At 31.8% G+C, this 144179-nt stretch overlaps 10 protein-coding genes across 20 annotated transcripts; 8 read left to right on the top strand and 2 right to left on the bottom strand.

The window, feature by feature from the left end:
- The first annotated feature begins 6224 nt into the window (after window positions 1-6224).
- On the top strand, window positions 6225-14897 carry LOC114181478 (receptor-like protein EIX1). The gene is made up of 2 exons (XM_028067947.1): window positions 6225-9557; window positions 13151-14897. The coding sequence occupies exon 1, from the start codon at window positions 6265-6267 to the stop codon at window positions 9349-9351; it is 3087 nt and encodes a 1028-aa protein (XP_027923748.1). The 5' UTR covers window positions 6225-6264; the 3' UTR covers window positions 9352-9557; window positions 13151-14897.
- Window positions 14898-54784: 39887 nt separating this feature from the next.
- On the top strand, window positions 54785-58344 carry LOC114181734 (receptor-like protein EIX2). The gene has a single exon (XM_028068270.1). It carries the CDS (start codon window positions 54819-54821, stop codon window positions 58215-58217), a length of 3399 nt encoding a protein of 1132 aa, XP_027924071.1. The 5' UTR covers window positions 54785-54818; the 3' UTR covers window positions 58218-58344.
- Window positions 58345-60396: 2052 nt separating this feature from the next.
- LOC114181824 lies at window positions 60397-71603 on the top strand. 11 transcript variants are annotated; one of them, XM_028068411.1, is made up of 18 exons: window positions 60407-60623; window positions 60775-60838; window positions 63142-65218; window positions 65298-65558; window positions 65652-66667; window positions 66752-66987; window positions 67260-67463; window positions 67682-67774; window positions 67859-67966; window positions 68051-68431; window positions 68532-68599; window positions 68680-68768; window positions 68894-68961; window positions 69153-69260; window positions 69357-69449; window positions 69585-69614; window positions 70405-70647; window positions 71087-71603. In XM_028068411.1, coding segments are annotated over exons 5-13 (1341 nt in total). In that variant the 5' UTR covers window positions 60407-60623; window positions 60775-60838; window positions 63142-65218; window positions 65298-65558; window positions 65652-66507; the 3' UTR covers window positions 68896-68961; window positions 69153-69260; window positions 69357-69449; window positions 69585-69614; window positions 70405-70647; window positions 71087-71603. The 11 variants fall into 11 exon arrangements, with proteins under 11 accessions (XP_027924213.1, XP_027924212.1, XP_027924211.1 ...); XM_028068410.1 differs by lacking the exon at window positions 65298-65558 and having other exon boundaries at window positions 63142-63244; window positions 66462-66667; window positions 68699-68768; XM_028068401.1 differs by lacking the exon at window positions 65298-65558 and having other exon boundaries at window positions 63142-63244; window positions 66462-66667.
- Window positions 71604-71926: 323 nt separating this feature from the next.
- On the top strand, window positions 71927-87269 carry LOC114181823. Its single transcript, XM_028068400.1, has 5 exons — window positions 71927-72117; window positions 84308-85638; window positions 85715-86690; window positions 86779-86970; window positions 87061-87269. The coding sequence occupies exons 2-5, from the start codon at window positions 84314-84316 to the stop codon at window positions 87223-87225; spliced, it is 2658 nt and encodes an 885-aa protein (XP_027924201.1). The 5' UTR covers window positions 71927-72117; window positions 84308-84313; the 3' UTR covers window positions 87226-87269.
- On the bottom strand, window positions 81766-82851 carry LOC114180876. Its single transcript, XM_028067168.1, has one exon. The coding sequence runs from the start codon at window positions 82849-82851 to the stop codon at window positions 81766-81768; it is 1086 nt and encodes a 361-aa protein (XP_027922969.1).
- A 23-nt stretch (window positions 87270-87292) lies between the features above and the next one.
- LOC114180875 (serine/threonine-protein phosphatase 7 long form homolog) lies at window positions 87293-88588 on the bottom strand. The gene is made up of 3 exons (XM_028067167.1): window positions 88190-88588; window positions 87515-88102; window positions 87293-87442 (listed from the first exon to the last, which is right to left on the bottom strand). Exons 2-3 carry the CDS (start codon window positions 87944-87946, stop codon window positions 87293-87295), a joined length of 582 nt encoding a protein of 193 aa, XP_027922968.1. The 5' UTR covers window positions 87947-88102; window positions 88190-88588.
- A 1375-nt stretch (window positions 88589-89963) lies between these two features.
- LOC114180874 (receptor-like protein EIX2) lies at window positions 89964-92402 on the top strand. Its single transcript, XM_028067166.1, has one exon. It carries the CDS (start codon window positions 89964-89966, stop codon window positions 92400-92402), a length of 2439 nt encoding a protein of 812 aa, XP_027922967.1.
- Window positions 92403-98166: 5764 nt separating this feature from the next.
- LOC114181733 (receptor-like protein EIX2) lies at window positions 98167-101363 on the top strand. Its single transcript, XM_028068269.1, has one exon. The coding sequence runs from the start codon at window positions 98194-98196 to the stop codon at window positions 101314-101316; it is 3123 nt and encodes a 1040-aa protein (XP_027924070.1). The 5' UTR covers window positions 98167-98193; the 3' UTR covers window positions 101317-101363.
- A 12823-nt stretch (window positions 101364-114186) lies between these two features.
- On the top strand, window positions 114187-118000 carry LOC114180873 (receptor-like protein EIX1). The gene is made up of 4 exons (XM_028067165.1): window positions 114187-115623; window positions 115729-116334; window positions 116782-117255; window positions 117310-118000. The coding sequence occupies exons 1-4, from the start codon at window positions 114198-114200 to the stop codon at window positions 117924-117926; spliced, it is 3123 nt and encodes a 1040-aa protein (XP_027922966.1). The 5' UTR covers window positions 114187-114197; the 3' UTR covers window positions 117927-118000.
- Window positions 118001-139998: 21998 nt separating this feature from the next.
- Window positions 139999-143394, top strand: LOC114180872 (receptor-like protein EIX1). Its single transcript, XM_028067164.1, has one exon. It carries the CDS (start codon window positions 139999-140001, stop codon window positions 143392-143394), a length of 3396 nt encoding a protein of 1131 aa, XP_027922965.1.
- Window positions 143395-144179: the final 785 nt, after the last annotated feature.

The following is a 144179-nucleotide window of genomic DNA, read 5'->3' as shown; positions in this document are numbered from 1 at the left end:
TATTTTTTAACTCATCAATTTCACTGTAGTGTAATTGTATTTTAAAAAGTTAAAGAGATTAAAGATAAAAATTCAAAAAGGAAAGGAGAGATAAAAAAGTAATAGAAGTACAAAAGAAAAAGAAAAGAGAGAATAAACTATATATACATGAGGTTTTTTAAGAAAATATTTAAGAAAATTAATATAAATAATATATAAATATAATTTTAAAATATAAAAAAAAAATTGGAAAAGTGCTAATTCTCCTGTGTTAACAAAAAAAGTCCGCCGATGGACACGTGTTATTATTAACGTCAAGTGTCATTCTTTTAACATTATACAAAAAATTCTTTTACTACACAGTTCAAACAAAAGTGGAGAAATGTTCTCCTTTCATGTAAAAAATTGTATGAAATATTCTGCCATTTTTTTCTTAATAAATTAAAGTTTTAAAAGTGACGATTATGATATAAGGATGAGAGACGGATAATATTTTTGAAAATATTCAATACTTTTCCGATCGTTCTATTTTATTTTTGTGTGAAATGTGGCATATGTGAAAAATATGTCCAAACTTTAAAAAGAAAAAATCAAACTAAGCCATAAATGTAAAATTTAGACAAGTATTTTACACTTTTTTGGTCTCCCTAATAATTAATATTATGTGAAAAAAAATTGTAACATTGCACTTAAAATAGACTAAATAATAACTTTGTCGAGTAATATGACTTGTATAATGTATAAAAGAAAAAAAAATTGTAAGTTAGATATTTTGATGACTTGTATATTAATTTATTCCTCTTTCCTAGCGCATATAAGTAAATAAAATTTGAAAAAGAAACCATAATATATGAATTAGTGAGTATGAGAGTGAAAGGCTAAGACTATGTCAAACAATAAGTTGGGTTATTAATATTGTACATATGATAAGTTAATTAGAAAACAAAGAGAAAAAGAAAGTGGAGCCAACAATAGAGACATTCAGAAATATAGGTAAGATACTAGTGAGACCAGTAGCGAATCTTGACAAAAAATGTTGGAGGGGATAAAGTAATATAATTTTGAGATTATTAGATTCGATCATTAGTATAATGTTATAAGAAATGAATTCTCTAACTGAATTGATAATTAGTCTAATGCTTCAAAATATGTGAAGAAATAGAGTTTATCTTCTTTTCATCAATAGTTTCTTTTTTATAACTTTTAAAAAATTAATTTATTCTTTTATTTTTTATCAATATACTTGTCTTTTGTAAATAACATTAAAAAATAATTTATCATGGTATTTTTTTTATAATTGAGACACATAATTATTAAAAGAAAAATATATTATAATCAAATCATAATTAAAAATCGGTTATGAAAAAATACATAATACATTATTTATTTTTCTTCTATATTCATAAAAAAAATGAATATACAAAAAAGCTCATGAGATAAAAAATAATGTTTTTTTCGTTATTGAGACAAGAGACAAGAAAGGGATGTGATAAATGAGAAACGAGAGCAAAAATAATGAGTTTGTATCTAACTTTTTGTTTTCTTCAAGAACATAAAGAAAACATGAGAGTAAGAAATGATTATAATATTAGAGTGAGAAATTATTACAAATTGTGAAGAACTAAAAAGATAATGAGAAAGAAAATAAAAATTATCTTAAAAAATATTTGGTTTAATTACTCTTTTGATTCATGTTTTGGTTTTAAAATGTTAAATTGATCCTCCAGTTTTTTTAGTTTTAATTTGGTCCCAATTATTGAAAAATTGATATAATTTGATCTTTTACGATAAATTTCGTTAAATTTTTTAAAATAGATCAATGACTTTTTTTTATTAAAATTGAAACTCTTAATATATGGTTTGCTTTGTTGGTGTAATTAACATTATCGTATGATCAATTTTTGACAAAAAGATGAACCAAAAAAAATTAAGCTTAAATATTTTTATTCTTTTTTAAATTTAATTTTATGTTTTATTATTTATTAACACTAAATTTTGTGCTTTATAAAATAAATGGAAAAATACACAATTTAATTTTCATCAATTTCTAAAATATATTACCTATAATTTAATAAATTTTAAATATATATATATATATATTATAAATTAAAAAAATTAAAATTTTGGAGGGGCGGGGCACCTCCCTGCCCCTATTAAAATCCGCCACTGAGTTCACTATTTATGAAGAGTGTTTGTAAATTGGATTCAAGTAATTATTGGCTTTGGGTAAGAAGAAATCAAGCTACAAAAAGTAGAAAATTAAAAGTGATTTAGGGAGTTAGTTAATTGTAAGAATTATTTTGGTTAAATAAAAGTTAACTGTTTATTTAAATATATGATTATGGTTTATTTCTTTAGTACATCTTCAAAGAATGAATAATATTTAAACTTTGTCTCCCATTCTTATTTGTCAATTCTTTTCATTGACATTTTTAATATAAACTTTAAATATAATAATTTGATTATCAAATATATTGAAAATAGGAATCATTGATGCTTATATAATAGATTACGATAGAGCAACAGTTTCTTTTAAACATATTTCCATTATAGTAGACCTCTGTCCAAGATTAAAACATAACCATAACTAGTAATTAATTTTGTGTCACCAGAATCAATATGTAATTTACATTAATATATCTTTCAATAATCTTTATAAATTGAACATATTGTCATAACTAGAAGAATCACAAAAAATATTATTACTAGATGACAAAATAGTACTAGAGGTATATTTTCATCTACTTTAGAATATATAACGAATAGATTTTATTTATTTTTATTAAGAGGTATATTAATCATTGCAAGATATCTCCATACATTGAATTATTTTAAATCTGGTTCTCCTTTTTTTTTTTTTTAATTCATAAGAGTTTTATCACAACCTTTTGTAAGAAAATATATTTGAGGATATGACAAACAAAATATAAAGTTTCATCTTATATCATTTTAAGCATGCTAGAACTTGTAGAATAACATTAACCATATTAAAACATTTTTTGTCTTTCGCAGTATCATTAGATTAGTACTATACACTATATAAAGATGTTACTTAAGAAATAATATTATTAGTTTCACACAAAATCTCATTTATAAAGACATGTATTCTCATTTCTAAAGACATATATTCATCACTTTCCTTTTTAATTAATTTTGTACCTCAAAATTATATAATTTGAATAATCTCTAACCAAACTTCTCAACATTTCTAATAATAGTATATATATATATATATATATATATATATATATATATATATCACAACTTATGTTTGTAATGATCAAAGAAAAATTACTAAATATTTTATTACAAGATAAAAGTACTAACTCAAATAAATCATCACAAATATATCATTTACCAACTAAATCACATGTCTAGAAATAATAATTCATTGTAATAAAAAAACCACTTTATAACCTTGTTGAGCAGTAAGAAAGTTTCTAAATTCATAAAAATGAGATTTTCATTTTAAAAAAACAGATGACTTTTAGAAGACAAATTTAATTTTACTTGACCATCACCTCAATTTTTAAAATGAATTTTTTTTTCAGCACACACATGATCATAAACATGATGTCAATTAAAATAATTCATTTTAATTTCAATGTCATAAACAATATTTTTAAGTTAATAAATCTTATAAAAATATTATTATCAGTCATATATATATATATATATATATATATATATATATATATATATATATATATTAATATAAACTTTTTTTCTTGCAAATGCATAGTTTCATAACTCAATAGTAATTTTAGTACGACAAATTATTTTATAATTGTTTTCATACAAAACACTTGAAATATATTCATGAGCTAGAACATCTCTATTTATCCATTGTAAGAGTAGAAGATATTAAAGTATAGATTAATATAATAGAAAAAAACATTATCTGTAGACATCACAACAAACAAAATCACTGAGCCAAAATTTAATTTATCTATAGTTTCATTTATTGTTATCAATATAAATAAAAACAATTATATATAATTTTTTAGGCTTAGTTGAGACTGATTTAGTTATAACTATAATACACATTATTTCATATAAAAAAATATTTTCAGTCTTCTGTTCTATATTGTCTTTAATGTTAGAAATGAATAAGTTTTTCTCTCTAATAATGTTAGAAAATGATTATATAAATAGTACTAATAATAATAAAAATATGAATAATGTAATAATAATTATTAGAACAATAATAATATTGACATGTATATGAATGAAAGAATATTAATCGAACCCAACAATTCTTATAACAATAAGATATAACAAGTAAATGAGGAAAGGAAATAAAAATATCATGGGTTGAGACACGCAGAGCATTGTCCTTAGAGAAAAATGCCTACTGCACATGACATGTACTTCTCTGAATCTTTTATGAACATCAATGTCTTAAAAGATAATATAGATAAAAATACAAAACAATTATAATAAATTTGATTAAATAAAATATTAATTCGTAATAAAAAATATAATCATTAACCATAAATAATATTTACCCGTAAAATTAAAATTCTAAAAAAATATAAATAATTATAAGATAATATTTTAATTATATATTTTATAAATTATATTAGATATTTCCAACACTTTACGCCAATAACTCTTTCAAATAATTGATAGTGAAAACAAAAAGTTGAATAAAAGAAAAAAAATAAAAAATCTTTACAAGTTAGGGTTTTTTATGACTTGTATTTTTCTTCTTGTTTGCTACAGCATAGAATATTCCAGCACATAAGAAAGAAAAAAAAGCTTCATGGCTTGGCCTGATATTGGAGTGAGTGAGTGTGAAGTGAATGGCTAAGACTGAGTCAAACAATGAATTAGATATTTATAGTCAAGCTCTTTCAAATTTTATAAATAAAAAAAAAAAGCAAAAAGAGAAAGAAACAAAAAGAGAGACTTTTAGAAATGTGGCAGCGATAATACATTTAGTGTGACGGTTTATAAAGATTCTTTAAATATATTTGAATATTAATTTTATAAAATAATTCTTTGTTGTCAATTAATTAGAAGAAATCAAGCTAAATAAAATAATAACATCAAAAGTGATTTAAGAAGTTAGTTAATTGCAAAATTATTTTGATTGAAAAAAGTTAACTTGTTTAAATATATGATTCTGGTTTATTTCTTTGTACATTTTCATATAATAGATTAAATGACGAAAATAAATATAACTTTTGATTTTATGATTTATGTGTGGTGTGTAATTTTGTAACATATAATGGATAGGACTTTAAAAGTCTTTTGATTTCATTTTCAGAATTTCTTGTCACGATGTCCTAATTTCGTAACTCATAAAATGGGTTGGAATACTTCTATTTTTTTCTTTCTATTGTTTTTAGTATGCTTAATTTTCTAACTTATAATATGGACGAGGAATAAGAAATCCATGTAAACTAAAAACACATTTAAATTGTAGAAAAGAGTTAATAAAACATTACTTTAATTAAATATAACTTTTGGTGTCTGTTTAAATACGATAAACAAAATCATTCCTTCAAATAAAAATAATGAAAAGCAAGAAAAGGAGTGGAAGAAGAATATTGTAGCATAAGTAAACCAAATGACATAAAGACAGAGACTTTTTGAATGCCAACATTTTGTGTAGAAACTTACAATTCAAACAATCCGTTCATACTTTTTTAGCACCTAAATTACAATTACGTTGCTTCTCGTCCTTTAAATTGATTTTAACATTTTAGTGTATAAAATTTAAATTGTTAAATAGATAGCGTATAACTGAATAATGGTTAATAAAAATACATTTTAGTGTACAAAATTTATGAAGAGAGTTTTTAAAATGGATTTGAATACTAATTTTAAAAAGTAATTATTGGCTTTCAGTCAGAAGAAATAAAGCAACAAAGAGTAGAACATTAAAAGTGATTTAAAGAGTTAGTTAATTATAAAAATAATTTTTGGTTAAATAAAAGTTAACCGTTTATTTAAATATATGATTATCGTTTATTTCTTTAGTACATTCTCAAAGAATGTAAAATATTTAAACTTTTTGGCTGGAGACGAGGAGGAGGAATGCTGATATTTTGTAAGGTCTAAGCAAAAAAAAAGAAGATAAAATATGAAAGTGATTTTGAGAGGTGAATTTGATTTTATAAAATTAGCATAGAAATTAAAATTGATAGACGGATAGAGCAACTATGAAAAGGTGGTGCAGCTCTCTCTATAAATAGGATATTTAGTATGTAAGCATAACCCATAACCACTGCTTTGTAATGAAAAAACACTTGTTTCTTTACAATAGTTGGGTTAAAAATGACTTGCTCCTTTTTTATGGTTCTGTTTGTTTATTCGCTTTTTATGTCAACTTTTAGTGTGTGCAGAGAGACGATATGCATTGGAAGTGAGAGAGAGACACTGTTGAAGTTGAAGCATCATCTCACAGATCCTTCAAATAGGCTTTCTTCTTGGAATGTCTCTGTGAATCCCAATTGCTGCGAGTGGGATGGAGTTGTCTGCAACAACTTTACATCTCATGTTGCAGAGCTTCATCTCAGAACTTCATTTCCTGATTTCGATTATCCATTATATTACGAAGATTACGAAGAAGCATTGGAAGATCACAGTAGACGGGCCTTGGGTGGAGAGATAAATCCTTGTTTGGTTGATTTGAAGCATTTGAATTACTTGGATCTCAGCGGCAATCATTTTCCAAGTACTCCAATTCCTTCCTTCATTGCAACAATAACTTCTTTAACACACCTCAATCTTTCTTATGCTGGATTCATGGGAAATATTCCTTCTCAGATTGGAAATCTCTCCAATTTGCTCTATCTTGACCTCTCTTATGTTGCCAACGGAACAATTCCTCCCCAGATAGGGAGTCTCTCCAATTTACTCCACCTCCACCTCAGAGGTGGATATTATGAAGAATCTTTGTTTCTTGAAAATATTAATTGGCTATCAAGTCTTTCCAAAATTCGTTATCTTACATTGAGCAGCATTTGGTCACGTAGAGGAGGTATGCTAATTCCTTCTTCTCTTGGTTCAATGAACTCCTTAGTTCACTTGGACCTCTCTTATTCTGAATTCATCGGCAACTTTCCTCCTCAGATTGGAAATCTTTCTAAATTAGTGTATCTAGACCTAAGCGGTGCTGCCAATGGAACACTTCCCTCTCAAATTGGAAATCTCTCTAATTTGTTGTATCTTGACCTTGGAAGTGATCTAACTTCGATTCCTAAAAATGTTGACTGCTTGTCAAGGCTTACAAAGCTTGAATATCTTGATTTAGGAGGTGCAAACCTATCCCAATCATTTCAATTGCTTCATACCCTCCAAGCTCTTCCTTCTTTGATGCACCTATATTTGTCGAGATGTACACTTCCTCACTACAATCAACCATCATTTCTTAACTTCTCGTCTCTCCTCACTCTTGATCTTTCTGAGGTTTATTATCATTCTGCAATTTCATTTGTTCCAAAGTGGGTATTTGGACTGAAGAAACTTGTTTCTCTATTTTTATATGCTAACAACTTTGAAGGTCCAATTCTTGATGATTTTCGAAACCTCACACTTCTTGAAAATCTTGATTTGAAGGAAAATTCATTTTCATCTTCTATACCTCATTGGTTTTATAGTAGTTTTCCTCATCTCAAGTTCTTGGACCTATCATATAACAACCTACAAGGAAATATTTCTGATGCCTTAGGAAATGTGACTTCTCTAGTTACACTTGATATGTCAAACAATCAACTTGAAGGTCCAATTCCAACTTCTTTTGGTTCTCTTTGCAACTTAAGGGTGATACAATTCTCATATCTCAAACTCAATCAGCACATTAATGAAATTTTAGATATTCTTGCTCCTTGTATTTCCCATGGACTCAAAACACTTGAAGTTAGAAGTTCTCAAATTTCAGGTAATCTAACAAACCAATTTGAGGTTTATAAAAATATTGCCACACTAAATTTTTATGAAAACAAAATTGGTGGAGAACTCCCAATATCACTCGGAAAACGTTCATCACTAAGATCTCTTTCTCTATCCTATAATCAGCTTAGAGGAAATCCATTTGAAAGTCTTAGACCACTCTCTGAATTGTCATATCTTGATATTGGTTATAATAATTTTGAAGGAGTTGTCACGAAAGATCATCTAACAAATCTTACGAGTTTGTATGAGTTTTTTGCACCAGGAAACAATTTGACTTTAAAAGTGGGTCCAAAATGGTATCCTACTTTTCAACTTACTTATTTGGATATGAACTCTTGGAAATTAGGTCCCAACTTTCCTTCATGGATTCAATCACAAGACAAACTTAATTATTTAGCGATGCCTAACACGGGAATTTTGGATTCTATTCCCTATTGGTTTTGGAAAACATTTTCTGAAGCTTCTTTTCTAAATCTCTCTCATAATCATATCCATGGTGAGCTTCAGACTACTTTAAAGAATCCAATATCTATAATTGGTGTTGATCTAAGTGCAAATAAGTTAAGTGGCAAATTTCCTTACCTTTCAAATGGTGTGGGTTTTTTGGACCTTTCAAGCAATTCATTCTCCAAATCCATGGATGATTTTTTATGTAAAGGTCAAGAGAAGCCAATGAAATTAGAATTTCTCAATCTTGCATCGAATAACTTATCAGGGGAAATACCAGATTGTTGGGACATCTGGCCATATCTAATGGATGTAAATTTACAAAATAATAATTTTGTTGGAAACATTCCCCAATCCATGAGTTCCTTAATAGAGCTAGAATCATTAAGCATCCGTAAAAACTTGCTTTCGGGAACATTTCCTACAATTTTGAAAAAGACCAATAAATTGATTTTGTTGGATCTTGGAGAAAATAATTTTTCAGGAACAATTCCAACTTGGGTTGGAGAAAGTTTTTTAGATATGAAGGTTCTTATCCTTCGATCAAATAGATTTTCGGGTCATATTCCTAATAAAATATGTGATATGAGTCTTCTTCAAGTGTTAGACTTTGCACAAAATAATTTGACTGGAAACATACCTACTTGTTTTAACAGTTTGAAGACCATGACACAGATGAACAAAAGTACAAATGCTCTTATCTATTGTTCTGCTATAAACTATACATTTGAATATTCAGATTATCCTGTAATCAGTGTTCTTCTTTGGTTGAAAGGAAGAGGAGATGAATACAAAAACTTTCTCGGGTTGGTAACAAGCATTGATTTGTCGAATAACAAATTAGTAGGAGAAATACCGAGAGAAGTCACAGATTTAAATGGTTTGATGTTTTTGAACTTGTCCCACAACCAATTTAGTGGTCACATTCCACAGAATATCGGTAATATGGAATCATTGTTGGCCATTGATTTTTCAAGGAATAAACTTTCTGGTGAAATCCTCCAACCATTTCAAATTTGAGCTTTCTAAGCATGCTAGACTTGTCTTATAATCATTTGAATGGAAAAATTCCAACAGGAACTCAATTGCAAACCTTTGATGCCTCAAACTTTATTGGCAACAATCTATGTGGCCCACCACTACCCATCAGTTGCATCTCCAATGACAAAAGCTATGATCAGAATGGCAAAGGGAGTGATGATAGGCATGGAGTGAACTTATTTTATGTGAGTATGACATTTGGATTTGTGGTGGGATTTTGGATAGTAGTTGGTCCTCTGGTCATTTGTAGATCATGGCGTTATGCCTATTTTCATTTCCTTGATCATGTGTGGTTCAAACTTCAATATTTTTTCTAATGTCAGTACAATATATCTAATGTGGTGAGAAATAAAGTTATTATAAAACATGGAAGTTAATTTGAACTACTCTGTATTGCATAGTTGATCAAATTTTCAGGTAATTTCTGTTTTGTTTGATTTATTTTCAAATATGAGAGTGTTATTTATTTAAATTACTAGTGGATTTCAAAGCTAAAGAATCTACATGTGCAACTTATTATGGATAAATTCTAGCTAATTTAACAAATTGCAATCTGTTGTTAGAAAATTTAGACAGTGTGAACTTAAATTGAACCATGTAAAACTCTTGTTGAAAAGAATTGAAGCAATATATTTAATGAGTTGCTTGGGTTTTAGATACTCAAAGGCACTCCTATTGAAATTTATAGATGGTTACAATTTCTTTCTCAATAGCAAGATTTGAAGGCATTATAAAAGACTAATTTCTTTCTCAACAGCAAGATTCAAATACTTTGTGAACATTTAGTTTTGGATGTAGCCTTTTTAACTTTATCTCTTCATTTTTTTTAATTTAGTCCATTTTATTTTAACATTTTACATATAAACAGGAGAAAAATGAGACTGTGGTATGAAGGTCTAATGACACCCATTGGAACTCTATGTTGAATATGCAAAATTCTCTTGTCTGCATTTGATAGACATTTGATCAAAGATATGTAAAAAATTCTCATACATTGGATTAATCGGAGGAGTACTGCTTTCATTAATTGGTATTATTAGTTTCAGTTTTCATTGTTAAAAGGTAAATGTTGAATGCCATAAATAAAAGCTTATAAAAGAAAAGTGATTCATGAAAGAAAGAGGTAGAGTAAAGAAAAGTAGTAATGGAAAGGAAGCAGATGCAGGATAAAATAGGTTAGTTTGATTGATTTGTGTTGTCCTCTATAATTTATAAATGGATTGAGAAAGTGCTTAATATCTATATATAAAAAAAACCATTGAAATCATTACATTGTGAACATTTGAGAAACATTGAAAACTATAATCTATTGTGCCCTCTATGAAAGACCATTTGCAGACTCCATCTATGTATTGAGAAGGTATGGAGTTAACAATATATCTGTCAAGAGTTAACAATTAGAGATATAGGAATCCAAAAGTTAATCAGTCACTTTTTGTGAAAAATGTCAATTCTGTTTCATACATGATAGTCTTCAATTGTTCATAAATATTAATCAAAATTGATGAAGCAGTCCAGTGTCACTCTTCTCAATAACATCATTTCAAATGCTTTTCTATATTTGATGAAACTCGATTCAACCACCAACGTTACTACATTTTTCACACCTTGGCTTTTAGAAATTTATGTGGTTTTGACAGGGTAGGAATTTTGACATCGAAGATTGTCTGCATGTTATAACCTATAATTTAAAATCACTGAAAGCAGAGTGATATCAAACTATCATTTTGTTCTTCTATTGGGCCTTTCTAGCCTCCAAATTAGAGTGCAAAAACTTGTTTCAGCTCAATAGCTCCTTTATCTTTACTCTTCTTCTTATGCGGCTATGTCATCTTTATTACTCTATTACTGAAAATATTTATACTTTTTGATACTTTTCTTGCAAATATTTTATAAAACTTTCAAAATTCATGCGAAAATTCTCAGAAAACATATTTTTTAATTCATGATTTTCATGCAAAAAATATGCGGGAAAAGATTCAAAAAAATTGAAAAATTCTTGTACTGATGGTTTAAGAAATCTGGATAATTTATATTCTCTTTAAAATATGCATAAATGCATTTTTATGGTAATGTGTTTATTATTTGGTATGTGAAAACTTTGTAGCAAGAGACATATGATCTACAGACTTTTACTTTGAAATGGTTTGTAGTTTTTCCATCCTCTCCTGTCACAACTCATCATCGTATCTCTTGTTGTTTGTAAGTTTATCTCTTTGAAATCGATTCCTTCATGCTTTCAACTTACTTTAAACGAACTTTTAGTATTCCCTCATTATTTGCATCCATTTCCATCCAAGTGTAAGAGTATTTCACAGAGAGCTTCCTAGAATTAGCTGTCTTTGGAGCAGAACTGAGGAAGTCCTAAGTTTCAGAATTAATATAGACAAAAATTGTTTGCGCAGGAGAAATTATTCAATACCTATAAAACATTGAAAACATTACATTTTGAACATCTCACATGAATAATTGAAAACTACGATGTATTTTGCCCTGTTTGAAAGGTCATTTGTAGAAACACTCTCTTCTCAAATTCCAAGTTTCCAAATTATAGTTTTGTATTCTGTGGACTCCATTTATGTATGTAGTGTAAGGGTAATGGGTGGAGACTTAAGCTGGTGAAACTTGGGAGACAGAGTCATTTTCCACAATTCTCAACTGGGTATTCGTTAAAGCCTCGTATTAATAAATATGAAGAAGGAAAAAGGGAGAAAACTATTATAATTATGAAGAGTAAATTTAAATGTTAGTTATCACAATTTAATAAGTGTCTTGAGTTTATGGAGGACTTCGGTATACGTCATTAGAAGATTTGTAATTTTAGTCAAAAAAAAATTACATATTGAATAATAATATTTTTGTTGAGTATCGTTAGGTGTAAGTCTCGAGATATTAAACCTCTTATGTTAAGCTTTTGTTTCTACTTCTACTTATTGGTATGCTTATGCTAGAAAAATGTATTATCATACGATGTACTATTATTAGAGTTCTAAATGCATGTGAGGAATTACTTTATCTTTTTGTGGTTCCCATTTTCATCCTTTTATTTACTACTATACTTAGGTGAAGCTTACATAAGTTCTTTCATTTTGTTTTAGTATGTGTTGACCTCTTTCTTCTAATCCCAATAAATGCACCGGATCAATTATAATATACACAAGTGTCATAAAGACTTGTACATATATCTAAGTAATTTAACTCTGTTTTGATTTGTTACGGTTTTGTTGATAATATTGTGAGTGACTTAATCAATATAGTGTCAATACCTAATTTTGTCTGGATAAAAAATAAATTTTTGACTTTGATAATAATTAAGAAAAAAAATAGAAAAAAAAAGTGAACATAGAGTATGTATAAACATATATTTTTATTTTTACTTTCTATTTTATTTTAACTTTAATTTTATTTTTATCTTATCATTATTTGTATTTCTTATTTATATATACGTACATATTTTTTATTTGTTTATCTATTTTATTTACTTTTATTTATTTATTTATTTATTATTATTATTTTTCATCTTATTTTACTTTACATTCATTTTATCACATTTTGAATTTTTATCTTATCTTATTTTATTTCTTTTTTATTATTTTCGTTTTACCTTTTTTTAAAAAGAAGAAAAAAATAATAATAATATAAAAAAATAAATGATGAACGGATTGAAGTCAACGGGACTGAAGTTGTCAGTTTCCATACTTTTCCCTATTTTGGGTCTTTGACATGAAAAAGGAAGTGTTTAGATGACAACTTATCACTGCGACGTCATGGCATGCAGATAGCAACGTAGGGTGGTTGGGAGGCAACGGCTGAAATTTTTGGCTATTTCAAAAATACAGGGTATGAAAGAAAAAGGGGGGAGAACCGTTTGAAAGGGGAGAACACAGAGGGAGATAATAAGATGAAGAAGAAAAAGGCAACAAGGAAGGGAGGGAAAGAAGCAGCTCGAACAAAGAAAGATTTGGGGCTACAACACAAGCTAAAAAGCTCCGAGGTAAGTCCTGCACCTCCAATACTTGAGTGAGCATGATGTAGGTGTGTTAGGTGTCATGTTTCGTTAAAATCCTTGAATGCCATGAATGAAGATGAGATGATGTATCTGTGTGCGTGGCATTATCTGTTTATCTATGCATGCATATATTGCTCATAGTTGTTACTTAAGTGCGGGGAAGGAGAATACGTCTGAACACCACCTTCATACTTTACACGCTTCATTCTCTCTCTTCACCTGTGCAAGCGTAACACCCAAACCAGTTTCATCCACTACCCCATCATCCTCTCTGTTTCACCATCATTCTTCACCACATAACCAAACAGATTCTCACCATTTTTACTCGTTCATCCTAACACAGTTTGGATCATTAATACACCAGAAAACTTATCACCACCTTCTTCCCGTCGCACTCAACACAAACACACGATTCTTCCATCATCATTTTCACATTCACCTGCATAAAAAACCAAATAAAAAGCAGATTAACTATCCTCCATCGTTAGCCCCCGCTCCAACGTTTTCATAACACACCAAACCCTCGCGTCTCAAAACCCAAAAATCCAAATTCCAGAACAGAGAAACAGAGAAGAAAGAGAAATCGCTGGCGGCATTGCCCCCGGCGAGTCGGACATTGAATGGGCTGAATGATGGCAGCTCCGTCACGGTTGGGAGCACTGTAGTGGGGTTCTGTGATGCGGATTCCAAACCTTGGTGACTCGCGTAAGAAGAAGAATGAGAGGCTTGGGGCGCAGCGGAGGCGATCTGGGTCGCGAAGGCCAGGGGTTGGGTTTCCATGGTGCTCGTGTGTCCCAATCACGGTGGCCGGTACGGCGACGGCTCCGGTGTGAAACGGAGGTGGTGGCAGCGACGTTGGTTGGTCGTCAGAGCCGCGAAAGACGCAGTAGCCAACTGGTTCTGTGGTGCGCGAGAACGAAGACGTCGAGCCTCCGGCGGAGGTCGTTGGTGGCGGCTAAAATGCAGACGCGGTCCCAGGGTTTGGAGTTGTGGTGGTGGCGCGGTGAAGCAGAGACAGAGGTGAACGGTGACAGGGGTTGGAGTTGTGGTGGTGTCGAGAAGGAGAGGCTGCCGTGAATGGAGGGTGATATTGTTGGTCCGAGCACATGTAGGAGAAGGGAAGAAACCCCTGTAGGTTTCTGTTCGTGAAGAAGATGAATACCCACGGGAGTTGGAGTCTTTGCACACATGAAGGACTTGGGCTGAACGTTTCTGCTCTACACACTCCTATTTTTTAATCTTTGCACCTTACTTTTATGTGTGGCCTGATGTGTATTTCCTCTTTCTTTGTGCAGCATCCTGTTTTACTGATCTTACTCCCCACGTTTTATTGTCATTTTTGGGCTTCTTTTCTTTCTTTACTTCCCGCACCTTTAACTCATTTCTCTCACCCTCCTTTGCTTTGGAAACTCCTTTGTGCACCTCCATAGTTGCTGATCTCGCACCGTTTGTTTTGGATCTAATTGTGTTTGCTGTTTGCACCCCCAAATTTCACACATTTCTTTTTTTTAATCTATTTTCAGCTTTTACTCTATTTTCAGCTTTTACTTGTTGTATCCCCACCTTTTAATAAACACACCTCATTTACTTCATGTACCTCTCACTAATTGCTCATGCACTCTCATATTTTATTTTTCACTTTTATCCTTCTTAAATAATTTCATCCTTTTATTTATTTATTTATTTATTTTTATTATTTAAAAAACAAAATATTTGAAAATTATAAAAAATTGCAAAAAATAGAAAAAATCAAAAAATAAAAATGTTTTCTTTTACTTCATTGTGTATGTCTGGTCGCTCGCACCGTGTGACACTTATTTTCTAAAAATATCAAAAATAGTTTTCTTTCTCTTTTAGTGTCTGTTCGACCGCTCGTGTGTCGTGTGACACATATTTTCAAGTAATTCAAAAATACAAACAAAAATGTAAAATTCCAAAATATAAAAAACATCAACATTTTCAAACAAACAAGCCTTTTAAGAACTACGTTATCCTTGATTCTCCATGAGATATGTAGGAGAGAGGTCAGTCCTTGTCAGGTTCACCTTCAAAAAATCAAATCATTTTCTTTGTCTTCCATATATCTTTTAAAGAACTACATATTCCTGATTTCTCATTTTGAATGAGAATACGTAAGACTAAGGTCAATCCTTGTCGGGCCCAAAAAAAATAAAATAATATTTTTGTTTCTTTTTAGTATTTTTGGTCTCATTATTTTTGGGGAAAATTAACATTTTGAAAAATCACATTAACTTTGCATTTTTAATTAAAGGTACCGCCCTCGGGTGGGCGAGCGCGATATGGTGCTAATACCTTCCCTATGCGTAACCAACTCTCGGATTCAAAATCTGTTTTGTTCGCAGACATGTCTTATTTTGATGGTTTTCCATAGTTTTCCATAATAACTATGGTGGCGACTCACAAATCTCTTTTCAAACCCGTTTCTTTTTGGTTGTCGTCCCGTCGCAATTTCGGTTACGACAGATAGTAAAAGATTGAAAGTAATCAATAGATAAATATTGAGATTGAAATTCATCTATCTTCATTAATTGTAATTTTACTGTTTTATCAAATAGTGGAACAATCATTCATTGCTACTAAAAGTTCTAAGGTATGTCTAAATCAATTCATTAAGTTTAGACCCTAAGGATCTCAAGCACAATATTTATTCCTCAAATGTTGATGCATAAACCTTTGCTTTAACTGCAAAACTTTTAACTCAAATAAAACATTTAAATATACTCCTAGCATCTAAACAAATTAGATGACTTGGTTGGACTTAGATTAAAGATTAGTTTTATAACTCAATCCAAATCACTTAAATAAGATGAATGATCAATTCATCCAAACATAAGAACACAGACCAAATCATTAACGATGAATAACAGAAAATATCATAGATAAATAATAGCAATACATAGAACCATAATAGATTACATCCAATTTTAATATAAGAGAGTTTAATTACTCATGTTGATGACGTTCCTAACAAGCATATGGAATAGTTGTTTCCTTCTCATACTTTCCTAAGATATTACAATAAGTTTAGAGAGAAATCCTAAGAAAAGAATCTAAAGAAATTGCCTAAAATAGAATAATACTATATTTTTATAGAAAATACACTTGTGGCTTCAACTTTATTCTCAACGCTTTAGAAGTTTTCCATCTATGCGAGGTTTTCTTGTGACTAAAACTTCTTGCTCTAATAATCCAATCTTGATATTTCCTTCCTACGAGAGTTTTCTTTGGGTTGCAACTTTTATTGATGAAGTTCGAGCTCTCCAAATCAGATCTTTGAAGTTTCTTCATCAAAGGATTCCTCCTTAGCTTCAATGCCATGTTTATTGCTTCAGCTATTCAGACCATTTTTTTACTTGTTCTAAACTGCCTTTTCCATGTTAATTTCACGCTAAACATGTTAATTTCACAAACATGTGAATTTCACGCTAAACCAATTTTCCATACAACATTTTTCATTCTAATAATGGAAAGGTTGGTGGTTATGCTAAGTAAATTTAAAAATCACTAACCATTAATAATTAAATAAAATCCAATAAATTTAGTCTTGATTTCCTTAATTTCTATTTATTCTTATGCTAATTCCTTCTTCTTTTTATAGGCTAATATGTAAATTAATTTCTAAAATTTCCAAAGAAAAATAAATAAGATAGACATTTTGAATGATATAGTATGTTGAGTTGTTTTTATTTTTACTTTATTATATTGTACCTATCACTACAATATTTTGTAATTTAGACCACACTAAATTAGACAACAATTAAATAAATGTGGCCTAAACATATAATAAACAATATTTTTATAAATGTTGTATAAATATCATAAAAGCTTGTGATAATAGAATTGTTGCTTTAAATTATGTGGGCAAAACTAATCAAAATATAGTCTAAAAATATAGGTGAGGTCTAAAATCAACCTGAAAAACTATTGTTTATTATGATGATTTTAAGTAACGATTTTAAAAGTATTTTCATACTAAAAACCGTTGTCTATTACCTATAGTTACACTCACCTATACCATGTCTAAAACACTATAATTTAATCTTTAGATTATGATTTTTATAATTTAGATCATAATTTTATGTCATTGTCTAAAGTGATTTTTATTGTAATGTATCCATCACTTTTCTTTAGCCCATAAAATGGATTACATGAAGAACAAACAACTCCATATTTGAAATAGCTTAGTCTTTGCATATGACAACCTAATTTTCTATTCCATAAAATGGGCACAATTAGAAAGATTAATAATTTTGGACAGTTATACATTTTTTCTATTTCCTTGTTATTAGTGAGCTATTTTCTAACCCATAAAATGGGTGCACTATTAGAAATATAATTTTATCTCTTTCCCCTTTTCGTTTTCATTGTTGAACTAATTTTGTAATCGACAAAGCGGACAACATTACAAAGACTAACATTTTAAAGTCTTTAGGCTAATTTCTTTTTTCTTTTATGTGAGTAGTGTGTTTAATTTTCTAACACGTAAAATCAATTTGGAATTAGAATGGCAAAGGGAGTGATGATAGGCATGGAGTGAACTTATTTTATGTGGGCATGACATTTGGATTTGTGGTGGGATTTTGGATAGTAGTTGGTCCTTTGATCATTTGTAGGTCATGGCGTTATGCCTATTTTCGTTTCCTTGATCATGTGTGGTTCAAACTTCAATATTTTTTCTAATGTGAGTACAATATATCTAATGTGGTGAAAAATAAAGTTATTATAAAACATGGAAGTTAATTTGAACTACTCTGTATTGCATAGTTGATCAAATTTCCAGGTAATTTATGTTTTGTTTGATTTATTTTCAAATATGAGAGTGTTATTTATTTAAATTACTAGTGGATTTGAAAGCTAAAGAATCTACATGTCCAACTTATTATGGATAAATTCTAGATAATTTAACAAATTGCAATCTATTGTTAGAAAATTTAGACAGTGTGAACTTAATTTGAACCATGTAAAACTCTTGTTGAAAAGAATTGAGGCAATATATTTAATGAGTTGCTTGGGTTTTAGATACTCAAAGGCATTCGTATTCAAATTCATAGATGGTTATAATTTCTTTCTCAATAGCAAGATTTGAAGGCATTATAAAAGACTACTTTCTTTGTCATCAGCAAGATTCAAGTACTTTGTGAACATTTAGTTTTGGATGTAGCATTTTTAACTTTATCTCTTCATTTTTTAAAATTTAGTCCATTTTATTTTAACATTTTACATATAAACAGGAGAAAAATGAGACTCTGGTATAAAGGTCTAATGACACCCATTGGAACTCTATGTTGAATATGCAAAATTGTGTTCTCTGCATTTGATAGACTTTTGATCAAAGATATGTAAAAAATTCTCATACATTGTATTAATGGGAGGAGTACTGCTTTCATTAATTGGTATTGTTAGTTTCAGTTTTCATTGTTAAAAGGTAAATGTTGAATGCCATAAATAAAAGCTTATAAAAGAAAAGTGATTCATGAAAGAGGTGGAGAGTAAAGAAAAGTAGTAATGGAAAGGAAGAAAATGTAGGATAAAATAGGTTAGTTTGCTTGATTTGTGATGTCCTCTATAATTTATACACAAAGTTTGCCTTCCTATTTTTAAGGGGCAATATCATTCAAAAGCTTTTAACACCTATGAGCCTCTTGAAGGTAAGAAACTGGTGAAAGATATTATCTTATCTTTTATCAAATGAAATTTGAACTATTTCAACCATTTTTTGTATGCAACCATTCAGCTAATTTTTTTATACTGGCATATAGCTAAATTCTGCATTGATTACCTCTAATTCTGCTAAGACTTTCAATAGTCGAATGTTCCTCATTCAACTAATTATGTAAACTGCCATTTTGACTTTGTTCGCCTTCAGTTGATCTTGTATTCAGCAAAAAATTAGTCCGATCTCGTGCTAGCTGAACAACTATGCTGAATCCTAGTGACCCAATTTCACACTAGCTGATATCAATTCTGCTGCATCTTCAATGGCTCAGTTTCACACTAGTTAACATCAGTTATGCTGAATCCTCGATAGAGAACTTCTAGAAACACATACTTTGCTATCAATTGATTTCTGAATTAAAAGAATTCAATTTTTTATCAGTTGATCTTTATTCGGACAGCTTCCTTCAGTACTTAATTTTCTTAGCTGAGCAACTCATCTTCGTAAGCTAATATCACATAGTGCAATTATATAGCACAAGTAGTGATATTATACAACCAGACTCACTATTTGAATTTGATTAAGTATCGATTTAAAATTATCTCTATAGTGGATAATCATAATAAATAAACTTCAATGTAATTGACCATTCATTCTAAATCAAATATCACACATTTAAATCTTTATAGCAAAACCTCCGATTACATACAATTTAAATTCATACTTTATCAAAATAGAGTCAAATATAAAGTAAAACAAATAATACTTTAATCAATATCAAACATAATAGAATAATGAGGTTGGGACCAAATTTATATTTTAGGAGAAAAAAAATAATACAGTCAAAATTTATATATTTAATTATTAGAACTAAATTGAACAAAATTAACGAAAATTGAGACCAAATTAAATATAAGCCACGAGATACTGTCACGTGTCACAATCCTGACTTGGTACGTGGACAACTTTTTAAAATTAAAAAAATTAAAAAAAATTAAAAACAAAAAAAATTAAAAAACCACAGAGTGACACGTGGCAGTTATTGTTCACTTCCGTAAACGATTTAAACAGCGTCTATGTTAAAGACTTTGGCAAGTGTACCAAGTCGCGCAAGTAGTAACCGGTAAGACCGGGATATCGTTTCCCAAGAGACTCGTGTATACTAAATATTTGCGTAATTAGTGACTAATTTAAACTAATGAATAAATTCATAATTTGGGTTTTTGTATGCAATAAAGTAAATGTTTCATAAACAAGTAAAGTTGAACTTGGATATTTGAAGACTCTAGAAAATGGTAAAGACTAGAAATGCAATGGATTGATATTGTTGGAGTTAGACTTCACCTACTTCACTCTCATGTATATTAAACAATAAAATTCTTCTCCATTAATTACTAATGTCAACCCACAAGTTTACTCAAACTCTAATTCTTTAGTTGAATGAGCCTAGGTTTCCTTATTTAGAGTCAATTCCTTGAATCCCTAAATAAACAAACCCGCTTTACAAATTAGGGTTTAAGACAACTAATGGGTCAAGTTCCATTCCTAGATACAAGTTCCATTAGGTATCTTGTTCCAATTCAAGGTTTCAAGAGATATTTTCCAATACCTAATGACCCAAATATCATGCAATGAATGGGTAAAACAAAGCAAGCTTTAAATGCATAAACAAAGATACTAGAAATCAATGGAAGAAGCATATATACATTCAAACCATTCGAAAATACATGAAAGTTCAGTGGCTACATCTAACCCCAACAAAAATGGGTTTAGCTCTCCATTGTCATGGAGAGCTCAAGCTTACAAAATGGAAAAATGGAAGAGAAAGAGATACAAAGAGGAAGATGGAGCTGTTCCCACAAGCCCTAGCACTCCTCCAAGCTCTCCAAATCGCGTTGCTCGAGCTCCAAAATGTCCAAGATGAGTTTCCCTTCGCGAAAACAGAAGAAAAAGGGGTCACTTGACACATCAGCGAAAAAGGGCGCCTGGCGGAAGGGTCTCACCGCCAGGCGCAAGCCACCAAACAGGGGGCAATTTTTCCCGCTACCGCCCGGCGGTGACTAAGTGCCGCCAGGCGGTACTGACAGTAGCGCCTGTCTGGCGCTTGACTGGCGCGTGGCTGGCGGTCTGTTCCGCCTGGCGCTGGCTTCGCGTCGCCAGGCGCTTCCTGTTGACAATTTTCTTCTCTCTTTGCTGTTCCGGGTCACTCATTAGTCTGAATTTTTGGAATAAAGCTTCCCATCTACAAAAAAGACACAAAAATGGGGATTAGTGGTATAATTAGATCAATGTAACCCACAATGTATTTATTTACAAAAGTAAGGTAAAATTGAGGATTAAGTAGGTTAAAAGCTTTGGAAGAGATGATTTTGCTAATGAAATATAGCTTGGATAATGGTAAAAATTAACATTATCAACTCCCCCAAACTTAAAACCTTGCTTGTCCTCAGGCAAAAAGGTAACTTGGCCTAGATGAACAACACAATTGCAATGATCTAGCAAATCAAGAAAACAAATGTCAATTGTGCCTGCTCTTATTTGAAAGATTGTGTAGCACATGTGTTTCATTAGCAAGGCAAACTAAAGCTATGGTGTTCACAAAACAAAAATATCACAAGTGCATGCAAGAGTTTATAAGGGATCAACAATCATGGCAAAATGTTTCCTTGATCAATGGGAACCACTTCTCACAAGAACAAGTGTTTCACTCAAGCCCACTAGTGTATGGATATAAACAACATTCTCTCTACCATCACAATGTCACACAATTTAACTTTGCTTTTTGTTCAAAATGTCTAAGACTTTCACAAGCATGCTATCATCACAAGGTCTTTTATGGCTTGTATCGTGGCTAGGCTAAGAAGGAAATTTGGTTTTTCAGGATAACAAAAGTACCTTGAGCTAAGAGAGCAACTAATCAAATCATGAAAGTATTTTTCTCCCTTCTCTATTGAACCAATGAAACCAATTCCCAACCTGCTTTCACCAATTTCCTTTTCTTTTCTTTTTCTCTTTTTTTTTTTTTTTTTATGAATTGAATGAACCAAAAACTTTACAAATTTTCTCATGCTCCCTTGCATTAGCAATAATTCCCCCAAACTTGAACCATACTCATGACTAACAATCATTTGCTCTCTCAAGCTCAAAGTAAGGTAGTCAATATCTTCACTATGCTCAAGGTTCAAGGAATGGTACATATTATCTTTAAGGCTCAAATAAGACTCAAAGGATTTGCACAAGAAATCAACTTAAAAAGGATTGGCTCAATTATGTAAAGAAAAAGAAAGATGGCCTTGATCACCTATAGCATGCAAGTAAATGAATAACAATTGAACTCAAGCAAAGTCAATTATGAGTTCACAGTGATAGCATTCACACAAATCAACTCTGGGGCACAACCTCTCACAGGGTATTTGGGTTCCACAATTGTCAACATATGCCAAAATCATTAATCACAATTAAACTCAAGCATCACAATATCAAAATGAGAACAACCACAAGCTCATGCTCACAAGCCAATTCAACATCATTTCATAAAAAGCACAAAAGATGATCTTGAAAAGTACTAATTCAACGCAAAAGATTAGTTCACCACAACCAAGTCACAAAGTTCTACACTAAGCTAAAAGTTCAATACTATCAAAAGAAAGTTAAGACTAAAAACTAAAAGCATAAAATAAATCAGGACTATCAACAAAACAAGTCCTGCTAAATGTGAATCACTCTCTCCAAATGCTCAGGCGTCATCCTCGCCCTCTTCGTCTAGATCTTCCTCCTCATCCTCTGCAGCAGCTGAGGCTCCACCTCCTCCAGTAGTAGTGGCCTGGGCCCCAGGCCAAGCAACAGTGGCAGCAAATTCCTCAGCTGATGGGGTGTGCAACTCAGGAATAGTTAGGGAGATGCCCCTAAGCATGTCAGCATTGGCCATCCCCATCCTGTATAAGGCCTGCATCTGGGGTTCCAGGAGCTGAAGGTGATCGAGCTTGGCCTCCAAAGCCTGCAACCGCATGTCAATGGTGGGAGTTGCCTCGGGCTCGGGCTCTGGCTCAGCTTCTGGCTGTGGCTGATGGCGCCTCCTGGGTCTGGGAGCAACTGAGCAGAACCTCTGAAAATATGAAAAGTCCAGGTCCTGCGTTGCTTTCTCCAACGGGGGTACAAAAATATCCACCCCTACCAGGCTGCAAAGATGGGTGATGAGAGAGGGATGGCCAAGAGCGGCCTTGCCAGCGGCGTTAGCACACCGGTGGATCTCATTGGCAATGAACTGCCCTACATCCATCACCCGACCTGTCAGGATGGTATACAGAATGGTGGCGCGTCCCTCCGTAAGATCAGACACATGGGAGCACGGGGAGATGTTGGCGTGCACAAATGCTGACCAGAAGCGGGCCAAGGGGTGAAGGGAACCTCTCTGAATCGTACCCCTGTGAAATCCTTCACCCGCCAAGCAGAGTGCTTGGAGCAGCTCTCCAGGCGCCACGCCCTCATCTTCCAACACTGAAAACTGGCACTCCACATCATTAGCCAGCTGGGTGCCCAAGAACTCGTTGATCGTGTCAGCATCAAAGGGCACCCTTTTCCCCCGCACATAACTGAGAAAAGTGGGGGCTGCGGAGGTGGTAACCTTGGCATTAGCATAAAATTCCTTCACCAAGGTTACACTAAAGGTGCTAGGATAGCTACCCAGCCTTTCCCAGCCACGCCTGATCAACTCCAGCTGAAATTCGTTGACCTCCCCAGGCTTAAGAATCACTTTCCTCTCTGCCACCAACTTTCGTTGCATGACCACTTGGAAGCGGTCCTCATTATCCTTTGTGAGAAAGTGATGAGAGTAAATTCTCTCCTTTCGCTTTTGCCCTTTCGAAGGGTTCCCAACGGAGGTCTTCATTCTTTTGGGATTTGAGGAGGATGCCATCTGCAAAATAAACATTGGTACAAAGAGGCAATTTAGAGTTAGCATTGAAGTGAGAGATTCAATCAAAAAGAGAGTTAATTGCATCTAAAGACTAAACTAGAACAACAAAATGTCAAGTCATTCATATGCAAAAACTCTTGTAGCATTGGTGCCTCACAACCCAAGCTACAATCACAAGAAAATCAAAGAAAGAGGCAAAAACAGGGGCCACCGCCTGGCCCCTCCAAAACTGCCGCCAGGCGCCAGCTTGCAACAGTGAGCACTGCTAGGCGCCACCGCCTGGCGGTAAAACAGGCCAAAATGGCCACCGCCAGGCGGCACAAAACAGGACAGCGAAGGATTGTGGGGAAACGCAGCCCAGACAGCACAGGAACCATTACAATGGCAGCACAAGAGTACAGTAAATCAGGAAATGTAAACACATACATCAGCAACAACAAGGAGAATCAAAGCAAAGTAAACCCTAAACTAATGCATCAACAATGGAGTTATTAAGCAAAAGAAACATGACAGTGCGAAAATGTAATGAACAAGACAACATTACTTGGGTGGAATGCAAGAAGTGTTGGTGGGATGAGAGTGCAGAGTGGTTTGTGCGTGGAGAGGGACAGATTCGCGATCGCCTGGCGAGAGTATGGCTGGAAGTGGAGTGGGAGTGAGATTAGGGCGCGAGAGTGGGTTCAATTGGGGGTTAGGATTTGTGAATTTAAGAGAGGATTGGGGTTTGAAGTTAGGGTTTGGAGATTAGAGAGGTAGGGTTTGGTAAGTGTGAGAGTGGGGAAGACAACGGCGCCAGGCGAGAGAGAACTTAGGGTAAGTGAATGGGCCAGGTCGAAAACACACTTAAAAAGGTCCAGTAGTGCTGACGCAGTGGTACCGCCTGGCGGTAGGTCACGAGCCGCCAGGCGGTATACCAGTAAAATGACCCAGGACCAATTTTGCTGGTGTGGCGCCAGGCGGGTGAGAGGGAGCCGCCAGGCGGTTGGATCCTGGAATGCTTCCAGTGGCTGATTTTACAGATGGCGCCTGGCGGGAGGGAGTGAACCGCCAGGCGGTTAAGCTGCAGGAGTGGATTTTTTTGTGTTTTTGGGTTATGATTGGGTTGGCTTCAACTCTATTGTGCTCCCACCAACCTTTCACTCTTGCACACATACTTTTTCAAGCTTTTCCAACTTTAAAACAAGCATTCACACTCAAGCAAAAACATTTAATTCACATAACACATGCACACTTAATTTAAAACACAAATTCACTACACAAGCTATGCTACTACTATTTTCACAAACAACCAATTTTAAACTACCACATTCTATGATGCACAAAAGTTGAACACAATCACATGCTATCACATCCTAAAACTAACTATGCATGAAGACTATGCTTCCACAAATTCACAAATGCATGCAACAAAATTAGCACAAAGTTCAAACATCAATTCAAACACAACAATCTATGCTAACACACTTCACACATGCATAAAAACACAAAGCTATCTTAAAAACGAAAATTAAAAGCTAGAATGAGTTTAGAGCACTGGGTTGCCTCCCAGAAAGCGCTTGTTTAACGTCACGAGCCTGACGGGTAAGGACTCTAGGCTTCACTGAGGTGCATGACAGTGGTCATCCTCAAAACTTCACCACCCAAATAAGGCTTGAGCCTTTGGCCGTTCACTACCCAACTCCTTTGTGAGGAAGGGTCTTCAATTTCAATTGCCCCATAAGCTTTCACCTCTTTGATGGTAAATGGGCCTGACCACTTGGATTTCAACTTCCCTGGGAATAATTTGAATCTTGAGTTGAACAGAAGCACTTGTTGACCGGGTTTGAAATCCCTTTTTACCAACTTCCTATCATGGTAGGCCTTCACTTTCTCTTTATAGCTCTTGGAGGACTCATAGGCATTGAGTCGCATCTCTCCCAACTCATGGAGTTGTAGCTTCCTCTTCTCCCCTGACAAGGATGGATCAAAATTCAAGAACTTCATGGCCCAATAGGCCTTGTGTTCCAACTCCACCGGTAGATGACAAGCCTTCCCATATACCAATTGGAATGGAGTCAACCCAATTGGAGTCTTGAATGCAGTCCTATAGGCCCACAGAGCATCGTCTAACTTAATAGACCAATCCTTTCTTGAGGAAGAAGTTGTCTTCTCAAGGATCCTCTTAATTTCTCTATTTGACACCTCTGCTTGTCCATTTGACTGAGGATGGTAGGGAGAGGCAACTCTGTGTCTGACATTGTAGTGCTCCAAGACTTTCTTCAACTGAGTGTTGCAAAAGTGAGAACCTCCATCACTTATCAAGACTCTTGGGACACCAAATCTGGAGAATATGTTCTTCTTGAGAAACTTGATGACTGTCTTAGCATCATTGGTGGGTGTGGCAATAGCTTCCACCCATTTGCTGACATAATCCACAGCCAACAAGATGTACTCCTTAGAAAATGAGGAAGGCAAGGGGCCAATGAAGTCAATACCCCAACAGTCGAACACTTCAACCTCCAGTATGTTCTGCAAAGGCATTTCATTCCTTTTTGAGATACTCCCTGTTCTTTGGCACTTGTCACAGTGTTTCACATGTGCATGAGAATCCTTGAAAATGCTCGGCCAATAGAACCCAGATTGTAGAACCTTTGCAGCTGTTCTTTCTCCACTGTAGTGTCCTCCATAGGGTGAATTGTGGCAGTGCCACAAGATATCTCTTGCCTCCTCTTCAGACACACATCTCCTCAACAGATTGTCTGCCCCAATCTTGAAAAGATGAGGATCATCCCACACATAGTATTTTGCTTCCCTGAACAGCTTCTGTTGCTGATGCCAACTCATATCCTCAGGAACAATTTGAGCAGCCTTAAAGTTTGCCATTTCTGCAAACCAAGGTCTATTAGATACTAGGAGCAGCTTTTCATCAGGGAATTCTTCTAACACTTCCTGCTCCAGTGTGGTCACCTCTTCATTCACCAGTCTTGACAGATGGTCTGCCACTTGATTTTCACAACCCTTCTTATCTTTAATCTCAAGATCAAATTCCTGCAACAACAAAATCCACCTAATGAGTCTAGGTTTAGAATCAGGTTTAGTAAGCAAGTATTTGATTGCAGCATGATCAGTGTAAACCACTACTTTAGAACCAATGAGATAAGAACGAAATTTTTCCAAGGCATACACTATTGCTAGTAACTCCTTTTCAGTAGTTGCATAATTCACTTGATGTTCATTAAGGACTTTACTAGCATAGTGTATGGAATGAAAAATTTTATTCTTTCTCTGCCCCAAAACAGCCCCAACCGCATAATCACTTGCATCACACATAAGTTCAAAATCAAGTTCCCAATTAGGTGCAATGATTATGGGTGCGGAGACTAGGCTGGTTTTCAAAAGATTGAAAGCATTTAAACATTCAGCATCAAAATTAAAGGAAATATCCTTATTGAGCAAGTTGCTCAATGGCTTGGCTATCTTGGAGAAATCCTTGATGAAGCGTCGGTAGAAACCCGCATGTCCAAGAAAGCTCCGGATTCCCTTCACATTTGTTGGTGGTGGGAGTTTCTCAATGACATCCACCTTTGCTTTGTCCACTTCAATGCCCTTGGAAGATATTTTGTGGCCCAAGACAATCCCTTCAGTCACCATGAAATGGCATTTCTCCCAATTGAGAATGAGATTGGTTTCAACACATCTCTTGAGCACAACTTCCAGATTTGCCAAGCAAAGATCGAATGAACTTCCAAACACCGAGAAGTCATCCATGAAGACCTCTATGCACTTCTCCACAAGGTCGGAGAAAATAGCCAACATGCATCGTTGAAACGTGGCTGGTGCATTACAAAGCCCAAATGGCATCTTTCTGTAGGCATAGATACCAAAAGGGCAAGTGAAGGCGGTCTTCTCTTGGTCTTTAGGGTCTACCACAATCTGGTTATAACCAGAATAGCCATCCAAAAAGCAATAGAAAGCTTGACCCGCCAGTCTCTCTAACATTTGATCCATGAAAGGAAGGGGGAAGTGATCCTTCCTTGTGGCCTTGTTCAGCTTCCTGTAGTCTATGCACATCCTCCAGCCGGTCACGGTTCGTGTGGGTATCAACTCATTCTTGTCATTACGAACCACTGTCATGCCACCCTTCTTGGGAACCACTTGCACTGGACTCACCCATGCACTATCAGAGATTGGGTAGATAATCCCAGCATCTAGGAGTTTCAATACCTCCTTTCTCACCTCCTCTTTCATCACAGGATTCAACCTTCTCTGAGGTTGTGCCACTGGCTTGAAATCCTCCTCCATGAAGATTCTATGCATACAGTAGGAGGGACTGATTCCCTTCAGATCAGATATGGACCAACAAATGGCTCCTGAGTTGACTTTTAACACCTCAATCAACTTTTCTTCTTCTGAGGGTGATAAGGAGCTACTGATAATCACAGGTTTGTTGCTACCCCCTTCAAGAAACACATACTTCAAATGTTGGGGCAACATCTTCAACTCCACTTGTGGCTCTGTGACTTCATTCTCACCCTTCAAGTCTTCCATCTTCGCCTCATGAGGAGGGATTTCCTTCAAAGCGTCAAGATTGGCTAAGCACTCATCAATCTCTTTCTCCTCCTCATCATTGAGAGTCTCAAAGGCATCAAGCAGAGCTTTCTCTAGAGGAGATGAGGCATGTAAATCTTTCTTGGAGCTCATGAGCACCTCATCAAGCATATCAACTCTGAAGCATCCTCCAATATCTTTTGGGTGAGACATGGCTTCAAAGACATTGAAGTTCACTTCTTCATCTTGAACTCTCACTGTGAGTTTGCCATCATCAACATCAATTAGCACTCTTGCAGTCTTCATAAATGGCCTCCCCAATATGAGAGGAACTTCAACATCCTCCTCCATCTCCATTATAACAAAGTCCACTGGGAATAGGAACTTGTCAACTTTAACTAGCACATCCTCCACTACTCCGTGAGGGTACTTGATTGACCTATCCGCCAGTTGCAATGTCATTCGAGTGGGCTTGATTTCTAACTCCCTAATCTTCTTAAGCATAGAAAGAGGCATCAAGTTGATGCTAGCACCCAAATCAAGTAAGGCCTTCCCCACAGCTAGGCTCCCAATTGTGACTGGAAGTGTAAAGCTGCCAGGATCCTTAAACTTTGGAGGCAACATCTTCTGAATGATAGCACTGCATCCAGCCTCTAGTTCTATGGTTTCCTCTTCAATAAATCTTCTCTTCTTTGTGAGGATTTCCTTCATAAACTTTGCATAGGTTGGCATTTGCTCCAAGGCTTCTGAGAAGGGAATATTGATTTGAAGCCTCTTGAAAATGTCCAGAAACCTTGCAAATTGCCTTTCTTTGTCTTTCTTTGAAGGCTTGAGAGGATATGGGAGAATTTTCACTGGTGGTGGTTTTAATGCCACTTCCTTCTTTTTCTCATTTTCTCTATTTTCAATTTTATTCTCTTCCTCTTCTACAACAATTTCCTCGTCTATCTCTTCCTCATCTTTTTCTTCTCCTTTATCATTGGGCTTGGCTTTAGCTTCATCACTTCCTTTAGCATTCAACCCCACTTCTTTACCACTTCTTGTGACCACCGCTTTGCATTGCTCTTTGGGATTGGCTTCGGTGTTGGCGGAAAATGAACTACTTTGTTGATTCGCCACTTGCTTGGCCAATTGCCCCACTTGCACCTCCAAGTTTTTAATTGAGGCATCGGTGTTCTTCTGATTCTGAATTGACATTTGCATGAATTGCTGCATCATGTCTTCAAGCTTGGATGTTCTATCAGACAAAGAAGGATGTTGGTAAGTTTGTTGATGTGGGGGCCTATTGGAAGGTCCAGCTTGGCCCATGCTTTGATGAGGTCTCCATCCTTGGTTATAGTTCCCTGGTCGGCCTTGATTGCCCATATAACTAACTTCCTCTTGAGATGTGCTTAGCATAGCACATTGCCCATTAGTATGGTTCCCTCCACATAACTCACAACTTTGCACTTGTTGGAGTTGAGCTACAGAGGCATTTTGAAGCTCTTGAGGAAGTTGTGACAGTTTCTTCATCAGGGTCTCCAGCTGCTGAGTCATAATCTTGTTTTGAGCCAATAGAGCATCTTGAGATTGCAGCTCTAGAATACCCTTCTTTTGAGAATGGGCTCTCTCAGTATAGGCTTCATTATCATTAGCTGCCATATTCTCTATTAACTCATAAGCTTCCTCTGGCGTCTTCCACTTGATACTCCCACCAGCAGAGGTATCCAACATAAGCTTTGACTGGGATTTAAGACCTGCCAAGAAAAGAGTAAGCTGTGTAGGTTGATCAAACCCATGAATGGGGGTCTTCCTCAGCAGTCCCTTGAATCTATCCCATGCTTGGCCCAAGGACTCATCCATATCTTGTTGAAATGCCGAGATTTCCTGCTTTCCCTTATTAACCTTGGACTGGGGAAAATATTTGCTCAAGAACTTTGCAACCACATCATCCCAGTTGGTGAGGCTATTTTCAGGAAAAGAATTCAACCAGGCTTTTGCAGGTCCTGCTAGTGAGAATGGAAAGAGACTCAGTCGTATGGCTTCATCAGGAACTTGATGGATCTTCACAGTATTGCATATCTCCAAGAATGTGGCCAGATGAGTGTAGGGATTCTCATGAGACAGGCCATTGAACTGATTACTCTGCACCAGATGAATAAGAGCTGGCTTCATCTCCATGTTGGTGGCATTGACAGTTGGCCTAGCAATACTGTTGAAGTTGATATGGCCTGTGAACGCTGCATAATCTTCCAAAGTGCGTCTTTCACGACCTCTACCATCACCATGAGGATTATCTGCCATTTCTTCTTCTGGAAAAGGATCAGGATTCTGAGAAGTAGACGGAAGAGTGTCTGAATCAGAAGAGTGATGGGCAACTTGTTGTGCTTGAGCTCGTCTTCTCCTTGTGGCACTATTGTTTCTGCGGGCAGTTTTCTCTATCTCGAGATCAACAAGGAGTGGTTCTGAAGATGCAGTCCTCCTTGTACGGATCCTACCCTGCATAAACTATAGAGCAACAACAAAAACAAGCTCGAACTACAAGTTAGCCAAAAAATAATGTGCGTATATAAGTAAACAAAAATAGTAAATATGCACAAAAGAATTTAAGTCTAAATAAGTCAGAAATCACACAAAAGTCTAGTATTAGACACGGGTCCCCGGCAACGGCGCCAAAACTTGTTAAGACTTTGGCAAGTGTACCAAGTCGCGCAAGTAGTAACCGGTAAGACCGGGATATCGTTTCCCAAGAGACTCGTGTATACTAAATATTTGCGTAATTAGTGACTAATTTAAACTAATGAATAAATTCATAATTTGGGTTTTTGTATGCAATAAAGTAAATGTTTCATAAACAAGTAAAGTTGAACTTGGATATTTGAAGACTCTAGAAAATGGTAAAGACTAGAAATGCAATGGATTGATATTGTTGGAGTTAGACTTCACCTACTTCACTCTCATGTATATTAAACAATAAAACTCTTCTCCATTAATTACTAATGTCAACCCACAAGTTTACTCAAACTCTAATTCTTTAGTTGAATGAGCCTAGGTTTCCTTATTTAGAGTCAATTCCTTGAATCCCTAAATAAACAAACCCGCTTTACAAATTAGGGTTTAAGACAACTAATGGGTCAAGTTCCATTCCTAGATACAAGTTCCATTAGGTATCTTGTTCCAATTCAAGGTTTCAAGAGATATTTTCCAATACCTAATGACCCAAATATCATGCAATGAATGGGTAAAACAAAGCAAGCTTTAAATGCATAAACAAAGATACTAGAAATCAATGGAAGAAGCATATATACATTCAAACCATTCGAAAATACATGAAAGTTCAGTGGCTACATCTAACCCCAACAAAAATGGGTTTAGCTCTCCATTGTCATGGAGAGCTCAAGCTTACAAAATGGAAAAATGGAAGAGAAAGAGATACAAAGAGGAAGATGGAGCTGTTCCCACAAGCCCTAGCACTCCTCCAAGCTCTCCAAATCGCGTTGCTCGAGCTCCAAAATGTCCAAGATGAGTTTCCCTTCGCGAAAACAGAAGAAAAAGGGGTCACTTGACACATCAGCGAAAAAGGGCGCCTGGCGGAAGGGTCTCACCGCCAGGCGCAAGCCACCAAACAGGGGGCAATTTTTCCCGCTACCGCCCGGCGGTGACTAAGTGCCGCTAGGCGGTACTGACAGTAGCGCCTGTCTGGCGCTTGACTGGCGCGTGGCTGGCGGTCTGTTCCGCCTGGCGCTGGCTTCGCGTCGCCAGGCGCTTCCTGTTGACAATTTTCTTCTCTCTTTGCTGTTCCGGGTCACTCATTAGTCTGAATTTTTGGAATAAAGCTTCCCATCTACAAAAAAAGACACAAAAATGGGGATTAGTGGTATAATTAGATCAATGTAACCCACAATGTATTTATTTACAAAAGTAAGGTAAAATTGAGGATTAAGTAGGTTAAAAGCTTTGGAAGAGATGATTTTGCTAATGAAATATAGCTTGGATAATGGTAAAAATTAACATTATCAGTCTACAAAAAGGATCAAATTGAACACAAATTACAAAAATTAAGACCATTTTAAACATTTCAAAAAAATAGGACTAAAGGAAACAAAACTCACGAAAATTAGGACCAAAAAGGTATTTAAACCGATAAATATTAATATTGAAAATCATCTATCTTCATCAATTATACTTTTACGGCTTTATCAAATAACAGATCAATCATTCATTGCTACTAAAAGTTCTAAATAGATCTAAATCAATTCATTAGGTTTAGACCATAAGGATCTCAAGCACAATATTGATCTTTCAAACATTGATGCATAAACCTTTGTTTTAAGTGCAAGACTTTTAACTCAAATAAAACATTTAAATATACTCCTAGCATTTAAACAAATTAGATGAGTTAGTTGGACTTTAGATTGAAGATCAACTTTCCAACTCAATCCAAATCAGTTAAATAAGATGAATTATCAATTCATCCAAACATAAGTGCACAAACCAAATCATTAAGAAAGAATAACAACAATATCATAGATAAAATAGTAGTAGTACATAGAACCATAATAGATTACATCCAATTTTAATACAAGAGAGTTTACATATGTTGATGACCTTCCTAACAAGCATATGGAATAGTTGTTTCCCTCTCATACTTTCCTAAGATATTACAATAAGTTTAGAGAGAAATCCTAAGAAAAGAATCTAAAGAAATTGCATAAAATAGAATAATACTACATTTTTATACAAAATACACTTGAGGCTTCAACTTTATTCTCAACGCTTTAGAAGCAAGTTCTTTTCTATGCAAGGTTTTCTTGTAACTAAAACTTCTTGCTCTGATAATCCAACCTCGAGATCTCCTTCCTACGAGAGTTTTCCAAATCCGATCTTTGAAGTTTCTTCATCAAAAGATTTGTCCTTGACTTCAATGCCATGTTTGTTGCTTCGGCTATTCAGACCATTTTTTTTACTTGTTCTAAACCGCCTTTTCCTTGTTAATTTCACAAACATGTGAATTTCACGCTAAACCAATTTTCCATACAACATTTTTCATTCTAATAATGGAAAGGTTGGTGGTTATGCTAAGTAAATTTAAAAATCACTAACCATTAATAATTAAATAAAATCCAATAAATTTAGTCTTGATTTCCTTAATTTCTATTTATTCTTATGCTAATTCCTTCTTATTTTTATAGGCTAATATGTAAATTAATTTCTAAAATTTCCAAAGAAAAATAAATAAGATAGACATTTTGAATGATAGTATGTTGAGTTGTTTTTATGTTTACTTTATTATATTGTACCTATCCATCACTTTGCTTTAGCCCATAAAATGGATTACATAAGGAACAAACAACTCCATATTTGAAATAGCTTAGTCTTTGCATATGACAACCTAATTTTCTATTCCATAAAATGGGCACAATTAGAATGATTAATAATTTTGGACAGTTATACATTTTTTCTATTTCCTTGTTATTAGTGAGCTATTTTCTAACCCATAAAATGGGTGCACTATTAGAAATATCAACAACTCAAAGCGTCTCTATCAATTTTATCTCTTTCCCCTTTTCATTTTCATTGATGAACTAATTTTGTAATGGACAAAGCGGACAACATTACAAAGACTAACATTTAAAGTCTTTAGGCTAATTTCTTTTTTCTTTTATGTGAGTACTGCGCTTAATTTTCTAACAACTAAAATGAATTTGGAATTAGAGCACACGTAAATAATCTTAATCTACTTATACTATAATACCAAAAAAAAAAGATTTTTTTTTAATAGAGAAGAATGATTTTTTTGTAAACATGCAAATAGTGACAAAACCCTCTCTGACCTGGGATATATTTCTATGAAAGACTAAGTTTAATTAAGTCTTATACTTTGTTTTTATTTCTTTCTTTCAATCTGATCTCATTCATCTGCATTATTCTTATTTGTTTCAGGGAGCAATCAGTTCCGTGATTGAAGAGAGTTCTAAAAGAATTTAACACAATTTTAAGATCAGACAATAACTTCATTTTTGTAATGATATCTTAGCTGCATGCTCTTGTATTCTCCAAAAAAATTTCAACTTTAAGATTTTAATTTATCCAAACATTAAAAATAACACAATTTCATTTTTGTTACAAAATTATCAAACCCCAGTAGATTATCAAGCTTAGAAACTCTGTGAAGGGCGTGTAACAAATTTACTGTCAATTATCTTTATTTTGAATAACATATAGAAGTTAGTTTTTTTTTTTTTTTAACTAATTATCTATTGAGATTGGATTAAATAAAAGCTAGAATTAAGTTAATGATGCAGAACTTTTGTTATTTACTTTAACACAAGATTTCGTCTTGGAACGCCAAAAAAGTATTGGGAAGTAGAATATTAAAATAATTAACGCTAAAACTATTCTGATTAAATTTAATTTCAACTATATATATATTAAATGTAAGATCAGAGTTTATTTCTTTCTTTCACACTTTCATCTGACACTTGTTCATGTCTCCGTATATCATCAAATTAAAATTCAAATATTTTATCTTGTTACCCAACACAAATAAAATTGGAGGTCTTCTCCTTTCAAATAGAAAATTGTATGAAATGTTTTTTTACGTAATAAAAGTTTGATGATTAAAGTTTTTAAAATGGAGATTATGGCGATGAGGGACAAATAATATTTTTTGAAAGAAAAAAAACACTCTTTCTGAAGGTCGTTATATTTTATTTTTTGCGTGAAATGGAACATCTGTGAAAAATAGATAGAAACTTTTAAAAAGAATAATCATAGTAAACCACAAATGTAAAATTTACACATGCACTTTACGCAATTAACTTTATCAAAACAATTGATAATGAAAACAAAAAGTTGCATAAAAGAAGAAAAAAAATCTTCACAGGTTAGGGTTTTTTGTGACTTGTATATTTATTCTCCTTTGCTACAGCTTAACATAAGAAAAAAAGTTCAAATGTGATGGCTAAGACTGAGTCAAACACTGAATCGGATATTTATTATAGTCAAGCTCTTTCAAATTGATAAAAAGAATTGACTGTTTATAAAGAGTCTTTAAAATATATAGATTTTAGTATTAATTTTAAACAATAATTTTTGTTGTCTTTTAATTAGAAGAAATCAAGTTAAATAAAGTAATCAGAGGCGGAGTTTTTTGGGTAGGGACCTGGCCACCCAAATTTTAATTTTATATATATATATATATATATATATATATATATATATATATATATATATATATATATATATATATATATATATATATATATAATATAAAAATATATTTGAAATTTATTAAATTTTAAATTGTAAGTAACATATATTAGAAATTAATAAAAGTTAAGTGTTTTATTTCTTTTATTTAAACATAACATTTAATGTAAAAACATAATAAAATATAAAATTAAATATAATAAAAAATAAAAATATTCAGGTTTAATTTTTTTTCCTATTTTTATTTAAAAATTGACATTAGTTAATTACACCTAAAAAGTAAATCATTAGCAAATCATCCATATTAAGAGTCTCAATTTTAATGAAAAGATAATTTATTTGTTTCGAGGAATTTAACGAGATCTATTGTAAAAGACCGAATTACATCAGTTTTTCAAAAGACTAAATTGAGACTAAAAAAAATTAGAGGACCAACTTAACATTTTTAAACGAAAACATGAATCAAAAGAGTAATTAAACAAAATACTTATTAACATAATTTTTATTTTCTTTTCATTGTCTTTTTAGTTTTTCACAAATTGTAATAATCTCTCATTCTCATATGTCTTCCTTTTGTTTTTAAAGAAAAAAAAGTTATACATAAACTCATTATATTTCTCATTTATCATCTTCATTTCCCGTCTCTTGTCTTACTTGATAATGAAAATATTATTTTTTATCTCATGAGCTTTTTGTATATTCTTTTTTTATAAAAATAAAAAAATAATAGTGTATTATGTGTTAATAATAATGAATATATATATTTTTTTAATAATTATGTGTCAATTTTTTATTAGATTATGATCAATTATTTTTTAGTATTATTTACAAAAAAGGTATATTAATAAAGAATGAGAGAATAAATTAATCGTTTAAGAATGATGAAAAGGAAATTATTGACTAAAAAAAGATAGATTCTACTTCTTCACATATTTTGAAGCATTATACTAATGATAAAAAATGTTCAGTTAGAGAAGTCATTTTTTGAAGCATTATACTAATGATTGAATCTAATAATCTCAAAATTATATTACTTTAGCCCCTCCGACACTTCTGATCAAGATCCGCCACCGAAAATAATAACATCAAAAGTGATTTAAGAAATTAGTTAATTATAAAATTGTTTTAATCAGTGCGAGAGGTTTTGAGTTCAACTATCTCGCTAACAAAAATTAATAACTAATAATTGTCGATAAAAAAAAATTGATCGAATAAAGTTAACTTGTTTAAATATATGATTGTCGTTTATTTCTTTCACACATTTTTAAATAATTGATTAGATGAGGAAAATAAATAGCTGGATCTTTAAAATAGTTTAGATTTTATGACTTATGGTTGGTGTCGTAATTTTGTAATCCATAAAATGAATAAGACTTTAAAAGTCTTTTGATTTGATTGTCTGCATTTCCTTTTCTCACCATGTCCCAATTTCATAACTCATAAAATGGGTTGGACTACTTCATTTTTTTTCTTCTTTCTATTGTTTTTAGTGTGCTTAATTTTCTAACTTATAATATGGAGGAGGAATAAGAAATCCATGTAAACTAAAAACACATATAAAGTGTAGAAAAGAGTTAATAAAACATTACTTTAATTAAATATAACTTTTGGTGTCTGTTTAAATACGATAAACAAAATCATTCCTTCAAATGAAAAGAATGAAAAGCAAGAAAAGGAGTGGAAGAAGAATATTGAAAACCAAATGACAAAAAGACAGAGACTTTTGAATGCCAACATTTTGTGTAGACTTACAATTCAAACAATCCTTTCATACTTTTTTAGCACCTAAATTACAATTACGTTGCTTCTCGTCCTTTAAATTGATTCTAAGATTTTAGTGTATAAAATTTAAATTGTTAAATAGATAGCGTATAACTGAATAATTGTTAACTTGTTTAAATATATGATTCTCGTTTATTTCTGTACATTTTTCATATATTAGATTACATGACGAAAATAAATAAGTGGATCTTTAAGATAGGTTTGATTTTATGATTTATGTGTGGTGCGTAATTTTATAACCCATATAATGGATAGGACTGTAAAAGTCTCTTGATTTCATTTTCGGAATTTCCTTGTCACGATGTCCTAATTGAAATAAACAGCATAATACCTACGAAAATGGAAATAATGAAAAGCAAGAAAAGGAGTGGAAGAAGAATATTGAAAACCAAATGACAAAAAGACATAGACTTTTAAATGCCAACATTTTGTGTAGACTTACAATTCAAACAATCCTTTCATACTTTTTTTAGCACCTAAAATTACGTTGCTTCTGCTCCTTTAAATTGATACTTTTAAAAAGAATATGTTTCTATGAAAGACTAAGTTTAATTAAGTCTTTGCAATACTTTGTTTTCATTTCTTTCTTTCAATATGATGTCATTCATCTGCGATACTTTTATTTGTTTCAGTTCCGTGATTGAAGGGAATTCTAAAAGAATTTAACACAATTTTAAGATGAGACGATACATTAATTTTTGCAATGATGTCGTAGCTTCATGCTCTTGTATTCTTCCAAAAAATTTCAGTTTTAAGATTTTAATTGATCCAAACATTAAAAATAACACAATTTCAAAGCACCCCAAAGCATTTTTCCTGTACCCAAAACTTTTTTTATTTTCAATTTTGTCCAAACTAAAAGTTAAATCAAAAAGAGAAAAAGCAGTAAAAAAATTCTTACCTGCACTACACCCCCTCACCCCTGCATAGCCAGTGAATCTCTGCACCCTCAAAGATTCTTTGATTCTTTGACCTAAAAAACACATTTAAAAGAGGTTCTCTTTTATCCGCTTCCTCCTCCCTCCTTCTTTGCCTCCTTCTTTGCCTTCATTTCTTGGAGAAGATCGAGCAGCAGTAGCAAGCACCAACTCGCAAGCACCAACCCGAGTCCGTGACGACACGAGAGCCACCCTTCCTGCAGTTAATCCATGCACTCTTCTTCCAGTTAAGTTTTCTCAATGAACCTATATCTGTATCTATTTATATATATGTTTTGTAATCATTCCATCTGTGCGAAAATGGGTATGAAATTATTTTGTGTTATGAAACGGAATACAACGTTTAATCAATTCACATTCAAAAACTCAAATTGAAAACTGATTGCACGGTGATATTCAAAACTGATTGCATGATTCACATTAAAAAATTCACCAATCACACAATATACACTCACTCACACCACTGCAGCCACTCACCTACACACTAAATCCACATTCAATACCAACACACTAAATCCACAATCAACACGCACATAAACACATAAACAGCATTATTCTATTTCATAAAGAAAACAAAAGATTAATAAAACATAAGAACCCTTCATTTAGAAATTTCAAAAACTGCATTTAAAAATTACACAAACGGAATACCTGATCCGTTTCAGAAATATATGAAACGGATCCCAAAATCTGTTTGGGAAAAAACACATGAAACTTGATGAAATGGCTTTTGGAATCCGTTTCATACTTTTTTGAAATGGATCACGTATTCCGTTTTTTGAAAAAATTTAAAAATTTGTGAAACGAAATACGAATTCCATTTCAGAAAAGTATGAAACGGATTCCAAATTCCGTTTCAAAAAAAATGGAAACTTTATGAAACGGATTCTGTAATCTGTTACATACTTTTCTGAAACGGAATTCGTATTCTGTTTCACAAATTTTTAAATTTTTCCAGGAGACGAAATACGTGATCCGTTTCAAAAAGGTGTAAAACGGATTCCAGAATCCGTTTCATAAAGTTTCCATGTTTTTTTTAGAAACGGAATTTGGAATCAGTTTCATACTTTTTAGAACGGAATATGAATTCCGTTTCACAGAATAAACAGGAAAAAAAAGTAAAACTAATATTAACATTCCAACTCCGAAAAGGCTAACCTGGAGAAAAGATAAGAGGAGAGAATGGAGGACTTCAAGCACAGGGAACTCACAGTACCACCTTCAAGCACAGAACCTTCAAGCACAAAAGGACAATGACAGAGTATAAAGAAGAGAGCTTTCAAAAATAAAATGAATGAAAGTGACACAAACCTCGGACCAGGGACCACCACGAGAGAATGAAGCAGATAAAATTAAACCTCGGATAGGGACCACCACGAGAGAATGAAACGGAGAAAAATTAAAATGAAGGCACAGTGAGAATGGAGAAGAAACACGGAACGGGAAGAAATACGTATGAAATAATTTGGGGGTGCAGAGAAGTTGACGACGCATTAAATTTTATTTACTGCTCTTCCAGCGTTTTCACCCACTTTCACCTATAAATTAATGAAGGGTATAATAGTAAATTTTGGGGGTACAGAAGAAGGCTTGGAGGTGCAGGGAGAAGCGCCCTTTCAATTTTGTTACAAAATTATTATCAAGCTTAGAATATGTAAGGCCCAGTTTTATTTTAGTACCCTAATGTTTAAGGGCTGCCACACTGTTAGGCCTAGAGGTTGGTCCATAGGGTGCCAAGACCCTTAAAGCAGCCCAGGTCTCCCATTCAGCTCTCACTTTGCAAAAAAGCCTTTCTCATACGCTCCCTCTTCCTTTCAGAACGCTCTGCTAGGGTTTAGCCCTTAGCCCCCTTCAAGCTAGCTCAAACCAAATTTTCTACTCCACGTAAGTCAGTTCCAACTCATGCTCCTTCTCCATTCAGTTTCTTCTTTGTGGTTCCAACTAGGGTTTTTCTTAGTGAGCTCGTTTTGAACTGGTTCCACTGTTTTTCAGCTTCGAAGTTACTCCTTGAGCTACTGTTCTTCACGGTTCGGGTGTCGAAGCTCTTAGCTAACACTTTCCAGGTAAGGAAAGTTAGGCTTTTGCTAAATCTCTGTTTTATGCTTGCTTTGATGATATTTCATGATTTATGGCTTGTGTGTTGGTTATTGAACTGTGGAATGCCTTGTGTCATTGTTGGGATGTAAAAATGTGGCTGCTACAGGTACGAACAAGGGCGAGAACTGATAATCTCGCCCAAGCGAGATGGTCTCGCCTAAGCGAGACTGGCAGAGACTCGCCCAAGCCTTTTGCGCGAGCTATCGCTCAGGCGAGCCATCTTCGTTTTGAGTGAGAGAATGCATCGCTCAAGCGAGGAGATATCGCCTAAGCGAGCTAGTGCAGATGGCTATTGTTTTTGATTGTCGAGCTCTCATCTAGGCGAAAGGAGCTCGCTTGAGCGAGACCTTTTTGCCTAAGCAAGAAGCTGGGCGAGAATGTGGCTTGCTCTGTTGTTTCTCTGTTCTCAAATGTTGGCTCTATTTTTGTGTTGATCTTGCTTTTAAAGTATGAATTTGGGTGGTGGAATATGATTCTATATTAATGGATGAAACATGTTATTGGTTTGGTTAGGACGTAATTCCATGAGTCTCTAGGTGAGACTTTATGGTGGTGCCTCAGTTGGTCGGGACGTAATTCTGTGATCCATGTTAGTGGGAGTTCATGGTGATGCCCCATCTATATAATTTAGTAAGGATTCAAGGTAAGGTTGCATCCTGACACTCTAAGGAGTCAGTTAGTCTCACATAGAGCGGACTGACTCTTGTGGTGAGAGTAGCAGGAGGCCTGAAACCCATTAAGGGCTAACGTTGTGTGTGGGGGTTGAGACATCGTAACACTTAGCTCGAGGGTGAGCAGCTCAGGAGAGCAGGGAATCTACCGCAAGTGCAAGCATCCGCTGAATCCGACTAAATTATATGTATCCGGATGAGTCGTGTCTGAGTCTTAGTGTATTGTTTGCAAGTCTTAACATGATGGGTTGACCTATGTATCTTGAACTATGAAATTGTATGTAACTGCATGATAAACTATTTTTCAGCTCTAGCTTACCCTTCTATTGTTTGTTGTATGTCCTATATGTGTGGTTTCCTCTTTTTGCGATGATCATCAATTTATTGATGTGAGCAGATGCGAGGAACACTCATGGTCAATAGGGAGGTAATGGTTTCGCTGCGTAGCCCACCTGGGCTGGATTCTTCTGTTTTGGGCTTTCTCACAGGGCTATACACTAGTGTAGATTATTGTTTTTAACTTGCCTTATATGCCTCGGTTATCGAAAAAACCGAAGCATATAATGACGCGGTGGCAATTTTGCAATTCTACCCAACTTTTATGCCTCGGTTCACAGAACACCCGAAGCCAAAAATGGTGTTATGCTTCGGTTGATAAAAAATCGGTGCCAAAAACTAGCATATGCCTCGGTTGCGGAGAATTGAAGCCAAAAACTCACATATTTGGCCTTGGGTGATTGACAACCGGTGCCAAAATGCGTGCCCTTTTTTCTTTTTCTTCTTCCCCGCCGCAGTCTCCATTTCTCTCAACAACTCCATTTCTCTCTTCTCTCTCTCTGCAACCTACCCCTACACCATCACTGGTTCTGCAACCTACCCCTCCACCGTCACTGGTTCGTTGTTCGCTGGTTCGCTACCGCCCTGGTTTGCTGCCGCCGTTGGTTCGCTGCACCTCCATTTTAGGGTTTGTTGAAAAGGGTGGCTGAAATGCAAAGTGGAAGAGGGGCTAAAACCAGGGGGCTCGATTTCCTCGTACTGCACGTCGATGCCGTCCACTTGAAGGTTCACCTCCTGGATGAGGCGCGTGAGTGAGTCGATGGCGTTGACAATCCATGCTTCTCTGTCGAGGGATTTGAAAGGGTGACGGTTGCTGCGGTTGCCGATGGAGATGAACACTTCCACCTCCACGTCCATGCTTCCGACCTTCTCCTTGATGGCTTCCGGTGTTACCTGCGCAAGGTTCCAGACGGGGCGGAAGATGCCGTTGGTGGGTTGGTCGAGTTCGTCGTAATCAGTGGCGAAGGTGAGTGCGATCTGATACTCCTTCAGGACCGTGTTCGAGAAGTGTGGAGGAGATTGTGAACGAAGATTCAACCTGTGTTGTTAAGGGAAGTGTGGAGGAGGACAAAAACTACGTTCCTGTTCCGATTCAATTTGGATATTGCCGATTTCCATCGTGCTCTCGAACGACTTACCACAACTGTAGTGGTGTTCCAAAAAAATGTCCCTTATGGCCTCGGTTCTTACGTTACCCGAGGCAGAAAAAGCGCTTTATGGCTTCGGTTAACACCCGAGGCCAAAAGTCATACCTTTTGGCCTCACCCCAATATGCCTCGGTTCTAAAACCGAGGTAGAATAACAAAAACAACCGGGGTCAAAAGCCCTTACTGCACTGGTGATAGCCCATATACTATTTTGTCCTTTAGTACTCTAATAACTACTGTCATGTTCTTGTATTTTGTTTATATTTGGCATTGTGGTGTGCCTTGGTTTCTTCTAGCATTTCTGGATAATTATGTGAAGTGACGTCATACTTCGAATCTTCGCTCATTATATTATATTGTGTGACATTTTCATTTAATTGAGTTTAATTATTAAATAGGGCGTTACAAAATATCTGTGAAGTGCGTGTAAGAAAACAAATTGCCGTAAATTATTTTTACTTTGAATAAAATATATGATGTTTAGTAACAATAAAAAAATATTAATAAATTATAACTTGTTTTTACTAATATAATTTAGTAATATTATATCAAATGTTAAAGCATATTCTACGGTACTAATGATTTTTAGGGATACTTTTACATATGAATCCAGACATTTATAAAAATGTTACTAGATTTTGATAATATTTATTTAATGAAAATACAACATTTTTCAAAATGTAAATAAATCTTTAGTAATATCTTTTTAGTAAAAAATTAACTAACAAAATATTACTATAAATCTTTAATAATATATATTTTTTTAAAGGGAGACATATTTTCAAATTGTTATTATAATTTTGAATAATAATATTTTATAAGACAACATTATAAAAATGCTACTATAAATAAAAAAGTTTAATTACTCATTTGGTTTTTAATTTAGTTGAAACATTTCAAGTTGGTCCTGTTTTTAAAAAAGAATTTCAAATAAATCTCAAATTTTAAAAATAGTCTTGATTAGATTCTTTAAAAAAATTACTAATGACATGACATTAAGGACATGCTATCGTCACACTACAAAAATAATTATTTTTAGTGGGAGTTATATTTAACATTTCTAGGGTTTTAACCCCTACTAATAATTTTACCAGGGGTTTGTAATTTTCCTAGAAGAGCAAACGTAACTAACGGATTACCGGAGGTTTTTAACAACCCCTGTAAATAGCGTAACTTACCGGGGATTTCAAAAACCCCCGTTAATGCATGGAGTTCAAAAACCCCCATTAATGCTCGGGGTTCGAAAACCCCTGTTAATGCATGGGGTTCAAAAACTCTGTTAATGCTTGAGGTTCGAAAACCCCCGTTAATGTTTGGGGTTTCGAAAAGTCCTGTTAATATCCAAAGTTAAGCTTATATTATTATGACATTGCTATAAATAAACGAACTTGTTCGTGGTGAGAATAGTGAGAGACACGCTGAGATCAGAAGACATAATTAATTGAGACGAAAATAAAAGTATGGGGATCAAAAGAACGACGAAATTGAAAGTCGTGGAAATGAAATCGAAACAACGATGAAATTGAAAGTAGTGGAAATGAAATTGAAACAACGACGAAATTGAAAGTAGGGAGATATGTGTTTACTACCTAATTTCAGAGAGAACGATGGACTCGAAAGAGAGAACGTCTTCCTCATGAGACACAAGCCACAACCTCCTTGGACACGAACGATAAGCAAAGAAACAAAATTGAAATCGAAATCGAAAGAGATGGAACCAGAAAAACGAAAATGAAATTGAAAGCCACAGTTTACCTTAAGCGAAGAGCATGAGCCTCTTTCTTCTTCCTACCGGCAAGCACCTTCTTCCTTCTTCCTTCTTCCAGAGCAAAAATAGTTACTTGAGCCTCCGAGAAAGAGAAAAAGTCTCTGCACAAAGAGAAAAATCTTACCCAAATTAAAATCTTAAAAATTACAAAATAAAGAGAATAATTTTAATGGGGTTAGTCACAAAACCCCTTATACTTAGTGAGGGTTTAAAAAACCCCAATTATGTATATATTTTAGTGGAGGTTATTATAACCCCAGATAATAAACCCCAATTAAAATTATAAATTCTTGTAGTGTTAATATATGTAGTTTTTTTCTTAATTTGCTTTTAATTCCTTAATATAATTTTTTGTAAAAAAAAATTATTATCACATGTCAAGTCTTTGGTATGACATTTGGTATTGTGCGATAGGACACTGACACGTGTAGTGGCGAAACTTAGAAAAAAATTTATAGGTGCCAAATTAGATTTTTTTTTTCAAATTCATTACATATAATTTTAAAACTTCATATAATTGTTTTTTAGTGTCTTTAATTCTTGGATTCTCGTGAAATTTCTTAAGTTTAATCAACACAAATTCTTTTATTTTTTATTATAATTTTTCTAATATTAATTTAACAACTCTCACCTATTTAGAAAAAGAAATTTATCATTGTCCCATGATACACACTAAACAAATTTATCACATACAAGAAGAAAATTATTAAAAAAATGTAAAATAAATTTATTCAAAAAAAAAATTAATTAATTCAAAATGTTTTTTAACTCATCAATCTCACTGTAGTGTAATTTTATTTTAAAAAGTTAAAGAGATTAAAGATGAAAATTAAAAAAAAGGAAAGGAGAGATGAAAAAGTAATAGAAGTACAAAAGAAAAAAAGGAGAGAATGAACTATATATACATGAGGTTTTAAGAAAATATTTAAGAAAATTAATATAAATAATATATAAATATAATTTTAAAATATATAAAAAAATGAAATAAAAAAATTTTGGAGAGTCCTGATTAGGTATGGCAACGGGGCGGGTACAAGTTTCGCTATCCCATACCCATCCCCGAAAAAAAAATTCATCCCCATCCCCATACCCAAACCCAACTGGTATTAAACTTTTGACCCATCTCCATCCCACCGGGTAACGGGTATAATCTTGTACTCATACCCATACTCATTTTCTTACTACTTCAATATTAATTTTAATTAATTTTTATAAAATAATAAAAAATTATGATAAAGGAAACGTAATATTATCAAATATTCAATACTAGAATGATGGTTGTTTCTTCGATATCAAATATTTTAAAATAAATTATAATTGTTTACATTTTATATTATAATACCAAATAAAATTTCATGAGAACTAAAATAATTATTAAATTTGCAAATATTATGAACATAATTGATAAAATTTTAAAATATTTTTAAAAAAATAAAAGAAAAACAAATATTCAAATTAAAATATATTTTAAATGTTTGTTTACTTCAATCTTTTAAATTTTAATAAATTTCTTTTTTGTACATTAATAAAAGTTATAATACATCATTTGATCAAAATGATACAAAGAACAAATAATAATCATAATAAAAGTTTAAAATAAATTATAATTGTTTACATTTTAGATTATAATACCAAATAAAATCCCATGAGAACCAACACATTTATTAACTTTACAAACAGTAATGAAACCTAGTTGATAATATTTAAAAATATTTTTTAAAAAATATAAACGAAAAACAAATATTCAAATTAAAATATATTTTAAATGTTTGTTTACTTCAATCTTTTAAATTCTAATGAATCTCTTTTTTATACACTAATAAAAGTTATAATACATCATTTGATCAAAATGATACAAAGAACAAATAATAATCATAATAAAATTTTAAAATAAATTATAATTTTTTACATTTTAGATTATAAAACCAAATAAAATTCCATGAGAACCAACACATTTATTAAATTTGCAAAGATTAATGGAACCTAGTTGATAAATTTAAAAATATTTTTAAGAAAAAATAAAAGGAAAACAAATATTCAAATTAAAATATATTTTAAATGTTTGTTTACTTCAATCTTTTAAATTCTAATGAATCTCTTTTTTATATACATTACTTAATCAAAATGATACAAAGAACAAATAATAATCATAATAATAAAATTTTAACATAGATATTGTATCTTTTGAACTTCAATTATGTTGGATGGTGATAAAAAATATTAATGACAATTACATTAAATTTTTATATTGTAGTAAATAAAAGTTATTTATACAATTATAGTAAAAAAATTACAGTATAATTGATAATGAGTTAAAAAATAAAAAAATAAAAAGTAATTAGATAAAATATATCGAAATAGTATTCTACATAATGAAAATAAACAAGAAATAAAAATATTAAAAAATTAACAAATGTTTACAAACAACTTGAGAGACTATTGAAAAAAATCGTACAAAGGAAAACAAATGTATAATTAAGGGTATGATAAGTTGAAAAATATCTTAGAAATCTAAAAAAACTTTTCAAATATTAACATATATACTTAGTGGTTGAGAAATAACAAATTTTTTTTAGTGAAATAAAAAAGTTATTCAAATGAAACAAAAACTAATAATAAGAATAATAAGTAAATGATTTTTTTATATATTACCTAGTAAATGAAATGTTTGTGCCATTAAATACTTAAATTGAGAGTATTAAACATTTTCATGTGAAAGAAAAATATACATTAAATAAAAATATTAAAAAATAATAGAAATATTCAAATGTGAGATATAAAAAATTTTAATTAACATACATATTTTTAACATAATTACATAAAGGTTATGATAAGATGAAAAATATAATTGAAATGTGAATGAGTTTCATGACAAACCAAATAGTTAAAATAAATAAAAAATAATATATATATATATATATATATATGGTTATTTAATTAATTAGGAATATTTTAATAATTTAAACGGGACGGGTAATATGGTGGGGATATGTACATCCCCATACCCATCTCCATTCCCAATTGAAAAAATCGGGGATTCCCCATAGCCATATCTATACCCAGTCAATGTGGGGATTCCCCGTCAAAACGGGAACGGGTTCAGGCAATACCCATGGACTCCAGTGTCAACAAAAAGGTCCGCCTATGGACACGTGTTATTATTAACGTCAAGTGTCATTCTTTTAACATTATACAAAAAATTCTTTTACTACACAGTTCAAACAAAAGTGGAGAAATGTTCTCCTTTCATGTAAAAAATTGTATGAAATATTCTACCATTTTTTTCTTAATAAATTAAAGTTTTAAAAGTGACGATTATGAGTATAAGGATGAGAGACGGATAATATTTTTGAAAATATTCAATACTTTTCCGATCGTTCTATTTTATTTTTGTGTGAAATGTGGCATGTGTGAAAAATATGTCCAAACTTTAAAAAGAAAAAAATCAAACTAAGCCATAAATGTAAAATTTAGACAAGTATTTTACACTTTTTTGGTCTCCCTAATAATTAATATTATGTGAAAAAAAATTGTAACATTGCTCTTAAAATAGACTAAACAATAACTTTGTCGAGTAATATGACTTGTATAATGTATAAAAGAAAAAAAATTGTAAGTTAGATATTTTGATGACTTGTATATTAATTTATTCCTCATTCCCAGCGCATATAAGTAAACAAAATTTGAAAAAGAAACCATAATATATGAATTAGTGAGTATGAGAGTGAAAGGCTAAGACTATGTCAAACAATAAGTTGGGTTATTAATATTGTACATATGATAAGTTAATTAGAAAACAAAGAGAAAAAGAAAGTGGAGCCAACAATAGAGACATTCAGAAATATAGGTAAGATATCAATGAGACGCGATCTTGACAAAAAATGTTGGAGGGGCTAAAATAATATAATTTTGAGATTATTAGATTCGATCATTAGTATAATGTTGTAAGAAATGAATTCTCTAACTGAATTGATAATTAGTCTAATGCTTCAAAATATGTATAGAAATAGAGTTTATCTTCTTTTCATCAATAGTTTCTTTTTTATAACATTTAAAAAATTAATTTATTCTTTTATTTTTTATCAATATACTTGTCTTTTGTAAATAACATTAAAAAATAATTTATCATGGTATTTTTTTTATAATTGAGACACATAATTATTAAAAGAAAAATATATTATAATCAAATCATAATGAAAAATCGGTTATGAAAAAACACATAATACATTATTTATTTTTCTTCTATATTCATAAAAAAAATGAATATACAAAAAAGCTCATGAGATAAAAAGTAATGTTTTTTTCGTTATTGAGACAAGAGACAAGAAAGGGATGTGATAAATGAGAAACGAGAGCAAAAATAATGAGTTTGTATCTAACTTTTTTTTTCTTCAAGAACATAAAGAAAACATATGAGAGTAAGAAATGATTATAATATTATAGTGAGAAATTATTACAAATTGTGAAGAACTAAAAAGATAATGAGAAAGAAAATAAAAATTATCTTAAAAAATATTTGGTTTAATTACTCTTTTGATTCATGTTTTGGTTTTAAAATGTTAAATTGATCCTCCAGTTTTTTTAGTTTTAATTTGGTCCCAATTATTGAAAAATTGATATAATTTGATCTTTTACGATAAATTTCGTTAAATTTTTTAAAATAGATCAATGACTTTTTTTTATTAAAATTGAAACTCTTAATATATGGTTTGCTTTGTTGGTGTAATTAACATTATCGTATGATCAATTTTTGACAAAAAGAGGAACCAAAAAAAATTAAGCTTAAATATTTTTATTCTTTTTTAAATTTAATTTTATGTTTTATTATTTATTAACACTAAATTTTGTGCTTTATAAAATAAATGAAAAAATACACAATTTAATTTTCATCAATTTCTAAAATATATTACCTATAATTTAATAAATTTTAAATATATATATATATATATATATATATATATTATAAATTAAAAAAATTAAAATTTTGGAGGGGCGGGGCACCTCCCTGCCCTATTAAAATCCGCCATTGAGTTCACTATGTTAGGAATCCAAGTGTGAGTCTAAGTCCCACATTGACCAGAAATGAGAAAGTAGAGCACTATATAAGAATAAAGACCCATAAACCCATTGCCTTAAGGTTTTGGGTTGAGAGTGGTGTCAGTATCTTATGTGGTTAGGCTCAGGTCTCATTGGTGTTGTCTCCCTAGTGAAACCCCCTCTGTAAAACCTGACAAGTGGTATCAGAGCCGATGGTTAATACCGGCTCAGACGAGTGCAGTACCAGTATGGTCCTAGTATCGAAAGTCTTCCTGGAAAGAGTCCCAGGTAAGGGTTCCCAGGTAAGGGTTCCAGGTAAGCGTGTCCCGTTAAGAATAACGGCGGTACAGAAAAGGGCAGAAAAGAAGTACTCGTGGTTGGGCAGCTTCCGCTGGAGGGGGAGTGTACCAATGTGTGGTTGAAGGGACTCACCCTTGAGGGGGAGATTGTTAGGAATCCAAGTGTGAGTCTAAGTCCCACATTGACCAGAAATGAGAAAGTAGAGCACTATATAAGAATAAAGACCCATAAACCCATTGCCTTAAGGTTTTGGGTTGAGAGTGGTGTCAGTATCTTATGTGGTTAGGCTCAGGTCTCATTGGTGTTGTCTCCCTAGTGAAACCCCCTCTGTAAAACCTGACACACTATTTATGAAGAGTGTTTGTAAATTGGATTCAAGTAATTATTGGCTTTGGGTAAGAAGAAATCAAGCTACAAAAAGTAGAAAAGTAAAAGTGATTTAGGGAGTTAGTTAATTGTAAAAATTATTTTGGTTAAATAAAAGTTAACTGTTTATTTAAATATATGATTATGGTTTATTTCTTTAGTACATCTTCAAAGAATGAATAATATTTAAACTTTGTCTCCCATTCTTATTTGTCAATTCTTTTCATTGACATTTTTAATATAAACTTTAAATATAATAATTTGATTATCAAATATATTGAAAATAGGAATAATTGATACTTATATAATAGATTACGATAGAGTAACAGTTTCTTTTAAACATATTCTCATTATAGTGGACCTCTGTCCAAGATTAAAACATAACCATAACTAGTAATTAATTTTGTGTCACCAGAATCAATATGTAATTTACATTAATATATCCTTCAATAATCTTTATAAATTGAACATATTGTCATAACTAGAAGAATCACAAAAAATATTATTACTAGATGACAAAATAGTACTAGAGGTATATTTTTATCTACTTTAGAATATATAACGAATAGATTTTATTTATTTTTATTAAGAGGTATATTAATCATTGCAAGATATTTCCATACATTGAATTATTTTAAATCTGGTTCTCCATTTTTTTTTTAATTCATAAGAGTTTTATCACAACCTTTTGTAAGGAAATATATTTGAGGATATGACAAACAAAATATAAAGTTTCATCTTATATCATTTTAAGCATGCTAGAACTTGTAGAATAACATTAACCATATTAAAACATTTTTTTTTCTTTCGTAGTATCATTAGATTAGTACTATACACTATATAAAGATGTTACTTAAGAAATAATATTATGAGTTTCACACAAAATCTCATTTATAAAGACATGTATTCTCATTTCTAAAGACATATATTCATCACTTTCCGTTTTAATTAATTTTGTACCTCAAAATTATATAATTTGAATAATCTCTAACCAATCTTCTCAACATTTCTAATAATAGTGTATATATATATATATATATATATATATATATATATATATATATATATATATATATATATATATATATATATCACAACTTATGTTTGTAATGATCAAAGAAAAATTACTAAATATTTTATTACAAGATAAAAGTACTAACTCAAATAAATCATCACAAATATATCATTTACCAACTAAATCACATGTCTAGAAATAATAATTCATTGTAATAAAAAAACCACTTTATAACCTTGTTGAGCGGTAAAAAAGTTTCTAAATTCATAAAAATGAGATTTTCATTTTAAAAAAACAGATGACTTTTAGAAGACAATTTTAATTTTACTTGACCATCACCTCAATTTTTAAAATGAATTTTTTTTTCAGCACACACATGATCATAAACATGTTGTCAATTAAAATAATTCATTTTAATTTCAATGTCATAAACAATATTTTTAAGTTAATAAATCTTATAAAAATATTATTATCAGTCATATATATATATATATATATATATATATATATATATATATATATATATATATATATATATTAATATAAACTTTTTTTCTTGCAAATGCATAGTTTCATAACTCAATAGTAATTTTAGTACGGCAAATTATTTTATAATTGTTTTCATACAAAACACTTGAAATATATTCATGAGCTAGAACATCTGTATTTATCCATTGTAAGAGTAGAAGATATTAAAGTATAGATTAATATAATAGAAAAAAAATTATCTGTAGACATCACAACAAACAAAATCACTGAGCCAAAATTTAATTTATCTATAGTTTCATTTATTGTTATCAATATAAATAAAAACAATTATATATAATTTTTTAGGCTTAGTTGAGACTGATTTAGTTATAACTATAACACACATTATTTCATATAAAAATATATTTTCAGTCTTCTATTCTATATTGTCTTTAATGTTAGAAATGAATAAGTTTTTCTCCCTAATAATGTTAGAAAATGATTATACAAATAATACTAATAATAATAAAAATATGAATAATGTAATAATAATTATTAGAGCAATAATAATACTGACATGTATATGAATGAAAGAATATTAATCGAACCCAACAATTCTTACAACAATAAGATATAACAAGTAAATGAGGAAAGGAAATAAAAATATCATGGGTTGAGACACGCAGAGCGTTGTCCTTAAAGAAAAATGTCTACTGCACATGACATGTACTTCTCTAAATCTTTTATGAACATCAATGTCTTAAAAGATAATATAGATAAAAATACAAAACAATTGTAATAAATTTGATTAAATAAAATATTAATTCGTAATAAAAAATATAATCATTAACCATAAATAATATTTATCCGTAAAATTAAAATTCTAAAAAAATATAAATAATTATAAGATAATATTTTAATTATATATTTTATAAATTATATTAGATATTTCCAACACTTTACGCCAATAACTTTTTCAAATAATTGATAGTGAAAACAAAAAGTTGAATAAAAGAAAAAAAATAAAAAATCTTTACAAGTTAGGGTTTTTTATGACTTGTATTTTTCTTCTTGTTTGCTACGGCATAGAATATTCCAGCACATAAGAAAGAAAAAAAAGCTTCATGGCTTGGCCTGATATTGGAGTGAGTGAGTGTGAAGTGAATGGCTAAGACTGAGTCAAACAATGAATTAGATATTTATAGTCAAGCTCTTTCAAATTTTATAAATAAAAAAAAAAGTAAAAAGAGAAAGAAACAAAAAGAGAGACTTTTAGAAATGTGGCAGCGATAATACATTTAGTGTGACGGTTTATAAAGATTCTTTAAATATATTTGAATATTAATTTCATAAAATAATTCTTTGTTGTCAATTAATTAGAAGAAATCAAGCTAAATAAAATAATAACATCAAAAGTGATTTAAGAAGTTAGTTAATTGCAAAATTATTTTGATTGAAAAAAGTTAACTTGTTTAAATATATGATTCTGGTTTATTTCTTTGTAGATTTTCATATAATAGATTACATGACGAAAATAAATAAGTGGATTTTAAAATAGGTTTGATTTTATGATTTATGTGTGGTGTGTAATTTTGTAACCCATATAATGGATAGGACTTTAAAAGTCTTTTGATTTCATTTTCAGAATTTCCCTGTCACGATGTCCTAATTGAAATAAACAGTAATACCTACGAAAATGAAAAGAATGAAAAACAAGAAAAGGAGTGGAAGAAGAATATTGAAAACCAAATGACAAAAAGACAGAGACTTTGGAATGCCAACATTTTGTGTAGACTTACAATTCAAACAATCCTTTCATACTTTTTTAGCACCTAAATTACGTTTACTTTGCTTCTCTTCTCGTCCTTTAAATTGATACTTTTAAAAGGAATATACAAAATAAAAGATGTTACTCATTTTTTGAAAAGTCAAATTGATTGTAACATTTTAGTGTATAAAATTTAAATTGTTAAATAGATAGCGTATAACTGAATAATGGTTAATAAAAATACGTTTGAGCCCAAATAAAGGCAAAGTAAGTTTATTTATCTAAGTATTTCAAGAAAGATACACAAGAACTCTAATTACCTAAATAAAGGGATCTAAAACTATCGAGAATCTTAGCTAATCTTTAGGCAAAATTACTAACTTAGGTCTCTTTCTTTGAGATTTAATTACTCAAATAATTATTTTTTTACTTTTAATTATTGTTCATGAAAAATTTAATACAAAATATAAGTTTATTAGATTCTTTTTCTTTTACTCCTATAAAATTTTCAAGTATAATTAACTGAATCATGTTTTTACAATTACAGGATACATAAATCCTTTCGTTATCTTTATCTACAAACTAATCATTAAAATCTTAATCCAATCGGAACTAACTTGTAAGATTAGAGATCAAATTTTGTAAGAATCGCAATGACAACAAATTTTACTATAAATATAAATGTTTAATTATTTGTTTTGTCTGTATTTTGGTTGGACGATTTTAAGTTGGTTCCTGTTTTTTAAAAAATTTTAATCATGTTCTAACTTTTAAAAAAGATAATCAACTAGATCTCCATTTTTTATATTTTTTAATATATTTTCTGCAAAAACTTTTGTTGTCACATGTTAAAGACTATGTCAAACAAGAAGTTGGGTTATTAATATTATACATCTTAGAAGTTTATTACAAAACAAAGAGAAAAAGAAAGTGGAGCCAACAATAGAGACATTCAGAAATATAGGTGAGATATTTGGTAAAACCTTCACTATTTATGAAGAGAGTTTTTAAAATGGATTTCAATACTAATTTTGAAAAGTAATTATTGGCTTTCAGTTAGAAGAAATAAAGCTACAAAAAGTAGAACATTAAAAGTGATTTATGGAGTTAGTTAATTGTAAAAATTATTTTTATTAAATAAAAGTTAACTGTTTATTTAAGTATATGATTGTGGTTTATTTCTTTAGTACATCCTCAGAGAATGAAGAGGAGGAATGATGATCTTTTGTAAGGTCTCATAAAAAGAAGATAAAATATTGAGAGGTGAATTTGATTTTATAAAATTTACATAGAAATTAAAATTGATAGACGGGTAGAGCAACTATGAAAAGGTGGTGCAGCTCTCTCTATAAATAGGGTATTTAGTATGTAAGCATAACCCATAACCACTTCTTTCTAATGAAAAAGCACTCGTTTCTTTGTAATTGTTAAAAATGACTTCCTCCTTTTTTATGGTTGTGTTTGCTTATTTGCTTTTTATGTCAAGTTTTGGTGTGTGCAGAGAGACGGTGTGCATTGGAAGTGAGAGAGAGACACTGTTGAAGTTGAAGCATAATCTCACAGATCCTTCAAATAGGCTTTCTTCTTGGAATGCCTCTGTCAATCCCAATTGCTGCCATTGGGATGGAGTTGTCTGCAACAACATTACATCTCATGTTGCAGAGCTTCACCTCACCACTTCACTTCCGGATGTCGATTACAACCTTCCTGATCCATTATATGAAGCAGATTACGAAGAAGCATGGGAAGAGTATAATAGAGTGGCATTGGGTGGAGAGATAAATCCTTGTTTGGTTGATTTGAAGCATTTGAATTACTTGGATCTTAGCGGCAATCATTTTCCAGGTACTCCAATTCCTTCCTTCATTGCAACAATGACTTCTTTAACTCACCTCAATCTTTCTGATGCTGGATTCATGGGGAATATTCCTTCTCAGATTGGAAATCTCTCCAATTTGGTCTATCTTGACCTCTCTTATGTTGCCAACGGAACAATTCCTCCCCAGATAGGGAGTCTCTCCAATTTGCTCCACCTCCACCTCAGAGAAAGATATTATGAAGAATCTTTGTTTCTTGAAAATATTAATTGGCTATCAAGTCTTTCCAAAATTCGTTATCTTACATTGAGCAACATTTGGTCACTTAAAGCAAGTATGCCAATTCCTTCTTTTCTTGGCTCAATGACCACCTTAATTCACTTGGACCTCTCTTTTTCTAGATTCATGGGCAACATTCCTCCCCAGATTTGTAATCTTTCCAATTTGGTGTATCTAGACCTAAGCGATGTTGCCAATGGAACTATTCCCTCTCAAATTGGAAATCTCTCCAACTTGCTCTACCTTAATCTTCATAGTGGTAATTCTATTGACAAAACTTTGTTTATTGGAAATGTTGACTGGTTGTCAAGTCTTACAAAGCTTGAATATCTTAATTTAGGAGGTGCAAACCTATCCCAATCATTTCACTTGCTTCACTCCCTCCCAGCTCTTTCTTCTTTAGTGCACCTAGATTTGTCGAGTTGTACACTTCCCCACTACAATCAACAATCATTTCTTAACTTCTCGTCTCTCCTCACTTTGGATCTTTTTGGGGTTTCTTATCATTCTGGAATCTCGTTTGTTCCAAAGTGGGTGTTTGGATTGAAGAAACTTGTTTCTCTCGTTTCATCTTTTAACTACTTTGAAGGTCCAATTCCTGATGGTCTTCGAAATCTCACACTTCTTGAATATCTTGATTTGCACTCAAATTCATTCTCATCTTCTATACCTCATTGGTTTTATAGTAGTTTTCCTCATCTCAAGTTTTTGGACCTATCAGGCAACAACTTACAAGGAAATATTTATGATGCCTTAGGAAATATGACTTCTCTAGTTACACTTGATCTGTCATACAATCAACTTGAAGGTCCAATTCCAACTTCTTTAGGAAAGGTGACTTCTTTGGTCATACTTGATCTATCACACAATAAACTTGAAGGTTCAATTCCAACTTCTTTAGGAAAGTTGACTTCTCTAGTTCGACTTGATTTATCACACAATCAACTTTCAGGCAATGTAACACTAGATTATTGTGGCAACAAAGGTGATGGAAAACATACAAAATCACTTGGAGAACTTTCATCATTGAGAGTACTTATTTTGTCCTCAAATCAACTTGGTGGAAATCCATTTGAAAGTCTTAGATCACTCTCTAAATTATCAAGTCTTGATATTGATTATAATTGTTTTGAAGGAGTTGTCACAGAGGATCATCTCACGAATCTTACGAGTTTGTATAAGTTTTCTGCACCAGAAAACAATTTGACTTTAAAAGTGGGTTCAAAATGGTATCCTACTTTTCAACTTACTTATTTGGATATGAGTTCTTGGCAATTAGGTCCTAAATTTCCTTCATGGATTCAATCTCAAGACAAACTTAATTATTTAGCGATGCCTAACACGGGAATTTTGGATTCTATTCCCTATTGGTTTTGGAAAACATTTTCTCAAGCTTCTTTTCTAAATCTCTCTCATAATCATATCCATGGTGAGCTTCAGACTACTTTAAAGAATCCAATATCTATAATTGCTGTTGATCTAAGTGCAAATAAGTTAAGTGGCAAATTTCCTTCACTTTCAAATGGTGTGGGATTTTTGGACCTTTCAAGCAATTCATTCTCCAAATCCATGGATGATTTTTTATGTAAAGGTAAAGAGAAGCCAATGAAATTAGAATTTCTCAATCTTGCATCGAATAACTTATCAGGGGAGATACCAGATTGTTGGGACATCTGGCCATATCTATTGGATGTAAATTTACAAAATAATAATTTTGTTGGAAACATTCCCCAATCCATGAGTTCCTTAATAGAGCTAGAATCATTAAGCATCCGTAAAAACTTGCTCTCGGGAACATTTCCTACAATTTTGAAAAAGACCAATAAATTGATTTTGTTGGATCTTGGAGAAAATAATTTTTCAGGAACAATTCCAACTTGGGTTGGAGAAAGATTTTTAGATATGAAGGTTCTTATCCTTCGATCAAATAGATTTTCGGGTCACATTCCTAATAAAATATGTGATATGAGTCTTCTTCAAGTGTTAGACCTTGCACAAAATAATCTGACTGGAAACATACCTACTTGTTTTAATAGTTTGAAGACCATGACACAGATGAACAAAAGTACAAAAGCTCTTATCTATTGTGAAGCTGTAAACTCTACATCTGAGTATTCATCTTATACTATAGTCAGCGTTCTTCTTTGGTTGAAAGGAAGAGGAGATGAGTACAAAAACTTTCTGGGGCTGGTAACAAGCATTGATTTGTCAAATAACAAATTAGTAGGAGAAATACCGAGAGAAATCACATATTTAAATGGTTTGATATTTTTGAACTTGTCCCACAACCAACTTATTGGTCACATTCCACAAAATATTGGTAATATGGGATCATTGATGTCCATGGATTTCTCAAGGAATAAACTTTCTGGTGAAATTCCTCCAACCATTTCAAATTTGAGCTTTCTAAGCATGCTAGACTTGTCTTATAATGGGTTGAATGGCAAAATTCCAACAGGAACTCAGTTGCAAACCTTTGATGCCTCAAACTTTATTGGCAACAATCTTTGTGGCCCACCACTACCCATCAGTTGCAGCTCCAATGACAAAAGCTATGATCACAATGGCAAAGGGAGTGATAGACATGGAGTGAACTTATTTTATGTGGGCATGACATTTGGATTTGTGGTGGGATTTTGGATAGTAGTTGGTCCTTTGATCATTTGTAGATCATGGCGTTATGCCTATTTTCATTTCCTTGATCATGTGTGGTTCAAACTTCAATATTTTTTCTAATGTCAGTACAATATATCTAATGTGGTGAAAAATAAAGTTATTATAAAACATGGAAGTTAATTTGAACTACTCTGTATTGCATAGTTGATCAAATTTCCAGGTAATTTATGTTTTGTTTGATTTATTTTCAAATATGAGAGTGTTATTTATTTAAATTACTAGTGGATTTCAAAGCTAAAGAATCTACATGTCCAACTTATTATGGATAAATTCTAGCTAATTTAACAAATTGCAATCTGTTGTTAGAAAATTTAGACAGTGTGAACTTAATTTGAACCATGTAGAACTCTTGTTGAAAAGAATTGAAGCAATATATTTAATGAGTTGCTTGGGTTTTAGATACTCAAAGGCATTCGTATTCAAATTTATAGATGGTTATAATTTCTTTCTCAATAGCAAGATTCAAAGGCATTATAAAAGACTACTTTCTTTCTCAACAGCAAGATTCAAATACTTTGTGAACGTTTAGTTTTGGATGTAGCATTTTTAACTTTATCTCTTATTTTTTAAATTTAGTCCATTTTATTTTAACATTTTACATATAAACAGGAGAAAAATGAGACTCTGATATAAAGGTCTAATGACACCCATTGGAACTCTGTGTTGAATATGCAAAATTGTGTTCTCTGCATTTGATAGACTTTTGATCAAAGATATGTAAAAAATTCTCATACATTGGATTAATCGGAGGAGTACTGCTTTCATTAATTGGTATTGTTAGTTTCAGTTTTCATTGTTAAAAGGTAAATGTTGAATGCCGTAAATAAAAGCTTATAAAAGAAAAGTGATTCATGAAAGAGGTAGAGAGTAAAGAAAAGTAGTAATGGAAAGGAAGCAGATGCAGGATAAAATAGGTTAGTTTGATTGATTTGTGTTGTCCTCTATAATTTATAAATGGATTGAGAAAGTGCTTAATATCTATAAAAAAAAAAAAAAAAACCATTGAAATCATTACATTGTGAACATTTGAGAAACATTGAAAACTATAATCTATTGTGCCCTCTATGAAAGACCAATTCCATCTATGTATTGAGAAATGAAAGGTGCTCAATTCTGTTTCATACATGATAGTCTTCTTTTGACATTAAAGATTTTCTGTGTCTGCAATATTTTTAAGGACACCTCTCCCTGTTTTTGTAATATTTTTTTTTTTCAAAACTGGTCATCTTTTGAATCTAATTTCAAGAACCATAAGAGTAAGGTGTTTGGGAATTAGCTCCTAGAACGTATTTAATAAATTCCAAATTAATCTATAATTTATGATCACTGAATGGAGAGTGATTTGTTCTGAAAATTAATTGTTTTTCTCTTTCGTTCTTTCTACATAATTTTTCTCGTATTGTTTATTGTTTGTGATTTACACTAGTTTTTCATTTGAAAAGTCTAGATCTAAATTTCCGTTTGGAGGACCAACAAGAAGTGTGGACTATTCTTCTAAATATAATTACTCCTTGTATTTGGTTCAATTATGAAAAAAAAATGGTTTTCTTTATTTGTTTAAAATCAATGGGGTTAAGCTACAAATATTATGCTGATAAAATAAATAATTGAAATGAAAAATAAAATAAAAAATTAAAACATAGCAAACTAATAAGAAATGTTAAAAAAACTTACAATATCTAACATGACATAAAAAATTGTATATTTAAATCTTATGAGCTCAACAGCCACTACAGGAATTATTAGATTTAGTAACATTTTTCTATTACATTTATCTTAAATGTTACCTTATGAATAGTTATAGTAATACTTTTAGAAAATGTTATCCTAAGTAATTAAAAATGTTACCTTATCAATAGTTATAGTAATACTTTTAGAAAATGTTATCCTAAGTAATTAAAAATGTTACTATGATATTGTAACATTTTTAAATAAATGTTACTATAAATAAATAAATAATTTTCATTTTTTTACCTTAATTTTAAAATTTTAAATATTTAAATATTTTTCATTTTTCATTTCCTTTTTAAATATTTAAATTCTACGTGGTTTCAAATCTTTTAAATTAATATTTTAATTCATTTAACATAAATTTAATAGTTTTAACAACGTTTTTTTACTTTTCTTAAAAATGTTATCCTATCTATACTTAGTCATACTTTTTAAAAAAGAATTCCTGTAGTTATGTATATTTAGTCATACTTTTTAAAAAAGAATTCCTGTAGTTATCAAAAGTAACGATACCTAACAATCTAAAGTCTCGTATATTTCTTTTCAAACCAAACCTTCCGTACGTAGTGTTACCAAAACATCTCCTGTGTTGCTCGAAACATCTTCCCGTGTTGCTCGAAACATCTTCAACGATTTTTCTTCAAACTGTCCTTAATAGTGCTTGAGTCATCTTCATCGTTGCTCGTCCTTCGCAACCTGCTTCTTGAAGGCATTGACTTCCATTTCCATCTTCTGGTATTCAAAATCTTCTTCCCATACACCTCTTTCAATTTCGCGAAACCTAATGGATCTTCCAAATTTTTCATATTCTTTTCCTCTAATTTCAATATATCTCTTTATTATTAAGAAATTATTGATTCACTATTTTAATTTCTCTTCACATCAGCACAAATCGGTGAAGCATCCCAAAATAGGAGGGATTTCTCTGCATTTTTGAAGATTTTGTGAAGGTTAGTAAATCTCTGCAATCGGTAAAGCAATTTATGACTTTCTTTGTTGGTGGTTCAGACGTTGAGATCTGCCATTATGAGTATAGAATTATAGATTGCTATTTTGTTGCTTCTCTTTGAGTATGGGCTTGTAGTCCATAGCGTGAATTGGTGCTTGTAACCTTCTGTGGTGTCTTATTTGTTCTCTTTCTTCAAATGTACTCTTGGGATCATAGCAACCAAGTAGAAATTCCCAAACTTCTCCCCTAATAGATGGACTCCCTGATTCAAAAATTTTAATAAAACAACCATCAATGCTCAACTCAGGAAAAAAAGGAGGAAGATGTTTCACAAGAAGAATGCATATGAGAATATGTGGAAAAAGGAATTTCAATTTTATCCCAATCAACAATATCTTGAAAACTGCAGTTGGCAGAACTTGGCCAGCTTGATTTATTTTTGATAATTAGTTGTCTGTACTTCAATCTCAGCCATGATAATGGAATCTCATGCTTTAAAGAGAACCAAATTATACCCATACCAAAAAGTTGTTAGATTCCAAGAGTCAGTTCAACCGTACAAAACAGACAGCCTTATGTTTTCCAGCTAGCCAGAGTTCCCCATGGCACTCAGTACACCATTACGGAATGTAGGAGAGACTAATTTCCATATCCTCAAACATATTGAACCAGCATTTTAACTATAAAAAACAATTACCCCACGGTAGATTCGGCTTAGAGTCTTGCCTATATCTAGATACCCTTCTTGAGTAAATGTAGCATGCCACTATCTTGCACTTAGTGTTTTACTAGCCTGGACCACATAACAAAAAGAAGTTCAAAATAAATGAACATTGTATAAGTATCACGAGATTAGAAATTCAACTAACTGTACTAGTTCTCAGCTGAAGGCAAATGATTAACAATAACAATTAGAATTTAATCTGTTAATAATTTGAAAAAGAGCTTGAAAGGTGTCTTAGTAATTAAAACACACATGATATAGAAGTTTATCTTTCTGAATAAAAGGTGTGAATTAATAGATTGGAAGATAGCAATGGAATAGTTGTGTATCCTATTGTTTGTTTGTTACTTTTTCCGATTTGGTGTACTTCCCAAATATATCAACACTGGGATCTTTCTCTTGAAGAGGACCACCACTTTCATTTTCCAATCTTCAATCACCTCGTTGTTGCATGGTTAATTTTTGTTTATTCCATTAAACCCCACTTGGTTAATTTTTTGTGTTCTTATTACATTACATCATGCACTGGCATAAAGTTAATGGTCATTTTTTTATCATTTTCTACACAATAATAAATTTTTTCATTGTGGAAATAGGAAGAATCCAAAGAAATGAAGTTTTCCTAATGTAGGACGTAATGGTGGGGCAACGAGTAGAGAAGAGAGAAAACTCTGCAAAAAGAGAACTGAACATACCAAAGTTTTACAATTACTTCATCTATATATTATTTTTTTATACAATCCTATCCTTTCGTTGTTTTCTTTTGGATAATGAACTATGGAATAAAATAAAAACACACATCCCACCACTCCTATCTTTATATGTTCCTCTGAATCATGCAAAATTAAAGTATTGTGTACCAAAGTTGATGTGAAAAAACAGAGTCTTAAAATCTGAAGTGAAGTGAAGTGAAGTGAGGTGATGGTGAAATAGAAACCACATAGCTTGAACAAAATGGGACAACGTTAAAAGTCCCTGGTACAAGACAAGGGTGTAAATCTTGTGTCAAAATATTTTCTAAGTCTTTAATATATATATATATATATATATATATATATATATATATATATATATATATATATATATATATAATAGATCAATGGTAAAAAACAGAGTGTGGATGATGCTTTTTCCAAACATGGTCTTATTATTTATTGTGAAGCTCAGTTTTTCTTTATATTCTTTCTGTAGTTTTAACTTTTGGCTAACTTAGATTTCATATTATCTTTATTCGTTAGTTTCTCTTAGCCACAAGAAGTTATATTATATAAAAGAAATTCATATTTGTTATTCTACAATCACATAAGAAGACCGTTTTATGATGTCCAAAAATTGTCAATGATTTTTTTCTTCTTTGTTTATTATATTTTGTTCAAAATTTAGATGTAATTTTAAGTGTCATATTAAATAAAATAAAAAAATTGAATAATATATAAAGAATAAAATTTATAAATTGATTTTCTTATGTTTGTTTTAAGTTGAAGATAGTACTAATTCTTTCTTATATTGATTTTTTGAGTGATATATTTTTTGGACCACAAAGTTGAAACAATTATCTAATTCAATTATGTCTTTTACAGCAATTATCTTAACAGTAGCTGAAACAATATTATCAAGGAAAATTAACGAGAAAACCAGAGTCATGGACAAAAGTTGGATGTGTCAACCAAGATCTTCTGGCAGGTACTTAGATGGTTTAAACAAGTTTCTCGACTTTGCATTTAGTAATGCAGCACAAGGTGATCAAATTTTGTGTCCATGCAAGAATTGTAATAATTGTTGTTGGAGTAACCGAGCAGAAGTGTATGAACACTTAATTTGTGATGGATTTGATAAAAGATATGATAAATGGATTTTTCATGGGGAAGGTGGATCTTCAAAAGTGGATAAAGGAAAGACTAATATGCATGATAATTTGGATGAACTTTTAGAGGATACTTTCATGATGCCTGAGTGTGATTTTGATGACATATTGGATGAAGACGAAGAGTTTGATGTAGAAATGGTGAGGATTTACAATTTAGTACGTGATGCTCGTCAAGAAGCATACCCGGGTTGTAAAAAATTCTCAAAACTATCAATCATTGTTCGTTTACTCCATATTAAGAACCTTTATGGGTGGAGCGATGTATCATTTAGTGCGTTACTACTATTGCTCAAAGAATTGCTTCCTGAAAACTCTTCTTTGCCAGTAACATTCCAAGATTGCAAATACATAATCAAAGAGTTAGGTTGTAGTTATGAAAAAATCCATGCTTGTCCTAATGACTGTATCCTATTTTGGAAAGAGCATGAGAATGAAGATAAATGCCCCAAGTGTGGTGCTTCAAGATATAAAGAGAGAGGGTGTCTAAATCTTAAGAAGAAAGTTTCTTGCAAGGTAGTTTCTCCCCCGGTTCCAGCCAAAGTGTTGAGGTATTTTCCTCTTAAACCGAGGATCAAGAAGTTATATATGTCATAAAAAACTGCTGATTCAATGAAATGGCATGAGAGGGGTCGTACTAATGATGGAAAATTAAGGCATCCTGCAGATTCACTTGCTTGGAAAACTTTTGATTCACTACATCCTGATTTTGCATTGGATCCACGAAATGTGAGGCTTGGGTTAGCAAGTGATGGATTTAATCCATATAAGACAATGAGTAGCAAATATAGTATTTGGCTGGTTGTTCTGATGTCATACAACCTACCTCCATGGGCCTGCATGAAGCAACCTTATTTGATGTTATCTTTACTTATTCCAGGTCCTTCTTCCCCTAAAAGTAGCATAGATGTCTATTTAAAACCTCTAGTTGATGAGCTAAAGGAGTTATGGGAGAAAGGATTTGAAACCTATGATGCCTCTAGTAAGCAATATTTTAATGTTCGAGCTGCATTACTTTGGACTGTGAGTGATTTCCCTGCCTATGCTATGCTATCAGGTTGGCGTACTAGTGGAAAGTTGGCGTGCCCTGTGTGTAACTATGATACATGGTCCAAGTACTTGCCGAAAAGTAAAAAGATGTGCTACATGGGTCATCGTAGATTTTTGGACTCCAATCACAAATGGCGGAAAAATAAGAAGTGTTTTGATGGCTATGAAGAATTTAGAGTTGCTCCAGTTCCATTATTAGGTTCTACTATATTGGAAAAAATTGGCGAAAAAGAGAATTTATTTGGAAATCCTCAAAAGAGGAAAAGAAATAATGTTGATCCATGGGTCTAATATTTGTTACCACCTGCACGATTTACTCTTTCATCAAAAGAAAAGGATATCTTTTGTGGCATCTTGAAAGGAGTGAAGCTTCCAGAAAATTATGGGTCTAATATTTCTAATTGTGTTCAACTTGAGCAGCAAAAACTTCTTGGGCTTAAAAGTCATGATTTTCATATTCTGATGCAAGACTTACTTAAAATAGCAGTACGAAGAGTTTTACCAAAAGAAGTCGCAAGAGTTTTAATTAAGTTAAGCTCATTCTTCAAGATTTTATGCTCCAAAGTTATCAATGTTGAATTATTTGAATGTTTGGATGTTGAAATTGCATTGATTCTTTGCGAATTGGAAAGAATTTTTCCTCCATCTTTTTTTGTTATAATGGTTCATCTATCAATACATTTAGCATACGAAGCTAGAATTGCAGGACCCGTGCATTACCGTTGGATGTATCCAATTGAGAGGTAATTTGATTTATAGTTTTTTGATTTTGCAGGTTTCTTCTTATATTTGTACTTAAGTTTTATACTTTTATGCTTATAGGTTTCTTCTTAAGTTAAAGAACTATGTGCGTAATAGACGTTATCCAGAGGGTTCTATTGCAGAAGGCTATATAGCAGATGAATGTTTGACATTTTGTTCAAGGTACTTAGATGACGATATCCAAACAAAATTCAATAAACCAGCAAGGAGTTTAGATGGTCCTGTAGGAGATGGAGTCATGACAAGTTTGGATCCTCTTACATGGGAGCAAGCTCATCGATATGTGTTATTCAATTCAGAAGCTATCAAACCATTTCTCAAGTAAGAAGATATGCATACTCGAGAATACATATTATTAGTACACTTTATTATAGTTTACTTAACATATATAGCATATTCAATTTTTTTATGTAGGCAACATGAAGAATTTGTTTTCAGTCACAATCGTCAAGGTTCAACAAGAAAATGGAATAAGGCTAACGATCAATGTCTTACTTTTCATGAATGGTTTGAAGATCGAGTAAGGAATTTAGATGTTAGTGAAGATGTTAAATGGTTGTCTAAAGGGCCAAATACAGTTGCGAGAAGATTTTCTGCATATGCAATAAATGGCTACAAGTTTGTCATTGAAAGTCGTGAAAGAAAAACACAAAATTCAGGGGTTATGGTTGTTTCATCTACAGTCAAGTTTAGAAGCAAGAAAGATGAAAATCCGTTGGTAGAAAATGTTACCTACTATGGAGTTTTGAAAGACATAATTGAATTGGATTACTACGGACATTTCAAGTTTGTGTTGTTCAAATGTCATTGGTTTCAAATTAAACAAGATGGTTTTGGATTGGTACTCATAAATTTTCAGAGGTTGATCTATGAAAATGATCCTTTTGTATTTGCATCTCAAGTAAAGCAAGTGTATTATACAAAGGATCCAAATGATGATTGGCATGTTGTTACTAACACCACCCCTAGAGATTTGTTTGATATATATGGTGATCTAGAGAATGAAGATGTGGAAAAGCACTTGGATGATCAATTAAGAAGTCCAATGTTTGATCAATTTACGGTTAATGAAGATGAAAATATTTGGTTTAGGGACGATGTACCTGGAACAACCATTGATGCAAGTTTAATAGATGAAGAAGAAACAAGAGAAGAACCTAGACAAGAGTCCCTTGATGATTGAGTTTAGTATTTAAATTGTTTATGTTTTTATTTTTTTTACAGTGGTACAATAAGGGCAAGAGGTAAAGTTTCATGGGCTGCCAGCTCAATGGAAGATACCCTTAATGATCAAGAAGTTCAAACATACACCAAAAAGCGTAAGGCTTCATGGCCAAGTGGATCAATGACTGAAATTCTTAATGAGCTAGAGGAGACAGCATCAAGTCCTTGCCTAACACCCCTGGCGCCCTATTTGATTAACGATGATAGTAAGTGTAAAGTACTTGATAATATATATTCTTTAGAAAAAAAATACAAAAACAAGATTATTCTTTTGTCATTTATTAAAACAGGTCTTGTTATCAAGAAGAAAAGGGGTTCAACAAAGTGTCTTAAGACTCATGGTTTGAGTCATGAAGATCGCATTCAAGTTAGACTGAATATTCTTGGCCAACCTATTGGTCAATATAGGGCTGCCTTGAGCTCTTATTTGGGAACATTGGCTAGGAATGCACACATTGCTCCTTTGACATACACAACTTGGAGAGAGTTGAAAGATAATTGGGAGGATATGTGGCAAACAGTCAAGGTATCATTTTTTTTTCTTATCATTGATATATGCTTTCTATTTATTTATGAATTGATTTTGGACGAAGATTAAACATTAAATGTCAATATATTAGTGTTAAGAGCTATACAAATTTGTCACTATTTTTGGATCATTTTCAAGATAAGATAACATTATTTATTTTTTTATGATGAAGACAAAGCAACTTATACTTGCTTTCTATTTTTTTATTTTGAACACACAAGTTATTTCTGAATTGATATTAATGTTAATTCAAATATGTTTTGGTGTAGTCAAAGTTTGATATAGAAGAACGTGGTAAAAAGTGGGTCTTGCAAAGTATTGGTTCAAGTTGGAGGACTCACAAATGTCGCTTGAAAAAGAAGTTCTTTAAGCCAAACATGAAGGAGGAGTACAATTTAAAGAATCGACCATCCATTATTCCACTTGAACAGTGGAAAATACTTCTTAAGTTTTGGAAATCTAACATGGCTAAGGTAATAGTAATTTATAGTTTATTTTTAGCTATGTTATTTCCTCCTTATGCGATAGAGGTGCTATTTTTTTTCTGTTTGTTGGTATTGGATGTTAATTCTCATATTAATTAGATGTTGAATTGTACAAATTTGATATTTTTTTCTACCTTTTAGCTGGGTTACTTTCTTACTTTGTGATAAAAATTTTCCTTTGCTAATGTGGTGTTTTTATTTTAAAGGAACGTAGTGAGAAGAATAAAATTAGCAGAGCACAGTATACATTTGTCCATACCACTGGATCAAAAACTTTTGCAGAAATTCGTGAAGAAGAGGTAAGAAAACTAGTTAAGGACAATTTTCTTGTGCTTTTGTAGGAAGATTGGTTGAACTAATCTTACATATTTTAATTTTAATAGAGGATGAAGAATGTTGATGCTAAAGAGCCCTCCCGTGTAGAAATGTTCCTTTTGACACATAAGCCAAAGGATGGAAATAAGACAAAGGATGGAACAAGTAGAATTGTTGTATGAACATCTCTATCATTTATACTTAATTTTGTTTGACACTTATAATTCTTTCAAATTAAGTAGATGTGCTTTGATTTTCAGTCAGAGCTTGAGGAGGCCATTACTTTACACCCAGAAGCAGAGGAAAGCACAACTCAGGATGATTTATTTTCCCAAGTCTTGGGTAAAGAGAGACCTGGCTCTGTACGCACATATGGAAAAGGGGTTGCACCTACAGATTTATGGGGAACTAAGTCTACAATTGAAATCCAGAAAATAATAGATGAAGTCAAAAGGAATGCTAGAGTAGAGATGCAAGAGGAGATGCAAGTAAAATTACAAGAACAAGTGGAAGCCATCAAAACTGAAATGTTTACTGGTTTTAAAACATTTTTGGCTCAGCTGCAGACATGCTTTCCAACAGTAGCAATTCCAGAATTTTCTAGCATGTGGAATCCAAATATAAATGAAAGAGATATGAAGGTATGGTTTTATACAACATCATTTTAGGTCACTGTTTGTTCGTTTATTGTAAATATATGCATCCTTGTAAATTTGTTTCATTTTTTCTCTTCAAATTTAGGACAAAATTAACTCTCATAGGAAGAAAAAGCGGAAGGAGGAAAAGGCTCAAAAGAAGCTTGTTGAAAGGTAAATTCATCACATCTAACATCAATTAGTTGTGTTTTTAGTTTGTTAATGAGGTTATGCCTAATTTTTCTAGTGTTGAGGTTATGCCTCTTCTACCAGAGGAATCTATGGATGTTGAAATTCCCGAGGAGGACCTGGATTTCTAGTGTTGAGGTCAAGCCATACTATTGTAAGGATATATATAGATTGTAACCTTTCTGAGAATGAAGGAACAATAGAATTTTATGAAAACACGTTCATGGAGATGGAAAACCTTAAAATACTATTTAATAAAAGTGAATCTACATTTTGCAGAGGTCATGTTTACTGAAGATCAAACATATAACAGCCTAGGAAGGCGCATATTTGATGTCTACATTCAGGTAAATTATCTCAAACTTTTGTAGTTTTGATGTCTACATTCAGGTAAAAGCAAAAATCCATGGTTTCTGGTTATAAAGTACTAATTTGATGTGATGAGTTTTGAAAAGAACTGAGAAAATCCAAAATGCAATTCTAAAATTGCATTAAAGGGTATAAATTTTGTATATTTGTTGATGGAGATTGGTATCAGGTGTGTTTATGGCATCACAATCGAGCATGATAGCATGTGGGTCTCATGACAGTGGCTTCTCTTCTGATAGGATTAAGATGCACACTGTTCAAAGTCACAATTGTTCAGGTCATTTTCCCTTTAATATTTTTTTTATTTTTTTTTCTACTTTTCAGGTCATTTAAAGGTAAATAGTTTGCATGATCATGATCTTGCATGTGGCAGGCAGCTCTACCTCAGGGAATTGTTCCTTTTGTTTTTGCCAAAGAATATAATGTTCATCCAGCTTGACTGATGAAAGTTTGAAACTTCCCTTAGGTTAATAAACCCTATTTGTGAATTTGAGTCCTGTCTGTTGTAAACCTTTGTTTTGTGGTTGAAGATTTTTTACATTTTTGTGTCTTCAATCTCAATTGTTCTATTGGATTTTGAAATATTGGGTCTTGAATGCAGGCTGAAATGAGAAGGCAGAGGAAAAAGCAAGTATGCTCTTTAGTGTTTTATCTGATATACTTGAAACTGTATTGAATTGACATGTATTCATTAAAGAATAGAACTTATATTTATTTATTTTTTTCCTCTTAGAAACATGGATTCAACCTTAGACAACCTTAGACAGAAGTTTAGTTTGAGATAAGAATTATACTAAACCGTGTTTTAATTGCAATCTATACTCTCTTTTGGGATTAGTTTTGTCTGTAGTCATTCTTTTCTGCTGCTTGAACTTATTTACTTGCCCTTATCAACTAAACTCTACGATACTAGTGTCCATGAATTCTATTGTACAGAGCATAAAATAAAATGTGATGTCATCTACATTGTCCCTACTATGATACCTATTGAATGAATCTACCTTACTTGCACTACACTTTCATATATTCTTAACTTACACTTTATACATACCAATGTATTGAATCTGCTGTTTATGATATCTACGGGAATCTTTGTATAACTTCTAGTGAAGTGTTGTTTTTTCATGAACTCGGTGCCTAGATTTTATAATCTTCACTAGCAGAATTTCTATATAACATCTCTTGTGATGAAATAGTCTCTTATCTTCATGTTTTGCTAGCCTAATAGTTTCTTATTTCTTTTTTGAAGAAACAGATCTATATAATTTATATACCAAGAATGGCCTCAAGAAGTAGTAATAGCAGAAAAATGATATAACCAAGTTTGAAACCTTATGTGTACTGATATAACAAGTGTTATCTTTTTTTTATATGATGATTATCAATCTGATCTCTATGTTCTTTAATTTCATTTCATGTAGCTCATGGAGTACATCATTCCAGTTGAAGTGATGCCTAAACCCAGAAAAAAACTTCGGAGAGTAAATTCAGCTCAATCATTGTGATGTCTTTTTCATCACTCGTCTCATCAACAAACTAGACTGCTTTGTGACTTGGTGTAGATATAAGGGGGAAGATTTAAGAGATTCAATGTCATTGCAGTTGCAGGTTCTTGGAGTTACATTGTATAGAAAAGAAAGAATAGCTGGAGCCAATTAATCCAAGTAATTTGATTCAACCTGAAAGTAATTTTCCACTGATCCACTGTTTGTGGAAGTTCCATGGCTCTGGGTGGGTTTTGTGAGGATTAGGCCTTGTAGGAAGAGATGAAATAAAAATTTGTGGTGTGATAATTTGTGCAATTTGGATGTGATGATTAGTGGATGAGTACATTGTGAGAGGATTGGATGAATAGTGTTCAGCAGATTTCATGTACACTGCAATAGATTGAAAGATCACCTGAATGTCACATGATTATGACAAGTTACTTTTTCAAAAGTATCTTATCACTTTACCTCTCCTTTAATAATTAAGATAAGTGCTGATTTAAATATTTCTTTAAAATATAATGGCTTGTTTCCCTTTGTATTTCACAACCTCTCTTACATCTTATCCCCACTCCAAAATGAACTTACCTTAAAAGGCTATGATTGTTTTGGGCAGGAATCTGAAAGCTAATGCAGCTGGATTAACTCAACAAAACAATGTGAAGCCTGTTTCATATGCCAACATTCCCAAGGCTAAACCAGAACATCCTTTGGGCTCTCAATCAAAACTTCCAGAAGGTTCACGGGAAGTATCTATGCCTCAATCTTCGTCAGTTTATTTATTTACATATCAATCTATGCCTCAATCTTCGTCAGTTTATTTATTTACATATCACGAGCAGTGATAGTAATATTTGTCTTTATTTACATATTTTGTATGCCACTTAATTAATACAAGTCCATTTTGATATTTATACAGTTACAATTCATAATTTTAAGAGTAAAATAGGTTTTCACGAATTCCCGCATCTTATTTAATTTCAATGATAAAAAATTTTCTGAACCGGTGTCTCATTTAGGGGTCTCATCTCATTCACAATTTTCAGTTGTTTATTTAGACTAAAAGATTTTGGTCCCTTGACCTTCTGGAATGTTTTCACGAAATCATTTTCAGCATTTCAAGCTCTCTTTTTTTTTTTAAATATAAAACTAGTTTCTATCTTGAAATTCTCTTTTGTATACTCAAAGCTAAAGTCTAAATTTTTATTCAGGGTGAGGTGCTTAATAGAACATATTACATGTTTTGTGTAATTCTCGTTCATTTTTCATTCTTCGTTGAAAGGTAGAACATTTAATCTTGGATCAATCTTTAATGGGGTTCCTCTTCTAAACAGGGTTGCTTCACTCTGCAGTTGCACTGTGATTGTCCACCGTTTTCTGGTTTCTCTTTGGCTGTGTTCGCTCATCTCTGAAGAAATATGGCTGCCAATTTCTGGACATCATCTCATTAGTATGTTTCATCTCCTCCCCAAGATTCCTTCTTTCTCTCTGTGTGCATCTGTGTTGTAATTTGGTATTCTTGGGGTTATGAACCTTGCAGCAAGCATCTTCTGGACCAGGAAGATGTGGATATGGTGAATACACTTGACAAGGAAAAAGGTATCACACTGGAGGATTTTAAGCTCATTAAGATGCATATGGCCAGTTGTATGATCTCTTTTTCTATGTCTTTCTTCAATTTTTATCATACTTTTTATATATATTCCCCTCATGCCACAACACTGTTTTTGTTTTCTCTAACCTTTTGTTTCTGGCTATTGCTTATGATTATCGTTCTTATACTTGTTGATGTGGTGTCCGATTCTGAATTTCTAGTTGCTGTTGTCATCCTTAGTTTTGAGTGCTAGAATTGGTTTCGAAGGGAATTTCTTTTGATGCTTTTATGTTTTTTTTTTTCTGCATGTTGTTGTATATACAATGTTCTGAAAGATGTTTATAAAGAATAAATCATTAGGGCTATCGATATTGATATCCTTCGTCAGCTATAGAAGTGTTTGATTTTTGTTCTTTATCTGTGCTGAATTTCTTCTTTTACCTTTCTTGCTTGAGCAGATATTTTGAATTACCTTTCTTGCTTTGCTTTTGAGAAATACAATACATTACTAGTATTTCTATGTTTTAACATAATTTTATAAAAAATAAATAGCAAAATAGATTAGATTGCTGAATTTTCCTTATGTGTAGCAAGTAGATAAATTAGTAACAATTTTAAAATGTTACAAAAAGATAATTTGTAACATTTTTTAATTGTTACAAAAAGACAATTTGTAACATTTTTTAATGGTTACAAAACAAGATTATTGGTAACATTTATTGAAATGTTAGAATATATATAGAGGTAACATTTTTTTTAAATGCTAGAAGATGTATTGGTAACATTTTCCAAGTGTTACAAAAAACTAAATTTGTAACATTTTTCTAATGTTGGTAAAGACACTAATTAGTAACATTTTTAAAATGATACTAAATATACATAAAAATGTTGCTAAAGCCTTTTTGTAACATGTACTATACACAACATGTGTATAAATGTTACCTTTGCAAATGGTAACATTTTTTTAGGTTTTAGCAACATTTTTTAAATGTTATTAAAATTCATATATCTAGTAGTGAGCATTAAGTCCATAGTTTAACAAAATCAAATAAATTAAAGAAATAAAATATTAATGGAAGAGTTGCATGGGTTTGCATATCACATCAAGTGTAACGTCCCATTTAATTATTAAGCGAAATTAAAGGAAAACGTCACACAATATAAGTACAGTAGCGTAGTCCTGGGGTCTTTAACACCACCCCGACAAAACTCGGGCACACCACGATGCCAAAGGAAAGCTGAATACGAATACAACATAGAGTGTAGCGTAGAAATACAGAAAGAGATACATGGGCCACAACCCTAAATAAGACACAAGGAAAACTCCAGCCCAGATGGCTAAGTAGCGGAATCACCCTTCGCTTGTTGACCATGAGAGCCTCGCCCATCTGCTCCCATCAACCAAGTTGATGATCATCGCAAGGAAAACAGCCACATACAACACAACCATGCAACGAAACGGGTAAGCTAGAGCCAACAACATATTCGTCATGCAATCAAATATATTTTCATCATCTCATATCCACATAGCAACCAGACATGTTATGACTCTTCATTCAATACACTACGACTCGACTCGACTCATCCAGATACGTATAACTCGGTCGGATTCAGCGGATGCTTGCACTTGTGGTGGATACCTCTGCTCGACCCTGAGCTGCTCGATCCTGAGCCATGTGTTACCAGTGTTACGATGAATCAAAAATCTCTCCCACCACTAGGTTAGCCCTTAATGAGTTTCAGGCCTCCTGCTACTCCCACCACAAGAGTCAGTCCGCTCTAAGTGAGACTAACTGGCTCCTCGGAGCGTCAGGATGCAACCTTACCTTGAATCCTTACCTAGTTATACTGATGGGGCACCACCATGAACACCCACTAGCAGGGGCCATGGAATTACGTCCCGACCACTGAAGCGCGACCCCGGAGGTCTCACCTAGAGACCCCAAGGAATTACACGCTGACACGGACCAACGTTCATGAATCAGCAATAAGAGAATATTAAATTATATTTTCCAATCCCATGTCAACCCTTGAAGTTTAATCCTCATATCAATCACATCTCAAATCTGTGCCTCTGATCATCACCACCCCAATGAGTCCAGGGCTGCGTCTCACATTAATACCAGGTTCCTTTAGTACCGAACCTCTCATTCATTTCACATGCCAATAACATACCCAAACCATCGTACGCAATTCATGAATCATGCCAAACATACCTCATGCCCCATTATATATACATATATCACTCATCATTCATCATTCATGAATCATGTCACGCACATATAGCAACCCATTAGGCATATATTCATACATCAGTACATGCATCTCATCATAGCAGTCATACCCAAACAAGTCCAAGCACAAGAGAGCAAATATGCAACCCAATACCACGCTGTCTCGCCCAAACCCCTCGCTCAGGCTGAAGGGTCTCGCTCAGGCGAGACAGGCTCGCTCAGGCGAGCCCCCCTTCGCCTAGGCGAGGGCTCAAGGAAAACCAGGGCCTGGGCAACACGTTAAGCGAGATCCCTCTCGCTTGGGCGAGTTGCCTGCTCGCTCAAAAGTTGAGCGAGCCGCCCGGGCGACTTTTCGCGCAAAAAACCTAGGCGAGCTCCCCGTTTCATCTCGCCTAGGCGAGATTGACTCGCTTGGGCGAGATTAACAGGTCTCGCCACTGTTCTTCACTGCACAGCCATGTTTTCCGGCCAAACAACACATGCAAGCTATTCACACGCAACAAAACGAAGGATCTAACCGTACAACCAACTATAAACTCATACACAGACCAAATGATGACTCAAAACTTGAAACTCTAGCTTCCCGTACCTGGAAAACATAGCGAAGACCTCTACTACGTGACCACGAGCACGGCAGCTCCGAGGATGCGCTATAGGGCTGCGGTGAGAGTGGGACAGGACCAGACAGGTGGGTTAGCCAGGGCTCTTACAACAGATCACGAAAAGGTTACAAAAAGGGAACTAGCACGAACTCGAGAGTCACTTACATGGAGTAACAGAACTTCCCGGCAATGGAACCCTAGCAGAAGATGGGTGGCGGCTGCAACTCAAGGCAAGGGCAACTTTTCTGAAAGTGTAGGGTACCCTAGGTTTAGGGCAGACCTAAGGCTTATATACTATGGGCCGGCCTTTAGGCCCAATATTGTAGGGCAGCCCACTAACTTTTGGGGCAGGAAAAATGGGGCCTTACATCAAGTGTGTATTTTTCAACATTTATTAATTATAACCTAATCTCATCAGAAAAAAAGGCCTATGCATATATATATATATATATATATATATATATATATATATATATATATATGGGTGGATCATCGGAAGGCGGAGAGTATAAACATGCAAAATGTTTATACAATAAAACAAAATAAAGACTAGGAAATAAAAGCTTAAAACATAAACTTAGTTAAAGCCCAACCGCGGCAGAGCCAACTGAGAGGGCAGACTGGGTTGAGAAGAGAAAGATTAATTAAAAAAAAAAAAAAAAATAATACAAAAAAGTTGTATTGATTGAAGGAGAGAGGATCTTACAAGAGGGGGGGAAGAGTTGGAGCTTCTCTCTCTAAAACTCTCTCTCAAAAATTGCACACCTCTACAATAGGTGAGTGATTGAATAAATAGACAAAATTTTACTATTACAACAGTAAGTTACTATTACAACAGTAAAATGAGATTTTCCGCTACAATAACAGTGCCGTATCCGCAGTTCCGCTACAGCAACAGTACCGTATCCGCAGGATTGAATAGTAACCGTATATACCGTATTTTTGAACAGTAAAATACTGTATAATACTTGTTTTGGTTACTCTGAGACTGCCTCTTCTCCAGAGCCTTCTAGGTCCATGCCGAAGCACATGTCTTCGTTCTGGAAATAAGATCCTGATGAAGATGACGAGGATGCTTTGGATGTCTTCTTGGTTTTGCCTTTGGAAGAGCTTCCTTCTGAATCAGTCTGAAGGAGACCAAGGATTTGATGGAGATTCTGTGCTAATGTTTCATCATTAGCTGATGCTGCTATTGCCGCGGCAATCTGGGCTTTCCGGTTGAGAAACTGGCTGGTTTCTGGATCGGCAAGCTTGAGGGCCTTAGGGTTCTTCTTGAACCAAGATGAAACCCCTTGAGCATTTGCATGGGTGGCGTCAAAATTATCCCACCATTTGACGGATAGTTGTTTTCCAAGTACTGGGAGTAACTTGGAGGATTGATCTTTCCGAAATTGGTGTTGCCAGGCGAAAATCCAGGCAAGCGAGAATTTTGAAAAGAAATGGAGTGAAACATGGAAGGGTGTCTCATTTCCAAATCGAGTTTTGAACTGATTAAAACCTTCGAGAACTGGGTCAGGAAGGATTTTTTGGATTGGCCCACATGAGTCCCACCAGTTAGAGAACCATTGGGGAAAAGAATAGCGAACATTCTTTTTGAAATAAATCAACCAAGAATGTTTACCAGTCTTGTTTGAAAGCCAAAAGACATTAGTCCAGGCTGCTTGATAATCCCAGTAGTTGTAACCGATCGGGTCAAAAGGCTGGGAAAATTTCAAAATTTGATTGTTTTTAAAATCCTTGAAAGACAAAAATTTTAAAATTTGGATAGTCGAATGGGTGATATTCTCACTATCCGACTTATCAATATGATGTTTTATCTCAACAGACTTAGAGTCTACCAAGATAAATTCATAAAACCTTTGGGTTTTATTTATATGATTGGGTTTGAACAAAATCCGGATGGAAAGACTTTTGAACAAACTTTTGAGGGATTCGAATCCCAGAACTCAGGTTCCATTTGAACAGTGGGAAGGAACGAGTCTTTCACATGATAAATGGAGGGTTTTTTCTGAGAAATTGGTTGGGTTTGGGAAACTATTTGTTTTCCCGATTGTCTGGGGTGAAGGGTAACTTTAGACTGGGCTAAAGAAGATATTATGTCCTTCAGATTTTTGGGAAGATCATCAGGTTCTTCTCCGAAGATTTGTTTCCAGCTTTGGCTGGGGAGCTTGGTCAGACCCTGATCTTGGAAGGCAAGAAGAGTGGGGATGGCCATAGCATAATCTGATGGATAGGTTTTCTGGGTGGTTCCAGAGATTATTAGCTGAGTTGAAGGCTCCGCTGGGGATTTCTGAGTTGATGACTCAGCTTGGGTTTGAGACCCAGATTTTTGGGCTGAAAGCCCGGATTGGTCCTTCTTCGAGGAAGGAGATGTTTGGTCAGTGGTTTTGACCTTTGCTTTGCCTTTAGGCTTTAATCTGACTTTTGGTCCCATAATGGGTGTTTTACCTGAAAATTTCCCTGAAGGTACTCTCGGGTAAGAAAATCAGGAAGAGAATTTGAAGTGCCTTTGATAAATTCAATTTCAAAATCAAAAACACTTAGGATTGCTTGCCATCGGGCAAAAATTTGTTTTGAAGCTAAATTTTTAACATCTTTTAATAAAATGTCTTTAGCAGATTTGCAATCAACTCTGATTAAAAACTTTTGATTGAGTAAATCAGATTGAAATTTTGAAATACATAGGACAATGGCCAGAACTTCTTTTTTGATAGTTGAGTAGTTCTGTTGTGCCTTGTTCCAATGTTTTGATGTAAAAGCGATGCAATTTTCAGAATTATGCAGACGCTGTTTGAGAATGCCACCATAACCTATGTCTGAGGCATCAGTTTCGACAATTTTTGGGAGGTTTGGATTGGGAAGATAAAGACAGGGAAGGTCTTTAACTTGGATTTTGATTTGTCTGATGATGTTGGTATGGACATCAGTCCATGGAGGAGGATTTTTCTTAAGCCTATCATGGAGAGGCTTAATGACATTGTTGAGCTGAGGGAAGAAGTCAGCCACATAGTTTAAGCAACCCAGAAACCTCTGGAGTTGAGTTTTGTCAAGGATTTGATTGGGGAATTTGTCAGCAAATTCGATGACCCGATTGATAGGTTCAATAGTTCCTTGATGAATGTTGTGACCAAGGAAACGAATCTTGGTTTGAAATAGATTGATTTTAGTCTTTGAAATGGCAAGTCCATTTCTTTGGACGGTTTTGAGAAAAATCTCAAGATGTTTGAAATGTTGATCTAGCGATTGAGAGTAGATGAGGACATCATCAATATAGACAATGCAAAAATTGGAGTAGGGATTGAAGATGTCGTTCATGATTTTTTGAAATTCGGATGGCGCGTTTTTGAGCCCAAAAGGCATGACGGTCCATTCGAATTGACCAAACGGGACAGTGAACGCCGTTTTATAACGATCACTGGGATTAATCTGAATTTGCCAGAAACCAGATTTCATGTCAAACTTGGAAAAGATCTTTGCAGAATGGAGTCGTCCAAGAAGATCTTTTTTGTTTGGGATTGGATATCGAATCCATTGGAGAGCTTGGTTAAGTGGTTTGTAATTAATGACGAGGCGAGGAGATCCTCGTTCGATTTCAGAAGCCTTGTTAACATAAAATGCTGCACAAGACCAAGGGCTTTTAGATTTTTGGATTAATCCCTTTGCCAGAAGGTCATTAATCTCAGATTGACAGTGTTTGACGAGTTCAAGACTCATCTGGATTGGACGGGCTTTGGTTGGGATAAGCCTATCGTTGAAATCCTTTTCATAAGGGAGATCAACCATATGCTTCTTTCTTTCCCAGAAAGCGTTAGGGAGCTCAGAACAAACTGTGTTCTGAATTCGAGAATGAAGATTAGAAATCTTCGTTTGGATGGAAGATTTTGCTAAATGGCTCTTGATTGTCTCAAAAGAAAGATCATCTTTTAAGAAGTTGATTTGTTTCTGTTTGGCCTCTATGGGATTGAGGCTTCGATGAATTGGATTGTTCAAGAATTTGAACAGGATGGTTTTACCCAAATACTGGGTAGAGATACCTTGATTGGTAATGGTGATTGGAAAAATAGTTTTGATGAATGGAGTTCCTAGGATAACTTCATTCGAAAGATTTTTGACCAAGAGGAATGGGGTTTCAACCCGGAGACCATCATTCTTTATTATGGCCGAGGGGAGTTTGTACTGAATCTTCAGGCGTGATCCATCAGCCGTTCGAAGTTTTTCAGAAGATTTATGGAAGTATTTCGTCGGTACGAGTCCTTCGAGAATACAATTGGAGTCAGCACCAGTATCGAAAAGTGCGACAGTTTGGAGGGAAAAACTTCCGATTTGAATATGGATTGGAATGTAGAATTTTTGGATTGTGCAACGGTTGATAAGCGCTGCAAACAGATTAACAGGTTCAGAATCACTACTAGGATTGGAACTAGTAGTTTTGATATGATCATTATCAGTAGTATGATCAGAGAGGATTTCGGTGATTTGGGTAGTTACATTTTGATGTAATTGTTGCTGATTTTTGAGGTTTCGAACTTCATCTTTTAAATGATGAATTTCAGTTTGAAGATCTTGGATCGTTACAGGCTTGGCTGTAGATTTTTCTAAACGTCTTAGAGTTTGGGTAAGGTCAAACTTATTACTAACGAACCTATTACTTGAATTAGGCTTGCTAGGATCAGATCTTTTAAGAATCATCTTAAGTTTATCAAGATACTCTTCCAGGTCATGAGGATCTTGAATGGATTTGATTGTATCGATAAGTAGATTTTGTTCATCATTATGAAGAACATTGATTGTAGGAGAGTCGGAACTCTCATCAGAGGATGATGAAAGATCATCATCAGCTTGGATTTCTCCAGAAGATTCATCGCAATCTTCTTCAGAGAGATTATAACAGAGTTGCAGAAGTTCCTCTGTTTTTGACTTTTCGAGATTGAGTTCTTCAATGGAAGAGACGATACGACAATGTTTGGCAAGATGACCTTGCCGACCACATTTGAAACAAGTCCTATTTTCTTTAGACTTGTCAAAGGATTGGTTGGAGATATGCGTAGACTTTGATTTCGAGGGTCTAGCAGATCTGGATTGAGTTTGGCGGTTACTAGATCGTTTAGTTCTAGTCCGGGATTGTTGGCCAGACCTATGAGGTTTAACCGGATGATTATCCTGGGTTCTGGACCTATGGAACCTCTGGGTTTTTCTGGATTTAGTCCTAGATCCAGAAGGTTTGTCTGAACAAGGAAGTCCAAATTGTTGGCAAAAACTACCTAGATCCTTACGGTTCTGGGCTTTTTCTCTGGCCAATTGGTTTTGGATCTTCTCGTCTTGGCAAATCTTAAAACCTACCTTTTGGATGTAAGCTATGAGCTGGCCATAACTAAGCTGATTGTAAGGGATTTCGCCATTAAACTGGGTTCGAATCTTTTCCCTAACTTTGTCTCCTAAAGATTTAGGAAGTCCTGCTAGGAAGGTTTCTTTCCAGAAAGGTTGTTGGCAATCATCTCGGGTGAAAACTCTAGTGAGGAAGGTATCTTTGTAATACCTAAAGCCACCTAAGGTTTTACACCTAAGTTTGGATAGGAGGTCACCTGAACGATCTCGCCAGATATTAGGATCTCCTATGAAATGTTGAACGATTGACATGATGAGAGTGTTGACGGCATCAGGAGCAGGTTCGCCCCTGTTAGTGATGATATTTCCGTCAGCATCGGTTTTGACCGCATTGAGAATTTGGTCTTTTTGTTCATCAGAGAGGTAGCTATCCCACCACCCCTTAAGTTGACCTGAGAAGCCTGAGGTCAAGATTTCGACAATGGTTTGGTCAGAGCTATCCAAGGAGGCTTGGTAGGCAGTTGAGACCATAGTCATGTGTTGAAGGGTGTTGAGTATGTTATACTCGGATTGACCATCTATGTTCCATTCATAGATGTTGTTTGCACTGAATGATCGGAAACTTTGACCATTCTTTTCTTCCAGTAACAAGTCTGGAGCTGTAGCACGATTGTAGTAGAGTTTGGAAGGCTGCTTCCAATTAGCTGCCTTGTTGATTACAGGATTAAGACTCAGAACAGATTTAGAATCAGAATTAGGTTGGCTTTCCGCATCTGAACCTACGGAAGATGTTCCTAATTTGTTAATCCTAAGATTTTGTTCTTTTTGAGAAGTACTCCGAGTAACTGGTCTAGTACTACTGCCAGGTGGAGTGTCTTCGATTACAGGAGGAAGTCTAGATTCTGTTCTAGAACTGATGGATTCTCCTATAGATTTTTTCCAGTCAAGGTGAACAAGTCTAAGTTTCTGCCTAGTTTGTTCAGTTAGATTGGAAGGTTTAAATAAAGGTTTAACCTGAGTTTGAGCTAAGGGATCAGATTCAGAGGAGTCCTTAGTTTTAGTTTCAGGGATAGGTTTGACTTCACTAAGCTTTTCTCCTATGGTCTGGAGATATTGGTTAGTGTAGTTGTTTTGTTCCATAAGGGCCTTGATGTCTTGGGCGCCTACGGTGTCATCAGATTTGTATTTGAAAGGAGATGCAAGATATTTATCTCCTAAACCTGGGATGAAAAAACTACTGGAAGGAGGGAGTCTAGACTTAACTAACTCACCATTTTTCCTATGCCAGACAGTGATTGTGTTGATCTCAGAATCCTGAGAGATTGTAATGTTCCAAGGAGGTTCAATATTATTTGTTAACAAATAAACATTAAACCAATCAAAGAAACAGACATGACATTGGACGTCTTTAAGGAATTTGTAGAAAAGTTCTACGATTTTAGTTTTTTGACCCTTAAAATTTTCAACGAACCAATTTCTCTGAGCTGTCCATTCCTCAGAAAAGAATTCACGTTGAAGGGTAGGCTTGTCTATGGTGTACCTATTCATGATAACCATATTGCATTTCAGATTGGGTTGGAGAGTGAATTTCTGTTTTAGGTTCATCCTCCAGATTGGAATAGATGGTTCGAGGGATTTGAGAAACAGTTTCAATCCCAGCGAGACGAACAGATGAAGGGACATAAGAGAAAGATCTTCTAGCCGTCCTAAAGTTTGCAGATCTAACAGAGTTGGATCCTAATGACCTAGTGGTTGTAAAGGAACTACTCCTATTAAAGGTTATAGTAACTTCACCAGCTGGGTCTTGATTGATTTCCCTAATCTCAGGGGTTGGTCTAGGAGCGGATGTAACTGATTTGGTCACAGTCCAGGATTCAGGAAGGGATACTTCATCCCAACTGACGGAAGTGGGAACCACTACGTTAGCCTTACTAAAGTCAGTAAGAAAAAGGGTGGTTGAACCTATTTCCGGAGATTTGTAAACTTTGGAACTAATAGAATTCATGACCTTATATTGAATTCTATAGATCAAGGCTAAGGGGATTGATCCAGGTTTCATTTGGAGACCCTTAGTTTGGATTTGGAGATAGAGTGCATCTCGGATGTTTCTATCTTTAAGACTAATAGTCCGATTGGGAAAACAATTGAAAAAGATTGGTCCTTTAGCTAAGGATGATTCTATGGTGCCTATGAGGGATTGATCGAATCTGTAGTGACGGATATCCCTAAGACAGCATAAGATAGAGGAATCTAAACCTTCTATTCCTAGAGGTTTTATAGCTACTTGAATACAGCCTATGTGGAGATAGTTGTATTTTTTGGCTTGATTCCTAAGGGTTTGTTCATCTAAAAGATGGAACTCTTCTTCCTCAGAAGTAAGAGGGATTTGTTTTTCAGTTGTTTTGATGATGTAATCGGCTTGTTTAAACCAACTACCATCGAGTTTGTAAATCTCATTGTTTGAGATTTTTGGGAGCTGCCAATCGTCAAGCTCCTGATTGTGGTTTTCGAAGCAAAATTCTTCATCGAAAACGTTTGAGGTAGATCTGGGTTGGTGCTCTTGGAGCGATGAGGATCCCGGTTGGGATGATTTGAAAGAAAGCTTAGAGAGGAGGGAGTTCAACATGATGAGAAGGGAGTAGAAGGGTAAAGAAGAGAGGGAGAGAAGAGCAGAGGAGAGTGAGTGCAAACAATTAATTTAAAATCCTAGTATCATCGCCTTCATCTAGTTCAGTAGCAGGATATGGACAAATATAACATGCATATTCAACAAAAGACTATCAAATAATAGTATTCATAGCTATTAATAGAATACATGGGGATTTTGTTGAGTTTTATAATTTTTTGTTTTGTTTTTAATTAACCGACTAACTAATCATTTGACCTTCGTGTAAGCACCAACTGCGAGCCAAGGGGATCTTTCGACCCCAAGTGCCGAGGCACTCCTCTAGAATATACCTCAAAACTATATGCCCACTACAAGCAATATAGTCTAAGATACGCGCAGTGTTTGATGTATCCAGTCAAACTTTCAGCTAGCAAAATTAATTTTGATTTTAACAAAATTTAAACTTTACAACATTACCTTAGTCCAGAGTTCAAGTTCATCTGTCTTTACTTCGGTCTCAGGTGTCCCACAGTGTCGACTTACTGCCCCTTGGGCCTTACCGCGTCACATCTAGGGCCCATATATACCACCTCGCAAAGACAACTGTTCCGGTTCTAGCTAAGGTGTGGCACAAGTGAATTTACAGTTTTAACAGAAAGCTTTTAACATAAATCATGGAATAAAGAGCTTTTAATTTCCTTAGGATGGGAGTAGACAACTGTCTTAATATACTAGTAAGTACGCATGAGTAAGATCCTTCTAAGAAAGACCCCCGGAGCATACGTAAGTGTAGTCTATCAAGAACAGCCTCCTCTTGCCCATTTTCCAGAAACTATAGGCTCTCGTCCGCATGATTCTGGTAAATTAAATGACATATTTTTTGTTCCCCAGTACTCAATATAGCAGAATAATATTACATAAGAGTCTAATATTGACGAAACATGTTAGATCCAGCCATATAATCCTACTTCCCCATCAGCCATATTTGCAAATTTTTTTATGAAACGGATTACACAATCCGTCTCATTATACTCTGAAACGGATTGTGTAATCCGTTTTAAATGTTCGTTGTGGGATGCTCTAAGTTGTTAATTTAAGAGAGGATTCTTTTTCACAAATTTTTGAAATGGATTTGATATGGAAAGTGTATGCCGTTTCCGAATCCTTTTGAGAAATATATGAAATGGAAACTGTATTGAATGTTGATACATGTATGTTGTGTTATTGGTGAATTTTTAATCTGAGTGAATTTATACGGGTGAATTTTGTAATCTAAATTATGCAATCAGTTATAACCTAAATTATGCAATCAGATATGAATATGAGCATTTTCCAATTTTAATACATGTTGCATTCAGTGTTTTTCTCTTATGTGATTCGTCTTTCATTCTTTATGCATTTCTTTTAATTGCATTTATTTTTAATATTCTTATGTGAGTAATTTACGTATTAAAATACTTTATTTTTATTGTAGTTCATCATGGAAGATCATGAATTTAGTTATTTGAGTTTTTTGGATTCTCAAGCGGATTCTCAAGTAAATTGTAGTCTCATGTCAGACTTTTCTGATTTTGTTCATGATATCTGCGAACAAGATTATACATCTCATTTTACAACCGATGATATTTTCCCAACACGTGAAGATTTGATTAAGTGGGTTAGAGGGGTTGCTTATAATCTTGGATTTGTTGTCATTATTTTAAGATCAGATAAATATAATGGACAACCAGGAAGAAAAACCCATGTATTATTAGGTTGTGAAAGAGGTGGAAAATATAGAAAATACAAGTCTGATGCAGAACCGAGTCTATCTGGGACAAGAAAATGTGATTGTCCATTTAGATTGAGAGGGAGACCCATCTCTCAAGGGGAGGGATGGGTGTTGAACGTAAAATGTGGTTACCATAATCACGATGTGTCATGTACTCTAGTTGGTCACCCCTATGCTGGTAGGTTGAAGTCTACTGAACACTCATTGCTTGTTGATATGACTAAAAGTCAAGTCAAACCTGCAAATATACTTCTCACCCTGAAAGAAAAAGATGAGTTTAATGTTACAACCATGAAGCAAGTGTATAATGCAAGATATAGGTACAAACGTTCAATAAGAGGTTCTAGAACTGAGTTACAACAGTTAATGTTGATGTTGGAACGTGATCACTACATCCATTTTAGTAGATGTGTTGATGAATCAGATGTGGTTAGCGATTTGTTCTGGACCCATCCTGATGCTGTCAAGTTGTTAAATTCATTCAATATTGTGTTCTTAATGGATAGTACCTATAAAACCAACAAATATCGGTTGCCATTACTTGAGATTGTTGGTGTGACCTCAACAGGATTAACTTTCTCAGCCGCTTTTGCATTTTTATCTAGTGAGAAGCAAAATAACTTCATTTGGGCTCTTGAAAGGCTAAGAGGTCTGTTTATGACGTCCGAGGGTGGTCCACAAGTCATTGTAACTGATAGGGATCTTGCTCTAATGAATGCTGTTGGCATGGTGTTCCCTCAGTGTTATCATCTTCTATGCCGTTTCCACATTCAAAAAAATGTGCAGGCAAAGTGCAAAATGTTAGTAAATTCTGTTGACGCATGGGATGTTGTACTTCAAGCCTGGGAGAATGTCATGGACTGTGAAGATGAATTAAAGTTCAACGAGTGTGTTCATCGTCTTCAGCTTGTTTGCCAGCCATGGCCTGTATTCTTTGAATATGTTAACGACTCGTGGATCATTCCTTATAAGAAATTCTTTGTGAAGGCATGGACGAACAAAGTTATGCATTTGGGGAATACAACATCAAACAGGTATGTTTGTATTTTGCTATTAATTAATTTTTTTTTATTAATGGTTTATATGATTTCCTTGTATAAATTGTACTAGGGTTGAGTCTGCTCACTGGAGTCTGAAGAAAGTTCTTGGAAGTAGTATGGGAGACCTTTGTTCGTGTTGGGATGGAATTCACAACGTTATTATCTTGCAACACAACGAAATTAAGGCGTCTTTTGAAAGAAGTATAAATCTGATCAGTGACTCTTACAAGGCATTGAGTTATAGAAGATTAGTGGGTAATATTTCTAGATGTGCCTTAGAACTCCTTGCTCCAGAGTTGGAAAGAGTAAAGAAGATTGGATTCGATAGTAGTCGTTGTGGCTGCATTCTCAGACAAACTTATGGTCTACCATGTGCGTGTGAATTAGCACGATATGATCCTGGGATTATTCCTCTCCAAGAAATTCATGTCATGTGGACTAGGTTGAGCTTCTCCAATGTCTCGTCTTCACAATCTGAAGGGCAATTATCTATTCAGAGGGAGGTTGATCTACTGCTTAATCTTTTCAAAGAAGTTGATATTGCAGGAAAAGTGACCATAAAACATAAATTACTTGACATAGTTAGCCCTTGCATGACATCGATGTTACCACCACCGAGTAAAGTTAAGACGAAAGGTGCAGCTAAGAGTCATAGATCAAAGAAGTCAACCAAACGTGATCCCTCCTATTTTGAGCATGTGGACGCCTTCATAGAGTCCTCAAGACAAGACACATTTGTTGCAAAAACAGAAAACAAGGCGAAGAGCAAACGTGTAATTGAAGAGAAAGTAATACCCATGCTAGAACAGTTCAATCCTGTTTTTCATCCATATATACTCGATGTTGTCGATGTTGTGGCGGACGGTCATTGTGGATATAGATGCATTGCTGCATTGTTGGGTATGGGTGAGGAGTCGTGGCCTCTAATTAGACATGATCTATACAAAGAACTTAGCCAATGGCGAGATGAATATGCAACGTTAGTTGGAGGCTATGATCGTCTGGAAGAACTGAGAAAGTCTTTGCTAGTTCAATCACCATCAGGGGTACAACTTCTATACACCACTGTTCAAATTTATGTATTACAAGTTTTTTATGATTTTGTTTTATTATAATCTAATTAATTATATACAGGCTAATCGAGACAAGTGGATGACTATACCAGACATGGGGTATGCGATTGCTAATCGGTATAATGTAATTCTCGTGTGCTTGTCATCAGTTCAGAATTTGACTATATTCCCACTTCGTACATCCCCACCTACTTCGCAAAGTCAACATCGACTAATTTGTATCGGACATGTTTACAATTCTCATTTTGTTCAGGTATATATGTTTATATATATATATATATATATATGTATATTATTTTTATAAATAACTTTATTTCTCTATTGACTAATTGCGTATTTACAGGTTCGTCTACAAGAAGGCTGTCCATTACCGACAGTGGATATCATATCATCTAGCAATTGTTACCCAAAGGCAAAAGGGTGGGCATCATTTTATAGAGATAGGATGCAAGCATTCCTAGATTTACACATAGTGGATCGTAGTTATGTAGATCTTATGGAAGACTGATATTTGTTGATTGTATTTAAGTATTTCACTGTTGTAGTTTGTAATTATTTTACCAATATATAAAATTCTAACTCCTTTGGCCAAGGGACGGATATATTTTGGCCTCATTGCTAACATTAAATAACTTATGAGTGCGATCCCAGGCAACTGTGCCCTCAGTAACATCTCTGCAGTCTATCATTCGCTGAAGACCACCTACAATGCGTTTCACGAGACCCTGTCATAATAACAAATTAATGTCAAATATTAATAGTTACTAATAATATTAACAAGTAAATGTGTGACATACCAATAAACCACTGGAAGATGATGACGGTGACGTCCTCTGAACTGTTATGTCATCTGGCAAATTCCGACGAAGTCGGGGCACAAGCACAAGGCTGGGTCGGTCGGCCTCAGCTCCACGTAAAATGTATGGATGGGAGACTCTCCTAAACCACTGCAAATATCCATCCGAACATGAAAAGGGAGCTGGTGCTTGGACCACTTGATGTACAACAAACTGCTCGTGCTTTTTCCACCGATCATCAATAGCCTCAAAGTCCATCATGGGAACCGAACTAGGCGGTCGTGGAATAGGCTGGATGAACCCAAATTGTCGCAACACACGCTCAGGCAAATGACGTTGTACGACGGTCCCAACCCTCAGGAAGCCAGAAAACATGCTATGTGTTACCAGTTGTCGTGCAGCTCTGTGTGCTACATATGGGTTCCAAATCATCCCATCATATGTCAAGCCATCCAACTGGACTCTAACATCAGCTATAGCGGAAATGGCGCGTCCAGTGACATAACGTAGAGCACGGGGTTCGGTCTCCACATATGTATCCCGTACTTGCTTCCTTCCCAATGTAGGGAAGTGCTCGTATATCCAAGCCTGTATCAAATAATATTTCATTTAACCATTATCATATAAAACTAAAAACAAGTGAAATAAAGAATAAAATGTTATATAAATGGGTACCTGCAGAAGAGGTAGATATCCAGCTAATTGCTTTGTATTTGCAAAGCTGGCATCTCCTAGCTGCTCATATAAGTGGACAAGAGCAGCAACTCCCCAACCATATGTACGACATGTGGAAAGATCTCTAAATAGGTCCAGATAATGTGTACGAACATACGTGGCGCTTTTGTTAGCAAATATGGTGCATCCTACAAGGTGCAAAAGATATGCACGTGCAGCAAACTCCCATAGCTCGTTTTCACAACAGCTGTGATACAAGTCTCTCAACCAGCTCAGTCGGACCTATGCACCCCGACTTTGATTCAGCTCCACACATGCCATGGCCCGGTCAACACCGAGAAGTGTCGTCAAAATCTGAACAGAATCTTCATATTCCAGATTTTCAGTGGAGCAAAAGTTTCCACTAATGGAAAGATGGAGAAGTGACGATACGTCATCCAAAGTGATGGTCATCTCCCCAATGGGTAAATGAAAACTGTTAGTCTCGGGATGCCATCTCTCCACGAAACCCAATACTAACCCAAGGTCCATATATTCATATAATATGTCGCACAAAGGCGATAATCCCGAAGCTAACACAAAAGGTGCAACAGCAGGGTGAGGACGTCCTAATTTCTTAACTTTTTTAATATGGGAGACCACTTTCACAACTCGATCCTATCACAAGAAACAAACAACAATAAAAATACTTAACAACAACAAAAAATTAAACCTATATAAAAACTTCTTACTCACCTGGCCATCCCATATCATGCGTGCAACATGATCCTGGTACTGCGTCAATAAAGATGTATCATACGGCCCACCAGGAAATCCTCCACCATCGTTATCAATGACCTGCTCGTCCTCCCGAGGAACGTCAGGAACCTCATTCTCAACAATGTCATCCTCAACAAGATTAGCCTCATGCTGACCCCTTCTACGAGCCGATGCTGTCGGTCTCTTTCGTGCCGCACCCTGTCTAGAACTCTCAGGTGCATCATTTGAACCACGTCTAGATATATTTCCTCTGGTCCTAACCATATCTGTAATAAAATTAAATACAAGTTAATACATAATAAATAAAAAGGGGAAACGGATCTCACATTCGTTGTGAAAAAAAAATTTAAAAGCACAGAAAAAACAAAGAAACGGATTACACAATCCGTTACAAAAAAAAAAATAATAAAAACAAAGAAACGGATTACACAATCCGTTTAAAAAAAAAATACTGAAACGGATTACACAATCCGTTTCAGGAAAAAAAGAAAAAAAAAACACTGAAACGGATTACACAATCCGTTTCAGGAAAAAAAAAAAAGACTGAAACGGATTACACAATCCGTTTCAGGAAAAAAAAATAAAAGACTGAAACGGATTACACAATCCGTTTCAGGAAAAAAAAAATGACTGAAACGGATTACACAATCCGTTTCAGGAAAAAAAATAAAAATAAAAGACTGAAACGGATTACACAATCCGTTTCAGGAAAAAAAAAATAAATAAAAGACTGAAACGGATTACACAATCCGTTTCAGGAAAAAAAAACCGAAAAACGGATTACACAATATGAAAAAAAAAAAAAGTTTCCGAAACGGATTACACCCCTTCCTCAACGCAACACACGTTTCCAGTTTTAACAAAAACCTACGTATACAAACCTAACCTACGTATAAAATCAATTAAAATTAAAATTTACATATGCATTAAAATAAAAATATATGATGTCTAATATTAAAAAAGCAGTATAACTTACCTGCAAAAATTGAGAAGCCGCCGCGGGAAAGGCTGAAAGATGGTTGTCCACGGTGGGGAGAAGAATTGTGTGTGGAGGACAAAAGGACAAAAGGATGGCGTGGGGAGAATGGTTTGTGGGAGAAGAGGGAGAATGAGGCTTGCGCTGCAGGTGGGGGAGAAGGGGAGAAGGAGGCTTGCGGGGGAGAAGGGGAGAAGGGGAGAAGGAGGCTTGCGGGGGAGAAGGGGAGAAGGGAGCTTGCTGCAGTGTGGGGGAGAAGGGGAGAAGGAGGCTAGGTCAAAGATTCCCAAAGACGTGGTGCAGTGCAGAGGGAATCTGCTTTTTATTGGGGTGCGGTGGAGGGGTTTTGGGGGTGCAGCTGACGTGAGGGCTGTGAGGGGTGCAGGTATTTGGGGGTGCAGTGCGGTGAAATTGAAAAAAGAGACAGTAAAATTATTTTTAACCAAGGGCAACGTTGGAAATAAAATACGTTTTGGGGGTACAGGAGTTTTCTTTGGAGGTGCAGGGAGAAGCCCCCCTTTGTTTACACTTGATTTGTCACACAATGAACTTGAAGGTCCAATTCTAACATTTTCAAGAAATGTGACTTCTTTGATTGTACTTGATCTCTCGTACAATAGACTTTCAAGTCTGACAAATCAATTTGAGGTTTATAAAAGTATTATCACAATAAATTTTTGTAGCAACAAAATTGGTGGAAAAATTCCAAGATCAATTGGAAAACTTTCATCGTTGAGATATCTTACTCTATCCAATAATCAACTTAGTGAAAATCCATTTGAAAATCTTAGATCGCTCTCCGAATTGTCATTCCTTGATATTGGTGATAATCGTTTTGAAGGAGTGGTCATGGAAGATCATCTTTCAAATCTTACAAGCTTGAGTGAGTTTTATGCATCAGGAAACTATTTGACTTTAAAAGTAGATCCCAATTGGAATCCCACTTTTCAACTTACTGACTTAGATATGAGCACCGGGAAATTAGGTCCCAACTTTCCATCATGGATTCACTCACAAAGCAACCTTCACCATTTATCTATGTCTAATACAGGGATTTTAGATTCTATTCCATCTTGGTTTTGGGAAACATTTTCTCAAGTTTCTTTTGTGAACCTATCTCACAATTACATCCATGGTAACCTTGGGGCTACATTAACGATTCCAATATCTATGGATGTTGTTGATCTAAGTGCAAATAACTTGTGTGGTCAATTGCCCCCTATTTCACGTGGCGTGGCCTTTTTAGATCTTTCAAGCAATTCATTCTACAAATCCATGGATAAATTTTTATGTAATAATGATGATAATATAATGTGGTTTCTCAATCTTGCTTCTAATAATTTGTGGGGAGAAATACCTAATTGTTGGATGTTTTGGCCAAATTTAGTGTATATAAATTTGCAGAGCAACAATTTTGTCGGTAACTTACCTCCATCCATGGGTGCCTTGGAATCAATGGAGTTTTTACAACTTGGTAACAATTCACTCTCAGGAACGTTTCCTACAAGTTTGATGGAGAATGAATTATTGACACTTTTGGACATGAGAGGAAATAAACTCGTAGGAACTATTCCAAAGTGGGTTGGAGAAAAGTTCTTAAATATGAGAATCCTTTGCCTAAGTTCAAACATTTTTTCTGGTCATATCCCAAATGAAATATGCAAAATGAGTCTCCTTCAAGTTTTAGACCTTGCACAAAATAATTTATCCGGTGGTATACCTACTTGTTTCAATAAATTTAGTGCCATGACACTAATGAATAAAAGTACAAATTCTATTATAGAATATTCACCGACATTGACAGATTATTCTTCCGTTATTGGTACCGTTGGTGTGCTTCTTTTGCTAAAGGGAAGAATAGTTGAGCACAAAAACATTCTGGGATTGGTAACAAGTATTGATTTGTCAAATAATCAATTGACCGGAGAAGTACCAATTGAAATAACATATTTAAATGGTTTGATATTTTTGAACTTGTCCCACAACCAACTAATTGGTCATATTCCAAGAAGCATCGGTAACATGGGATCGTTATTGTCCATCGATTTCTCAAAGAATCAACTTTCTGGTGAAATCCCTCAAACCATTTCAGATTTGAGCTTTCTAAGTTTGCTAAATTTGTCTTATAATCATTTAAAGGGGAAAATTCCAACAGGAACTCAATTGCAAACGTTTGATGCCTCCGACTTCATTGGGAATGATCTATGCGACTCACCACTACCCATCAATTGCAGCTCCAATACAAAAGTTGATAATTTTGATCACATCGAAAAAGGTAGTGATAAACATGGGATAAACTGGTCTTTTGTGAGTATGACATTTGGATTTGTTGTGGGATTTTGGATAGTGATTGGTCCTTTGCTCATTGTAGATCATGGTGTTATACCTATTTTCATTTCCTTAACCATGTTTGGTTTAAACTTCAATCTCTTTTTTGATGCAAGTACTCTATATAGTATAATGAAAAATAAATTGTAATAAAACATGGAAATTAATTCTATTTACACTACATTGCCAGTTGATAAAATTTTCAAACCATTTCTCATATTATTTATGTCTTGTTTGATTTTTATTTTTCAAATTTGATAGTGTTGTGTAAATTATCTTAGTAGATGTCAACTAAAATACTACATATGTTGAACTTATTGTAGATAAATTCTAGTTAAATTTTTCATTTGGGTTATTAGATCAAGAAATTATAATTTAATTAAAAAAATTCAAGTATATGAATTTAATTTGAACTACGTATAATATACTTTTGTTTAAAATACTTGGAGGACACGTTAAAACATTTGAAATATTAGTATTAGGAAGAATGTGATCTGATTTAATGGGGTCTTTTTTTAGATATACATACTCAGTTAAAAAAAAAAAAAATTTAGGCTTCTTTGTACGTCTTTCTCTAGTTTTCTAACCCATATATAAAATATACAGAACTTAAAGTGTTTGTACCAATTTTTTTTTTCCCTTTACTTGACCAAATTTTCTAATCCATAGAAAGGAGAGAACAATAAAGACTCATTAACAATTTAAAGTGTCTATGATATAATAATTTATGCAATTAGTATGATTAATTTTCTAACCCATGGATTACTGTGAAAGACCAAACCTAAGTCTTTCCACTCCATGTTGCAGGAATTACCCACAAGACTTTCACATCAACATGTGCGCATATAGTAAGGAATCATACTATATATATGAATTTTATAATTATTATAAGAAATTAGAATTTAATAATTATTACATTTTTAAATATATATATATATAGGTGTAGTTATACTTATTATCAACCAAATAAAAATAATAAAATATTAAAATTAAGAACTAGAACTAATACAAATATATATACATCAATTAAATAATATAAAATGATTAAAATAATGGACTAGAGACACTTACCAAATAACGATTATTATAAACATGTGATTAGACATAAACAATAATAAGAATATAAAAAAATCTTTAGAATTTTTATATATTATCTAAAATCATGATTTAAATTGAGTTAGACTGAACACTTCATTATCATTGATCTTTTGTATCTTTAAAAATAATATTGTTCTCTTTATTTCAAATGTACTATATAATGACCAGCCACGTACAGAGTCACACTTTGTTGTAATTTTTATTCATACCGAATTCAAACTGAAAACTGATATATTATGATATATAGACGATAGTCTCGTCCATAAGTCACACATCTTCCAAACGTGCAGTCACCTTACACATAAAAAAGAAGAAATGTGATGGTTTCACAAAGGAAACTTCACTTGCTAGTTCATACTGCGGAGATCTCAGAAACAACCTAACTCTACCGCTGATAGAGCATTTAAACAGCAAATATGTTACAAAATACTGCAACATCCATAATGATTCAATGTCTTTTTTTTATTTATTTTTTACTAAATGTGATATTATATGATTTAAAAAAACTCAAAGCGATTAATTATTCAATTTTTTATTTATATTTTTACTAAATGTCGTATTACATGATTTAGAAAAAACTTAAGTGATCCTTATATTTAGAAAACAGGATATCTAAATAAAAAAAAGTAAAAATAAATACTTAATTAAATAAATTCTTTTAATAAAAATTTCAATTAAAAAATGTTTTACTTTATAAAATAGTTAAAATTTAATTAAGTCGTAAAATAACAACTTAATCCGGAGTGATCTCTTGAATAATTTCACCTTCCATTTTGTATATACAGTGGTAATTGATAAAAATGGGAACCTGTCAAACACTTTGTCTTTCAATGCCTACCACCACACAACAAAATCAAACATAGAATAATTATGACAGACCATAAATCTACAGTTTAAACAAATATTTTATACTTCTGTCTGACTCTCTTTGTACTTGTCACAAACCAAAAACTATATTCTTTACTTGAGCGTAAGAATATAATAATCCAAATATCACGATTTTATTATGATTCGTCTTGATCTCTGTTATGAAATAATTGATGTTAATATGCAACAAATTCTTTCTACTAAATTTAATTTTTCCCCTTTTCTTGACCAAATTTTCTAACCCATGGAAAGGATAGAAAAACAACTAATTAACAATTTAAAGTGTCTATGCTATAATAGCTTAGGCAATTATGTAATTAATTTTCTAACCCATGGATTAGTGTGAAACACAACTTTACCTAAGTATTTCCACTTCTTTTCTTTTATTTATTTATTTGGATTTGATATGATTCAGAGCATCATATTTGTAACTTGCAAAGAAAGTTAGAAATATGAGAAGAAAATAAATAGTGTGATTTTTCAACTCTTGATAGAATGAATCCTTGTTTTAATGTGCAAGATTCTCTTCTCATAGATTTGTGTTCCAGGTTTCCTTGCAAATAAAATTTTTTCATGAAATTCAGCTCCATTTGTTGTACTAAACCAAAAAATTAAAATATGTCCTATCTTTTTTATTTTCATGGCTCAACACAAGTGACTTTGACTTATATGCATACTTGTTAGTTTTCTTATATTCACTGCAAAATAACAAAGTATCATTACAATTAATAAAACTCTATTTCTCAATACCTCATTTTGTATTTTAAGCTTAAGGATGTTTTTATTTATACACAAAGAACACCACTTGATACATGATAAATGTCAATTTCAAATGAAAAATTTAGTTATTCTAAACACTTATCAACACCATATATGAAAATCGGATCAAACTTTTAAAAGGAAAATGGTAAATCATAAATGTAAAATTTACACCAATATTTTACACTTTTGTTTTAGTATCCCAAATTATTAATTTTATGTGAAGAATACTAATATTTTCAACCTTTAATTCAAAATTAAAATAGACGAAATAATAATCGTTTTCAAGCAATATTGTATTACAGAAAAAAAAATATATGTATAAATATTTTGATGACTTGTATATTTATTCTAGTTTCCTACTGTTTAGAATATTCCATTATATAAGTAAACTATATTTGGGAAAAAAAAAACTTCAAATGTAATGACTTGGTCTAACAATGATATATAAATAAGTAGAGTTATCAAAATGAATTAAACCCATAAGCCAATTCGGTCCATTACGTGTTTGAGCTGGATTGGGTTAAAACAATCCGTCTCACCAATTCGGTCCAATTCGGCTTACTCGGGTTGAACACGCGGTGAGCCCGGTTGAGAACATAAAAAAAAAAAAAAAAACCCACCTCACTCTTAACTTAAGTGTCCAGTTCAAAATGCAAGCAAACTTTTTTTTGAAATTTTGGAGAAGAGAGATCCATGTTCATGACACTTCATTCATTCTACCTTTATTTCTTATTAGTCATTTTTTTCCTAAGATAGTAAGGTATAACTATGATTTATTTTCCGGGATGAATGATTTATTTTTATTCTAAATTAAAAATAGTAAATTTTTAAAATAGGTTTGGACTTTTTTGGATTTTGGTTACATATTAAAGAAAATGTTAGTTTGAAGAAAAAAATTTATAATTTTTTTAATTAAGTGAGTTAATCCATTTAACTCAATAATTCGTAATGGAGTCGAATTGAATTCAAATTTTTTAGACTTACTAATAAATGTCGCAGAGTAAATTTACTCACTAAGTGACTAATATACAATGAACCGTACCACACCTCACCAGGTGGCCCAACTCACCGGGTGGCCCAAATATATAAATAGGTGAGTGTGAGAGTCGATTAATAATTAGACCTCAAAACTTGACTAAGTCCTTACAAATTTAATAGAAAATTAACAAATACAAAGAAAAAAAAGAAAGTGGAGCCCAAAAAACAGAGTCGTCTAGAAATATAGGTAGAGATGATACATTTAGTGAGGAATTGACTATTTATGAAGGGAGTATTTTAAATGAATTTCAATAATAATTTAGAAAATTCTTGGCTTTTAGTTAGGATAAATCAAGTTAAAAATAAAAGAAAATTAGAAATTATTTAAGGAGTTAGTTAATTGAAAAATTAAGTTTCTTAAATAAAAGTTAACTATTTATTTAAATATATGGTCCTTATTTATTTCTTTCATACATTTTCATATAATGGATTACATGAAGAAAATCAATAACTCAATCTTTGAAATAGTTTTGCCTTTATCTTTTTTGTGTGTGGTGTTCTAATTTTCAAACCCACATAAAGAATGCCTAAGACTTTAATGATCCATGACTAAGTCTTTTAGCATTGATTGTTTTTTCCTACTTGTTTGTGATGGATGACCTAACTTTTTAACTCATAAAAGGGTAGGACTTGAAAGATCAAAGTCTTTGGAGTAACTTCAAAATGTTTCCTTTTTATGTCATTAATGTGCTTAATTTTCCAACCCATAAAAATGGATCGAGTTATAAGTTCATGTAAATTTTAATCCACTTATTTTTATCATTGAGGAAAAAAGAAGAAGACAATGTTTTACTTGTTTAAGCTATTTTCTATTTTATTTTATTTTGAAAAAAGCTTGTGTGCTCTGTTATTAGTGTTTGGTAACCCTATTAAAAGTAACATTTTTTAAAACCTCAAATTCTTATTTTCAACTTTTAATATTAATTCACATTTTTTCGTGTAAACATTTACTTAATTTAGAAATACTCTCAAAACATATTTTATTAATAAAAAATTAATTCATATAAAAGTATAATGTAAACATGTTTAGTTTTGTCAATCATATTTTTAAGCTACCAAACATTTATAATTTAGAATTATATAAAATCAGGGTGAATAATAGATCGTCTTTCCATAATACAAATAGTGACAGTGATAAAATCACATGTCTTCTTCTATGCTATCTATACAGGTTCAATCCCTCAAAGTATTTTTTTTTCCTATGATATCTTTAAAATGTAATAAAACATTATTTTAGGGAGGACCCTTTAAATAGCAGACGAGTAGAAGATAGAAAAAACGAAGATAACATCCATATCATTTCGTTGACGATAAGTACAATAAAACTTTTAAGCCAAAAAAAAAAGAAAAAAAATGCTTAATAGGTTTTTTTAATTAAAACTTAATTGATACTTCACCGCTCACCGAGCTTCGGGGAGTAATGGGAATGAAAAATATTTTTTGATTATTAAATTTTAATAATTTTTTTATAATTTTAAGTGTTATTTTTTAAGTAGTTTTTTATTTATTTTCTTTTTAGTATTCAAAAATCATTTAAAAAATAACATCTCATATTATAAGAAAAAATTATCACCGATGTGAAGACATATATCTCTTTCTTGAATAGCATAACTCAAGTAATATCTCTTTCTTAAAAAATCTTAAGACTTTAAGTCTTCAAACCAAATGCAGACCCAAGGCAAATACTTTTGAATGTGAACATTGTGTGTGGACGTAGAATTTGAAGGCCTTTCACACTTCTTTTTAGTCCTTTTAATTGGTTTTTAGCATCTAAAGTTTGTTCCTTGTTAATTAAGTAGACAAATTTTGAAATAAATATGTTAGAAAAATAAATTTTAATAACTAAATTTTTGATAACTTTTTTTTATAATCTGATATTTTTTAAATGGTTTTTTATTTTTTTATATTTTTTTATATTTCACAAATATTAAAAAAAATCATTTCAGATTATAAGAAAAAATTATTAATATTTAATTGTCAAAATATTACTATTCTACTCATTACAAATGTCAATTTCTTTTTGTAAATTTAGTATAGAGAAGTACATTGTTAGAGAGATAACGAAAATATAAGAAGACACTGCATCACCATATATAGGCTATTCAGCATGCTTAACCAATAACCACTTCTCTCTGATAAAAAAACATTTATTTCTATTAAAAGACTTTGTGTGAGGATGAATTCCTCCATTTTGAATATAGTGTTTGTTCACCTTTGTTGGCTTTCACTTTTTTTGTCAACTTTGGGTGTTTGCAGAGAGACCATGTGCATTGGAAGTGAGAGAGAGACATTGTTGAAGTTGAAGGATGATCTCACAGATCTTACAAACAGGCTTTCTTCTTGGAATGCTACTTCAAATCCCAATTGTTGCCAATGGGATGGAGTTGTCTGCAACAACATTACATCTCACGTTGCAGAGCTTCACCTTTATACTCCACTTCCTACTTTCGATGAGGGCTTTGGTTATGCATTCAATGAAGCTTATGTACAAGCAAAAGAAGAGTTTACTGCATCTCAATTTGGTGGAGAGATAAATCCTTGTTTGGTTGATTTGAAGCATTTGAATTACTTGGATCTCAGCGGCAATGATTTTCAAAATACCCCAATTCCTTCCTTCATTACAAAAATGACTTCTTTAACTTATCTCAACCTTTCTCGTGCTGGATTCATGTGGGACATTCCTCCTCAGATCGGGAATCTCTCTAATTTGCTCATTCTTGATTTGAGTTATGTCGCCGGCGGAACAATTCCTTCTCAGGTGGGAAATCTTTCCAATTTGATTTACCTTGGCCTTACGAATGTGTTTATTGAAAATATTGATTGGCTATCAAATCTTTCAAAACTTAAATATCTTCATTTGGAAGGGGCAAAACTAGACCAAACAGTTGATTGGCTTCACACTCTCGAAACTCTTCCTTCTTTGACAAATCTACATTTAAGATTATGTACACTTCCTCATTATAATCAACCATCCTTTCTTAACTCATCTCTCCTAACTCTTGATCTTTCTCAAACGAACTATTATCCTTTAAGTTCTTTTGTCCCAGAGTGGGTGTTTGGACTAAAGAAACTTGTTTCTCTTACTTTAAGTTATAACGAATTTGAAGGCCCAATTCCCAATGGTTTTCAAAACCTCACACTTCTTGAAAATCTAGACTTGTCTGGTAATTCATTCTCATCTATACCTGATTGGTTTTATGGTAATTTTCGTCATCTCATGTTCTTGTACTTAAGGGATAACAAGTGGCATGATACTATTTCTGATGCCTTGGGAAATATGACTTCTTTGGTTGAACTTGATTTGTCACACAATCAACTTGAAGGTCCACTTCCAACTTCTTTAAGTAATCTCTGCAACTTAAGGAAGATAGATTTCTCATATCTCAAACTAAACCAACAAGCTAATGAAATTTTGGATATTCTTACTCCTTGTATTTCTCATGGACTCACAACACTTAAAGTCAGAGGTTCTCAACTTTCAGGCCATTTGACAGATCAATTCAATGGTTTTAAAAGTATTGTCACACTATATTTGCAAGAGAACAAAATTAGTGGTGAACTTCCAAGATCATTTGGAAAACTTTCATCATTGAGATTTCTTGGTCTATTCCAAAATCAATTTAGTGGACATCCATTTGAAAGTCTAAGATCACTTTCTAAATTGTCATACCTTGACATTAGTCACAATCATTTTGAAGGAGTTGTCACAGAAGATCATCTTGCAAATCTTACCAGCTTGATTGAATTTCGTGCATCAAGAAACAATTTAACTTTAACAGTGGATCCAAGTTGGCATCCTACTTTTCAACTTACCCGTTTGGATATGAACTCTTGGCAATTAGGTCCTAACTTTCCATCATGGATTCAGTCACAAAACAAACTTCGTTATTTAGCAATGTCTAACACAGGGATTTTAGGTTCTTTTCCCACTGGGTTTTGGGAAACATTTTCTCAACTTTCTTTTCTAAACCTTTCTCATAATCATATCTATGGTGAGCTTGAGGCTACGTTAAGAAATCCAATATCTGTCATTGTTGTTGATTTAAGTGCAAATAATTTAAGTGGCAAATTACCCTTTCTTTCAAATATTGTGGGATCACTAGATCTTTCGAGCAATTCATTCTCACAATCCATGGATGATTTTTTATGCCAAAAACAACATTGGTCAATGAAATTATCATTTCTCCATCTTGCATCAAGTAATTTGTCAGGAGAAATACCCGATTGTTGGGGAATTTGGCCATATCTGGTGGATATAAATTTACGAAACAATAATTTTGTTGGGAACTTGCCCCCATCCATAGGTTCCTTGGTAGAGCTGAATTCTTTAAGCCTCCGTAACAACTCACTCTCTGGAACATTTCCTAACATTTTGAAGAATACAAGTAAATTGACTTGTTTAGATCTTGGGGAAAATAATTTTTCAGGAACAATTCCATCTTGGATTGGAGAACGTCTTATAAACATGAAAGTTCTTATCCTTCGATCAAATAGATTTTTGGGTTACATTCCTCAAAAAATATGCGATATGAGTTCTCTTCAGGTTTTGGACCTTGCACAAAACAATTTGATTGGAAACATACCTACTTGTTTCAATAACTTGAAGGCCATGACACATATGAATACAAATCCTCTTATCTATTCTAATGCTGTTAATTATACATCTGAGTATTCATATGATAGTATAATCAGTGTGCTCCTTTGGTTGAAAGGAAGAGAAGACGAGTACAGAAACATTCTGGGATTGGTAACGAGTATTGATTTGTCGAATAACCAATTAGTGGGTGAAATACCAAAAGAAATCACAAATTTAATTGGATTGGAATTTTTGAACTTGTCTCACAACCAACTAATTGGTCATATTCCTCAAAGCATTGGTGATATGAGATCATTATTGTCCATCGATTTCTCAAGAAATCAACTTTTTGGTGAAATCCCTCAAACTCTTTCAAATTTGAACTTTCTGAGCACGCTAGACTTATCTTATAATCATTTGAAGGGAAAAATTCCAACAGGAACTCAATTGCAAACCTTTGCTGCCTCCAATTTTATTGGCAACAATCTCTGTGGCCCACCACTACTCATCAACTGCACCTCCAATGCAACTACTGATAATTTTGATCACAATGGCAAAGGAAGTGATAGGCATGAGGTGAATTGGTTTTATATCAGTATGACAATTGGTTTTGTCATGGGATTTTGGATAGTAATTGGTCCTTTGTTCATTTCAAGATCATGGCGTCATACCTATTTTCATTTTCTTGATAATGTGAGGTTCAAACTTCAATCTATTTTCTGATGCATGAAATATCACTGTATAATAATGTTGAAAAATAAAGTTGTCATGAGAGAGCTTGGTTGCTTTTATTTCTGGTTCATTTATGTTTTTGTTTGATTTTTGAGATTTGAAAGGTTATGTAAATTCTGATATGTATGTCAACGAAAAAATTTACATTAAATTTATTATAGATAAATTGTAGTTAATTTTGTGACAGAAGTTATAAGGTTAAAAATTGTAATCCTCTATTGGAAAACGTTAAAGAATATGGATTTAAATTGAACTACTTGACACTCTGGTAGAAAATACAAGAACCAACATCAGATGCTTATCTTAATATTATATTAAAACATTAGTATTCTATTTAATGAATAAGAATTATTTTGTGGTAATTGTTAGCATAACTTAAAATGATTCTAATTGATTAGTATTGTATTTAGGTTGATGAGTCTTTTTGACCATTTTTCCTTTCTTTGATTTTTGTTTTGTTTGTACTGTGTGTTAAAATTATGAAGATATTGTTTCTGCAGATTAAAAGTGGATCTTCTTCACGCTCAGCGAATGTTTCTATTTTTCTTATCATGCTTTAAGCGCATCTTTTAGACATAGCGTGTGTTTCTGTTTCTTTTCTATTTTTCTGTTTTGTTCTCCTTTCTGCTATATATCTGTACAAAGTTATGGATTATTTTAAGTGTTACTCTTGCCTTAATTTTTTAATCAAATATCTCTATGCAGTTCTGGAATTATGTTTTTCATTAGTATTCTATTAATGTTTCTCACAATTTTATTCAACCTTAGTTAAAACAAAGTGAGCACATAAGCAACTCAATGAAAAATACTACCAGAAAAATCAAGGTAAATGCATAAACCTTGTCACACAAATGACAATAGAAATACATGTATTTTAAATAAAATGAGCATTAAGATGTTCAACGAAAATACTACCATATAAATCAAAGTAAACACGCAAATAAACAAACACTATATTTTAGCCCAATTTAAACAGAAAGTACCTTAGAAAAAAAAAAACAATTTAAGATAGAGCATAAAGCAAGAAATAAAATTCAACAACAATTATGTAAACATATTTACGTTAGAGTAAGTATTATATATTTCTTCTATAACTTTTGAAACAACTTCGACAAACATCGAATCCTAAACGAACACAATTTTAATTTTATATATTAGTGCAAAATAGACCTATTAGAATACGATATTAAACCAGTTGTGGTGAACCAATGTAATCCAAAATCCACAACCCAAAACTGTTTGATCTCTTTCGTTTTCCATCCGTGAGCTTTTTTGTTTTGTCACATTTGCATAATCTTCTTTTCAACGAGGTCATCATTATTCTTTTTCATCTCCCAAGTGTCTAATTAATTTTGACTTTTCAGTTTCAGGTATTAGATGGATTGTTTTATAACTCATAATATGTCTTTCACATATTACATCAACGTAACTGATGTAATATACATATCTTTGATTAGAAATCACAAACTATATTCAAAGACGTCTAGTGTGTTACTTTTTACCTATTTCAAAACAAAATAAAACTATATTAAAAAATTAGCACCATCCAACCACCGGATGCAAAAATTAAAAACAAAATTGTACTCAAAGACAGTTTGTGTTAGTTAATTAACTCCTACCTATGATGTATCCACACTTCAATCTGGATTATGTATCTGTGTCCTACACGTATCATGCTTGATACTTTATGATATTTTATCGATATTTGTCAATAAAGTATTCAATTTATAAAGTTGTAGTACATTACAATAAATTTTTTTAATAATGACTAATTTTAGTAGAAAAAAATAAGTAGTCACTATATAATGACTGATTTAGATACCAATTTAAAAACTAAAAATTATTAGCAACTAAAATAGTTCCAAAAACATAAAATTTGTCTTTAAATTGATAATTAAAATAGTTTTTATTATGAATTGATTTATAAATTGGTTACTAACATTAGCTACCAAGATTTTAACTACCAAAATAAGTGGTTTCTAAATTAGTCACTAACATTAGCAATTAGGTTTTGGCTACTAAAATAGTTGGCTTCTAAATTGGTCTCTAACATATTTTTTGTTACTAAAATTGGTTATTATTTAAGAATTTTCTTTTAATGGTATGTTATGATAACAATAATTTATATTTTTTATGTTGACAACTTTAGTATATATAGTTTTATTTTGGATTCACATAATAATGATCATATATTTATTATGTTTTTAAGAATCATTGTTCATTTTTCAAGATTCATATATCATGTATCTATAACATATCATGTCCTATTATTGAAAACAAACTTATGGACATATCGAACACGTATCATATTTGTGCATCATAAACTCCTACTTTTTACTTTAGTTTTATTATGACCTGGAGTTCTTACATTCTCCTTAGTCTTTAACTCAAAAGAGTATCGTCGAGGAATAACTTACAAATTCACTCTTTCAACTTTAATTTTATTATTTTATGTATATTTTTGAGTTACAAAAGAACGATGTTTAAAATATAAAATAAAATAAGAATTAAAGAAAGTAATTTGAAAAATAATATTTAAATAAATAATTAAATATGAATTAAAATATCATAAACAAATATAATAACAAAAAAATAAATTAATAAAAATAATTAGTGTATAACTAAAGATAAAAAAATAACGTAATTATAAATTAACGAAGATGATGAGTGCTTAACTGGAATGCATTAAATAACATAATTATAAATAAAATAAATAAATAAGCTTAATATGTAACTAAAAATAAATAAACATAAATATTTTATAATAGAAGATAAATAAAATAAAATAAATATGTAGATTAACAGATAACTAAAAATAAATGAATGTAAGTAAATACACAAGACAAATGCATAACTATACATAAAATAAATAAATAGGATTGCTATATAATAAAAAACATTAAATAAATAAATAAACAAAATTTGGAATAACTAAATATAATTTAAATAAAATAAATAAATAAAATCTGTATGTAATAAAAGTAAAATAAATAAGTAAGATTAATTTATAAATAAGAATATATTAAATAAAATAAATAGACAGACTAATACATATTTAGAAATAAATTATATAAAATAAATAAAATGAATGTATGAGATAAATAAAATAAAGATGATAACAATTAAAAATAAATAAAATAATATATAATTCAAAATAAATATAAGTACGATAAATCACACATAAGTTGATTAAAATAAATATAAGAAAAAATTAACATGACTCTGCCTTACCTTCTTTGTTCTCTCATATCTTATAAACATTTTTTTTTAATCTAAAATACTCTATCATTATTTATAGTATGATTTAGTATTTTTTTCTTTATTTTTAATTTTTTTACTAGATGTGGTATTACACGATTTAAAAAGATTTAAAGTGATTCTTATATTGATTCATTATGTTTAAAATGGTTAGAGAAAAAAAAAAGTGAGTTGATTGCTCAAATGAAGAAAAAAACTGAAATTAAGATCACAATCATCTCATTGACAACAAATAAAAAAGGAAGATATTTAAATAAAATAAAAAAGAAAATTGAACACTTAAATAAATAAATTCCTTTAATAAAACTTCAATTAAAACAAATTTATAAAATAATTAAAATTTAATTAAGTCATAAAATATGAACTTAATCCGAAGGCATCTTGAGTAATTTGACCTTATATTTTGTATAATGGTAATTGATGAAAGTCGGAACGTCTCAAACATCTTTTTCTTTCAATCCCTAGCAGGACGCAACAAAATCAAACATTGAAACACTATGACAGAATAAATCTACAGTTTAAAAAAATATACTTTACGCTTGCTTCTTTGTACGTCTTTCTCTAATTTTCTAACCCATATATAAAATATATAGAACTTAAAAGTGTTTGTACCAAATTATTTTTTTCCCCTTTACTTGACCAAATTTTCTAACCCATAGAAAGGACATACCAACAAAGACTCATGAACAATTTAAAGTGTCTATGATATAATAATTTATGCAACTAGTGTGATTAATTTTCTAACCCATATGGATTACTGTGAAAGACCACTACTTTGCTTCTATTTATTTATTCGGTTCTGATATGATTCACTGCAAACAAAATTAGAAAGCTGTGAAGAAAACAAACATTCATGTCAACAGCATTATGATTAAGTAGATTTTATGATTTGATTATAAATAATATTAAAGCAACAGATAATTAACCAACAGATATAGTACGACGATAATAGAAGTTGTTGAAGATCACAGATTTCGCCCATGACTCCATTAATAACAGTTGTTAAAGGAAATTTCTCATCATAGTTAAAATCTCCTTTTTAATCAGTTGCATTTTCCATGTAACGTGTTATTGGCATGGCTTTAGAAATTAAGGAAAATAATATTTTAACCCACTTTTTTTTGACCAATTTTTAATTCATCATTTTCATCACTCTTAGATTATTTATTTTAATTTTTTGTAATGATGTGATGTGATGATCTAAGGATGATGAGAATAGTAAGTTAAAGTATTATTATCTAGAAATTAATGAGAAATTAATGGAAAAGACAAAAACAAAAGGAAAAAGGAAAGAGAGTAAGGATAGAGAGAGACACGCACAACGCGTATTGAAGACTAAAGTTGTATATGGAGAAAAAATAAGACTCTGCAACAGTATAAATATAAGAAGTTCTATATGCATAATGAATAAGGAGTATTGAGAGGTTGTGTGATGATGAATTCCTCCATTTTAATGGTTGTGTTTGTTCATCTTTGTTGGTTTTCTCTTAGTATGTGCAGAGAGACGGTGTGTATTGAAAGTGAGAGAGATACATTGTTGAAGTTGAAGCATCATCTCATAGATCCTTCAAATAGGCTTTCTTCTTGGAATACTTCTGCCAATCCCGATTGTTGTGAGTGGGATAGAGTTCTCTGCAACTACATCACATCCCACGTTGAAGCGCTTGACCTCAGCACTTCACATTCTCTCTCCGATAAGAGCTTGAGTGAAGAACACAAAGATCCTTGTTGGCGTAATGGGGAGCCTTTGATTTACTTGGATTCCAACAAAAAATATGTCAGTGGTATGCCAATTCCTTCTCAATCTCGGAATCTCTCCAATTTCCTTTACCTTCACTTTCAACATTATTTTTTTGTATAATTACTTGTATAGTATCCAGTTTAGAGTTAGTGTGTCAAATAGGTACCCGGTTTAAAAAAAATGTCAATTACATCTCAATTTTAAAAAAAAAATACTTCAATTAAGTCCCTTTCAACCGGAACTTGTCTTATAATCATTTGAAGGGAAAAATTCCAACCGGAACTCAAGTGCAAACCTTTGATGCTTCCAATTTTATTGGCAACTATCTATGTGACCCACCACTACCCATCAATTGTAGCTCCAATGCAAAAATGGACCATTTTCATCATAATGACAATGGTAGTGATAGGAATGGGGTAAATTGGTTTTTTGTAAGTATGACATTTGGGTTTGTTGTGGGATTTTGGGCAGTGATTGGTCCTTTGTTCATTTGTAGATCATGGCGCTATACTTATTTTCATTTCCTTGACCATGTGTGGTTCAAGCTTCGATCTATTTTTTTATGCAAGTACATTATTTAGTATAATGAAAATTAAATTGTAATAAAAACATGAAATTTTACACTGCATTTGTAGTTGATCAAATTTTCACATCACTTTTATACTGTGTTGTGTAAATTATGTTAGTAGATGCATGTTGAAATTATTGTAGATAAGTTCTAATTAATTTTATCATTAGATAAACAAATTATAATCTTCTATTTTTGTAAAAATAGAGCATATGAATTTAATTTGAACTACGTAGTACTTTGTTGTTTGAAAGACTTGAAGTCACATTTAATCCGTTAATATTGTCATGATTGTTAAACTTAGTATTATGTTCCAATATTGTTGATGAGTTTTATTTAGTGAATAAGGATTATATTTTCGTAAATGTTAGTATATTAAAATTAAATTAAATTTAATAACACAATAAAACTAGGAACTGACACATTGTATGTACTGTTCAAAAACGTTAATTATTTAAACACGTTAGTCAAAAAGATTCAATTGATCAAAATTTGAGAAAAATGAAAACTTAATTGAACGCAAAACGAAAATGAGGATTAGATTGAATAAAAACAACGAAAACAGGACCAAATATATATTTAAGCCTAAAAATTATTTTAAATATCAATAATTTTAAATTTATAAATTGGTATCTAAATTAATCATTATAATAATTGTTTTTTGTTTTTAAAATTGGATGTTATATATTTTTTATAGTGTTGGTTATGGCATATTCATGATTAATTCTATTGTATTAATTTCTGATGATTTTTGTGAGCATAATATAATTTAATAATACAAATAAATATTCTTCATTAATTTTTTTTTTCTGACAAAGACTTTAGAAATCAAATGTTTACATTTCAAAATCCACAACAAATAATTTACTTATTTGACTTCGCCAATATTTTTAAACATTTTGTTACAAAATTGTTTATCATAATCGACAATTTAAATTTTTTGGACTAGTTTATTTTTTATATTTTCTTGTGTCATGAGTGAAACAATTTTCTAATCCATAATCAACAACTTAAAATTTTAAGTGTTACAAGCACATAATAGTCCGATTATTATGAAAGACCAAAGACCAAATTTAATTAAGTCTTTCCACTACTTTGTTTTTATTTATTTATTTCAAGTTTCTAATTTATCCAAACATTAAAAAAAAACACAATTTAAATTTTGTTAAGAGTGATTGAACCCCTTTTCACATATAATTTTTCTTGTGTGTATTTATGAGAAGGGAAATATGCATATGTAACAAACTATATCATTATAATATATATATATATATATATATATATATATATAAATATATATATATATATATATATATATATATATATATATATATATATATATTTGTATTTCAAAATATTCATACCAAAGTCTTCAAATATTATTTTTCTTTCTAGGTCTATAAAATGTTGGGATCAAGCTTGGAAAAGTTTGTAAAGTCTGTTACTGTAGTCTAGAAAACAAATTTGTTGTAAACTATTTCTTTTTGAATAATATATAGAAGTTATACTTTAAAATTAATTGTATTGAGAGTGCATAAGATAGAAAGTAAAATTAAGTTAAAAATGTAGAGCTTTTGTTGTTTACTTTCACAAGCTTTCTGCGAGGAAAGCCAAAGTTGAAAAGTATTAAAAGAATAAAATCTAAAATTTGTTTTGATTAAATATAATTTCAACTACATATGTATGATCAGAATTTATTTCTTTCACACGTATTCATATGTCTCTATAAATAATCAAATTAGCATGAAAATAAGGAAAGGAAAAATCTAAACAACGTCAAATAAACACTTATCTGTAGGCTTCTAAAAAGAAATACGATTCTTCTCTGGTTTTTGGTCAACTTTGTGGCAGAGAAAATGCATTAGAACAGAGGCCAAATAACTCTTTTTGAAATTCTTGCTCCAGCATGTCAATTCCATCATTTGTCTCTCAACAAATAGTTGTAAGAAAGAAAAGAAAGAAATCGAAATGGATAAAATTTCTATTTCAAAATGACCAAAAAATTATCATACGGGACAAATGTCACAAAAATAAACATGGATATTAAGGATAATAAAACATGCAATTGACTGTGGGATATGTTACTGATCAAAATATCTTTCGATGATACAAATTCTACCAACAGGTTTATTATCGGAAAAAATATTTTTCAATAATTTAAATTTTAAAATTCATCAATAAAATTAATTGATAAATTTATATTTACCCTGCAGATTTATTTTTATCAGTAAAAATCTTTCACTAATAATTTAATTTGTTAATATTAACAACCTTCAGTAATAATTTAGCTTCTTTTTTTTTCAAAATATATGACAGTGAGAATGATAAATTCAGAATTATATAAATTTTATATATCTAGGCATTCTCAATTGAATCTTTATTAATATATGGTTTAATGGAATACTTCTGTTTTATTTTATTTTTATTTGTTTAATATTCCTTCGATATTTTTTAACTTGTGGTTAACTCACTTTTAAAATGGAAAGGAGCGTAAAGAGAACTAGTGATCTCGCTAATTAGACATGTCAAAGTGAGTCAACTCGGTTCACACGGGTTGGCTCACCACGAGCCGGATTGAAAATGAGTGAACCCAACCCGGCTCACTTTCTGGTTAGCCGGAAATTTTGGAACCCGGCTCAACCCACCACGGGTTGGTGGGTTAAGTGGATTGGCTCACCAACCCACCTAAAAAAATTATTATTTTTTAGTATTCAAATATTTAAATAAATTTTTAAGTAACCCATAGGATGACAATCATAGTAAAATCAAGAACCAATGTTTTGATTATACTCACCACCAATATATGAAGAATTATTTCCAAGAAAGTATCCATTAGTCTAAGAAAGCATGGTTAATATTACAAATTTTCTGTCATGCTATTCAACAAAATATAAATAAAAAAACTATACATTTTTTTCATGCTAATTTAGAAAAAAATCGTTTATAAGACGGTTACTTGAGTAATTTACTATAAAGATTATAGTTAAAGATTAAAGTATCAACATATATATAACTTGATAATCAAATTAATTAAACATTCAAACTATTCAAATATAATTAAGCAACATTCTAGCATTTAAAAATATGAAATTGTGAACAAATATAATAGGAGTAGTAAATAATTATTAAAAAAATTAAAAAAATTAAAAAAAAATTAAAAAAAATTGTAAAAAAATGGTGGTGGGTTAAGTGGGTCAACCCATCTTCAACTCGGCTCGAACCCGTTTAATCCGTGGATTAAGTGAGTCGGGTTGAGTTCAACCCACTTTTGAAAAAGTTGAATTTTTCTCAACCCAAACCGACTTGAACCCGTGGTGAGCCGGGTTGGCTCACGGGTTGAAACCCATTTTGACATCTCTATCGCTAATGATCACCTATTATGCATAGATGTGATACGTGTATCAGATACGACATGTATCTGACATACCGATATATTTATTTACAAAATATTAGAATACGATACGTGAGATATGCATATTGAGAATTGTATAATAATATTTTAAAAAATGATAAATATATATGTTATTGTGATCACATACATCCAAATTAAAATCATAGGTATTAAAATTGTCAACATAAAAAATTATAAATTATTTTCATCATAAAATTATTGTTCCTTTATAAATAATATGTTTGATTGATAAGTATTAGTAAAATAACTTAAAATATTGAAAAGTATTAAATACGAACACTTGTCAAATACATATACGTAATCTAAATTCTAAATTGAAATACCGATGCTTCATAGATGATCACCGTATTAACTACAAAGCAAAAAACAAAAGCCTTGAATAAGATAAAAGAAAATTGAATACTTAATTAAATATTTTGTTAATAAAAAATTAATAAACAATAATTAAATTTATAAAATAATTAAAATTTAATTAAATCATAAAATAAGAACTTAATCCGGATTCAAACATTACCTTATATTTTGTATAGTGGTAATTGATGAAAATAGGGAACGTGTCAAATTCAATCCCTACCAACAACACACAATAAAATCAAACATTGAAAAATTACGACAGACCATAAATCTACAGTTTAAACAAATATTTTACGCTTCTTTCTATGTTTCTATCTCTAATTTTCTAATCCATATATAAAATATACAGTACTAGAGAAATCAGCAGCTTAAAGTGTTCGTACCAAATTTAATTTTTTCCCCTTTCTTGACCAAATTTTCTAACCCATAGAAAGGACAGAACAACAAAGATTAATTAACAACTTAAAGTGTCTGCGCTATAATAATTTATTCAATTAGTGTGATTAATTTTCTAACCCATGGATTACTGTGAAAGACCGACTTTACCTAAGTCTTTCCACTACTTTGCTTTTATTTATTTATTTCGATCTGACATGATTCACTGCAAAGAAAGTTAGGAAGCTGAGAAGAAAACTATTTGAACTATAATACCGCCTTTAAATATGAAAGTGTCTTCCGGAGATAAACCCCAAATTATTTGAACGCCCCAAAACCATTTGAAAGGAGCTGAAGACTGCAGTTCGCACGAGACCGGGACGTATAGCAAGTGAAAGTGCCGAATGGAATAATAGAAATAGGAACAAATGTAAAAAAGTTGAAAAAATTACATTTAAAGACATTTTATACTTTCACCAAATTTAGAAAAACATTAAACATTATGTATTTAAAAAAATATATGATTCTCGTTTATTTCTTTGTACATTTTCATATAATAGATTACATGACGAAAATAAATAAGTGGATCTTTAAAATAGGTTTGATTTTATGATTTATGTGTGGTGTGTAATTTTGTAACCCATATAATGGATAGGACTTTAAAAGTCTTTTGATTTCATTTTCAGAATTTCCTTGTCACGATGTCCTAATTTCATAACTCATAAAATGGGTTGGAATACTTCTATTTTTTTTCTTTCTTTAGTGTGCTTAATTTTCTAACTTATAATATGGACGAGGAATAAGAAATCCATGTAAACTAAAAACACATATAAAGTGTAGAAAAGAGTTAATAAAACATTACTTTAATTAAATATAACTTTTGGTGTCTGTTTAAATACGATAAACAAATGAAAACCAAATGAAAATGTCCTAATTGAAATAAACCGCATAATACCTACGAAAATGAAAAGAATGAAAAACAAGAAAAGGAGTGGAAGAAGAATATTGAAAACCAAATGACAAAAAGACAAAGACTTTTGAATGCCAACATTTTGTGTAGACTTACAATTCAAACAATCCTTTCATACTTTTTTAGCACCTAAATTACGTTTACGTTGCTTCTCGTCCTTTAAATAGATACTTTTAAAAAGAATATACAAAAGATAAAGATGTTACTCATTTTGAAAAGTACATTTGATTTTAACATTTTAGTGTATAAAATTTAAATTGTTAAATAGATAGCGTATAACTGAATAATGGTTAATAAAAATATGTTTGAGCCCAAATAAAGGCAAAGTTTATTTATCTAAGTACTTAAAGAAAGTTACACAAGAACTCTAATTAACTAAATAAAGGGATCTAAAACTATCAAGAATCTTAGCTAATCTTAAGGCAAACTTACTAACTTAGGTCTCTTTCTTTGGGATTTAATTACTCAAATAATTCTTCTTCTTTTTTTACTTTTAATTATTGTTCATGACAAATTTAATACAAAATATAAGTTTGATTAGATTCTTTCTCTTTTACTCCTATAAAATTTTCAAGTGTAATTTACTTAATTATGTTTTTACAATTGCATGAGACATAAATCCTTTCGTTATCTAAATCTACAAACTAATCATTAAAATCTTAATCCAATGGGAACCAACTTGTAAAATTAGAGGTCAAATTTTGTAAAATTCGCAATGATAACAAATTTTATTATAAATATAAATGTTTAATTATTTGTTTTGTCTTTACTTTGGTCGGAAGTTTTAAGTTGGTGCTATTTTTAAAAAAACTTTCAATTTTGTCATAATTTTTAAAAAGTATTTCAATTAAATCTCCATTAATTTTAATATTTTTCTTGTAAAAGTTTTTGTTGCTATATGTCAAAATTTTTTATGACACATTGTAGTGCACGACAAAATGACAGTGTCAATCTCAAGTATTATTATCTTTTAACATTACACAAAAAATCTTTTTTTACACAACTCAAACAAAACTGGAGAGATCTTCTCCTTTCATGTACAAAATTGTATTAAATATTCTATCAATTTTTTATTATCTTTTAACATTACACAAAAAATCTTTTTTTACACAACTCAAACAAAACTTGAAAGATCTTCTCCTTTCATGTAGAAAATTGTATTAAATATTCTATCAATTTTTTCTTAATAAATTAAAGTTTTAAAAGTGAGGATTATGAAGTATAAGGATGAGAGACGGATAATATTTTTCAAAAAATTCAACACTTTTTCGATCGTTCTATTTTATTTTGTGTGAAAAATATGTCCAAACTTTTAAAAAAAGAAAAACCACACTAACCCATAAATGTATAATTTATACAAGTATTTTACACTCTTTTACGTCTCCCTAATAATTAATTAATATTATGTGAAAGAAAAAACTGTAACATTCCACTTAAAATAGAAAAAATAATAATTTTGTCGAGCAATATAAGAAGAAAAAATCTTTTTAAGTTAGATATTTTGATGACTTGTATATTTATTGTTCTTTCCTACCATAATATATGAATTAGTGAGTATGAGAGTGAAAAGGCTAAGACTATGTCAAACAATAAGTTGGATTATTATACATCTCCGAACTTGATTAGAAAACAAAGAGAAAAAGAAGGTGCAGCCAACAATAGAGACAGTCAGATAAATAGGTTAAGATATTTAGTGAGAACTTCACTATTTATGACGAGCGTTTTTAAAATGGATTTGAATACTAATTTTAAAAAGTAATTATTGGCTTTCAGTCAGAAGAAATAAAGCAAAAAAAGTAGAACATTAAAAGTGATTTAAAGAGTTATTTAATTGTAAAAATAATTTTTGGTTAAATAAAAGTTAACCATTTATTTAAATATCTGATTATCGTTTATTTCTTTAGTACTATTTAAACTTTTTGGCTGGGGATGAAGAGGAGGAACGCTGATAAAATATGAAAGTGATATTGAGAGGTGAATTTGATTTTATAAAATTAGCATAGAAATTAAAATTGATAGACAGATAGCGCAAGTATGAAAAGGCGATGCAGCTCTCTCTATAAATAGGGTATTTAGTATGTAAGCATAACCCATAACCACTTCTTTCTAATGAAAAAACAGTTGCTTCTTTACAATAGCTCGTTTAAAAATGACTTCCTCCTTTTTTATTGTTGTGTTTGTTAATTCGCTTTTGATGTCAAGTTTTGGTGTGTGCAGAGAGACGGTGTGCATTGGAAGTGAGAGAGAGACACTGTTGAAGTTGAAGCATCATCTCACAGATCCTTCAAATAGGCTTTCTTCTTGGAATGCCTCTGTCAATCCCAATTGCTGCGAGTGGGATGGAGTTGTGTGCAACAACATTACATCTCATGTTGCAGAGCTTCACCTCACCACTCCACGTCCTTCTTTCTCTTTTTATAAGAGCATTCCTTATCAATTGGATGTAGATATTTATGAAGAGGCATTAAAAGAGTATAGGAGACGGGCCTTTGGTGGAGAGATAAATCCTTGTTTGGTTGATTTGAAGCAGTTGAATTACTTGGATCTTAGCGGCAATCATTTTCCAGGTACTCCAATTCCTTCCTTCATTGCAACAATGACTTCTTTAACTCACCTCAATCTTTCTGATGCTGGATTCATGGGGAATATTCCTTCTCAGATTGGAAATCTCTCCAATTTGCTCTATCTTGATCTCAGTTATCTTTATTTTGGAAGTCATGAAAATGTTGATTGGCTATCAAGTCTGTCCAAACTTCGTTATCTTGACTTGAGCAACACTTGGTCATTTGAAAGAAGTATGCCAATTCCTTCTTTTGTTGGAACAATCACCACCTTAATTCACTTGGACCTCTCTAATTCTGGATTCATGGGCAACATTCCTCTTCAGATTGGAAATCTTTCCAATTTGGCGTATCTAGACCTAAGCGGTGCTGCCAATGGAACACTTCCCTCTCAAATTGGAAATCTCTCCAACTTGCTCTACCTGGATCTTCGAAGTGGTGATTCTATTGACAAAAGTTTGTTTATTGGAAATGTTGACTGGTTGTCAAGTCTTACTAAGCTTGAATATCTTGATTTAGGAGGTGCAAACCTATCCCAATCATTTCACTTGCTTCACACCCTCCAACCTCTTTCTTCTTTGTTGCACCTACATTTGTCAGGATGCACACTTCCTTACTCCAATCAACCATCATTTCTTAACTCCTCGTCTCTCCTCACTCTTGATCTTTCTGACATTTCTTATAATTCAAAAATTTCATTTGTTCTAAAGTGGGTGTTTGGACTAAAGAAACTTGTTTCTCTTGTTTCAACTTTTAACTACTTTGAAGGTCCAATTCCTGATGGTCTTCGAAACCTCACACTTCTTGAAAATCTTGATTTGAAGGAAACTTCATTTTCATCTTCTATACCTCATTGGTTTTATAGTAGTTTTCCTCATCTCAAGTTCTTGCACCTATCAAGGAACAACTTACAAGAAAATATTTCTGATGCCTTAGGAAATATGACTTCTCTAGTTACACTTGATCTGTCATACAATAAACTTGAAGGTCCAATTCCAACTTCTTTAGGAAAGGTGACTTCTTTGGTCATACTTGATCTATCACACAATAAACTTGAAGGTTCAATTCCAACTTCTTTAGGAAAGTTGACTTCTCTAGTTCGACTTGATTTATCACACAATCAACTTTCAGGCAATGTAACACTAGATTATTGTGGCAACAAAGGTGATGGAAAACATACAAAATCACTTGGAGAACTTTCATCATTGAGAGTACTTATTTTGTCGTCAAATCAACTTGGTGGAAATCCATTTGAAAGTCTTAGATCACTCTCTAAATTATCAAGTCTTGATATTGGTTATAATCGTTTTGAAGGAGTTGTCACAGAAGATCATCTCACGAATCTTACGAGTTTGACTGACCTTTTTGCAACAAGAAACAATTTGACTTTAAAAGTGGGTCCCAACTGGCATCCTACTTTTCAACTTAGTTATTTGGATATGAGCTCTTGGCAATTAGGTCCCAACTTTCCTTCATGGATTCAATCACAAGACAAACTTGATTATTTAGCGATGTCTAACACGAGAATTTTAGATTCTATTCCCTATTCGTTTTGGAAAACATTATCTCAAGCTTCTTTTCTAAATCTCTCTCATAATCATATCCATGGTGAGCTTCAGACTACTTTAAAGAATCCAGTATCTATAATTACTGTTGATCTAAGTGCAAATAAGTTAAGTGGCAAATTTCCTTCACTTTCAAATGATGTGGGATTTTTGGACCTTTCAAGCAATTCATTCTCCAAATCCATGGATGATTTTTTATGTAAAGGTAAAGAGAAGCCAATGAAATTAGAATTTCTCAAGCTTGCATCGAATAACTTATCAGGGGAGATACCAGATTGTTGGGACATCTGGCCATATCTATTGTATGTAAATTTACAAAATAATAATTTTGTTGGAAACATCCCCCAATCCATGAGTTCCTTAATAGAGCTAGAATCATTAAGCATCCGTAAAAACTTGCTCTCGGGAACATTTCCTACAATTTTGAAAAAGACCAATAAATTGATTTTGTTGGATCTTGGAGAAAATAATTTTTCAGGAACAATTCCAACTTGGGTTGGAGAAAGTTTTTTAGATATGAAGGTTCTTATCCTTCGATCAAATAGATTTTCGGGTCATATTCCTAATGAAATATGTGATATGAGTCTTCTTCAAGTGTTAGACCTTGCAAGCAATTCATTCTCCAAATCCATGGATGATTTTTTATGTAAAGGTAAAGAGAAGCCAATGAAATTAGAATTTCTCAATCTTGCATCGAATAACTTATCAGGGGAGATACCAGATTGTTGGGACATCTGGCCATATCTATTGTATGTAAATTTACAAAATAATAATTTTGTTGGAAACATTCCCCAATCCATGAGTTCCTTAATAGAGCTAGAATCATTAAGCATCCGTAAAAACTTGCTCTCGGGAACATTTCCTACAATTTTGAAAAAGACCAATAAATTGATTTTGTTGGATCTTGGAGAAAATAATTTTTCAGGAACAATTCCAACTTGGGTTGGAGAAAGTTTTTTACATATGAAGGTTCTTATCCTTCGATCAAATAGATTTTCGGGTCATATTCCTAATGAAATATGTGATATGAGTCTTCTTCAAGTGTTAGACCTTGCACAAAATAATCTGACTGGAAACATACCTACTTGTTTTAATAGTTTGAAGACCATGACCCAAATGAACAAAAGTACAACTGCTCTTATCTATTTTTCTGCTATAAACTATACATTTCTATATTCAGATTATATTGTAATCAGTGTTCGTCTTTGGTTGAAAGGAAGAGGAGATGAATACAAAAACTTTCTCGGGTTGGTAACAAGCATTGATTTGTCAAATAACAAATTAGTAGGAGAAATACCCAGAGAAGTCACAGATTTAAATGGTTTGATGTTTTTGAACTTGTCCCACAACCAACTTAGTGGTCACGTTCCACAAAACATTGGTAATATGGGATCATTGTTGTCCATTGATTTTTCAAGGAATGAACTTTCTGGTGAAATCCCTCCAACTATTTCAAATTTGAGCTTTCTAAGCATGCTAGACTTGTCTTATAATGGTTTGAATGGAAAAATTCCAACAGGAACTCAGTTGCAAACCTTTGATGCGTCCAACTTTATTGGCAACAATCTTTGTGGCCCACCACTACCCATCAGTTGCAGCTCCAATGACAAAAGCTATATTCAGAATGGCAAAGGGAGTGATAGGCATGGATTAAACTTATTTTATGTGGGTATGACATTTGGATATATGGTGGGATTTTGGATAGTAGTTGGTCCTCTGGTCATTTGTAGATCATGGCGTTATGCCTATTTTCATTTCCTTGATCATGTGTGGTTCAAACTTCAATATTTTTTCTAATGTGAGTACAATATATCTAATGTGGTGAAAAATAAAGTTATTATAAAACATGGAAGTTAATTTGAACTACTCTGTATTGCATAGTTGATCAAATTTTCAGGTAATTTCTGTTTTGTTTGATTTATTTTCAAATATGAGAGTGTTATTTATTTAAATTACTACTGGATTTCAAAGCTAAAGAATCTACATGTTCAACTTATTATGGATAAATTCTAGCTAATTTAACAAATTGCAATCTGTTGTTAGAAAATCTAGACAGTGTGAACTTAATTTGAACCATGTAGAACTCTTGTTGAAAAGAATTGAAGCAATATATTTAATGAGTTGCTTGGGTTTTAGATACTCAAAGGCATTCGTATTCAAATTTATAGATGGTTATAATTTCTTTCTCAATATCAAGATTCAAAGGCATTATAAAAGACTACTTTCTTTCTCAACAGCAAGATTCAAATTCTTGGTGAACATTTAGTTTTGGACGTAGCATTTTTAACTTTATCTCTTCACTTTTTAAATTTAGTCCATTTTATTTTAACATTTTACATATAAACAGGAGAAAAATGAGACTCTGGTATGAAGGTCTATCTTGAATATGCAAAATTGTCTGCTCTGCATTTGATAGACTTTTGATCAAAGATATGTAAAAAATTCTCATACATTGGATTAATCGGAGGAGTACTGCTTTCATTAATTGGTATTGTTAGTTTCAGTTTTCATTGTTAAAAGGTAAATGTTGAATGCCATAAATAAAAGCTTATAAAAGAAAAGTGATTCATGAAAGAGGTAGAGAGTAAAGAAAAGTAGTAATGGAAAGGAAGCAGATGCAGGATAATAATGTTTAATAATAAAGGATTAAAATGTTTTCTTTAATATGATCATTTTTCATGATACTGTATTGTTCAACTTAAAATTGAATTGGAAAGACAACATAACAACCTATCCAAAGACTTTGAATGGGAAGACTTTTCAAGTAAACAAAGTTCAAACAAAAAACAAAGCTTCCAACAAAAATGAGTGTAGACTTTTCATAATCTACGAACTCTGTTGATATGGAAATTTAAAGTGAATTACTGATATAAAAGAGTGAACATGTTTAGAATGGAGAAAGAAGGCATTGCGCCCGGAGTATATATAATAGAGAGAGTTTAATATGCAGAACCAAGATTTCTGCTGTAAAAGAAGATTTAGTTTCATATACAAAGACGGTGTGATGAAGAACTGTTCCATTTTAATTCTCTTCCACCTTTTCTATTTCTATTCATATTTCCTTTATTTTAATTTATTGATTTAATTAGTAACTTGATTTTCATAAGTCATTTATTTATTTTGATTTCTATAATTCTTTTTACTCAATTGAGTTACTGTTATTTTTTTAAACACTCAATATGATCTTTCTATCAAATTAATGTTAACTTTGTTTGAAAATATGTCAAAATCGGAATCATTCAAAAGGCATCAATTATCAAAAATAAAATAAAAAATCGAAGGGGTTCAAAAATAGAAATAACTTAAATTTAGGCACCTAACATCTTTCAAATAATGTTAATACCAGTTTTAATAAAAGATGTTACATTTTTAAGAGAAATAAGAGTCCAATTGAGTTTAAAAATATATATAGATCAAAATAAATCAAAAGTTTAAATACAGAAAATAAATTACTAATTAGGTCTTATCTATTTTTGGAAGTGAAATGATAATATATTGAGATTGAATCAGTTCAACTTTAACATTAAAATTTTAGTACTTCCATTTAGACACACACGGAAACATATTTTTTTCCAATTTTCTATAAGCATATTTTTTCAAAGGAGAATTTTAAGGGTACTTTCTTTCCCAATGGAAAGGTTGGGTGTGGCATTTATAACTTCGTTCTCTGTCTATGAAATTTAATTTAACTTATTTTAATACTTTTTTTATCGTAAAACAAAACAAAGTGAGACTCTGTACAAACGACAAAAGAAGTGAAAAAGTAAAGGAAAAGAAAAAAAAAGGTGCAGAAGAGACAAATAAAAGAAAACACAATGTAGAGTGTGTTCTGAATTGAACGGACTGTGCTTTCACGCTTATTACTTTTTCCCACATCAATAGCTATATCACTCTCCAATCCTTAAAATGTTGCATTCACTGTCATACATACTTCTATCACAAATGAGGATGACATATATATGTATTTGAAATCTCTAACAAGTAAGTGAAACAATTATCAGATAATAATTTGTATGACACATAGTGCAATTATATAGCACAAGTAGTGATATTATACAACCAGACTCACTATTTGAATTTGATTAAGTATCGATTTAAAATTATCTCTATAGTGGATAATCATAATAAATAAACTTCAATGTAATTGACCATTCATTCTAAATCAAATATCACACATTTAAATCTTTATAGCAAAACCTCCGATTACATACAATTTAAATTCATACTTTATCAAAATAGAGTCAAATATAAAGTAAAACAAATAATACTTTAATCAATATCAAACATAATAGAATAATGAGGTTGGGACCAAATTTATATTTTAGGAGAAAAAAAATAATACAGTCAAAATTTATATATTTAATTATTAGGACTAAATTGAACAAAATTAATGAAAATTGAGACCAAATTAAATATAAGTCACGAGATACTGTTACGTGTGGCAATCCTGATTTGGTACGTGGACAACTTTTTAAAATTAAAAAAAATTAAAAACAAAAAAAAAAATTAAAAAATCACATAGTGACACGTGGCAGTTATTGTTCACTTCCGTTAACGATTTAAACAGCGTCTACAAAAAGGACCAAATTGAACACAAATTACAAAAATTAAGACCATTTTAAACATTTCAACAAAATAGGACTAAAGGAAACAAAACTCACGAAAATTGGGACCAAAAAGGTATTTAAACCGATAAATATTGATATTGAAAATCATCTATCTTCATCAATTATACTTTTACGGCTTTATCAAATAACAGATCAATCATTCATTGCTACTAAAAGTTCTAAATAGATCTAAATCAATTCATTAGGTTTAGACCATAAGGATCTCAAGCACAATATTGATCTTTCAAACATTGATGCATAAACCTTTGTTTTAAGTGCAAGACTTTTAACTCAAATAAAACATTTAAATATATTCTTAGCATTTAAACAAATTAGATGAGTTAGTTGGACTTTAGATTGAAGATCAGCTTTCCAACTCGATTCAAATCAGTTAAATAAGATGAATTATCAATTCATCCAAACATAAGTGCACAAACCAAATCATTAAGAATGAATAACAACAATATCATAGATAAAATAGTAGCAGTACATAGAACCATAATAGATTCAATCCAATTTTAATACAAGAGAGTTTATATATGTTGATGACCTTCCTAGTATGGAATAGTTGTTTCCCTCTCATAGATATTACAATAAGTTTAGAGAGAAATCCTAAGAAAAGAATCTAAAGAAATTGCCTAAAATAGAATAATACTGTATTTTTATGCTAAGTAAATTTAAAAATCACTAACCATTAATAATTAAATAAAATCCAATAAATTTAGTCTTGATTTCCTTAATTTCTATTTATTCCTATCCTAATTCCTTCTTCTTTCAATCTGATATCATTCATCTGCATTATTCTTATTTGTTTCAGGGAGCAATCAGTTCCGTGATTGAAGAGAGTTCTAAAAGAATTTAACACAATTTTAATATCAGACAATAACTTCATTTTTGTAATGATATCTTAGCTGCATGCTCTTGTATTCTCCAAAAAAATTTCAACTTTAAGATTTTAATTTATCCAAACATTAAAAATAACACAATTTCATTTTTGTTACAAAATTATCAAACCCCAGTAGATTATCAAGCTTAGAAACTCTGTAAAGGGCGTGTAACAAATTTACTGTCAATTATCTTTATTTTGAATAACATATAGAAGTTAGTTTTTTTTTTTTTTAACAAATTATCTATTGAGATTGGATTAAATAAAAGCTAGAATTAAGTTAATGATGCAGAACTTTTGTTATTTACTTTAACACAAGATTTCGTCTTGGAACGCCAAAAAAGTATTGGGAAGTAGAATATTAAAATAATTAACGCTAAAACCATTCTGATTAAATTTAATTTCAACTATATATATATATATATATATATATATATATATATATATATATATATATATTAAATGTAAGATCAGAGTTTATTTCTTTCTTCCACACTTTCATCTGACACTTATTCATGTCTCCGTATATCATCAAATTAAAATTCAAATATTTTATCTTGTTACCCAACACAAATAAAATTGGAGGGTCTTCTCCTTTCAAATAGAAAATTGTATGAAATGTTTTTTTACGTAATAAAAGTTTGATAATTAAAGTTTTTAAAATGGAGATTATGGCGATGAGGGACAAATAATATTTTTTGAAAGAAAAAAAAACACTCTTTCTGAAGGTCGTTATATTTTATTTTTTGCGTGAAATGGAACATCTGTGAAAAATAGATAGAAACTTTTAAAAAGAATAATCATAGTAAACCACAAATGTAAAATTTACACATGCACTTTACGCAATTAACTTTATCAAAACAATTGATAATGAAAACAAAAAGTTGCATAAAAGAAGAAAAAAAAATCTTCACAAGTTAGGGTTTTTTGTGACTTGTATATTTATTCTCCTTTGCTACAGCTTAACATAAGAAAAAAAGTTCAAATGTGATGGCTAAGACTGAGTCAAACACTGAATCGGATATTTAGTATAGTCAAGCTCTTTCAAATTGATAAAAAGAATTGACTGTTTATAAAGAGTCTTTAAAATATATAGATTTTAGTATTAATTTTAAACAATAATTTTTTGTTGTCTTTTTAATTAGAAGAAATCAAGTTAAATAAAGTAATCAGAGGCGGAGTTTTTTGGTAGGACCTGGCCCCCAAAATTTTAATTATATATATATATATATATATATATATATATATATATATATATATATATATATATATATATATAATATAATATAATATAATATAAAAATATATTTGAAATTTATTAAATTTTAAATTGTAAGTAACATATATTAGAAATTAATAAAATTTAAGTGTTTTATTTCTTTTATTTAAACATAACATTTAATGTAAAAACATAATAAAATATAAAATTAAATATAATAAAAAATAAAAATATTCAGGTTTAATTTTTTTTTTTGTTCCTGTTTTTATTTAAAAATTGACATTAGTTAATTACACTTACAAAGTAAATCATCAGCAAATCATCCATATTAAGAATCTCAATTTTAATGAAAAGATAATTTATTTGTTTCGAGGTATTTAACGAGATCTATTGTAAAAGACCGAATTACATCAGTTTTTCAAAAGACTAAATTGAGACTAAAAAAAATTAGAGGACCAATTTAACATTTTTAAACGAAAACATGAATCAAAAGAGTAATTAAACAAAATACTTATTAACATAATTTTTATTTTCCTTTTCATTGTCTTTTTAGTTTTTCACAAATTGTAATAATCTATCATTCTCATATGTCTTCCTTTTGTTTTTAAAGAAAAAAAAGTTAGACATAAACTCATTATATTTCTCATTTATCATCTTCCTTTCCCGTCTCTTGTCTTACTTAATAATGAAAATATTATTTTTTATCTCATGAGCTTTTTGTATATTCTTTTTTTTATAAAAATAAAAAAAATAATAGTGTATTATGTATTAATAATAATGAATATATATATTTTTTAATAATTATGTGTCAATTTTTTATTAGATTATGATCAATTATTTTTTAGTATTATTTACAAAAAATGTATATTAATAAAGAATGAGAGAATAAATTAATCGTTTAAGAATGATGAAAAGGAAATTATTGACTAAAAAAAGATAGATTCTACTTCTTCACATATTTTGAAGCATTATACTAATGATAAAAAATGTTCAGTTAGAGAAGTCATTTTTTGAAGCATTATACTAATGATCGAATCTAATAATCTCAAAATTATATTACTTTGGCCCCTCCGACACTTCTGATCAAGATCCGCCACTAAAAATAATAACATCAAAAGTGATTTAAGAAATTAGTTAATTATAAAATTGTTTTAATCAGTGCGAGAGGTTTTGAGTTGAACTATCTCGCTAACAAAAATTAATAACTAATAATTGTCGATAAAAAAAAATTGATCGAACAAAGTTAACTTGTTTAAATATATGATTGTCGTTTATTTCTTTCACACATTTTTAAATAATTGATTAGATGAGGAAAATAAATAGCTGGATCTTTAAAATAGTTTAGATTTTATGACTTATGGTTGGTGTCGTAATTTTGTAATCCATAAAATGAATAAGACTTTAAAAGTCTTTTGATTTGATTGTCTGCATTTCCTTTTCTCACCATGTCCCAATTTCATAACTCATAAAATGGGTTGGACTACTTCATTTTTTTTCTTCTTTCTATTGTTTTTAGTGTGCTTAATTTTCTAACTTATAATATGGACGAGGAATAAGAAACCCATGTAAACTAAAAACACATATAAAGTGTAGAAAAGAGTTAATAAAACATTACTTTAATTAAATATAACTTTTGGTGTCTGTTTAAATACGATAAACAAAATCATTCCTTCAAATGAAAAGAATGAAAAGCAAGAAAAGGAGTGGAAGAAGAATATTGAAAACCAAATGACAAAAAGACAAAGACTTTTGAATGCCAACATTTTGTGTAGACTTACAATTCAAACAATCCTTTCATACTTTTTTAGCACCTAAATTACGTTTACGTTGCTTCTCCTCCTTTAAATTGATACTTTTAAAAAGAATATGTTTCTATGAAAGACTAAGTTTAATTAAGTCTTTGCAATACTTTGTTTTTATTTCTTTCTTTCAATATGATGTCATTCATCTGCAATACTTTTATTTGTTTCAGTTCCGTGATTGAAGGGAATTCTAAAAGAATTTAACACAATTTTAAGATGAGACGATACATTAATTTTTGCAATGATGTCGTAGCTTCATGCTCTTGTATTCTTCCAAAAAATTTCAGTTTTAAGATTTTAATTGATCCAAACATTAAAAATAACACAATTTCAAAGCATCCCAAAGCATTTTTCCTGTACCCCAAAACTTTTTTTATTTCCAATTTTGTCCAAACTAAAAGTTAAATCAAAAAAGAGAAAAAGCATTAAAAAAATTCTTACCTGCACTACACTCCCTGCACCCCTGCACAGCTAGCGAATCTCTGCACCCCTAAAGATTCTTTGATTCTTTGACCTAAAAAACACATTTAAAAGAGGTTCTCTTTTATCCGCTTCCTCCTCCCTCCTTCTTTACCTCCTTCTTTGCCTTCATTTCTTGGAGACGATCGAGCAGCAGCAGCAAGCACCAACTCGCAAGCACCAACCCGAGTCCGTGACGACATTGAGAGCCACCCTTCCTGCAGTTAATCCATGCACTCTTCTTCCAGTTAAGTTTTTTCAATGAACCTATATCTGTATCTATTTATATATATGTTTTGTAATCATTCCATCTGTGCGAAAATGGGTATGAAATTATTTTGTGTTATGAAACGGAATACAACGTTTAATCAATTCACATTCAAAAACTCAAATTGAAAACTGATTGCATGGTGATATTCAAAACTAATTGCATGATTCACATTAAAAAATTCACCAATCACACAATATACACTCACTCACACCACTGCAGTCACTCACCTACACACTAAATCCACATTCAATACCAACACACTAAATCCACAGTCAACACGCACATAAACACATAAACAACATTATTCTATTTCATAACGAAAACAAAAGATTAATAAAACATAAGAACCCTTCATTTAGAAATTTCAAAAACTGCATTTAAAAATTACACAAACGGAATACCTGATCCGTTTCAGAAATATATGAAACGGATCCCAAAATCCGTTTGGGAAAAAACACATGAAACTTGATGAAATGGCTTTTGAAATCCGTTTCATACTTTTTTGAAACGGATCACGTATTCCGTTTCCTGAAAAAATTTAAAAATTTGTGAAACGAAATACGAATTCCATTTCAGAAAAGTATGAAACGGATTCCAAATTTCGTTTCAAAAAAAAATGGAAACTTTATGAAACAGATTCTGTAATCTGTTACATACTTTTCTGAAACGGAATTCGTATTCTGTTTCACAAATTTTTAAATTTTTCCAAAAGACGAAATACGTGATCCGTTTCAAAAAGGTGTGAAACAGATTCCAGAATCCATTTCATAAAGTTTCCATGTTTTTTTTGAAACGAAATTTGGAATCAGTTTCATACTTTTTAGAACGGAATATGAATTTCGTTTCACAGAATAAACAGGAAAATAAAGTAAAACTAATATTAACATTCCAACTCCGAAGGCTAACTTGGAGAGAAGATAAGAGGAGAGAATGGAGGACTTCAAGCACAGGGAACTCACAGTACCACCTTCAAGCACAGAACCTTCAAGCACAGAAGGACAATGACAGAGAATAAAGAAGAGAGCTTTCAAAAATAAAATGAATGAAAGTGACACAAACCTCGAACCAGGGACCACCACGAGAGAATGAAGCAGATAAAATTAAACCTCGGATAGGGACCACCACGAGAGAATGAAACGGAGAAAAATTAAAATGAAGGCACAATGAGAATGGAGAAGAAACACAGAACGGGAAGAAATACGTATGAAATAATTTGGGGGTGCAGAGAAGTTGACGACGCAGTAAATTTCATTTACTGCTCTTCCAGCGTTTTCACCCACTTTCACCTATAAATTAATGAAAGGTATAATAGTAAATTTTGGGGGTACAGAAGAAGGCTTGGAGGTGCAGAGAGAAGCGCCCTTTCAATTTCGTTACAAAATTATTATCAAGCTTAGAATATGTAAGGCCCAGTTTTATTTTAGTGCCCTAATGTTTAAGGGCTGCCACACTGTTAGGCCTAGAGGTTAGTCCATAGGGTGCCAAGACCCTTAAAGCAGCCCAGGTCTCCCATTCAGCTCTCACTTTGCAAAAAAGCCTTTCTCATGCGCTCCCTCTTCCTTTCAGAACGCTCTGCTAGGGTTTAGCCCTTAGCCCTTTTCAAGCTAGCTCAAACCAGATTTTCTACTCCACGTAAGTCAGTTCCAACTCATGCTCCTTCTCCATTCAGTTTCTTCTTTGTGGTTCCAACTAGGGTTTTTCTTAGTGAGATCATTTTGAACTAGTTCCACTGTTTTTCAGCTCTCGAAGCTACTCCTTGAGCTACTGTTCTTCACGGTTCGGGTGTCGAAGCTCTTAGCTAACACTTTCCAGGTAAGGGAAGTTAGGCTTTTGCTAAATCTCTGTTTTATGCTTGCTTTGATGATATTTCATGATTTATGGCTTGTGTGTTGGTTATTGAATTGTGGAATGCCTTGTGTCATTGTTGGGATGTAAAAATGTGGCTGCTGCAGGTACGAACAAGGGCGAGAACTGATAATCTCGCCCAAGCGAGATGGTCTCGCCTAAGCGAGACTGGCAGAGACTCGCCCAAGCCTTTTGCACGAGCTATCGCTCAGGCGAGCCATCTTCGTTTTGAGTGAGAGAATGCCTCGCTCAAGCGAGGAGATATCGCCTAAGTGAGTTAGTGCAGATGGCTATTGTTCCTGATTATCGAGCTCTCACCTAGGCGAAAGGAGCTCGCCTGAGCGAGACCTTTTTGCTTGAGCGAGAAGCTGGGCGAGAATGTGGCTTGCTCTGTTGTTTCTCTGTTCTCAAATGTTGGCTCTATTTTTGTGTTGATCTTGCTTTTAAAGTATGAATTTGGGTGATTATGTATGAATGAGATAATCTATAGTCTGCGATGGATGAGTTTAATATGATTTGGGCATGCTACATGTATGGTTGATTTCATGGATTGAGAATGATGAGTTGGTATGGATTTGACATGGAATATGAATGAGGATTGGTTATAAAGGTTGGTATAAGACTTATATGCATGACAAATATTACTTGGTTGGTGGAATATGATTCTATATTAATGGATGAAACATGTTATTGGTTTGGTTAGGACGTAATTCCATGAGTCTCTAGGTGAGACTTTATGGTGGTGCCTTAGTGATCCATGTTAGTGGGAGTTCATGGTGGTGCCCCATCTATATAATTTAGTAAGGATTCAAGGTAAGGTTGCATCCTGACACTCTAAGGAGTCAGTTAGTCTCACATAGAGCGGACTGACTCTTGTGGTGAGAGTAGTAGGAGGCCTGAAACCCATTAAGGGCTAACCTTGTGTGTGGGGGTTGAGACATCGTAACACTTAGGTCGGGGGTGAGCAGCTCGGTAGAGCAGGGAATCCATCGCAAGTGCAAGCATCCGCTGAATCTGACTAAATTATATGTATCCAGATGAGTAGTGTCTGAGTCTTAGTGTATTGTTTGCAAGTCTTAACATGATGGGTTGACCTATGTATCCTGAACTATGAAATTGTATGTAACTGCATGATAAACTATTTTTCAGCTCTAGCTTACCCTTCTGTTGTTTGTTGTATGTCCTGTATGTGTGGTTTCCTCTTTTTGCGATGATCATCAATTTATTGATATGAGCAGATGCGAGGAACACTCGTGGTCAACAGGGAGGTAATGGTTTCGCTGCGTAGCCCACCTGGGTTGGATTCTTCTATTTTGGGCTTTCTCACAGGGCTATACACTAGTGCAGATTATTGTTTTTAACTTGCCTTATATGCCTCGGTTATCAAAAAAACCGAAGCATATAATGGCGCGGTAGCAATTTTGCAATTCTACCCAACTTTTATGCCTCGGTTCACAGAACACCCGAAGCCAAAAACGGTGTTATGCTTCGGTTGATAAAAAATTGGTGCCAAAAACTAGCATATGCCACGATTGCGGAGAATCGAAGCCAAAAACTCACATATTTTGCCTTGGGTGATTGATAAACGGTGCCAAAATGCGTGCCCTTTTTTCTTTTTCTTCTTCCCCGCCGCAGTCTCCATTTCTCTCAATAACTCTATTTCTCTCTTCTCTCTCCCTGCAACCTACCCCTCCACCGTCACTGGTTCTGCAACCTACCCCTCCACCGTCACTGGTTCGTTGTTCGCTGGTTCGCTACCGCCCTGGTTTGCTTCCGCCGCTGGTTTGCTGCCGCCGCTGGTTTGCTGCCGCCGCTGGTTCGCTGCACCTCCATTTTAGGGTTTGTTGAAAAGGCTGGTTGAAATGCAAAGTGGAAGAGGGGCTAAAACTAGGGGGCTCGATTTCCTCGTACTGCACGTCGATGTCGTCCACTTGGAGGTTCACCTCCTGGATAAGGCGCGTGAGTGAGTCGGTGGCGTTGACAATCCATGCTTCTCTGTCGAGGGATTTGAAGGGGTGACGGTTGCTGCGGTTGCCGATGGAGATGAACACTTCCACCTCCACGTCCATGCTTCCGGCCTTTTCCTTGAACCACTTGATGGCTTCCGGTGTTACCTGCGCAAGGTTCCAGACGGGGCGGAAGATGCCATTGGTGGGTTGGTCGAGTTCGTTGTAATCGGTGGCGAAGGTGAGTGCGATCTGATACTCCTTCAGGACCGTGTTCGAGAAGTGTGGAGGAGATTGTGAATGGAGATTCAACCTGTGTGGTTAAGGGAAGTGTGGAGGAGGACGAAAACTATGTTCTTGTTCCGATTCAATTTGGATATTGCCGATTTCCATCGTGCTCTCGAACGACTTACCACAACTGCAGTGGTGTTCCAAAAAAATGTCCCCTATGGCCTCGGTTCTTACGTTACCCGAGGCAGAAAAAGCACTTTATGGCTTCGGTTAACACCCGAGGCCAAAAGTCATACCTTTTGGCCTCACCCTAATATGTATCGGTTCTAAAACCGAGGTAGAATAACAAAAACAACCGGGGTCAAAAGCCCTTACTGCACTGGTAATAGCCCATATACTATTTTGTCCTTTAGTACTCTAATAACTACTGTCAGGTTCTTGTATTTTGTTTATATTTGGCATTGTGGTGTGCCTTGGTTTCTTCTAGCATTTCTGGATAATTATGTGAAGTGACGTCATACTTTGAATCTTCGCTCATTATATTATATTGTGTGACATTTTCATTTAATTGAGTTTAATTATTAAATAGAGCATTACAAAATATCTGTGAAGTGCGTGTAAGAAAACAAATTGCTATAAATTATTTTTACTTTGAATAAAATATACGATGTTTAGTAACAATAAAAAAATATTAATAAATTATAACTTGTGTTTATTAATATAATTTAGTAATATTATATCAAATGTTAAAGCATATTCTATGGTACTAATGATTTTGATAATATTTATTTAATGAAAATACAACATTTTTCAAAATGTAAATAAATCTTTAGTAATATCTTTTTAGTAAAAAAGTAACTAACAAAATATTACTATAAATCTTTAATAATATATATTTTTTAAAAGGGAGACATATTTTCAAATTGTTATTAAAATTTTGAATAATAATATTTTATAAGACAACATTATAAAAATGTTATTATAAATAAAAAAGTTTAATTACTCATTTGGTTTTTAATTTAGTTGAAACATTTCAAGTTAGTCTTGTTTTTAAAAAAAAATTTCAAATAAATCTCAAATTTTAAAAATAGTCTTGATTAGATTCTTTAAAAAAATTACCAATGACATGACATTAAGGACATGCTATCATCACACTAAAAAATAATTATTTTTAGTGGGGGGTTATATTTAACATTTCTAGGGTTTTAACCCCTACTAATAATTTTACCAGGGGTTTGCAATTCTCCTAGAAGAACAAGCGTAACTAACAGATTACCGGAGATTTTTAACAACTCCTATAAATAGCGTAACTTACCGGGGATTTCAAAAACCCCCGTTAATGCATGGAGTTCAAAAACCCCCATTAATGCTCGGGGTTCGAAAACCCCTGTTAATGCATGGGGTTCGAAAATTCCGTTAATGCTTGAGGTTCGAAAACCCCCATTAATGTTTGGGGTTTCGAAAAGTCCCTTTAATACCCAAAGTTAAGCTTATATTATTATGACATTGCTATAAATAAATGAACTTGTTCATGGTGAGAACAGTGAGAGACACGCTGAGATCAGAAGACATAATTAATTGAGACGAAAATAAAAGCATGGGGATCAAAAGAACGACGAAATTGAAAGTCGTGAAAATGAAATCGAAACAACGATGAAATTGAAAGCAGTGGAAATGAAATCGAAACAATGACGAAATTGAAAGTAGGGAGATATGTGTTTACTACCTAATTTCAAAGAGAACGATGGACTCGAAAGAGAGAACGTCTTCCTCATGAGACACAAGCCACAACCTCCTTGGACACGAACGATAAGCAAAGAAACGAAATTGAAATTGAAATCGAAAGAGAAGGAACCAGAAAAACGAAAATGAAATTGAAAGCCACAGTTTACCTTAAGCGAAGAGCATGAGCCTCTTTCTTCTTCCTACCAGCAAACACCTTCTTCCTTCTTCCTTCTTCCAGAGCAAAAATAGTTACTTGAGCCTCCGAGAAAGAGAAAAAGTCTCTGCACAAAGAGAAAAATCTTACCCAAATAAAAATCTTAAAAATTACAAAATAAAGAGAATAATTTTAACGGGATTAGTCATAAAACCCCTTATACTTAGTGAGGGTTTAAAAAACCCCAATTATGTATATATTTTAGTGGAGGTTATTATAACCCCAGATAATAAACCCCAATTAAAATTATAAATTCTTGTAGTATCAATATATGTAGTTTTTTTCTTAATTTGCTTTTAATTCCTTAATATAATTTTTTGTAAAAATATTTATTATCACATGTCAAGTCTTTGGTATGACATTTGGTATTGTGCGATAGGACACTGACACGTGCAGTGGCGAAACTTAGAAAAAAATTTAGAGGTTCCAAATTAGATTTTTTTTTTCAAATTCATTACATATAATTTTAAAACTTCATATAATTGTTTTTTAGTGCCTTTAATTCTTGGATTCTCGTGAAATTTCTTAAGTTTAATCAACACAAAAAAATTCTTTTATTTTTTTATTATAATTTTTCTAATATTAATTTAACAACTCTCACCTATTTAGAAAAAGAAATTTATCATTGTCCCATGATACACACTAAACAAATTTATCACATACCAGAAGAAAATTATTAAAAAAATGTAAAATAAATTTATTCAAAAAAATATTAATTAATTCAAAATGTTTTTTAACTCATCAATCTCACTGTAGTGTAATTTTATTTTAAAAAATTAAAGAGATTAAAGATGAAAATTAAAAAAAAGGAAAGGAGAGATGAAAAATTAATAGAAGTACAAAAGAAAAAAAAAAAGAGAGAATGAACTATATATACATGAGGTTTTAAGAAAATATTTAAGAAAATTAATATAAATAATATATAAATATATAAATATAATTTTAAAATATATAAAAAAATGAAATAAAAAATTTTTGGAGAGTCCTGATTAGGGATGACAACGGGGCGGGGCGGGTACGAGTTTCGCTATCCCATACCCATCCCCGGAAAAAAAATTCATCCCCATCCCCATACCCAAACCCAACGGGTATTAAACTTTTGACCCATCTTCATCCCACCGAGTAACTGGTATAATCTTGTACCCATACCCATACTCATTTTCTTACTACTTCAATATTAATTTTAATTAATTTTTATAAAATAATATAAAATTATGATAAAGGAAACATAATATTATCAAATATTCGATATTAGAATGATGGTTGTTTCTTCGATATCAAATATTTTAAAATAAATTATAATTGTTTACATTTTATATTATAATACCAAATAAAATTTCATGAGAACTAAAATAATTATTAAATTTGCAAATATTATGAACATAATTGATAAAATTTTAAAATATTTTTTAAAAAATAAAAGAAAAACAAATATTTAAATTAAAATATATTTTAAATGTTTGTTTACTTCAATCTTTTAAATTTTAATAAATTTTTTTTTTATACACTAATAAAAGTTATAATACATCATTTGATCAAAATGATACAAAGAACAAATAATAATCATAATAAAAGTTTAAAATAAATTATAATTGTTTACATTTTAGATTATAATACCAAATAAAATCCCATGAGAACCAACACATTTATTAAATTTACAAACATTAATGAAACCTAGTTGATAATATTTAAAAAAAAATTAAAAATATAAACGAAAAACAAATATTCAAATTAAAATATATTTTAAATGTTTGTTTACTTCAATCTTTTAAATTCTAATGAATCTCTTTTTTATACACTAATAAAAGTTATAATACATCATTTGATCAAAATGATACAAAGAACAAATAATAATCATAATAAAATTTTAAAATAAATTATAATTTTTTACATTTTAGATTATAATACCAAATAAAATTCCATGAGAACCAACACATTTATTAAATTTGCAAAGATTAATGAAACCTAGTTGATAAATTTAAAAATATTTTTAAGAAAATATAAAAGGAAAAAAATAATTCAAATTAAAATATATTTTAAATGTTTGTTTACTTCAATCTTTTAAATTCTAATGAATCTCTTTTTTATACACTAATAAATGTTATAATACATTACTTAATCAAAATGATACAAAGAACAAATAATAATCATAATAATAAAATTTTAACATAGATATTGTATCTTTTGAACGTCAATTATGTTGGATGGTGATAAAAAAATATTAATGACAATTACATTAAATTTTTATATTGTAGTAAATAAAAGTTATTTATACAATTATAGTGAAAAAATTACAGTATAATTGATAATGAGTTAAAAAATAAAAAAAAAAGTAATTAGATAAAATATATCGAAATAGTATTCTACATAATGAAAATAAACAAGAAATAAAAATATTAAAAAATTAACAAATGTTTACAAACAACTTGAGAGACTATTGAAAAAAATCGCACAAAGGAAAACAAATGTATAATTAAGGGTATGATAAGTTGAAAAATATCTTAGAAATCTAAAAAAACTTTTCAAATATTAACATATATACTCAGTGGTTGAGAAATAACAAAACTTTTTTTAGTGAAATAGAAAAGTTATTCAAATGAAACAAAAACTAATAATAAGAATAATAAGTAAATGATTTTTTTTATATTACCTAGTAAACGAAATGTTTGTGCCATTAAATACTTAAATTGAGAGTATTAAACATTTTCATGTGAAAGAAAAATATACATTAAATAAAAATATTAAAAAATAATAGAAATATTCAAATGTGAGACATAAAAAATTTTAATTAACATACATATTTTTAACATAATTACATAAATGTTATGATAAGATGAAAAATATAATTGAAATGTGAATGAGTTTCATGACAAACCAAATAATTAAAATAAATAAAAAATAATATATATATATATATATATATATATATATATATATATATATATATATATTTGTAAGTTAGATATTTTGATGACTTGTATATTAATTTATTCCTCTTTCTTAGCGCATATAAGTAAATAAAATTTGAAAAAGAAACCATAATATATGAATTAGTGAGTATGAGAGTCAAAGGCCTTCACTATTTATGAAGAGAGTTTGTAAATTGGATTCAAGTAATTCTTGGCTTTCAGTCAGAAGAAATCAAGCTACAAAAAATATAAAATTAAAAGTGATTTAGGGAGTTAGTTAATTGTAAAAATTATTTTGGTTAAATAAAAGTTAACTGTATATTTAAATATATGATTCTGGTTTATTTCTTTAGTACATCTTCAAAGAATGAAAAATATTTAAACTTTGTCTCCCATTCTTATATGTCAATTTTTTTCATTGATATTTTTAATATAAACTTTAAATATAACAATTTGATTATCAAATATATTAAAAATAGAAATAATTGATGCTTACATAATAGATTATGACAGAGCAATAGTTTCTTTTAAACATATTTTCACTGTAGTGGACCTCTATCCAAGATTAAAACATAACCATAACTAGTAATTGATTTTGTGTCACAAGAATCAATATGTAATTTACATTAGTATATCCTTCAATAATCTCTATAAATTGAACATATTGTCATAACTAGAAGAATCACAAAAAATATTATTACTAGATGACAAAATAGTACTAGAGATATATTTTCATCCACTTTAAAATATATAACAAATAGATTTTATTTATTTTTATTAAGAGGTATATTAACCATTGCAAGATATCTTCACACTTTGAAATATTTTAAATCTGGTTCCTTTTTTTTTTTTTAACTCATAAGAGTTTTATCACAACCTTTTGTAAGGACAAATATTTGAGGATATGACAAACAAAATATAAAGTTTCATCTTATATCATTTTAAGCATGCTAGAACTTGTAGAATAACATTAACCATATTGAAACATTTTTTTTCTTTCACAGTACCATTAGATTAGTACTATACACATGTTACTTAAGAAATAATATTATGAGTTTCACACAAAATCTCATTTATAAAGACATTTATTCTCATTTCTAAAGACATATATTCATCACTTTCCTTTTTAATTAATTGTGTACCTCAAAATTATATAATTTGAATAATCTCTAACCAAACTTCTCAACATTTCTAATAATAGTATATCATATATCACAACTTATGTTTGTAATGATCAAAGAAAAATTACTAAATATTTTATTACAAGATAAAGGTACTAACTCAAACAAATCATCACAAATATATCATTTATCAACCAAATCACATGTTTAGAAATAATAATTCATTGTAATAAAAAAACTACTTCATAACCTTGTTGAGCAGCAAGAAAGTTTCTAAATTCATAAAAATGAGATATTCATATTAAAAGAACAGATAACTTTTAGAAGATAAGTTTAATTTTACTTCACTATCCCCTCAATTTTTAAAATGATTTTTTTTTTTAGCACACACATTATCATAAGCATGATGTCAATTAAAATAATTCATTTTAATTTCAATGTCATAAACAATATTTTTAAGTTAATAAATCTTATAAAAATATTATTACCAGTCATATATATATATATATATATATATAAAGATAAACGTTTTTTCTTGCAAATACATAGTTTCATAACTCAATAGTAGTTTTAGTACGGCAAATTATTTTATAATTGTTTTTCATGCAAAACACTTGAAATATATTCATGATCTAGAACATCTCTATTTATCCATTGTAAGAGTAGAAGATATTAAAGTATAGATTAATGTAATAGAAAAAACATTATCTTTAGACATCACAACAAACAAAATCACAGAGCCATAATTTAATTTATCCATAGTTTCATTTATTGTTATCAATGTAAATAAAAACAATTATATATAATTTTTTAGACTTAGTTGAGACTGATTTAATTATAACTATAATACACATTATTTCATATAAAAAAAATATTTTCGGTTTTCTGTTCTATATTGTCTTTAATGTTAGAAATGAATAAGTTTTTCTCTCTAATAATGTTAGAAAATGTTCTATATTGTCTTTAATGTTAGAAATGAATAAGTTTTTCTCTCTAATAATGTTAGAAAATGATTAAACAAATAAAACTAATAATAATAAAAATATGAATAATGTAATAATAATTATTAGAGTAATAATAATACTAACATGTATATGAATGAAAGGATATTAATCAGACCCAACAATAAAATATAACAAGTAAATGAGACACATGCTTAGAGAAAACAACAATGTCTAAACATGACATGTGCTTCTCACCCAAAAAACAACAATAATTCGAGTGTAGTGAAAGATCTCTGAACTTTTTATGAACATTAATGTCTTAAAAGATAATATAGATAAAAATACAAAATAATTGTAATAAATTTGATTAAATAAAATATTAATTCGTAATAAAAAATATAATCATTAACCATAAATAATATTTACCCATAAATTAAAATTCTAAAAAGAATATAAATAATTATAAGATAATATTTTAATTATATATTTTATAAATTATATTAGATATTTCCAACACTTTACGCCAATAACTTTTTCAAATAATTGATAGTGAAAACAAAAAGTTGCATAAAAGAAAAAAAAAAATCTTTACAAGTTAGGGTTTTTTATGACTTGTATTTTTCTTCTTGTTTGCTACAGCATAGAATATTCCAGCACATAAGAAAAAAAAAAAGCTTCATGGCTTGGCCTGATATTGGAGTGAGTGAGTGTGAAGTGAATGGCTAAGACCGAGTCAAACAATGAATTAGATATTTATAGTCAAGCTCTTTCAAATTTTATAAATAAAAAAAAAGGCAAAAAAAGAAAGAAACAAAAATAGAGACCTTTAGAAATGTGGGCAGCGATAATACATTTAGTGTGACTGTTTATAAAGATTCTTTAAAATATATTTCAATATTAATTTTATAAAATAATTCTTTGTTGTCAATTAATTAGAAGAAATCAAGCCAAATAAAATAATAACATCAAAAGTGATTTAAGAAGTTAGTTAATTGCAAAATTATTTTGATTGAAAAAAGTTAACTTGTTTAAATATATGATTCTCGTTTATTTCTTTGAACATTTTCATATAATAGATTACATGACGAAAATAAATAAGTGGATCTTTAAAATAGGTTTGATTTTATGATTTATGTGTGGTGTGTAATTTTGTAACCCATACAATGAATAAGACTTTAAAAGTCTTTTGATTTGATTGTCTGCATTTCCTTTTCTCACCATGTCCCAATTTCATAACTCATAAAATGGGTTGGAATACTTCTATTTTTTTCTTTCTTTAGTGTGCTTAATTTTCTAACTTATAATATGGACGAGGAATAAGAAACCCATGTAAACTAAAAACACATATAAAGTGTAGAAAAGAGTTAATAAAACATTACTTTAATTAAATATAACTTTTGGTGTCTGTTTAAATACGATAAACAAAATCATTCCTTCAAATGAAAAGAATGAAAAGCAAGAAAAGGAGTGGAAGAAGAATATTGAAAACCAAATGACAAAAAGACAAAGACTTTTGAATGCCAACATTTTGTGTAGACTTACAATTCAAACAATCCTTTCATACTTTTTTAGCACCTAAATTACGTTTACGTTGCTTCTCCTCCTTTAAATTGATACTTTTAAAAAGAATATGTTTCTATGAAAGACTAAGTTTAATTAAGTCTTTGCAATACTTTGTTTTTATTTCTTTCTTTCAATATGATGTCATTCATCTGCAATACTTTTATTTGTTTCAGTTCCGTGATTGAAGGGAATTCTAAAAGAATTTAACACAATTTTAAGATGAGACGATACATTAATTTTTGCAATGATGTCGTAGCTTCATGCTCTTGTATTCTTCCAAAAAAATTCAGTTTTAAGATTTTAATTGATCCAAACATTAAAAATAACACAATTTCAAAGCATCCCAAAGCATTTTTTCTGTACCCCAAAACTTTTTTTATTTCCAAGTTTATTTATCTAAGTACTTAAAGAAAGTTACACAAGAACTCTAATTAACTAAATAAAGGATCTAAAACTATCGAGAATCTTAGCTAATTTTTAAGCAAAATTACTAACTTAGGTCTCTTTCTTTGGGATTTAATTACTCAAATAATTATTTTTTTACTTTTAATTATTGTTCATGAAAAATTTAATACAAAATATAAGTTTATTAGATTCTTTTTCTTTTACTCCTATAAAATTTTCAAGTATAATTTACTGAATCATGTTTTTACAATTACATGAGACATAAATCCTTTCGTTATCTTTATCTACAAACTAATCATTAAAATCTTAATCCAATCGGAACTAACTTGTAAAATTAGAGATCAAATTTTGTAAGAATCGCAATGACAACAAATTTTACTATAAATATAAATGTTTAATTATTCGTTTTGTCTGTATTTTGGTCAGACGATTTTAAGTTGGTTCCTGTTTTTAAAATTTTTTAATCATGTTCTAACTTTAAAAAAAAAATAATCAACTAGATCTCCATTTTTTTATTTTTTAATATATTTTCTGCAAAAACTTTTGTTGTCACATGTTAAATTTTTTGTGTGACACGTAATAATGCACGGTAGAACACCATCAATATTAATATTAAGTATCATTGTCTTTAACATTACACAAAAATTCTTTTTCTACACGACTCAAACAAAAGTTAAGAGATCTTCTCCTTTCATGTAGAAAATTGTAATAATATTCTACCTTTTTCTGAATAAATTAAAGTTTTAAAAGTGAGGATTATGAAGTATAAGGATGGGAGACGGATAATATTTTTCAAAATATTCAACACTTTTTCCATGTTCTATTTTATTTTTGTGTGAAAAATATGTCCAAACTTTTTAAAAAAGAAAAACCACACTAACCCATAAATGTAAAATTTATACAAGTATTTTACACTCTTTTAGGTCTCCGTAATAATTAATTAATATTATGTGAAAGAAAAAACTGTAACATTCCACTTAAAATAGAAAAAATAATAATTTTGTCGAGCAATATAAGGAAGAAAAAATCTTTTTAAGTTATATATTTTGATGACTTGTATATTTATTGTTCTTTCCTACCATAATATATGAATTAGTGAGTATGAGAGTGAAAAGGCTAAGACTATGTCAAACAATAAGTTGGATTATTATACATCTCCGAACTTGATTAGAAAACAAAGAGAAAACGAAGGTGGAGCCAACAATAGAGACAGTCAGATAAATAGGTTAAGATATTTAGTGAGAACTTCACTATTTATGAAGAGCGTTTTTAAAATGGATTTGAATACTAATTTTAAAAAGTAATTATTGGCTTTCAGTCAGAAGAAATAAAGCAACAAAAAGTAGAACATTAAAAGTGATTTAAAGAGTTATTTAATTGTAAAAATAATTTTTGGTTAAATAAAAGTTAACCGTTTATTTAAATATCTGATTATCGTTTATTTCTTTAGTACTATTTAAACTTTTTGGCTGGGGATGAAGAGGAGGAACACTGATCTTTTGTAAGGTCTAAAAAAAAAGAAGATAAAATATGAAAGTGATATTGAGAGGTGAATTTGATTTTATAAAATTAGCATAGAAATTAAAATTGATAGACGGATAGAGCAACTATGAAAAGGTGGTGCAGCTCTCTCTATAAATAGGGTATTAGTATGTATGCATAACCCATAACCACTTCTTTGTAATGAAAAAGCACTCGTTTCTTTACAATAGCTGGTTAAAAATGACTTCCGCCTTTTTTATGGTTGTGTTTGTTTATTCGCTTTTTATGTCAAGTTTTGGTGTGTGCAGAGAGACGGTGTGCATTGGAAGTGAGAGAGAGACACTGTTGAAGTTGAAGCATGATCTCACAGATCCTTCAAATAGGCTTTCTTCTTGGAATGCCTCTGTGAATCCCAATTGCTGCGAGTGGGATGGAGTTGTGTGCAACAACTTTACATCTCATGTTGCAGAGCTTCACCTCACCACTCCACGTCCTGATGTCGATGACAACCTTCCTTATATATTGCATTTAGAAGCATACGAAGAAGCATGGGAAGACTATCATAAACTAGCATTTGGTGGAGAGATAAATCCTTGTTTGGTTGATTTGAAGCATTTGAATTACTTGGATCTTAGCGGCAATCATTTTCCAAGTACTCCAATTCCTTCCTTCATTGCAACAATGACTTCTTTAACTCACCTCAATCTTTCTGATGCTGGATTCATGGGGAATATTCCTTCTCAGATTGGAAATCTCTCCAATTTGGTCTATCTTGACCTATCTTATGTTGCCAACGGAACAATTCCTCCCCAGATAGGGAGTCTCTCCAATTTGCTCCACCTCCACCTCACTGGATCTGATGAAGAATATCTGTTTCTTGAAAATATTAATTGGCTATCAAGTCTTTCCAAAATTCGTTATCTTACATTGAGCAACATTTGGTCACTTAAAGCAAGTATGCCAATTCCTTCTTTTCTTGGCTCAATGACCACCTTAATTCACTTGGACCTCTCTTTTTCTAGATTCATGGGCAACATTCCTCCCCAGATTGGTAATCTTTCCAATTTGGTGTATCTAGACCTAAGCGATGTTGCCAATGGAACTATTCCCTCTCAAATTGGAAATCTCTCCAACTTGCTCTACCTTAATCTTCATAGTGGTTATTCTATTGACAAAACTTTGTTTATTGGAAATGTTGACTGGTTGTCAAGTCTTACAAAGCTTGAATATCTTAATTTAGGAGGTGCAAACCTATCCCAATCATTTCACTTGCTTCACTCCCTCCCAGCTCTTTCTTCTTTAGTGCACCTAGATTTGTCGAGATGTACACTTCCCCACTACAATCAACAATCATTTCTTAACTTCTCGTCTCTCCTCACTTTGGATCTTTCTGAGGTTTCTTATCATTCTGGAATCTCGTTTGTTCCAAAGTGGGTGTTTGGATTGAAGAAACTTGTTTCTCTCGTTTCATCTTTTAACTACTTTGAAGGTCCAATTCCTGATGGTCTTCGAAATCTCACACTTCTTGAATATCTTGATTTGCACTCAAATTCATTCTCATCTTCTATACCTCATTGGTTTTATAGTAGTTTTCCTCATCTCAAGTTTTTGGACCTATCAAGCAACAACTTACAAGGAAATATTTATGATGCCTTAGGAAATATGACTTCTCTAGTTATACTTGATCTGTCATACAATCAACTTGAAGGTCCAATTCCAACTTCTTTAGGAAAGGTGACTTCTTTGGTCATACTTGATCTATCACACAATAAACTTGAAGGTTCAATTCCAACTTCTTTAGGAAAGTTGACTTCTCTAGTTCGACTTGATTTATCACACAATCAACTTTCAGGCAATGTAACACTAGATTATTGTGGCAACAAAGGTGATGGAAAACATACAAAATCACTTGGAGAACTTTCATCATTGAGAGTACTTATTTTGTCCTCAAATCAACTTGGTGGAAATCCATTTGAAAGTCTTAGATCACTCTCTAAATTATCAAGTCTTGATATTGATTATAATTGTTTTGAAGGAGTTGTCACAGAGGATCATCTCACGAATCTTACGAGTTTGTATAAGTTTTCTGCACCAGAAAACAATTTGACTTTAAAAGTGGGTTCAAAATGGTATCCTACTTTTCAACTTACTTATTTGGATATGAGTTCTTGGCAATTAGGTCCTAAATTTCCTTCATGGATTCAATCTCAAGACAAACTTAATTATTTAGCGATGCCTAACACGGGAATTTTGGATTCTATTCCCTATTGGTTTTGGAAAACATTTTCTGAAGCTTCTTTTCTAAATCTCTCTCATAATCATATCCATGGTGAGCTTCAGACTACTTTAAAGAATCCAATATCTATAATTGCTGTTGATCTAAGTGCAAATAAGTTAAGTGGCAAATTTCCTTCACTTTCAAATGGTGTGGGATTTTTGGACCTTTCAAGCAATTCATTCTCCAAATCCATGGATGATTTTTTATGTAAAGGTAAAGAGAAGCCAATGAAATTAGAATTTCTCAATCTTGCATCGAATAACTTATCAGGGGAGATACCAGATTGTTGGGACATCTGGCCATATCTATTGGATGTAAATTTACAAAATAATAATTTTGTTGGAAACATTCCCCAATCCATGAGTTCCTTAATAGAGCTAGAATCATTAAGCATCCGTAAAAACTTGCTCTCGGGAACATTTCCTACAATTTTGAAAAAGACCAATAAATTGATTTTGTTGGATCTTGGAGAAAATAATTTTTCAGGAACAATTCCAACTTGGGTTGGAGAAAGATTTTTAGATATGAAGGTTCTTATCCTTCGATCAAATAGATTTTCGGGTCACATTCCTAATAAAATATGTGATATGAGTCTTCTTCAAGTGTTAGACCTTGCACAAAATAATCTGACTGGAAACATACCTACTTGTTTTAATAGTTTGAAGACCATGACCCAGATGAACAAAAGTACAACTGCTCTTATCTATTTTTCTGCTAGAAACTATACATTTGTATATTCAGATTATATTGTAATCAGTGTTCGTCTTTGGTTGAAAGGAAGAGGAGATGAATACAAAAACTTTCTCGGGTTGGTAACAAGCATTGATTTGTCAAATAACAAATTAGTAGGAGAAATACCCAGAGAAGTCACAGATTTAAATGGTTTGATGTTTTTGAACTTGTCCCACAACCAACTTAGTGGTCACATTCCACAAAACATTGGTAATATGGGATCATTGTTGTCCATTGATTTTTCAGGGAATGAACTTTCTGGTGAAATCCCTCCAACTATTTCAAATTTGAGCTTTCTAAGCATGCTAGACTTGTCTTATAATGGTTTGAATGGAAAAATTCCAACAGGAACTCAGTTGCAAACCTTTGATGCGTCCAACTTTATTGGCAACAATCTTTGTGGCCCACCACTATCCATCAGTTGCAGCTCCAATGACAAAAGCTATATTCAGAATGGCAAAGGGAGTGATAGGCATGGATTAAACTTATTTTATGTGGGTATGACATTTGGATATATGGTGGGATTTTGGATAGTAGTTGGTCCTCTGGTCATTTGTAGATCATGGCGTTATGCCTATTTTCATTTCCTTGATCATGTGTGGTTCAAACTTCAATATTTTTTCTAATGTGAGTACAATATATCTAATGTGGTGAGAAATAAAGTTATTATAAAACATGGAAGTTAATTTGAACTACTCTGTATTGCATAGTTGATCAAATTTCCAGGTAGTTTATGTTTTGTTTGATTTATTTTCAAATATGAGAGTGTTATTTATTTAAATTACTAGTGGATTTCAAAGCTAAAGAATCTACATGTCCAACTTATTATGGATAAATTCTAGCTAATTTAACAAATTGCAATCTGTTGTTAGAAAATCTAGACAGTGTGAACTTAATTTGAACCATGTAGAACTCTTGTTGAAAAGAATTGAAGCAATATATTTAATGAGTTGCTTGGGTTTTAGATACTCAAAGGCATTCGTATTCAAATTTATAGATGGTTATAATTTCTTTCTCAATAGCAAGATTCAAAGGCATTATAAAAGACTACTTTCTTTCTCAACAGCAAGATTCAAATACTTGGTGAACATTTAGTTTTGGACGTAGCATTTTTAACTTTATCTCTTCACTTTTTAAATTTAGTCCATTTTATTTTAACATTTTACATATAAACAGGAGAAAAATGAGACTCTGGTATGAAGGTCTATCTTGAATATGCAAAATTGTCTGCTCTGCATTTGATAGACTTTTGATCAAAGATATGTAAAAAATTCTCATACATTGGATTAATCGGAGGAGTACTGCTTTCATTAATTGGTATTGTTAGTTTCAGTTTTCATTGTTAAAAGGTAAATGTTGAATGCCATAAATAAAAGCTTATAAAAGAAAAGTGATTCATGAAAGAGGTAGA

This window comes from Vigna unguiculata, chromosome 4 (genome assembly GCF_004118075.2).
Source record: "Vigna unguiculata cultivar IT97K-499-35 chromosome 4, ASM411807v1, whole genome shotgun sequence".
In the NCBI taxonomy this organism is placed as follows: Eukaryota; Viridiplantae; Streptophyta; class Magnoliopsida; order Fabales; family Fabaceae; genus Vigna; species Vigna unguiculata.
The sequence above is the reverse complement of the archived record's forward strand: the minus strand, read 5'-3'. Positions and strand labels throughout refer to the sequence as shown.

Bases quoted from the DNA above. Each gene is read 5' to 3' on its own strand.
- LOC114181478 (XM_028067947.1), top strand. From the start codon at position 6,265: ATGACTTGCTCCTTTTTTATGGTTCTGTTTGTTTATTCGCTTTTTATG.
- LOC114181734 (XM_028068270.1), top strand. From the start codon at position 54,819: ATGACTTCCTCCTTTTTTATGGTTGTGTTTGCTTATTTGCTTTTTATG.
- LOC114181824 (XM_028068405.1), top strand. From the start codon at position 63,204: ATGGACAAAAGTTGGATGTGTCAACCAAGATCTTCTGGCAG. The intron at 63,245-66,461 runs GTACTTAGATGG...TTTTTTTTACAG, and splicing joins CAACCAAGATCTTCTGGCAG to TGGTACAATAAGGGCAAGAG. The intron at 68,432-68,531 runs GTATGGTTTTAT...CTTCAAATTTAG, and splicing joins TAAATGAAAGAGATATGAAG to GACAAAATTAACTCTCATAG.
- LOC114180876 (XM_028067168.1), bottom strand. From the start codon at position 82,851: ATGTTGAACTCCCTCCTCTCTAAGCTTTCTTTCAAATCATCCCAACCG.
- LOC114181823 (XM_028068400.1), top strand. From the start codon at position 84,314: ATGGAAGATCATGAATTTAGTTATTTGAGTTTTTTGGATTCTCAAGCG. The intron at 85,639-85,714 runs GTATGTTTGTAT...AAATTGTACTAG, and splicing joins GGGAATACAACATCAAACAG to GGTTGAGTCTGCTCACTGGA. The intron at 86,691-86,778 runs GTACAACTTCTA...AATTATATACAG, and splicing joins TAGTTCAATCACCATCAGGG to GCTAATCGAGACAAGTGGAT.
- LOC114180875 (XM_028067167.1), bottom strand. From the start codon at position 87,946: ATGATTTGGAACCCATATGTAGCACACAGAGCTGCACGACAACTGGTA. The intron at 87,443-87,514 runs GTATGTCACACA...TTATTATGACAG, and splicing joins CATCTTCCAGTGGTTTATTG to GGTCTCGTGAAACGCATTGT.
- LOC114180874 (XM_028067166.1), top strand. From the start codon at position 89,964: ATGGTTGTCCACGGTGGGGAGAAGAATTGTGTGTGGAGGACAAAAGGA.
- LOC114181733 (XM_028068269.1), top strand. From the start codon at position 98,194: ATGAATTCCTCCATTTTGAATATAGTGTTTGTTCACCTTTGTTGGCTT.
- LOC114180873 (XM_028067165.1), top strand. From the start codon at position 114,198: ATGTCAAGTTTTGGTGTGTGCAGAGAGACGGTGTGCATTGGAAGTGAG. The intron at 115,624-115,728 runs GTTCAATTCCAA...GTGGCAACAAAG, and splicing joins ATCACACAATAAACTTGAAG to GTGATGGAAAACATACAAAA. The intron at 116,335-116,781 runs GTAAAGAGAAGC...TTTTATGTAAAG, and splicing joins GGATGATTTTTTATGTAAAG to GTAAAGAGAAGCCAATGAAA.
- LOC114180872 (XM_028067164.1), top strand. From the start codon at position 139,999: ATGACTTCCGCCTTTTTTATGGTTGTGTTTGTTTATTCGCTTTTTATG.